Source organism: Lutjanus erythropterus, chromosome 9, assembly GCF_056507025.1.
Source record: "Lutjanus erythropterus isolate fLutEry1 chromosome 9, fLutEry1.hap2, whole genome shotgun sequence".
Classification (NCBI taxonomy): Eukaryota; Metazoa; Chordata; class Actinopteri; order Lutjaniformes; family Lutjanidae; genus Lutjanus; species Lutjanus erythropterus.
The window spans coordinates 42,553,758-42,670,274 of NC_139325.1; the positions used below are offsets into that span (position 1 = coordinate 42,553,758).

A 116,517-nucleotide genomic window follows, 5' to 3' on the forward strand; every position below is an offset into this window, starting at 1 on the left:
ATGATCAACAACTTAAATAATACCATAAACCAGTGTTTCCTGACCCTGGTCCTCAGAGGACACTGTCCTGCATGTTTCAGATGTTTCTGCTCCAACACACCTGAGTCACATGATCAGGTTGTTGTCAGGTTTCTGCAGAGGATTGATGACGAGCTGATCATGTGAAGGACAGTGTCTCTGAGGACCAGGGTCAGGAAACACTGCCATCATCACACACTTGAACTGATCTCAGATATCTCTGAATTAATTCATAGCTCCTATAACATGTAAGCTGCATAATGCAAGGTACACATCTCTCGAGCTGCAACAATTAATTGATTATTAAATAACTTACCAACTATTTTGATAATCAGCTAATTGGTTTGAATGATTTTTAAATAGGAAAAGCTTTCAGCTTCTTCATTAAGAGTGAATATCTTCTGGTTTCTTTACTCCTCTGTGACAGTAAAGTGAATATTTCTGGGCTGTGGACATCTTGGACTTTGGGGAACACTGATCAACATTTTTCACCAATTTCTGACATTTTAAGGTAAAGAAATATTAATCGATTAATACTGAAAATAATCATTAGTTGCAGCCCTACACATTTCTAGTAGCTGTACAGGTAATACTCAGACGGTTACACCATCACAGACTAATTTAATCTAATCTTTAAAACTAATTTTAGTTAAATAAATATTAACGTTCAATCAAAATGGAAAGGATTGTTTGAACAAATTAGACAAATAATTAAAAAATACATTTCTGTTGGAGTATTTATGAAACACGTTTGGCTGCTCTGTAAACATTATTTGTTAGCTAAACAGTTTAAAACAAACAAACAAACAAACAAAAAGCCGTTACATTTTTGCAAGCAAGCTAAAAGTTAACTGAGCATAATGTCAAAGAAGCACACGGTGAGTTAACACAGTTCATAACTGTTTTACACAAATAAAAACTACGTTTTCTGAAATAACACCGCAGAAAGTTTGTTAAAGTGTAGAATATAAGTGCTTGATGCATTTCTTTCATTGACTCCCTGATTTACAGACTTTTGAAGCACATTTAGTTCAAAATGATGACACCTGTCTACTCACCACGCAGCCTGGTACAGACACACTTCCGGGTCAAACACGAGGGGGCGTGGCTAACATCAGCCTCAGCCCAGTTTACAAAGCTGTGGTAGAGCCACGAAAATGCATTTTCACAAAGAAAATCTTTTAGCAGTTAAAAAAAAAAAGATTATTAAAAAAGAAACAAAATGGAAAATTTTACTTTTTTTTTTTTTAAACATCTGTATCATTTTCATGAACTGAAATTTAGAAGTTAGGGTTTTTCGACAGCCACCTCACAATTTAAAGTCCAATAAATTATTATTACTCTCATTGCTATTTTAAATATTATTTTGGATTTGTGGGACAGCAGTTTCCACTAATTTCCACATATCACAGTTTGTTTAATTATGTCATGTATTTATATTAAAATAAATGTATTGATAATACTATTAATACACATTTGTGTATATTTTTTCTTTTATTGAGCTTATCATATCATGTTTTCATTAAAATACATATATTAAAAATACACATTTATGTATATATTTTTTGTCTGGGCTAGTTATGTAACGTATTTTCATTAAAATAAATATATTAAAACTTTGTTATAGGAGTAGTTATGTCATGTATTGTTATTAAAACACGTATGTTAAAAATACACTCTTAGGTGTGTCTTTGTCCTTCTTCTCCCATCATTCAAGGGTTTGGACTCCAAAACTGTAACTGTTTTTTTTTTTTTTAATTTTTGAGAAGAAGGACATTTTGGATTAGAATATTTTTTAAAACATATAAAGACTGTGGGAGATCCATTTCTAAAATATCTGTTAGTGTGAGTTTACTTTAATGCTGAAAAGTAGCAGTTCTGTTATTTGGTCAATGACTTTATTTCTGCGACCTTGAATCAACCACCAGATGGCGACATGCATTTGTCCAAAAACTACACTGAAAAATCAAGAGGCACAAACATTTTACTTGAAGATAAGAATTATTTTGCTACCATCAAAGGAAAAAAATACTATACACTATCATTAACAGCAGCCAACACAGTATATCCTCCAGTAAAGGCCCACAGGACTAAGAATACTTCTATTTGTCAAAGGTTGCACTGCCATTAAATCCCTCATGGAGGTTAATGAGTCATCATGGTTAATACTGAGGGCCTGTGCAGTTTCAGATCTATATAAAGCTCCTGTTTCCTGCTGAGATTCATTACAGCATTTACAGCTGCAGATAAGGAGAAGGCCGGCGGAGGAACATCCTTTAATTGGCCCTGACTGCGTTGTTGTGTCCAGGAAATTTGATCCTGTTTGGAAATCAAATTGTGTGTCAGCCAGGCGCGACCTTGCTTTTTGTTACAGCAGGTAAAGAAGATGCTTAAAAAAACCCAAACAGTTAGAGTCAACAGCTGCAGACACACATACAGACTCACAGAGTGCAGAGCTGCAGTGTGTTTCTGGAGGTATATTTGGGTTTGTCCAGATGATAATCTGGTGTGTCAGGGCTTCAGCCGACTCCAGCTGCCGGCTGCTGCAGGGAAACGTGTGCAGCTGCGTTCATCTGCTCTGTCAGATTATCAACAGGTTCTTCTGCAGGGAACCAAGACGGAGAGGTGTTGCTTATCTTCCCTTCTCTCTCTTCTCACATCTTTCTTTCTCTTTCATACAGTGTAAAATGTCACATGATGATTTACTCTTCGATTTCAGAAAAGGTAAGTCCAACATGGTGTTGGCTGCTTCTGGCCTGATACTCAGGCTGATTCAGACATTCATGCTTTAGCCAATATTTTTCTTATTTTTTAAATTATATTATCATATTGGTCAATAACACACCTCATAATTTAATCTGATATTGTTGTCTGTAATACTTTTGTTCCAGTATCAGCCTGCTATGAAGTCACATTAGTGCACGTAGCACCAGATCCGTCATCCACGATCAGAGGCAGAGTGTCAGCAGTTCTTATTATTAGGAATGAACTTGTTTCCTGTGTGAACTGTCTGAATGTTTTCTAGGGCGGTACGTGATGTAAAAAGTTCACTGCTGTAGAAAATTAAGATTTTAAGATCATTGACACTTGATGTAAAAAACAAAATAAAAAATGCAGTCTAAAGATCTGTAATAATGGCGACAGAGTTGACTGAGTTTAAAGTTGAAAAATCTGTAACCAGTGAACAAACTATGTGATGACATCACTGCTTTGAAAACATCTCAAACATTTGGTTTGTCTATCTTACAGATTCTTGTTACTTATTAGGCAACATATATGCCAGTAATGATATATTGGTGATAAGCTATTATTGTCTGATAATATTGGCAAAACTGATTTATCATCCGAGATCTAATTGGTTATAAATCAAATATAAGTCACAACTGTTTGAACTACTTCATATATATATCACACTTAATAACATAACTACACGTTTTGCACTACTTATTATGTTTTTACACTGTTCTTGCACATTTGACATCCTTTAATTTCTTATTTAATTATTATTGCATACTGTCCAAAGCACCGTCTGCACTGTTTTACTCTCTATATAATTTAGTCCAGTTTTTCCCTGAGAACCCTTTTTTTTTTTTTTAAATGAAAAACCATCGCGACCCACCTGGGGGTCCTGAACCAGTCTTTAGTCTATACCTACTATGTTTCTTGATGGGCCTGTTCTCACACTACTTTTAGTACTAGTATTTCAATTATCTCTATTCTTTATTCTTCTTTATTGTACTGTACTTTCCTCTCATATCTCTGCTGCTGTGAGACTGAAATTTCCCCACAGGGATAAATAAAAACACCCACCTGTCTACACTGAACAGCACAAGAAGTAAAAGAAATGCTACAAACATAAAGTTTATTTTGATAAAGAGCCTTTTCGCCCAGACCTGACAGACATGATGTGGACCATGACATGCAGGGACTTCATCACAGAACACGGCTCTTTCTGCTCTTCTGTTTGTTCCTCTATAGGTCTCTATAGGTGTCTCTTATGTACAGTAAAGCTACAGTCTGTCTTATCACCGCCTGCTGGAAGGTTAGCCACCCAGAGCTGAAATCTCTTGACTTCTGACCCCAGACAGCGAGATCCCTGACCTGCCCACGACACATTAGTCACAGGGACAGAGTCAGGCACACGGCACTGCAGCATCCTGTGTGTTTGTGCTCAGGTTAGAGGAGGGAAGGACAGTGGAACAGATATTCTCAGACACAGCTGCACAGAGCAGAAATCAATGGGGTCAGATCACAGGTCGGCCCACCCTGCAGTTAGCTGTTTTCAGACAAGCGCTTCGATCACACTGCAGGCGATACACCGACTGAAGAACCTCCACACGAAACATGAACGTACATGAACTCACTGCAAAGTTCAGAGTGTAGAGAGGGAGCCCTGAGAGAAGACGCTTTATTTGTTTGCTCAATCAGAACATCATAGTAAAACATATGAAACAGATAACAGAGACATATAGAGAATAACATACAACCCCGTATGTTGTAACACATTCAGAGTCAGCTGATCGAAGGCCAAGTCTAGTTTCAATACATGTCAAAGCAAATCCATGTCAAATCACAAGTCTTCAGTGGTTTAATAAGTACTGAAAATCTCTACTCAAGTACAACTACTGTCATATTACCACAATATTACTCAATTACAAGTAAAGGCACTGCTGCTAGAAAAATACTTACAAATACAAATTACCAAAAGTACAATGTATTCTTCTAAAAAACTGCTGATGTTTAATACATTCTCAATAGCAGCATCTGTTTGTCCAAATCTTGTCTACATTTCATGCTCGCCTCTCCAAGGAAGCAGATTGTGTGCATTTTTGTCGACCAATGAAAAAGCTAATGATTCAAATTGTTCTCAGCACTCAGTTATGATTTTGAAAGTAACTAAGTACATTACATAGTGCATACTTAAGTACAAGTAAAAGTACAGTAGTTGAAGATCTGCTCATAAAAGTATACAAGTACCTAAAACAACTACTTAATTACAGTAACTTGAGTATTTGTAATTAGTTACTTCCAGCCCTGCAAGTCTTCATATAAATGCTACCAATCTGCTGCAAGTCTTTCAGGGTTCCTGAACACTGAGTACAGTAGCTGTTGCTACTAGCAACAAAATGTGAAACTGAACTGAAACCACCTGCAGTCAAGTCCAAGTCTCAAGTCGTGATGTTTGTGTCCTGAGTGTGACTGACTCATTTATTTATCATGACCATGGATGCTTACTTGCCAAATTCAGATGGACTGATGGAAACTTGTCTGACAAGAATAAGACATGATCACGCCCTGAACAGCTCCCTTAAAAAAGTAAAAATCTCAGCATGACCCACTTTGTTCAAATAAAGGACAAATTAAATTCAATGAAAGCTCGCTGTTTGATATAAGATTAAATTGTAGCAGGTGTCAACATAAACTAGTAAACATAAAAAATGCAAAAGAAATTCAGATTTATAGCTGCTGTTTAACGCAGTTCTCCAATCGATTTGAACCTTTTAGTACTGGATTTAAAACCAATAAAAACCACGATCTTTGTAACATCACTGCAGTCATTTGGTGCTTCATAGACATACATCAATGAGCTGTTCATCATTACACTCTGAAGCTCTCGAAAGACTCGATATTCAAGTCAAAACAAACTGATAAAACATTACAGCCATGCAACACTGTCGTTCAGGGAATACAGTGACGCAAATGAATCTTTCCACCACTAATAATGTGTCACTTTGTCACTTTAACAGTCCCATTGTTTCATCACTCTTCACAGTCAGACAGAGCTGCACAGAGGATGGAGGCTCTGCCGCCTGCAGATAGCGGCCTTTCGGGTCGGCTGATCAATAGATGACCCACACAGACAATCGGCTGCAGCTGAAAGCCTGAAGCCAGATGAAAGGTCTCATCTGATCTGACGGCTCCGGATGACAATTAGACGACAGCTGGAGTGTCAGTGAAAGAAACACTGACTGAAAGAAACACTGACTGAAAGAAACACTGAAGGCACAGTGGAGGTGTTCCACACATGTGAAGGTCACATGGTTCCAGACCTATCAGAGATGATGAATTTAGAAGGTCATCAGTTGCATTTTTCTGTTTAATAGTGTCAGTAGATCTAAGAATATTTCCTTTCTTGCACTGGTGGATTTGGGGGTGAGGGGTTGCCCCTGTGTTTGAAGAAACGCTGTAAAAGTGGCGTCCTGGATGTCCCTGGGAGATAAAACATGATAAAGTGCCCTTTAAGTTGCTCTTCCAGTGGAGAAAATGCAATGCAGCACCATGTACAGCAGGCTGCAATATAGCTGTACTAGTCTAAACCAGGTTTTAGACCCATTTCACCATCAATGCATCACAACTTTCCACACGCTGGTGCCTTTTTTTATTTTTTTTCACCCCTGTCCCTCAGACAGCGTGACTCCACCACTACTTCCTTGACTTTCATCTTATCACGTTTAACCACAGTTGTCTTTGTTTCATTTTCTCTGTTCTGACTGACACAGGCAGCTGGTGTGCAAATACTACTTCCTTTCTGGCATCAACAACGCAGCACGATGACATTTAACTTGATTATGTGATCTATTACTCTGTTTGTTTTTCCTTCGTTTTGTCTCCAGCTAACGCCGTGATGTAGGCCCATAAAGGGTCTGTAGGGTCAGGGACATCCCCCTGTTAAAAATGAACAAATCACCTACTGCCTGTAATGATTCTCACTGCTAATGAAAAGGCTTTCACAGGCTGCAGGTTTTTTCTGTCTCATGGTTTCAGTATGTGACTGTAACACTGCAGTGACATTTCTATCACATCCTTCAGAGGACGTGGGGGCTTCAGTTGTTTTCCACCAGGGGCATCCTCGTCATATATATTTTTTTCTTTTAAACATGGCCAATTATAGGCACGAGCCCAAGCACGTGCAGGGAGAGGATCGTCTTGCACAGTTGATTGCACCAACCATTTGGCGCATATGGAGCAACAGTCCAACCTACCAACACGCACTGAGTATGAGCGCGCAGAGAGCGCATTTCCACTTGGCTGTGCGCCTCCCATGTAAAGTGCGACTTTGTAACATTCAGATTCACCGATGGTTGAACCACTCAGAGTAAAATAAATCACCCTCACCGCGTCAAGCTTTCATGCAAACCAGCAAACCCCCCTCTTCTTCCTGAGAGAGATGGTGTCTGCTGGAAGAGGGATGGGAGAAGAGGAGGTGGAGGAGGGGGCGGTGTCTCCATCCAAGAGGGATGTTGTGTAGTAAGTGAAGGGGGCGGAGGAGAGGAGGGAGGAGGGTGCAGCTCTCTGCTACTACGTCAGCTCACATCACAGGGGCACACAGGACCTTATTGCTGCTTCAGGTACTCGGGGTGACTCCCTGCACAGAAAAAAGCGAGCACCGGTCACCCTAAAACGCGCCGACCTTCCCACCACAAAGGTAAGGAGGTGAATCTTTAAATGCGCAATTTTAATCCTAATCTTCCTTTTAATGCATTAATTGCCTAATTTCCTGAGCTGCTTATCTACTGTGCATCCAGCTGCACGATAACAGGAAGATTTACATGCATTTATGATACAAATCGATATTTATCTCTCATTAAAACGCGTTTATTGGCCTGTGCTGCGCCACGAAATGACCCCTAAACCCGAACCCGGGCGGAGGAGAATGTAAGTCGACCTATGGATGAGAAAATGGAGGTCATTCTTTGAAATGTTGCATTCAGACGTGATTTTGAAAATTTCTTATTGCGAATTTTGGCGAAAAGCGTCCGTGTTTCTTGTTCTTGAAGGGAGGTCTTGTGCGTTAAGAGCGATCATCTTCATCCCTCCAAGCGCAGAGGATTCTCTCAGAGGGGGAGGCGGGAGGAGAAGGGTAGGAGCTTACGAGTGTTTTAATGTCATTAAACATCACATATGATCGGCTTCCAGCTCATCGATTGGTCTAATTAGGAATGGTTTTGGCACCGATGCCCTCGCGCCTCTCTGTCGCCTGTTCCGCCTTTTCTCTTAAATGTGGCGTCCTTCCTTATCCACACTCCCCCCCACAGATTGTAAAATAAAAAGTTGTCATGAATATGTGCTGTTACATTTAATTTTCACAATCCGATGGGAAGCTCTGAGGTGTCAGTGTAACAGGGTGTCCTGTCCTGCGTCGTGCGCCAAATGACCTTGTAGAAACCCACCGGGGAGGATGTGATGATGGAGAAAGAGTGATGAGCAGTTTTTTTTCCTGCTTTCCTCTGTGGTGTTGCTTTGCGGTGGTTTATGTCAGGGGTGACCAGAGAGGATCATTGTTTGATATCGTGCGTGTCCTTTAACTCCTGTTTGAAAGAGGAACAATGAGGATGAGTGGGCTGCTGGAAAATGACAGATGGTTTATGGTCTATTCTGTGTTTGGAGGTGATGCGTTTTACAACTTGGCGTGTGTGATGTCTTGTCCCTGTGGCAGCCATGATTGCAGTTTCAGAGCTGTTAGTGGATCCAGCTCACATGAAGGGTGGCAGTGAGGAGAGCAGACTGTTGCTAACCTGCAGGACCACTGACGCTCCTTTTGATTATTTGCAGGATGATTTATGGTTTGTGATTCAACACCTGACACACTTTCAGCCTCTTAATTAGCCCGAGTCAGCCTGCAGCAAGAGCAATGCTGACATCTTTACCTTGGCACAGTATACAACAGCTCCTCTGGTTAACAGCTGTCAGACACTGACAGTTTTGTTTTTCTTTTTGCTCCTGGTTGTGAATAGACTTTTGATGCATTTGACACATGAAAACATCTATTCTCTGTTCTGTTTTTGTGTTGTGGTAATTCAGCGTTGCTTATATTTATGCAATCCATCCATCAATCCATTTTCTACACCTGAATAGTCTTCTGCTGGAGCCGTATGCACGTTTGGGTGTATCCTCTGAAACAGTGGCAGGAGAACACGCTCAGAGAGAAACAGCCAAGCCAGCTGCAGGATTCGAACCCCAGACTTTCTTAATGGTGAAAACCAAAATCTAGAAGTTTTTAATATGAATCCTTGTGGAGATGTCATTCATTCATACACAAAATGCTGTAATTAGTGATGAAGGAAGAGGTTAAATGTACTGCAGGCCTGTCTGGTGCTCTCAAGCGCAGGATAATCTTGTCACAGGAAAGACTTGGAAAACTGATACAAAAAATTATTGATGTTTGCTCCACTTTTGGAGTGGAGAGTGCAGAGATTTCTGCAAAGCCAAATCCATGCTTCAAGACAACCCTTTTAGAGACGCGAGATCAATCGAGTGACAGAAAATTAACCGGTAACTATTCTGATCATTTTTTATCATGTAAGTCATTTTCAAACTCAGGTGTGAAATATTTCCCTGTTCTGGAATTTGATGCTTTTCTTTCTCACATATGATACATGAGAGGAAGGATACGTCACTTTCCTGTTATCTGAATGACCACGCCTCCTTTTGGATGAAAACAATACAAGCTGCTGCATTGCATTTTACATGTCAAACGATTTTAAAAAAACAGTTTCCAATTTTCTTTACTTCCCCAAAGAATAAAAACAGACAGTAAAAACAAGAAATCTGTGGCTTCAGGTCATCTGCAGAGAAAAACTACGGCACCAGGCCAGTCAATAGATGTACGTCTGTGGCAAACACATCACAGGTTAGTTAATGATGTTTTCAAGTAAATGCCATGTGCCGACTGTGCCTGTAGATCGAAGCAAATCAGAAAAGACTCTCAGTGAAGGTGTAAATAAAGTTTTAACAGTAAACAAATATGTCCCCAGCTGCTTTTAGAATGGATTTGTCCACTCAAAAGACTGCTGGGGGTTTTTCAACATCAATAATTCACATGAATTGAGCTGATCCACCCTCTGATAATTAACTTTGTAAACAGCACAGAGTCACTTTTATACTTCTCTCTGCTCATAATGGCTTGTATCTCAAAACAGAGTCAGCAGTTACACTTTTCCACAGCGATGCATTTAATTTACAGTCAGAACAAATTACCAAAACAGCCAAACAGTGTCAGCAGAAGCATAACAGAAAAAAGTGTCTTAATGCCATAAAAAGCGATATAAGAAATACATACCTGGAGAGGATGTTAGGTTCGTCTGCTTTGATGGAGGCAGACTGAAAAGACACTCATCGACCTCTATTTCTTGATTTTTTTTCTACATAATGACGCCAATCATTGATCAGCAACAACAGAATAATAGAATAATTGTTTGCCTGACTGACTCTAGAGTTTGGGCTCCTAATAACTAAAAAGCAATACAGGAAATTGGCAGAAACCTTTGAATTTGCATTTACCGCCAGTCAAATTAGAGGGGCTTCTTTCACCCAAAAAGGGGCGGGACTTGTCGAGCTGGGCGCTGAACTTCAATACTTTGATGACCCAGATCAAATTGCTTCAATACTATTGGAAAAAATCCCCCCAAAAAATCAAAATCCAAAAAATCTCCATGTCATGCTGAAACAGTCAACTTCAATTTAACCACATTGTTGGAAATATGTTCATATTTTTATAGTATGAAGCTTTGAGTGTGTAGAAAGGAGCTGGAAAATAAAACTAAAACTTTGTACTGTAATATGCAATGTAATTTTAATTTTGTTAAAATTGATTTTATAAAAGTTGTATCATAAAAAAGTAGCCTTCAAGAACCGGTATCGTAGTCAAGGTACTGGTATCAGTATCAACATTTTCTGAACGATACCCAGCATGATGTAAGGGCTACGTACCAGGATCAGCTGCTCTCATCTATGGTAAACTGAATTCTTGGGTTTTGGACTGTTTGTTAATATAACATGTTATCTAAATACGTCATGTTGGGCTGTAGGGAATCATAAAAGCCATTTTGTCACTACTTTCTGACATTTTATAGACAAAATAGAGAAAATAATATAATAACATAATAAATAATAATCATTAGTAGCAGCGCTTATCCCTTTAAATGAGTGAGTTCACTGACCGTGGGGTCTTTCAGTTCTCTCAGCATCACTCAGCACAACAAAAGCAGAGTGACTTGACGTCTTGTGTTGCAGGTGAGGCTGAAATTCCCATTTAAAGCAGCACCGTTCACACAGCTTAACACACAGGGTCTCCACTTGAAACCAGGAGGAGCTAAGGGAGCTGCTCTGTTTGGTGTTCTCATTTTCTGCCCGCTACCCCTGCTGATTGGGCCGTGCTCCGGTCTGTCCGCAGAGATTAGCCCTGTCACAAGTTACAACTCGCCTCTCCCTGCAGCTGGGAGTAATGGTGCCGGATACATTAGCATAACATCTTGTAAAAAAGAAAAATGAAAAAAAAAAAAAAAAAAAGGTTTCGGTGCAGTAGAGCACAGCTATCCTCCTTTACTACCCGATCCGGATGTTGTCAAGATCAGCAATAAGCACAGCTGTTTCGTCACTGAGGTCTCAGCGCTGCAAGGAAACGCTGGTTCATTTGTGCTGCATCGTTTTTCTAGACAGATCTGTTTTTGGTTTGTGGTGCCGCTGCTGACACTTTCCTCTCTGCTCAAGATTTACTGTGGGACTGAGGGATAATCGATGGCCCTCTCCATCGTCTCCAGATGGGTGGGTCGAAGCAGCGATTAGTGTCAAGAACATAACTCTCCATTAACAACTGACAGTGCATTGGTTTCTTATATGCCAGAGGAGGTGTCTGACTACTGTCTTCTGCTTTTATAAACAAATGCATGTGATTAATTTTCACCGGCCCTCCCTTTTACATTCGTGATAGGCTGGGCGATATAGCTGAAGAATTTACGGTGATGAAGTGTTTCTTTCTGGGCGATATGAATAATTATTTTTATTACAATCAGGCTTGGAGAATGAAGAATTATCTTAGGGCATTTCATAATCTCCACAGTGTTTGCACCTACTGTCATTTCAGCAGTTATTCTTAGTTGATCACCTGCAGAACGCACACAAACCAAACGTGCAATGTACTAGACTGCACACGCAATTTAGCGCTCTCGAGATCTTAGTAAATCAGGCCATTAAAGTGATACTGATTCCAATAGAGTTCTTCATTGGAAAACGTGTTCTTCTAATGTGTGAGATGATTGGCTGCAAGCAAATCCATGTAAATAGTAATTTTTTCAAGATCTCTGTACCGACAGGATTGAATGCAGGTATCTTTGACTGGAGAAATGTCAGTACTACATAGCACCAGGTTATTTCAATCAATACCTTAAAGGTATTGAGTACCAATACCTGAGCATTGAGTACTGAGCTGGAGCCAGAAGGTAGTTAGCTTAGCATAGCAGAAAGTCTGGAAGCAGCATGTAACTCCCAGTAACTTTGTAACTGTTGTAAACTGTTACCTTATATTGTTGCCTCTGTTTTCCATGTAATTAGTAGGCTACCTAATTACAAAGTCAATTAAAGAAACCCTGGAGGAGATTATTAACAAACCGGGGGAACCTGTAAAATAAAGCACCTCCTCTTTTCCACTCCACTACTTTAAAGACTAGCGTGTTTGGTAGATTGATCCCGAACGCGGCAATGAGATGACACACGCGGCAGCTCCAGCAGAAACACAAATAGCTTTGATGCACAGAGAAGCACGAGCAAAGCTTGTAGTGACAATAGTTTAATTCACACAACCGTAAACACACATTACACCCATTGTTCAGTGAGAGAGAAGAGCAGCAGAGCATCTGCACAGCACGGTGGTACTGAGATCAGCGTGGAGAGTCTGGCCTACATATCCTTTGGTGTCTAGGAAGAATTGACTTTCTTCTTGGCAATAGTGGTGTTGCCTTCAAGTTACACATGTTAACCTGAATTCATCATCTCAAGGCCTTTTGCTTTTTTCCCCAAAATTGTACTATGACAGAGTCAGTAATTCCACCACTGTGGTCTAAAGTATCTCAACATCTACCGGATGGATTTATGTCCAATTCTGTTTGTTCGTGGTCTTCAGAAGTCGAAGCCAACAGACTTTGGTAATCACTAGAATTTTCATTTAGCACCAGCAGCAGGTCAGAGTTTTCACCGAATGTTTTCGATGGATTTAATTTGTGCAAATGTTTATGGTTCCCAGATGATTAATTCTAATGTCTGTGGTGATCCACTGACTTTTCCCAGCACCACAGTGAGGTGCACATTTGTGGTTTTGAATGAAATGTCTTGAGCACTATTGACTGTCATAGTTGAAGAACATACCATCATATGCAAAAAATCAGAGTTAAAGTGCCACAAATCTTTGCATGTATCATGATATCATGATAACAGGTTTATGAGAATTCACAAATCACAAAGCAGTATGTCATTATACTATAAATTTATTTAAAGTTTATTAAATACCTAGTCATCATCAGGTCAAAGTTTTAATTTGTGCTACAAACTGTTGAAAATATGGACATTTCACCCATCTTGCCAGGGCCTGACAAAGAGGTGGAGCTGAGGTGGGCCGAAGGAAGCGACTACCTACCTGTGAAGGCGCCCACCTGTCACTGAAAGCAGCCTCGCCCCTAATTATGCATAACTTTAAGCCATAATATAATTTAAACGAGTGAGTTTCTGCAGCGCATCCCAGAAGCGGCTCTCTGCTCTGTGCTGCTTCAAATGGGCACCAAGTGTATGTTGGATGGACGTCACGTCAAAATAAAATACCCTGTGCAGATTCGCCGTCATAAAAACAGAAAAAAAAACCTGATTTAACTACATAGCCTACTTATCCATGGCAGTAGTGTAACACACTAATGCAGCTGCATGACCCTTTGCAAAGGAGCCTGGGTCACACTGCAGACTGCAGCTGACTGTGTTATGAAAGGTCACCAGTTCAAATCTCCAATCTTCATATTTGATCCTTTGGATCTTACATGACATCCAGACATGTGGAGGATCAGAACCCTGCCACAGACACTACAGTCCCAGTGCCACAAAGCTGCTAGCAGGATGTAGTCTCTTAGTTTTGTTAATCTCAAAACAGATATATTTAGTCTGATTATTTTTCTTCTATAGTTGACTTCATTATCTGAGGTTATTGTGTTGGTAATTATTACGTTGTCACTTTTCATTATGAATTTAGTTTCATGTGTATTTTGTCGGTTCTCAGCAGGTCAGTCATTTTCTAACAAACACACCTCGAGTGCATGAAAGACATTTTGAGATGACTGCAGGTCACAACACTTTTAACTTGTAGAGACATTACAGGAGCAGTGAACATTAGAAAAAGGCACTAATGTGAGCTGCTGGTACGTGCTGTGAAAACTCATTATGTGCACACAGCTGCATTGTGCACAACAGTTTTTATCTGCCATGCTTCAGGTTTTGAGCTGCACCTCTCAGCTGCCCTCAGTCTGACTCCTCTTCAGTCCATTTTGCAGCGAGCGCAGCCAAAATGGATGCAGAGAGCTGACGTCACTGTGTTTGACACGGTGTTGCTAGCCGCCTTGGTGCCACCAGGGTGACGGTGCACACTAAGAGCCCAGGCAGGGGAACAATGACGTGACTCATGTTAGGCTGCAGATTCTCCCAAAGGGGACGTTGCAGCCAGGGAGGAGCTATGACCCAGTAAGCCTAACAACCAATCATCACACCCTCCTCTCAGGCTGCTGTTATGTTGTTAGCCTTGATTGGCCTGGAGCCATGCAGGAACATGGTGCAGCTGAATAAAACTGTCACTTCCTGCGTGACTCTGTGCAGATGTCACACTGTGGCCGGTGCAGATGAGCTGGAGCCGTACCGAGTCTTTTTCATCGCACCGATGCATCACTGCTGAGGGCCGAGTCGATTCTGGCACCTCTGTCCTTGTGGCCAGAAAACAAGACATGAATAATTGATACATCCCTCACACACACAGCCTCGGCAGGACTCCCCTTGAAGCTCAGACCAGAGTAGCTGATAGAAAAATGATGGATGAGGCTGGATGAAAAAATACTGGTGCAAGCTCTGACTAGGCCAGGATGATGAGTAAAAGCCAGTGTGTGTGTTCAAAAGGTTAAAAAGAATACAACATTTTCCACGTTGCCCTGTCTCGTTGTCACAGAGGACAGTTCAATGACTTTGCCAGCAAGTAGGTGCATTTCTAAACCAACGCACACAAACTATTTATATGATTTTGATTACTGTCAGAGGTTGATATTGATAAATATGAGCCAATACAAATTTAAAAAAATTGCAGGATTTAAATCTCTTCAAACACCTGCATCCTCCGAGATCTAAAGAGAAGATTTTGTTCATTAATATAATATATAGAGTTAAATATTTTGTTGTGCTGAGTCTTGTAGCCAAATTGAGCCCTGATCATGGATCAAAAAATCAATATTCTGATAAATGAATTTCACTTTTGATGCAGGAACAATACGTTCTCCTCGTGTCCTTCAGTTTTGTTGTTTCTCCAAGGAAACCCCTGTAATTTTCATGGCTGATTGTGAATAATCAGCATACACAGATCCACAGTACATACTGTACAATCTCAACCCTTAACTCACAACCAAATTCAAGCAGCATATGTGCCACTGTTGCCAAATGTACAGTAATTATCATATTTGTACCATAATTTTAATGATATATGATCAGTAATTCCAGTAAAGGCTGAATGTACAATAATTTTTCTATTTCAATAAAACCTACAATAAAGGCGATTATTTTAATAATCGATTCATAATATGGTGATGTTTAGCAGGAAAAATGTTCACCATCTTACTATATTTCAGTGTTAGCATGCTCATTTGACCTGATGATGGCGCTATATGGAAAGTCAGAGAAGCATCAAAGTTAATACAGTACATGCCGTTGGGGACATGAAATCATGTCATTCACCCAGTAAATGTTGAGATATTTCACACAAAACCTCATGGTGGATTTTGAGGGAAACCCTGGTATCATTGAGGTAATGAGGTTTCATTGCCCGGGGTCTGCTGACAACTGTACAAGTTTGGTGCCAATCCATCAAGAAGACATTGAGATATTTCACTGAATAAATTCAAACTTGTGAAAATGTTTCAGACAGAGACACTGACAGTCCCTAAAGTCATGCCGCTAGTATCGCTAAAATGTTACTAGACAATGTAAAAGTTTCCCTCAACTGCCTGTAAGTTGAATAACTATGGTTGAACTCCTCTGTCAGCAGTTTAACCAGCTTGTTTCCTGTTACTCAGCAGTCTCTACATCCTCCTCCTCCGGTTAATGTTATAGACAGCTGCCTCGTCTCGCTTTTCCACTTTGGCGAGCTGATTTGAAATGAACATACGGCTGACCGTAATCTCCTCCTGTGGTCTGAGCCCGTCACGGCAGCCGTCAGTGTGCTTTATTATGAGCGTAGGTGTTTGTTGACTGAGCCTTGTGGGGGAAATCTTCAAACAGAGCAAGTGCGTGGGCCGTGCTGACCTGACCCAGAATGCAACGCTCCTGATGCACTCATGAGAGCAGAAAAGACTCCCCCAACTGAGACGTCAGTGGACTGAGCGTGGATTTTATTGTTGTGTGCTTCAGGACTATTTTATGTGCATCTTAGTGGGCTGTGAGGAATAATGCTAATGATGATGATGAAATCAACATTATTTTCTCATGTTCTTCAGTGGGAAATGCATTTTATAAGAAAAAAACAATAACCCAAATAACCCGTAAAAACAAAAACAAGTACATGAAAGTGTACTAAAAGCCAGTTTGGAGACAGGACTGCTGTTAAGTGGTTATGACACATGAGTCACACTGATGGTGATGGTGTGTATTAACTGAAGTGCTGGAATCTTTTACTTTTATTGACTTCAAAGCCACTTCATGTCTCACCAGGATGACTGCAGCGCTTGGTGTTGCTAAGAAACTGTGTGAAGAGTTTTGTTCTAAAATGACATATCAACAATGATTCTGAAGAAAATCTCATCTCGAAAACATAGACTGAGAACATAATTTGTAATCTGAAGTCCAGCTTGTAGTTTGTAAAAAATACTGAATATTAAACTTAGTTGTTTTTTTTTTTGTTATCCCTGCCAGGCGTAAGATGGGAGGAGATCTGTGCGTGTGTGTGGATGCTTGAATATGTGTGTGCGTGTGTGATCACAGGAACTACATCTCATCCGCAGCTAATCTCCAGTGTTACTGTATCATTCAGGCTTTTGTGCAGAACCTCTGTGGTTCAGATTTAGTGAAAACCCCTTTATGCCTCCATGTTTTTGTGGCCACAGGCGTTATGTTTTCTGATTATTCCATTCTTGTGAACATGATATCTCAAGAACTTTAGACAAATGTTCACTTGGACTCAAAAATGAACTGATTTTGGTGAATTTTGTTGGTCAAAGGTCAAGGTCATGGTGACCTCGCTAACACATTTTTCATCTGGGTTTTCTGATGAGGTTTGAAATGATTATTATTCCATTTTATTGCAAATATTCTAAGAGTCCCTATATATTTTATGAAATCAACAGTTTGTTAGCAGTCGACCATTCACTAAGCCTCTCTTGCGAACAGCAACTGTCCAATCATAGCTTAGCAACAGTAACGAAGGCGCTGCAGGCCTGTCAAGCTTTGCATTTCCCTACATGTTGAAGTGGTGTGCAGGGGGAACTAAGAAGAGTGATACTCGGTGTCACATGAGTTTGAAGTCTTTCAAAAATGTAAAGCACAAGAGCACACATGTAGCTAACTAACACTAGCTTCTTAGCTGCAGTAACGTTAACCTCAGCCAAACGTAAGTTAGACAACACTGCATTTGCCAAACTAATGGCTGATGCATCTCCTTCTGTCACTCTGTCTAAGGTCTAAACTGGGTTAGCTTAGCTCTTATCCCTGCTCTCTCTTTGAGCTGATCATGGTCTGGCTGGTCTGGTTTGGTGACCATCTCAAGGTCCCCGGCACTAAATGAGTCCCTGCGTTTCCTTTTCCCACATTAATGTGTGTATTTCTGTCGTCTATCATACACATATACTGGCCTATTTCACCGTCCAACCAATGTTTGCTGGGATGTAAGCTAGCTTTAGCTTCAGTCTTTTAGCATTAATGTTAAATTATGTACAGCAGGCATCAAAAAACTAAACATGTTGAAGACACTTTCTGAGGGTTGTTGTTTTAAAATGTGTCAGATGTTAAATCTGCCACCATTGCAGAGAAAAGTCGCATCCAGGAGTCATTTCACCCAACAAGCATTTTACTTGATCAGGACTGGAAGAAAATCACAAAAATAAAACATTTTCAGACATCCAGCCTCATTAGTGTGTGCCACCGTTATCACCATAAACTGCATATGTGCAGCGTGAGGATGGAAAGCTTGACAGGTGTAGCAACAGTAACTAGGGAGGGCGGAGCTTAGCGAAGGGTCAACTGAAACATGGGCTGCAAATATATTGTTTAGTGTTTTGCAGGTGGTGGAGTATCACTGAGAAAACAGTTCATGGACTTTTGACAACAGTTTTGACCTGTGCATGTAAGCAATAAAAAAAAGCTGTTGTTATTTTAGTTAAAGTAGATATGTACTGTATTGTCTCAGGAATATACTCATCATATTCCTTTGGGCGTCCTTGCTTTCTCCATCAGCGCGTCGCCTTGATCAGGATCGTGCCGAGCCTCTGGGACAATCTATCAGAGGAGAAAAGTCACTGCGTGTGTCATGAGGAGAAATCAAAGATGTCAGGAGAAATTAATTCAGTGCTGCATGACATTATCAGCCATCTGCAGCTCTCAGGATTCACCACTGACCCAATCATTACCACCGATCACTCTCACACACGTGCATGCTGCATTAATCTCTCACTTTTGCACACGTGCATTTCTGTTTCACTCTCTGGCTCTCTGGTGCACACGCCTGTGTTCACACACGCACACACACATAAAACACTCACAGCTAGAGACCATCATCACTCATGCTCATTTCTGTCACACTTGCTAACTGCATCTGTGCTGTTAAATGAGCATCAAGATTTAATTCAGTGTTTAAATGTGTGAGTGAAAGTAGAGAAAAGACGGACAGTATCTGTGCTATAAGATGGTGTTGGAACTAAGAACTCATGTTTCTTGACTTTTTACTGTTTTGCAATTCTATGATTTTGTCGAAGCGTTGGGTGATTTGTTAAAATGTTCCAACTTGCCGCCATCAGCCCAACAGTGACTGGCAATATGTCAAAAAAGGAAATGTTCTTACACATATTTTCCTTATTAAATGAAAAAAAGTACAACTGTACAGCTTCAGAATTCAGGTTTTGCCTCTTTTACCAAACTGAGACAAGCTTAATTTGCATTTGCCTTGTTAACTCAGTGTAAAAGACATTTAATTCGACTGTCTTGGTCAGTCTTTCCACTGTTCCATCAATCACCAGCTCTGATTTAAATGTGGAAATGATCCAGCTCTGCAGGCTGTTTTCCTCCCACTCGTCCTTCTGCTCAGTGGGTGTGGGCTCTGCTGCTGAATGAAGGGTCTGTTCTTGAGCTCTGTAGAAGCAGACCGTTCATTTTGCACAACAAAATGACAAAAAACTGCCAGAAGGGATGGCCACCCCAAAAAAGCTAACTGCCAATGGATTTGGCCAATCATTAATTAATTCCAAACAAATTATAAGTGATTTATCTTTCATGTAATCTGTACAAGTTGATCCCATTTTATTATTTTGAACATCAATTTGATACACAGTGATTTTGCACATATTCACCATATCATGAATTAATGAAACTGGAGAAGCATTGGTATGAATTTTAACCCCACAGCCTTACTTCACTGTAAATGAATGTAACTTAGCTGGTGGTTAATTTCTTTATAATTTTTCTATTAGGGAAGCTCATAATAGATCACTATTGGCCAATATTCAGTAAAAAATATGTGATTGGAGATCAGCTTTAATGCTGTTGAGTTGCCAGTCACAAAAAACATTCAGTGATGCACATGAACTAAGCTAAGTTGGTGCCACTGTTGCATTCTAACCTAAAGGAGCACCTCACCACCAAAATGATTTCTATATAAATTATTAACCCTGTGATGACTTAAATTCTTCACATGAATGTAGCATGAATCCAAAACAGGCTTTCCAAACTTCTTCAGGTTGATGGCATTCCCATTTTCAAATAGCAAAACTGCTAATTAAGTCATTTCAGGCAAAAAAGCCTGAGGTTAAAAACTCTGGTGCATTCAGCTAAGAGCAACAACCGTATGCATGTGCACAGTGTAGTATTGTTGAGGTTACACCACCAGCTGATGGGGATACCAGGACACTACAACGCAGTCAAACAGTCAAACTGCACTGTTACACAGCTGCTATAAAAGAATAAAAAATGTCTGGTATGGGCTGATAATGTTCATAGAAGATCTGCTGCAAAAATCTGTGTTCAGGGAATCCGTATGTTCCTGTCTGATTAATGGCTTGAGTCATTTTTTACAGCAAAACAGCAAAACCTGAATTGGCTCCAATTCATTTGTGAAAATTTCCCGCTTTTCTTTTTCTTATTTGACAGTAAACTGAATATATTTGCTCTGACAAAACAAGATGTTTGAAGACACCACCTTGGACTTGAACAGCAATTTTTACTTTTATGTGACTTTTTATTAACTAAACAATTAAGCAAGAAAATAATGAGGAGATGAATTGAGAGCTGGAGTTACTGTTAGTTGCAGGCGTGATGGAGAGTGAGAGTTTGTGATAGTTGAAGTTGTGTGTATGTGTGAGGGTGTTATTCTGCGTGGTGATGAAAGCTGAGGTTATATATGGAGACAGGAATGACTCATCATGGCAGCAAACGAAGGGCTGTTAATTGGATGCAACTTTAAACAAACGCGAGAAATTCAGATGGAAAATAATCTACCTCGAGCACCGAGAGCTACAGAAACATTTCAGAGGCTGTTTCACCTGTCAGAGGCATGAAGAAGAAATCTAAGTGAATAAATGATTTACAGTGAGATCACTGTCGAGATGCAGGCTAACAGGCTCCTTCTAACTCTTCGTTGAAGCTATTTGATGTTTATACGGTATGAAATATTCAAATTCAAGATCTTTTCATGTGACATCAAGTGGAGAAATTGCAGATGTGTTTTGCATCATTTTACACACATTTGTGTTTCTGTGGAATTGCTGACACGTGGGTAGAATCTGAAATACATTTTTGTATTCTTGAACAATTTCTGGTCACACTTCCTGACACAGCGGATGTTAATTAATACCACATTGCTGGAGTTTGCTGCTGCTTGTCACAGTGTTTCTGCCTGGCGTCGCTCTGGGTGTGTTTGTTTTCGGAGTTGCTCTGCTGAAAAGGCTTCTCAGCGTCACTATCTGACTCGTTACAGTATGTTCCTGCTAAAATCTCTTAAGGCTCTCAGGTCTGTTTCCACAAGTAGAACAGCAGCCTTTAATTTTTGTCTCTGTAATATAAATACAAATATATTTCAGACTGTAAAATATAATCCAGTAATCTCTGTGTCGGATTTTATTTGTTTAAAGTTATTTCACTTTTTCTTCTTATGATGCTGTAAATCTGTATTAACTGATTTTTGCCTCTCTCTAACACACTGACATATAACCTTACAATAAGGAAATAGTGAGTGTTGCCTATTTACACATCTAACAGACAGGAAGTAACATGACTTTGACTTGTGTATCTGGCTATCCAAAGAATGCAAGTCTATATTCACTCTCTTTTTACCTCTGTTTTGGTCTCCACCAGCTCTTCAGCTGGTATATTCTCCACCATGTTCACCAGCTAGCTGCTAACTGTGTCAGTCTGCTGTTTGTTGCTGATTAGGTCGTTTTCTGTGGGTTTATCTAAGATTTTTTCTTCTCTAAAGTGAAGCTGAGATGAGCAGTGAGACTGATAAGTTGATAAAGTTGTGGGCCAGAAAACCAAAACAATGCAATATTATTTTTTGTGCAGTGCCATGTTTTAGATGTAAATGTGCAAGTTCCAGACCCACCATGTTTTTTTTTTTGTTTTTTTTTTGTAAAATTTATAAGCAAACATTTAAGCTTGTCTTGTCCCTTCTGTTGTTTGGATATGTGTGATGCTTTTAAAACGAAATGAACTGAAAGTCACTTAATTCCACTTATCACATAACAATGAGCCAAAGCTGATATTAGAGCAAGCTTTAGCTAACATGGCTAGCTACCTTAGCCATTAAAGCCAATCCAAAGCAGAAATTTGGAGACAATTTACCAGATTACATCATATAAATCTCCACATGCTATTGTCACTTTGATCATGAAGGTGACACGACTCTGTAGAGTATATAGGCTCCAATATAAGAGAATATAGAGAATATTTTAGATCCAAGAAGAAACTGACAGAAGGACAGGACTGAGAGAAAAAGGTGCGATTAAAGTGCTGTGTGTAACTTCAGCACCACAGACAGCATCATGACTTTATTAACACACAGCGAGGCTCAATGAAGATAAAGGATCAATAAGTCAGGTAGACTAGACTAACAGTCAAGTAAACACCCCCTCTTTCCCTGTACTCTCTCTGCTACTGGGGGATTTGCTAACTGGGGGGGTGACATGCCTCTCACCCCTCCTCAAATCTCCTGTGTGTGACATGTTAGTTATTATTCACCATAAATACTTTGAATGAGTAACTGGTCGCTAACATCGTGATGTAAGCATTTTTCTGCCAGCATAGATATGATCGGCATGGACGTCTTTATGTTTTCGTACGATTATCTATGTTCAGATAGTCTGAAATGATGATGTACGTATGTATTGATTACACCTGACATAGCTTTACTGCTGAGTCCAGGACTTCAGGGCGTCTCTGGCTCTGCAGAGCGATTTCTGAAACAATGAGTTGAAAAGATGCGAAAAGGTTCAGTAGAGCTGAGGGGAACTACAAAAGTGTGTGATTATATTCTCATTTTGGGTGATAATTTCTCATATTAGTCATTTGAATGATTATTAATGGAAAAATACTAATTAGTGCAGCTTTTTATGGAGATGCTGTCCACTAAATTTGTTAAACTGTGTGCAAAGGAGCAAAATAATTGTCCTTCTTCTGATCACACTCAATATTTTTAGTTTATTGTCCAGCTCAAATGAATTCATGTTTCTCGGGTCTTTTAGATGCTGAGGCATCACCTCTGGTAGAACACATATCATTTATATTATCAGTCAAAATGAGGTCAAACTCAAGTGTGCAGCAGGTGAACCAGATCAAAATGCTGCAGTGCCTTTTTTTAAATCATGTAGATATGAGTAATGTGATTACAATAATCTAAAAAAAAGATGAAGTGACAAAAAACTGTGGATATTTTCATCTGTTTATCTAAACATGGTGGTTAAATAACTGTCAAATTCAGAGAAGAAAAGCAGCCTGAGTCATGACTAATCTTGTGCCCTCTATAGGTTTTATGTAGGCATCAGGCAAGAGAGAAAGCTGAAGAAAAGATAGTAACTCGATATACCTCCTGCTGTCAAGAAAATAAATCAAGCTGTGAGTGTGATGGGTTTTCATCAAACGTAGTTTATTCATTCGGGGAACATTTTCTGTGAGTCCAGCGGTTTGAGGGCGACGGTATATGAACTGTTGGCTGGTTTCTGCCTCCTCATCCATCTTCTCTGAGCCCAGTAACTGCTTGTCTTTCTCCCTGCCAAAACTGTCTGCTGCTAAATGGGTCTTGTATTTCCTCTTAATAAAATGTCCTGCTCCTATCATCGAGTGCCAAGGCCTGATGTGAAAGAGGGCGAATCTATTTCGAGCAGCTCAGTTTAAAAGATGCTCTCAACGTTTACGTTTTTACCTCCGCGGTAGGAAGTAATTGTTAAATGCTCAAGGCCATCAGCGAGAGTTATGAATGGCGATTAAATGCACCGGTGTTGAAAGAGCTGCCCTGTCAGAGTCAGACTAATGTGGTTATAACTCCTTCAGTGGCAGCTGGGAATCTCTAGTGCTCCTCTGAAAGGTAAATAGTTGAGATGTGTGAAGACTTCGTACAAATGAAATATAATATTCCCAATACGCTTCTCTACTGTGCGACTGTGCTGTAGATCAGTAAAGCTTACAGCCTAAAACACATATAATGTTCTATTTCTGCATTAAATCTGAAAATGTGAGACATATGTTATATGTTTTGTTGAGTTATGTATCCCAAATGTTTCTAACAATGTTCAAACCCTGAGAAATCCACAGTTAAAGGTAACGTCTGTTTCCTGGAATACTGTTCGTAAGAAAGTGAGGAAGGAAGACGACAAACAACTAAATATTATATAAATAAAACTCCCCTCATCCATGAACAGGCTCATGTTAGATTGAGTTTCATCAGCTGTGGTGGTTGTTTAAAACTGCAGAAAACAACTCCCATGATCCCACACTACTTTTCGACATCATCAGGTTTTGTTTTTTGCTATTGTTTTAATATAAGAGAGACAGCAGTTGTCTCTTTACACATTCAGTGTAGTATTATTAATGTAGTGATCATAGTGTCTAATTTTCACTCACCATTTAGCTCATGTTTTGGTCTCCACCAACTCAGGAGGGAATTTTTCGCTCTTGAGCTGCTAAATGCGCCACTTTGTGCTGGTTTGGTTTATCGCGGCTTTCTCTGAAAACCGATCCCTCCTACGGCTGGAAACAACACTGATGAAAGTGAGAATGAACAGAAACAGTAAAGTTGAAGGTGAGGGCAGAGTTTGGTAATATTTCTGGGTCATAATTCTCTGTATTTGTCACTACAAGTGACCCCTTTCACATCCAGGCCTCCATATTTCAGTCACTCTCGCCCCCGGACAAACCAAACAAACCTCACTGTAACTGGTGCATCCACTCCAGGAAAAGGAAAAAGAGCCGGGCTAAAGTTAAACTAGCAGAGGCAGATTGTTTTTTTTTCAACGTTTTCATCCCCCGACTATCCATAAAGCTGTGATTACACGGTGCAGTGTGGACTAACATAGCTCTAAGACATGATTCATTTAGCGCCCATGTTTCTGCCTGCTATCTTTTGTTAGCATGCTTTTAGCCTGCCACATTGTATGTTGTACATGTTATATAGTGTGGTTGTGTGAGTGCATGATGCTGCACTTCCCATCCCTCTGGTGTCTTTCCTGCTCACTGGAAGAAAATGGGATTACATAATTAAGTCTTTCATCAGCAGCAAATGACAGCTAGGGTTTTTACCCCCCCCCCCCCCTCCACTGTTAATTTATTATCAATTTACACTTCATTAGAGAAGCCAGAACAGTTTGGAAAACTACTTTGTTTCACAATAACTATTTATCCTACGAGGTGATCTATTTTCTCTTTGTTCTGAAAAGTCATTTAGTCTTAGTTGAAGGCCACTTTCATACAAACAAAGCAGTCACAGCTGCACAGTAACCCTACATCTGCACACTACAGACAAGTATTTGTTATTCATAGGCAGAGAGTCAACCGACACCCACTCTCATTTCAGTATCTCCAGCTGGTGAAAGGCTAATCGGATGGTGATGGGCTGCCTCATTGCTTTCAGATGGGCCTCGAGAGTCTCCTGGCAAAAAAAAGGTTGTGACCATGGTGATGAAGGAGGATCGACCAATCGGCCGATTCCTTAGGGAGAAACAGAAAATTGATTGGGTCGCTGTGCAGGCATGGGCTTAGAAGATTCCAGCTGGACAATGTCTGAAGTTAAGGGACCAGAAATACAGATTTATTACGAGGCTCAGCACTGAACTGGTCGACCACATGAGACCGTAGATTGATGCAGGACAAAGGGATCCGTAACAAAAAGCCAGTGTGTAAACTACATAATGTTCTTCATAGTTCAGATGACCTTTGCAAACACTAATCCAATCAATAGGCTAGTTTCTACTCTCCCAATTTATGTAACCTTCATTAGACTGAGCGCTGACCTCTGATAAGACTAAAATGGACAAAATGAGCCCCTGTAGCGCCATCCACTGAGGAGACTGGTGTAAACTGTTTTTTAACAAAGTTGGAATAATTTCAGAGGGCTGTAATTTCCAAAAAATAACTAATTCTATTACATTTGATATCAATTATATGGAAAATAATAATACAATAGAAGCTCCCTCACACAAAAGTTAATATTTCTATTCATTTATAAGTATCAGTTTATAATTAGACAGTTGAGTATCTATGTATATTGAATGTATGTTCATTATGTTTGATTGTATACATAATCCTAACAGTGCATATGCATTTTTTCAGTTTGATCTGGACCAAAATCACAGGTTTAAAACCTCCTCCAGCCCAGCGTCTGGACCAAAAAGCCAGACTTTGGTCTGGGGAAAAGAGGTGGTTTCGGTCCGGATCAGAATGAACTGTGGTTCGGTTTGTTCCTAGTGTGGAAACTTGGTTTTTTGGACGACTCGCACTTTCAGAGCAATTACGGTTAATTAAGACAGGGTGTCATCAGAGCCGGAAGAAGGAAAAACGATGCACCAAAACAAAATGAGCCGCGGGAACACATGGGGACAGGAGGACACCAGATGTTTAACTGACATCTTGTCTGATGACTTTATAACAAGTCAACCGGGGAAAAATGCGGGCACTTCTTAGTTGTTGTTTCACTTTGGTGCTGCTGGTCCTCGTACGATAATATTTTGCTGACAACGATGTGAATCTGTTCTTTCATCTCTCCATAAATGGCCACTAAAGTCAGGCTACCTGCCAGACTGCAGACATGCTGATGTCACACAGCCCACATAGGTGATGACGACAGGACGTAAGTGTGGCATAAAGTGAAACCAAAACTAACCGCACCAACTGTCTCAAAAACTGAACTTTGGTTTGGACTTTTAGATGTGAAAGGATGCTTTCCCTGCACCTGTTCTTCATGTACAGTAGAACATACATTATTTACATGGCTGTGAAACCTTCCTCTGTGCCGTTAACATTACTTGTCTTGTATGGGAGCAGTGCAGGCTGGGTAAATGTCAGAACTGATGTAGATACAAACTGAACTGACTGTTTCCACTGGCTGCTGTCATACAAAATGAATGAATTCTCACACCGAGTAGTATTTTCAGTGTGCAGCCAACTTACTCCAGAGCATTTCAACACACACAACACACTCATGTCGGCTTCTCCATCCTTTTCAGTGTATCTATAAAAACTGCAAACAAGGTCATTCCCCTTTTTCCGACCACAGACAGACCTTATGTTTAATGCATCCTGCTTCTTCACTGTAGGTTTACTGAACCACAGTGTGTAGGCAGCACAACATCGACATAGTGTCTGCCAGTGATGTCACCCATAAACTTCTGAAGGGACGGTGGATCTGAAGCCTGGAGTTTATCACTTGCTGCTCTCTTGGCAGTTGTTTTTGAGCCATGAAATCTAATTTTCTGCAGCAGGGTGGAGCTGAGAGGAGAGAGCAAGAACTACCATCAAGGCCGATAGAGCCTTTAATATATTCTTAATGGAGCAATCTTTTTCTAAACAGCTTTCCAGACAGATTAAGAGAAGTGAAGGTAGGTGTTTAGGCTCTAATGGAGAAAAACCTATCTGCTGGGAGTTTGTTATTCACTTAGATTCAGTCTGTTTTTTTGTTTTTTGAGCCTGTAGTCATTCAGCTGTGGATTCATGGCAGGCTATTTATGGGACCTGTTTGGTGTTAAATCCTTGTAAACTGGATTATGATTAGTAATCAATGTCCTGGTAGTGTTTATCCCTTTTCCAGACCAGTTCAGATGAAGCCACGCCCACTTCCGTACTGCGTTCCCATGAAACCGCACTCACACGTGTCACTCCGTGAGCCGTTAACTGTTTAGAGGGTGTGTGTTATGTGTAGTTATAGTTGTGTTTTACTTGTGGTTGATTCATAAACCAAACTAAGTGTAACTGTATCACATGTATTCACTGCCCGAGTGTGTCGGGGGGCTCAGCAGAGTGGACATGCCGAGTGTCTGCAGGCTGCCACCGGGCTGCCCCTCACACGCTGAGCTTAGGAAAATGATAGACGCATCCAGGACTATTTGGTTTTAGCTGCAGAAGGATGAGGTTTGTTTTGAGAGTGGACCAGAGACTGAAGACACGGGGTCCGCTAAACACCCTGGCAGACCGGCCGGCGGCACCGGAGCCAGTCCAGGTGCAACTGAGACCAACCTGCACTACTTTATTTGTGTCTCTTTTTGCTTGTGTGAGCAAGCAGTTGTGTTTTTATCCATCTTGCATCTGAGGAGCAACATTAGTATTTATGTGGAGTCGTGCTTCATCTGATTAGTCCAATATTCAGCTCTGTATAGTGGAGAGGAACTGCAGTGATCAATGATATTTCTTTGTGTGTTAGTAACAACAAGTGTTAACTTTCCGTTACATGCAGTCATTTCTTTTAATGTTGATATAAAAATTTTGATGAGCGTAGCTTTAAAAGAGAATTATGGGCCTACCATCACAATAGTCTGGCAAATCCAACAGTAAAATCAATTTAGAGCTGCGATGATTAAAAATGTAAAAGTGAAAAAAAAAAAAATTGCTGGTTCTATTCTCTCAAATATAGGGATTTGGTGCTTTTCTTTTTCATGCATTTATATATTTATATATATGCAATTACATTTTAATTATTCTTTTTTTTATCTTACAGACAAAACAATTAATTGATTTTTTGAAACAGTCAGATTAATTAAGAATGAAATTAATCATCTGTCACATCCCTAAATTATTCCTTGAAAAGTGTAGGTAAAAATTGATTGCAAGGGTTTAAATCTGTGCAGCAGAGCTGCAATATGTCTGTTCTTTGGAGGGAGTGACTGACTGAAAACAACAGATCGACTCAACAGCAGCTGAACGTGTGAGTCAAAGCTGAGCAACTAATACAAAATAATATCTGTTATCCAACAGACGCCAGAAGTCTGTGTGTCCATCATTCAGACATCGAGGCTCATTTTTCCTGTGAATGGCACATGGTTGAGCCTCATGAACTGGTCATCCATGTTACCACAAACATGGAGGTGAAAATTAAAATGAGCAATTTGTAGGGTGAGATCCAGGCCGATGACAAAGCACCAAATGGCTTTCACAACATTTGCTGCTGATGATGTGATGCTGCCACAGAGTGAGAAAGTGATGAAACAGAAAAGAAGAAGCAGAGATGGAGAAATGGATTTACTTATTAAAAGGACTACTTATGTCAAAATAAACAAACGAGGTGCTACAGATCTTTACTCGCTGACACCCACATTTCTCTCCAAATCCATCCAAACCCTGTGGCCTGAGGGACGTTTGAGAGGCTGAAAATCCAAAGCAAAAACTGTTATTCAGCAACAAATATTTTTCGAAGCAATCGGTTTGAACAGAGCGGTTAAGTGAGAAATTGACCAACACCTGACCCAAAGGCGGTGCCACTGAGGGTCCCGTCGCTCGTGTACATGAGAAATCAATTTAGCCCTGGCTGCTTGCTCCTGCAGTTCAGTCTGAAGTGTTTGTGTTTTTGGTCAATGGTGCAGTTGAACAACCTGTAAAGCCTCCTGCAGGTCTGAAGAAGAAGATAAACACAAGAGACAAATGGCTGATTGTGGTGGTGATGTCTGCAGATCAGTTTATTTACAGACAGTGAAGAGTAGATTCCCAGATAGGAATACATTTAGTGCTCAATTTTAAAGTAGAGGAGTGTATGATAAAAAAAAGAAAAAGATCCCATTGTTTGTGTTTCTGTTTGTCTGAACTGAAATATCTCAACAACTATTTGCTGCATTGCCATGAAATTCTGTACAGATTCATGTTCCTGAGAGGATGAAAACCAGCTTCACATCTCTGAGTTCATTTTTGATTTTCAGGGGTACAAACTAAAATGTGTCTGGACATTTGTATAAACCTACATTCATGCACCCATTCAGAAGAATGAAATGTGTCTCTAGAGCTGTGATGGTATGGATTTTGTTCTTATTGTGGCGAAAAAGCAACACAGAGTTGCGGTTGATGGTAGTGTGTAATATGTGTGCAGCGTGAAAGTGAGCCAGCAGCAGGCTGAGAGTGACGGTGCTGCTAATGGAGCAGAAAAGGATAACATTAAGTCGTCAGTCTGACAGTAAACATACAGTTCAGGTTACAGTATGTAATGTCGCACCAGAATCAGTTTAAAAGTTTAATTTGTCCCATATTTTCGTTTAGAATACCTGCAGCATTAATGAATACCCATCATCCTCAACCATACTTTGTATTTAGCGCTAAGGTCAGCAAATGTTAGCATGCTAGTCTGAGATGCCTAACATGGCAAACATGATACCTGCTTAGTATCAGCATGTTACTATTGTGAGCATGTTAGCATGTAGCTCTGAGCACTGCTCTATCAAAGCTATGGACTCTTTCTCAGAATCTTGAGTTTTAATAAATCAGCAGAAAATAAAAGGGCCTTAAGAAATCTAATTAGTCTAATTTTAACATCATTATTATTTAAATCTGAGTATTCAATATATGATTTTTTTTTAAATAATATGAAATTTAATTAAATACTCATCTTGCTTTAAAAGCTTTCATTTTTTGACATCTGGTTGCATCATGCTGAAGCTGCAGCCGTTACACAGTTTCAACTGATCATAGAGATACTGAAGTAGATTTGTATTCCTCTCATCTCTGCATTTATTGTATTACTCTGCACAATTCCTGACAAGCAGGGTAAAAGCAGATCTAAGTAAACCACAGAGAAAACTGCCCCCCCCCCCGAAGACCGAGAAGATTTGGGTTTCGGATTCAGCCGGCTCTCAGTGAGCGTGTTCTTAGAAACCCAGCCGTCCCAGCAGACCTTTGGGTCGTGTGATGTTAGCTTGGCAGTAGTGTGTGTCTGTTCAACGCCCCTGAGGCTGCACAGGAAGCTTTCAAAGATTCCCTCCCTCCTGCCTCCCCACCCCCTGCTGCCCTCCCCCCTCCTCTCTGCTCACATCTGCGACTGTTTAAAACACTAATTGTGCACTTGTTACACAAACGTGGTCGTACAAATGGGCTCAAAAGATTTTAATGGACAGGAACAGGGATAATAAAAGTGTCACCAAGGTCAGTCTGCAGTTTATTGGCACTTATCCAGTGTTTTTTAACACTGCCCCTCCATCTGGCCTGATATTAATTACATGGCTCATTGATTTATTGATCATTACACTGTCAGTGCAATCTGATGACTTCCTAGACATCGAGACAACAATAAATACAGAGCACTGGGGGCATATAGATACCATGATGTTGTTTATAAATGCCAAGGTTTAATAAACATGAACAGTATGATAAAGAGGTCTTGTCTAAAGCATTATAATCATGCCTTTTATCCTCATAATATGACATAAATGTGAGGAGCCTATGAATGTCTTCTCTTATCCAAACTGCAATTATTAGCATGATTGCTACCAACTTATCAGGATGTTAGGATACCAGAATTTCAAACTTTGATACAACAGCAGTATAAACAATCTGTATCATCTCTCTTTTGATGCCTCAGCAAAAGAGAAAAAAATCCTAGCACTTTTTTTCTTTTTTTAAAATTATGAACCCTCACACAGTGCAGGTACAGAAAGACTCACTGAACCCAGGTTTTGCTTCAAGCCAAATTTCAGGCAGGATAATAAAGACTAAACTGATCTGAGGACTTGAATGAGCAGTGATCATTTTTAATAGCTACCTACATTATCATGTGGGATTATGGGTTACATTAGAACAATTAAAGTTAAGACAGGAAGTGTGTAATATTTCCCCACTGAGTGGAGTTTAGACTAAAGCTAGCAGCTCTGTTCTGCTCCTTATTCAGTTTGGGAAAGCTTAGACTCCAGTTAAACCTGTTAGAGATTCAAAATGCACATTATAGGGGAGACCAGGGGCAATTGCAACATTTTTTATATTTTCATTCATAACTCACACACTACTTAAAATACACTATTCATCTTTTGGTATGAGAAATATGTGTGCACTAATTAATAAATACAATTAATATATTTTCACTAATAAGGACAAGACTATAATCTAATGTCCATCCTGGTGGGTGCAGTTGTAACAGTGGTTAAAGGCAATTATAACACTGAGAGAACAGGTCATATGAACTCACTGTATCTCAAATAAAAGCACATCTCAGAATAATCACATTAATGCTGCTGCATGAAATTTTTTAGGACCCATATGGTTCAAATTCTTTTACTTGTCCAGCATCTTATGCTTCAAAAGCAAAAGCTTATTTCTGTTTTTGCAGAAGACTAGGCAGCTATTTTAGTGGTAACTAAGTTAACTGTTTGAATTTAGTTAAAAGTAATTCTACGTTTAAATTTTATGAAATATCTTTATTTCCTAATAGAAAAGTAAGTCAGCACAGACAAACACTGTGCGTACATTGGCCCCTGTAGCTTGGGGGCAGTTGTAACACCAGTCTTGCATCCATGATAAAATATTGTATGCTAGCAAACAACACCTAAATTAGCGTAGTTTGTTCATGTTAATTTTTAATCAATAACCATAATTGATGGACGTTTAAATCCACAGTCATCTAAACTTCAGGCAGCAAAGGGAGAAGTAGGTGAAAAGTAAGAATAGAGAGAAACCTACTGAGCATGTGCAGAGTAAGTGTCATCACTCTAGCTGGTTTCTGATTGAAGAAATTCAGTGTATTACTGTTCCCCTCGGTCTCCTCGGAGTGTGACAAGTGTTGCAGACAAGTATGTTTTTCTATAGTGGCATAGTAACACTACTGTTCTTTTATTTTTCACGTTTCATCCTGGTGAGCATGACCTCTAAGCGTTAGCATCAGTCTTTTAGCACAAAGGCACAGTAGCCGTCAAATGCATATTGAATGCCCTCTTAACATTTCTAAATTCAAATGTCTAAAAAATGTTAGACCTATGTTAAATATTTTGTTGAGTTGTGTTCTTACATCATAAATCTTTCCAAAACGTGGTTGAACCCAGAAAAATACAATATTTTTTCAAAGTAATGGTGCATTTCCCACTAGTCACTATTTACAGAAACGTCAGAGTAAAGAAGGGAGTCAGGGAATATGACTAAATGAAACGTGAATAAATCTTCATTACATTACTTCATCCATGAACGTGATTTCTCCCTGAACCACTTCAGACAGATTTTCATCAGCTATGGTGGCTGTTTAACAACGAAGATCACTCCCATGATCCCCTTTGTTATTGTTTTAATGTGAGCGAGAGCCCTGGTGACAAAATTTACATAATGTGCATTTAATTAGCCAACAGTAGCGAGCTACAGCTGATAAAATTGGCTGTTGACAGCCAATAAAAATTGCAGTTGCAGGGTGGAAATGAGAAGCCTGCTTTGGTAAATGTTAAATGTTAAATCTATCAACAATGTCAGTGCAAACTGCATGTATGCACATATGTGCAGTTATAAAATGGAAAGCTGTGTATGCAACAGTGAGCTCATGATCAGTTTGTTAAATCTTTGTAGCAGCCACCGTTCGTCACTTAAATATGGATGGTAAATATCCACATTTTAGTGTGTATAAATAGATATGAGTCATATTTACAGTAAAAGTAAGCTAGTGAATCTAATTCCCAGTGTTTCCAGCTGAAAAAAGGATGTATGTCTGCGTGATGAGAGAGTTTCAGAGGAAACATAGAGGATGACTCAGAAGAACTGGATGTTAGCCTGCACTGCTCCTGCAACACCTTTTCCACCCTTGTTATTGCTGCGGGCAGTGGACCGAGGAAGAGTAGGAATATTTTAAAGTCTGCATTGCTGCTAATTTTACTTTAAAATCCGTGAAATTAAAGGTTTTATGATGTCTTTCACCTACTGGTACCGTCTGCGGTTTGAGAATGTAGAGCTTATTGCACGAGGTTCGGTTTTCTTGGATAAAACTGTCAAACATCAACTCCCTGTTTACACAAAGGAAAAGTAATAGGGTGTTGCTGCAAAGATAAGACAGGTAATATTTCATTTTGTTGGTTCCCTGTAAACAGGTATGTGACATGACATGAAAAACAAAGAAACAGATGCAGCACTGTAGCAGACGGGGTTGGACTGTGCTGTTCCCTTTGACATGACACTATCCTGCAGTACATTGAGTCAGTGTTTGTAGCCGTGTTGTTGCGTGCTGCCAGCTCCCTCAGGCTGAACATTCTCTCTCCCCTCCATGCTGAGCTGCTGCTTTCTTTACAGAGACTGTGGGAAGCTACTAGAATGACTCCAGTGTCGGCTGCAGCTGCAGTCGATCCCCACAGACTTGCTGTCTGGGGACACGTCATCTCTGCTCGGTCTCATGAGCACATACATGCTGGAGATATGTAGAGAGGCAGTAAACAATCTGTCATCTTAGAGACACGTGATAATCAGAGGTTAGTCCAGGTAAACAGTTGGGTATTGAACCAAAATACAGTTATGAATGCACTGATCATTAGCCATGAGTGTTTTATGTTAATGTGCTGGTGTATAAACACCTTCTCACTAACATGGTTGCCACCCTCCCTTATTTTAACTCAGCCACGCTGCAGATATTGGTAATGCTTTGTAAAAGTATAGTAGTGTTTTGTGTTGGTTTGTATAGTTTATTTTATACAAAAAGGCAATTCAAAGTATTTTACATGAATTACAATGCATAAAAACATTGTGAGAAATATGCTTATTCACTTTCTTGCCAGATTAGATGAGAGGATGAAGAAGAATTTAACTAATTAAAAATATATTAACTAAGAGGACTGCACCATTAATTTAAATATTATGGAAACTGCAATATGGCCAAGTTTAGTTTCACCCCAACAAACGTCCCATCATCATGATGTTAATAGTTTTTGTTCAGTGAAAATGGAAATTTTCATGCAAAAATAATCATTCCCACTAATTGAATTACAGCTGCACAGTTGCTCTAAATTATGCTGAAATTGCAATATGGTTTTCTGCAATTTAAGGCAAAATGTGCGTCAAAAAACTTTTAAAATCATGAATGTCATGAGGCAGAGATGTCCTGTCCTACAATTTACAATCTACAGACTCCACAATTGCATTATCGGTCAAAACAATCACAAATAGATTTTCCTTTCAAAATCATTCAGCCCCGTCGTGACTCATAATCACAATATGTTTTCTCACGGTTTGGTTTGTTCTGCTTTGTTAGTAAAGGAATGGCAGTAACTGATCCCCATTTGACATTGTGTTGTTTGGTCACACCATTTGTCCAATAAGAACAGGCGGACAAGAGCAGCCGTTACGATCGAGAGCCTTAGAGCCTTAAAATTGTTTGTGCTTCATGAGTCATTGCTTCACAGAAATAATGTGCTGCTAGAGTTGTTTAAATACAACTTAAATTGAAAAAAAAGGCACAAGTTTTGTATCCTATTAATTAGTAATGATTAATCGATTATTGATTGTCACCTTGTTCAACTGTTGGTGAAGGAAAATGCACAAAATTTACAATCTTACAAAAGAAATAAGTCTCTGCACACTGGACTTTAGCTCCCTGCTCTCAGATCTGTGTGTTATCTAAGTCAAGAAATAGTGCAGCACATAACTTCTCGTCAAATCACAACTTGTTTGTGTTTTTAATTCGTGAGCTTTTGACAGAGCCAGGCGAACTGTTTCTGCCTGTTTCTTGTCTCTCTGCTAAGCTATGCTAACTATCTGCTGCCTGTAGATACGTCTTTACAATACAGATAAGAGATTAGTATCGATCTTCTCTAATCAGCGTATTTCCCAAAATGCCACAGTGTTTTGCCTACATTTCTTGCAAGTATTAATAAGCGGATAGTTGCTCATTTAAACTGATTTATTCATGTACAGATGCTGTGTCTGTATTAGAGCTACAATTTGGACAATTCATGGGATGTCAGCCGCTCACTGAAACACATATGCTAATGATGGCCTCCCTGCTGAGTTTGTTTTGCCCATTTGTAGGGCTCGCAGCCTTTTTCTTTGGCGCAGCGTGTCCTCGTCAGTGAGACAAACAAGGGCAGCGTCACAGTGACAGACGTGTCATGGAAAAGAGCAGGGTGGCCCGCTGATGGATTCACAATGGCCTGTTTTTTTTTCCCGTGTATTTCTCTTTTCTTCTTTTCTCTTCTCAACTAGATGAGGACCGCGTTAATGGAGACAGGAAATTAAAAGTAGTGATGGAAAGAGTGTGTGTGAGAGGTTGAGTAGAACAAATGACCTTCTATACCAGTGTTTCTCAAACTTTTTACACCGTGTACCACTTCAGAAAATAATGAGTTCTCCAAGTACCACCTTACTGTTTTACACTGGCACTATCCTTGGACACTTTACTGGTCTTATATCTTAAATAACCACCAGCATATGTGGCCAATTCACTTTTGACTGCTTTATTTTCAACACGGCTGCTCAAAATATTCTCCTCCTGGTCTGCATTTCTCTTTATAATTATTTATGTTTGTTTTTCTTTAAATATCGGCCCGATTGCTTGTGAGGAAAGACAGAGCTTATTTTAAAATAGGATGTCAGTGATCTCACGTTTTATGTATTTTCATTTGAAATGTTGTTGTAATTTGATAGAATATGTTTTAAAGTAACTAATTTAGTTTTTCCAAAACTATTTCTGACCATCCTCTGTGCAATAGGGAACCTCACGTACCACCAGTTTGAGAATCTGGGTTCTATACCATTAGTGCAGGGAACGTTTCTACTACATCTTAATATTTAATGAATGATAACAACCACTAAGTAACATTAATAGAGCTGCAGTCATTAATATATTTAATGGTTTTCAACTGACTATTAAATTAATCACCTACTACTTTGGTTATTGATTAGTTGTTGTGAGTCATTTTTTAATTAAAAAGAAGTCAAAGTGTCTGATTTCAGCTCCTCAAATGTGAAAGCTGTCTGTTTTTTACTCCTCTATGACAGTAAACTGAATATATCTGGCTTGTGGACAAAACAGGACATTTTAGGACATCGCCTTGAGCTTTGGGAAACAGCAATCAATATAATTGAGGAAACAGTCAACAGACTAATCAATAATTAAAATAATCATTAGTTGCAGTCCTAAACAACAATAATTGTCTGTTTTTAACACCAGTGGTTGTATCTTGTGTGAACATTGACCTACACTCAGTTCTGCTTGTTAATTGGACGTGTCTGTTATATGTCGGCTCTGTGGTGTGTCGCTGTACATAAATGCCACACTGTGATTTGTGCTGCGCTGAGCAGAGATCTACGAGATAACAGCTCTTCGGTCAATACAGGCCGCTGAGCTCAGAGACTCGGATGTCAGCACCTTAAAGCTGTCATGTCCTTTTTTTTTTTTTTTTTTTTACAGCCAGTTGTGCTGAGCCAGATGGTCTGCAAACGGCGATGTGGTGTGAATGCCACTGGTCCTTTGATTTTCAGTTTAAACTGTCTCTAATCTGGATTGTTCACAGTTTTTCCACGTTGTTTACGCACATTCTCTGAATCTTTTGGCTCATTTTGTCAAAACTCTAAACGCAAAACCACAAACACAAAATGCAAATCTCTACAAATCTCTAGCAAAATAAAACACTGCATTCAAAACTGTTTTAAAGCTGATCTCTTTTTTTTCTTTTTTGGCATCAAAATGATACACACACATACCATTATATGAGTAGATCTTTCTACTCTTTGTTGAATCATTCACTCTTTTGGCAAAACTCTAAACACATTTTTACACTCCAAGACATATTTTGGGAAGCGTGTGTAGTGTTTTACAAAAAGTGTGATTTAGATTTGAAAACTGAGTGTATAGCAGAAATTGTGCTTGTGTTTTTGCCTGGTTTAGAGATTTGGTACGTGAGTTTCAGGTTTCTGTGTTTTTTTGTTTTTTTTTGTAGATTTCTCCCTGAAGTTTCCTTAATTTTCTGGGAAGTTTTTCTCTACTCTGTAGAGGGTCTACAGGACAGGGGGTGTCACAGACTGTAAAGCCCCCTGAGGCAAAGTGTGATTTGTGATTCTAGGCTACATAAATAACATCTGATAAATACTTTGATTGCCAAAAAAAATCTGTGTATAACAGGCGAATCATGCTAAAACAAACCCTTGTCTTTGCTCTTCCTCAGGGTTTGGCGTCTGAGCGACGGCTGGCCTCAGTCCGACAGCAGCAGTGCAGTGGAGCAGGGAACTGTCCGCGGTGCTGAAGTCATCAGCTAACAGAAATCCCCCGTGCACACTCATGTGCTTGGGCCGCTCCTGATACCTCCCATTCCTAGCAGCGACTGACCACCACCTCCACATCCAAGATGGACGACGACGGGCGTTACAGAGATGGCCGCTCAGATTTCATTCGCGGCGCCAAGGACATTGCCAAAGTGGCCAAGAAACAGGTCGGCAAGAAGGTGGGGCGCGGCGTGGACAAAATGGCCGACGAGTACACCAAGCGCTCCTATAAACGCTTTGAGGAGGAAGACGACGATGACGACTACGCCGGCGTGCCAAGCAACGATGGCGGATATTACCGCAACGACAGCCGGGCCAATGACGACGAAGGTCACAGCGACTCCACTGAAGGACACGATGAGGATGATGAGATCTATGAGGGGGAGTACCAGGGCATCCCGAGGGCCGACTCGGGCAAGGCCGGCGGCATGGACGGCGTGACGGCCGCCCAGGCGCAGCAGTTCAGGGATCTGTCCGCTTACGAGGGCGAGAGGAGGAAAGACCAGGAGGAGCTGGCCCAGCAGTACGAGACCATCCTGCAGGAGTGCGGCCACGGGAAGTTCCAGTGGACGCTCTACTTTGTTCTGGGGCTGGCGTTGATGGCGGACGGCGTGGAGATCTTTGTGGTTGGCTTCGTGCTGCCCAGCGCAGAGAAGGACATGTGTCTATCTGAGCCCAACAAGGGCATGCTGGGTAAGATTTACAGATGTCAGTCTCTTTGTTCCAGGTGCACTCCAGGAATCTGAGAAAGGGCTGAGGTTCTACCCAGAACCATTTGCTTATGAAGAACCCTTTTTAGAAGAAAGGGTTTGTCTAGCGTTCTTTGGAGTAAGATCCCTTTTTATCCAAAGAACCCTTTTTGGAATCAACATTTCTGAAACAGTCAGAAACACATGTACTCTAAGAAATAAATGGCCTACTTAGAACCATAATGGGTTCTTTGGCACTTTTGATTCCTGGTTTAATCAAGGTTCCATTTGGAGCCCTTTCAGAGAGTTCTACCTAGAACCCAACATAAAGGATTATACCTAGAACCATCTATGAAAGATTTTGCCCAGAACCTACTATGAGAGGTTCTAGAGAGAACCTTCCAGGGTGTAATAGTTCCATCTAGGACTAAGGTTACCAACAAGACCCCATCCAGGGGGCTCTATCAGGGGCTTCTGAAATCCCTTTTATATTCTAACAGTTTCATTTAGAACCCCAGAAGGTTCTGTGGTAAACTCATTTATATTCCAAGGGTTTTATCTAGAATCCAGCTAGGGGGTTCTGCGGAAAACCTTTTTATATTCTAAGGGTTTCATGTAGAACCCACCCAGGGGTTCCACTGAGAACCCTTTTATGTTCCTAAGGTTTTATCTAGAAACTATCAAGAATGTTCTACTGACAGTCCTCTCAAATTCTGAGGGTTTTATCTTGAACCCACACAGAATCCTTGACAAAAGAGTTCTTTAAGGATTTCAGTAATCCTCCAAGAACTCTTTCTTCTGAAAAGGGTCCTTTTGAAGCAGATGGTTCTGGGTAGAACCACAGCTCTCGTGGGACCCTTGTTGCTAAGAGTGTGAAAACTCTTCAGCACCAACACAGTCTTGTGTTTCTGGGCACCGAGCAGCTGTTTCCTTTCAACTCGTCTGCTGTCTTCGATGCCCTTTCTCTGTTTATTCTCGTCTCAGTGCCTCCTCTGGGAGTTTATTGCCACCGCTTCACATTTTATCTCTGTCTTATCTTAGCAGTTACCTTTACAGCTGATCCCCCGTAATTGCTTTTCTACAGCCTTGTTGGCAGAGGAACTACAGCTATTTAAGATTCAACTGCCCGTGCAGCCTCTGAACAGCGGCAGAATTTTATATCGGACTCTCAGCCAATGCAAACACAAGGTTCTCTGCTTCACTTCAGCTGTTCTCTAGCTGGTCAGTGTGTGTGTGTGTGTGTGTGTGTGTGTGTGTGTGTGTGTGTGTGTGTGTGTGTGTGTGTGTGTGTGGTGGTGCTTGGGGGCACAGTGTTTTCAAAAAGCCCTTGTACTGTATCTGTCCTCCCCTTGTTTGCCTCCTCACAGTATACGCTGCATGTCTGTTGCTGAGTGTTTCTGTATGCTGTGAAGTGGGCAAAGACATCGTGATCATTTCCTGTCCTTAGGGCCGATGTCCAATCAGAGTCCAAACCTGCTTCACCATCTGTCATTGGCTGCCCAGCAAGGACGCCGTGAACGGGGCCCAAAAGGTCTCCTGAGGATAAAAAATTCAAACGTACCGTTTCATTTAATATAAAGAACCTGTATATACAGTATGTATTTCATCAAAGAAAAAAAACAACCAGAGATTTTGTTTGTTTTCCTCCAGTGGATGAAATATGGATAGTTTGACATCACACTGAGATGTTACTGTCTAGTTTCACTGCAGCTTGCTGGTGGAAAACAAATGTCAAGCATTGTTGACATTTTACAGCATGCAAAGTTCACACCCATTCTTCAATGGGTTGTTGAACAGCAAAATAATTTCAGAAAATGTAGTAAATATACTTCACGCAAGTAGACATTTACAGTCTGAAATGTCCTGAAATGTACAATATATTTAGAAAATGTTCACTGCTTTACCCTGCCATCAGACAGGAAACCATTGTTATACAAGACAAATATCGCTTTCTGTCACTCAACCAGACTCCATTGGCCAAATCATTATTATTATTTTTTTTTACCTCACAGAACACAGGAGTCGCTGGTCTACCGCTGCCCCAACTGGTTAGTTTGTTTGTGTTACTGTGTGAGTTCGGTGTTTTAAAATATTTGTTTAGATTCACTAAAATCACACAATGACACAAACAAGCTAACTGACCAAAACAGCGGTAGACCAGCAACTCCTGTGTTCTGTGAGGTAAAATTACTGATTTTGTCTGTGGAGTCTGGTTGAGTGAGAGAAAGGAATATCAGTTTGTTTGTTTTTCAGATGGGCCTTTTTTAAGTGGCTAAAATGTGTTTCCTGCTGACCCTGTCCACAGCAGTACATTGTTAAGCTTCTGTGCTGATATTTCTTTATGCCCCCAAACTGAAGGAGTGTCAGTATCAATCAGTAAGTACCTCATACAAATCCACTTTAAATAATCCAAACCATCCCTTTAATACAAACTCATCTCTAGCTATTATTTGATTCTGCTAAAACAGATTGATTCAGGTATTCATTCACTTTACTTGAACTAAAAAAATGCTGCTGAACAAAACTGAAAAACTGACTGAATTAAATAAAAACCACAACATTTAGATTAAAAATTCAGTTGAGCTGAATTAATCCAAATATTAGTGGCTGCACTTAACCATATCTCGACGTGAGACCAAATGTTCAGTTGCATTATTTAATTTCGATAAATTAGATGAGATCTAATTACATAATTTCCTGTGCACTCACAGGGTTTCGACTGCACTGCTGCCACGTCGATGAACACTGTCTCCCTGCAGATGGGGATGCCTGTGTGTGTATTGAATGCGTTTAAAAATGAGCATCATGGATTCAGCGCCTGTTCTGGCTGGAAGGACGTTTGTTGAATAACACAGTGGCCTTTATGCAACCTTAACTACTGTCATCCTCTGCCAAACTGATTTAGATTGATTCTTTTGGTAGATTTAGATATTGTTTTAAACTTTGATAAAGAAGGGTTTGCCCATCAGGTACATTATGTTCTTTTTCAGCTCTGCTGTTGGTCAGTGAGCTGCAGTACTGCATCAGTGGCGGGGGGTTAAGCGCCATGTTCTTGTGGACATTTTGTGTATTTTCAGATCCAGGTTTCCTGTTTCCCTTCAGGGTTGTTTGTAGGTGTTCCAGTTACAAACATCCCTTTTTGTGAACAGTTGGGCAGTGCTCCTATTATTGTGAATGTGAATGAATTATTGTAAAGTACATACACATCAATAAAGTCAGAGGAAAATATATAAACTACATGCACACACACACACACACACACAGCAGGCAGCTACAAGCAAGCATCCATGTCTTTAATTGGTTACTGGGTTGTGTGATTTTCCGAGTGGTCCATGCACAGGATAAGGTGTGGATTGCAGTGCCGACATGTACAGCGACCAGCCTGTGTGTGAGTGTGTCTGCTCATACATCCATAAGAATTTGTGTGTGTATGTGTGCAAGTGTATACTCGTAATGTGTGTGTGTCTGTTCCATTGCTCCATTACACTTTCATTTAAAGCAGCTTTAATCAATATTCTGATAACACTGGATCAAATGACTATACCACTCATAGTCCCACCCCTTTCTGCACTGTGCTCCAATGACCTTTGAGCAAGTCTGGAACCTTAGTCAACTTTCTCCTTCCCTGTTTCTTTACTTAGATATGCTATATGCTCGACTATGTTGAAAAGAAAACAAAATTTTGAAGATGGTTAGTTGTTGTTGCTGGGAGACCTGTAGTCACATCTCACAATAAGTTAACAAAACACTAACTAGGCAGCTAATCCACATCAGCTGTTAGCTAGCTAGTTAGCATTTTGCTAACGTTACCTAACATAAGATGTGACTATAATTTGTTTTTACGGGCACCACAGCTTTAAGTTTTGTTTTCTTTTCAACAGAGATGAGCATGTAGCATATCTAAGTACAGGAAACAGTAAAGCAGGTTGCACTGAGAACCAAGCTTTCTCAACAGCAGCACAGCATTGTACATTACACGCTTAACACCAAACAGCAGACAGACACACTTAACGACTAACTGGTGAACATTGTGGAGCATTTGGTCCAGATATCTACGTATATCAGCTTTATCGTTGTTGTGTTCAGAGCTTTTTTCTGCTGCCTAAGTGGCATCTTTTTGAAGAATATGGCAGAAATGGATTATAAGAAGTATGTTTTCATTAGTGTATAATCACCTGTTTTTTATCCACAGAGGGCATTGGTCCTCTTTCATGTCACCATGTTTCTATAATAGGCCAGAAAGCCTGAGTTTTGTATCATTGTTAGGATAAAAACATTGTACCTTTAATCAGATTCCATGAAGGAAATTCAGAAAAGAAAATCTTAAGGAAAGAGATTTGAACAGAAAGAAAAGGATAAAAATAGAGAGGAAGAGTTGAGAATGGAAGGAACAGGAGAGAAATAAGTAAAAAAGGACAAATATAAGAAAATAAGAGGAAAACTAGAAAAACGAGTAGAAATACATTGATTTTGTATTTTCCATCACTGCAGTGTAATATAAAGCACAGTACACAAAGTACAATACCTCAGATCTGTCCGTGCATTACTTTTGAGTAAATATACTCAGTTACTTCCACTTCTGGTACATTACATCTCTCCCTCCCCCCGTCCTCTCTTCCTCCTCTCTCTCTGTCATGCCAGCGTGGAGCCAGTAGGGAGACACGACCGGCCCCTATTCCCTCCCCTCTCGCTGTTACGCAACACGCCTGACTCATGCTAGAGAGCCTCCTTTGCTCATGCCTCTCTGCATCCCATGATTCCTAGTGTCCTCTCTCCCTCCCCCACCCTCACCCTCTTCTTCTCCTCATGGTCCAAATGGAGCTTCCTCTGCCGTCATAGTGCCAGCCACTTTTAACTTGCATTGTGTGTGTGTGTGTTTGTTCTGTTCGTGTGTGACAGTGAGCGTCTGCCCATGTGTGAGCGGTAATCACCTGCAGAATATTAAATCCCTCACAGCAGAGAGCATTCAGATGCACCCAGAGAGAGGAATTCAGTCGTAGAAACATCACATCACAGCTAGTTAGACCAAACTTCATCAACTCCATCCACAAAAACTCATTCTCTCTGCCACTTTAACTCTGTCATGCTCTCCAGTCATTTTGCCTTTGTTAAATGTGTTGGAAGTACATGTCACCAACTCCATATTCACTGCATGTTTCCACGGAAATTAAGGAAATTAAAAGCAGAAAATCCAGAGTGAGACTTTCAAACGGCGTCTGCGGTGCATCGTTCCTGCACGTTGAGCTGGAGGAGACACTTTCACAGGCAGCAGAGAAGCTCTGAGTGGTTGTCATTGATTTGTCCTTGTTGTGAGGCTGCAGAGGATGAATCTGCAGTGTAGTTGGTTTGCCATGATGGGAAGAGGAAGAAGAAGGAGAAGAAGAAGAAGAAACTGGGGTTTGTCATATGAAGCAGCTCTGCAACACAAAGGAGATTTCTAGAAAAGTGCTGGATAAGCATGAGTTCTTAATGTCAAGTGGATTTCACACCGATGAGCCTGCAGTGTTCTCTGCCTGCAGTGACAGTTTTGAGCATGAAGGGATCCAGTGAAATATTCATGGGGCAGCAAAAAGGTGGCAAAAATATATATATATATGCACATTTAATTGCAGACAGTCATATATCAATTGGAAAAGCCCCCAAATTAAGATATTCTAACCAAGAACATTATATTATGACGCATATTGCAGACATATAGAAATATATAGAGGTGACATTAGAAATAATTAATTTTATTTCCAAATCTTCAGACATCAAATACATGCCTTTTTTCACTGAACATGCACCCATCACTTGGTCAAAATGCACGGTTTGTAACACCTTATTTGTAAAAAAATAATCAAAATGTTACACTTAAATGTTACACAGCAGTATAGATAGATGATAGAGAGATTGATTGATTGATCATATATTTTGGAATTATATCATCCAAAACTGGAGTGCCAAAGCCTCTGTTTGGAGTGGCATCCGTCGCCCCACTGATTTTAAGGACAAAGTGAAAAATATTTGGTATACACGTGTAATTATTTTGATTTTTCCAGCCATATTTCTGTTACATATTCTTCAGGATATTGTATCCACAGTCTTTGCTCCGTGAATTGCAGCTGCATGTTCATGCCCATTTAGCTTTTGTGCAGTTTGTCCTGAGGCTAAAAGGAACCTTTGTGTATCATAATGTCTCGTCGACCTTTTAATGAACGTAGAATCAAGAACTGAGATCAAGGATGAAGGGAGGCAGAGGGGATGAAGAAGAGACGGGAGAGAAGAACTACCTGTGTCGGTTCTCCTGTGGGAAATGTGGGCAGAGGAAGCTGTTGGCAAACTAGATTGGATGCTGTAAGCTGCTAGTTTTAATTAGCTTCTTCGGTTATGAAACTTTGGTACACATTATTGTAGATGGAAATGAGTGTCAGAAAAGGAATTAGGGTTGGATATTAGTATTCAGCTCACATCTGAAAAGAAATACGCAAGTTATCAGGACACAGATGCTTCAAGTTTCTCATTTTCTTGGTGATAATGTTTTGATAGAAATGTTAAACAGAGAACCTTGACTTAAAAGGCCATGTTGAATATTATCGGCCTATTGGCAAAGAAGATGATAATCATACAACAACAGTAGCTACCACACCCAGCTGATGATTCAGAGAAGAAGTCAATGGTTGTCTCTGCAGATACAGCCACCACCAGACACTTCCAGCAGGTCATAAGCACACTGTGTACACTGTGCATGTTCTGCAGCCTTTGCCACCTTTGTCTGAAAAAGTTTACGAACCTGATACATCGGTATTTGATGTAACTACCTTTGTGATGTGTTTACGAAAAGCTCGGACAAATCTGACTGATTCTACTGTATCTTTAAACATCAGTATTGGCCCAGAATTTCATAATTGGTGCATCTATATGGTGATTAGTATTTGATCAAGGTTTCTAAAATGATACTGCCTTAATTCCTTAATTATTTGAGAAAAGGCCACAAAGAGTCAGACGGAAATTTTCCATTTTAATTTAATTTGTTTTTTACATTTTTGGCTGACGCTTATCCAGGGTTACCAACAACAGTAAAGCCTGTTAATAGAATATAAACCTAGCTCATCCACACTGCATGCCACAAATAAGCACCCCTCTTAATTCAATTTGATTTAAATTGCAGTATAACTTACTGCAATTTTCAAATTGCAAAACCCTCAGTATTGGATGTTCAAGGTAAAATGTGTGTCAAAATACCATTTTCAATTAAATATTGTTGCAGAGATGTCCTTGCCTCCACTTCATATTCTACAGATTTTAGATAACATGAACAGAATAGAATAATGATGTAAAAATTAATCAGTCCCTATGATATAGCAAATCATATTGTAATTTACAATATCAGTCAAAATAATCACTTTTCTTTTTTCTATTTTTTTGGCCTAACCCCTATAATAGATGCATGTAAATCCCACACAATGACGAAGCTTCCCTTCTTCAAAATGAAACAGTAAAGTGAGTGTTGCACCTCTGCTGAAGGTGAATTCAAGGTGCCAAATAATATGCAGGTAATATTTCAAGCAAGCAGCTTATTTTCATGAGTTATATTCACCGTTTGAAGGTGTGTTGATCACTCACTCTCTCTGCAGTGTTTGTTTTGCGTTCACGTCACAGCCCTCAGTGTGACAGGGTGAGGCCGCTGCTGTTCTGTCATGGGTTTTTTTTCGGTGGTTAGCAGTGAGGAGTGTGACGGCTGATGAGGGACTGCATTCTCCTGCGGTGCTGAAGAGCCTCAGCCCCCGGCTCCTTCAGAAAGCCCTGCGCGCTCTGGCAGAAAGGGAGAACCGGCTATTAATAGTCGCCCCCTGCCCTGCCCCCTCCCTCACACACATACACACACGCTTTTTCTTTCCATATTCAACCACACACACACACACACACACGCGCACTATCCCTGGAGCTCTGTCACAGCGCAGACAGGCCACCATCCTCCCCTCCTCTTTCTCTTTCCTTTCTTTTTTCACTTCCTCCACCCCTCCCCTCTACTTCCTCTCCAGAACGCTGAGGTGCTCAGCTGTCTGAAGTCTCCTGCTTCTCCTCTCTCCTCGTTTCACTCCTCATCCTGCTCACCTCTCTGTCTGAATACCTGCCACTTTTAGGGATAAATATCGGATTTGTTAAATTATCTGCCAGTTAAAGGAAATTTATAGAATTGTTTATTATTCCGACAATGAAATTTTAGCCAATAAACATGAGCTTTAATATCTGATTTGACAGATTATGTCAAAGCTTTTGATTTGAATTCTTAAGCAAAATGCTCTATAAAAATCTCTAGAAAAAAACAAACAAAAAACATAAGAAGTATTGTAATAATGATGTTATTGATGTTAGATTTGTCAGAGCTGGAATATTAAATCCTCCATATTTACTCACTCATCTTATCATTTCTTACCGTCAGCTGTGCATAAACTACAGGTTATATGAACTTCTTTATTGTTTTCTTATCTGTTTTGGCCATGAGAAGCATGTTATCATGATTATTGGCTGGAAAAAAATCTATATTGTGCATCACTAATAATTTTGTTTCAGCTTTATCTGACAAAAGATAGAATTTATAGTTGCATATCATATAAATAATTAAAGAATAGAAGCAGCAGTTGTTTGCTGTTAAATGCAACAATTCACTGGAAGTCCTAGTAAATAAGTATGAAACAAATAAATACTGAGGGATGATAAAAGTCCCAGGGGCTTAAAAAACACAGAATTTAAAATGTATAATAATGCATCATTTAATGTGTGAAACAGTCTGTGTGAAGTTGTCAAAATAAATATAACATGAATCAGTTGTTGGCAGCTCACCGCTGCTGCATAATTAAAGTGCAAAAGCTGATAAGCGCACAATCATTGTTGACAGAATATGTGTCACCCTCAAACCCACTTACCTCCTTTGAATTTCATTGTTTTGCTAAAAACAGATAAATGCTAATGCTACACACTCTGACAATAGAAGTACCAAAGGGTTGTAGCTTCAGTTTACAAGTGTGGCTAACATGTCTTGCAGGTGAATTTTGGTAGGTCTATAAAAATACAATTATGTATTGCCAGTAATTAAAAGGTACCTTAGATCGGAAGGCTTATAGTACTACATAATAAACTTGATGGCTTTTTTGGCATTTATGCCCCATTTTACCCCACAATTAACATGTACAGACACTGCTGCTGCATGTCTGAGGATTCAGGAGCTCCAATCAAGATGATGTGTGTAAGATTTAAACTCTACAGGGGCATAATGTGGCAGTAAAGTAATATAATATTTATATGTGTTTTCATTAGTGCATTATCGCCTGAAAATAAGAATTGTTTCATTTTCGTTAGAATGAGATGCTAATCTCTACAGAGAGCGCCAAACCTTTTCCATGGAGTCCACCATGTTGTGTCGGTGTGTTTCTGCAGTAGTGCAGCATTTTGGAAGCGGAGAGTGAGAGGTGAGGTATTTGCACTCAGCACACTCACTGCAAGATGCCACTAAATGCTGCACACCAGTCCCTTAAACCTGCAGTAACTGACTTTTTGACCACATAGGCGCCACAGAAACAAGATGTAAACATGGACACAATATCACCTTTTAAGTTGCAGTAGTTTTGTTCCTTGATATTTTGATCTTTAGCTCCTAAATGCTTCTTAATGTTCAGCAGCTAGTTGCTGAGAATGAACCAAAACAGTTGCAGGACGTAAAAAAGCAATAAGCTAAAGATGATATAAAGCTCTAGCAGATTTATCTTTGTAGAATCATCACCGTAAGTTACTTGGTTCACTTATAACGAGCCATAAAATATCCTTCGTAAAGCTACAATTGGTCATTTCTAGAAAAACCTGTCACCAGTGTTCAAGATGCTTTGTGGCAACTGGGGGGTTCTGCGTTCTTCCTACACTGGTGGGTGAGAGAGGAGCCTTCAAATCACCAGTGCATGTGCTAGTAGCTGCAGAGGCACCAGCATTAGCTCTCAGTGTCTTCGAAGTTTTCATTCTTGCTGTTCAGAGAGTCTGAAGTGACCCCTGTATGATGCTCCATGACTGTCGCCATATCCTGACAGCAGTACATAAGACAGATATTATGTGAAAAATTCGAGTTCCTTTGGCTTCTCCTCCTTGCTCCTCGCCAGTTTCCAACACCAGCTGTGGGTTGATTGTTGAGTCTCATTCCCAGGCAGTCAAATACCAACGGTTCTGATTGGTTGTTTTCATTGAGATGTGGTGGGTTCTTGTAAATGCCATTAGAAGCACCAGGAGGAGCCTGAGGAACCTGTCATTTTATCTTCTCTTTCATGTACTACTGTCAGGATATAGTGCAAGAATGAAAACACACAAAGACAGTACCACATGTACTGGTGCTTTTGACCCTTCTCTCCCATCCACAGGGGTAGGAAGGGAGCTCCTCGTGGCATTGGCATGAATCCACTGCATCTGAATGAAAACAACCAATAGGAGGAATTTTTTTACATATTGTCTCATTTACTTTTGCCAGACAGTTTCTGCAAAGTTATTTTATAGACATTGCGACCTATAGCTTCAATTTAAAAATGTAATATTAACCTTACCTTTAATTGAGGCTGAAATTTGTTTCTTAGATGAGAAACTACTTTTGTGCCTTTATGGTGGAACATTAGGTACAAATATGGTCTCAAGGGAGCCCATTATGTAACTGTTTAGGACATCTGTCCTAAAATATACTTTTCAGGACAAGTGTATTCTCCTTGTGCATTTTCTTTTGAGATTAGCTTTGCAATGTTCTGTCAAACTGCTGCAATTAAAAAAAAAGAACTCCCAGGCTTTCATTACTTAATCTTTCTATTTTCATCCTAATTGCTGTTATTTAGTGGCCAAAGTCTAAAATGCTTTGCCTTTATATAATGATGACAGCAAGATTTGGCTTCCAAACTTTGCACTTCAGTAAGACTCCTAATCAATTATTTCGCCTCCCAGATGAATGTGATAAATTGGGGTGTAATTTATCCTCAAGCTAAATGTAGCTGCTAATCCATTCTGTCCTCACAGAGAGACAAACCTGAGCCGGCCGAATTGTGACGACAGCGGGAGATAGAGAGGGAGAGATAATGATCTCAGTTACAGTGGGAGGTGAAAAGGGTGGCGGGTCAGACTGCAGCTTATATGGAGGCTTGAGAAGAGGCCCATCCTGGTCACTGTGGTCGTCTTTCTGTCTGTCCGTCCGCCTCGATGCTGCTGCATTGCGGCGACGGCTGTTGAGCCCAGTCATCATCACTGGCTCGTCGTTGCCGCTTTGAGCTGTATTGTCAGGAGAAGCGGCTCACAGCTGTCTCTCTGCCCTGCCAGGCTGGAACGCATGCAGATAAGCACACACACACACACACACACACACACACACACACACACACACACACACACACACACACACACACACACACACACACAAAGCAGGAATACACACTTACAGTATATGAGAAAATGGGAATACTGACACAAATGCAGGCAGATGGGGGGCTACACTCTCACTGTCTGTAACACGCACACACACACCTGGAAACAGGCCAGCACACACACACAAAGAATCCCCTGCAATCAATCAAACAACAGAGTGAAAGTCACCTTCTTCCCCAATTCAGCACTGCAGTGTTTACACAGAAATACACACACAGAGGAAATGAGTCACACACACACTTTTGTCAAGGCATTTGAAGGTCTTTTCATCTAAAAGAAAGGGACACCCCTCTTTCTTTCTGTGTAAAACTTTTTACTCCTCTCCGTGTTTCTACTAATTCTAGTGAATACTAACTGTGTGTCCACCTTCGTCATCTTAACAGTTAGCTTGTTAAGACAGTGATGGATTATTTTAGCTGGCCCAACAGATCAGTTTAAAGCCTAAGGAGGGAGGATAAATCAAGGAGGAGGGGTGACTGACCCCATGGTGTCTGGCTCATTTACACCTTTTAGTGAAATAAAGGCGGGGCTGATTTTGTGTCACTTGCAGCAAACGCCTTCAGCTGTTTTAATGCGATTCCCATTGCTGGGAGCCTCCCTGATTGCTTGTGCTTTGTGGTAAAGACAGCGTTCAGCAAGCTGGTCATTACAATGAGATGAGCCTCGACATGCAGACTGACGCATTTTGCAGTGCTGTTTCATTGAACATCAACAAAATCCACTGATTCTGGTTTGGTGAAGAGCAATTTCAGCTTGGAATATGGCCTCTTAAAGGGGTATTTCACAGCTGGAAACGAGGGTCTGAAGTTTCTGTGAGGCAGGAGTTGTTCTTCCAAAGAAAATAAAGGGAAGCTGTTGCTGCTGGTCATTGCACTACATCTCCATTGTCACAAACCAGAGAGAATCCGCACACAGAATCACAAGGCAGAGGCAGGAATAAGGCAAAAACTGAAATTTTACTGAGTCTTCCCAGTGGAACAGAGTACAGTCCATAGCAGGAGTCAAAACCAAAAATCAAAGTGATCAAGCAGAGCTACAGAGGTGACAGGCAAAAACACCAACCAGGTAAACAGGCACAGGTCATAAATCCATCAGGCAAAACAAGAAAGCAGGCGAGATACGAAGCAGGCATGAGCACAAACAACGATCTGGCAAACAACAGGGGGAAACTGACTGGTATAAATACTGAGGGGAGAACGAGCAGATAGGAAACAGGTGTGTAGTGGCTGAGCAGGCTGGTCACAGATTGGCTGACAGTCAATGCAGGTGAAGTGTAATGGGGTGTGGACAGAGTACTGGCGGGAAAAGCTGGCAGGGGGACTGAAGGATGAGCAGAGGGGTGTGAGCAGGAGGAGCAGCAGGAGGGTGGGGCTAAGAAGCTCCAGCAGAGTCCATGACATCCATTTATTATTTTCTTATTATACCTGCCCAGTTAGCTGAACCGAAGATGGCTGGTTAAACTGGTGGCAGTGGTGCTTCTTTACTGTAGGCTGCTAATAGTGTAATTCTTTTAATCCTGTTGTTGTTTTGAACTATTGTTTTCTTAGTTTAGCTTCCTCAATATAGCTAGCTGGCTAACTTTGTATAGCCTGCCAATGCAAGAAGTTGGCATAAGCAGGGAATAAGGGTGTAGAGTCATATTTTATGCAGGGGACTGGAATCCCCATCCCATCTAACACCCGTAAACATTTGCCTATTTTTTTAACTGCAGTTTTTTCCTAATGTTAGCTATACCGTAGTTTCCATGTGCACCTGGCTTCCTCCTTTGCTCTCATCATAGATATCACTTTAACAAAATCCTACATCATTTTGTGGCATTTAATAAAACAGCTGATGCTGTCTTGTTCAGTCTGTTGTAGAAAGTGAGAAAAATAGAGCATCAGACTTAAAGGTCCAGTGTGAGTTATTGCTTGTTATATTCTTTTATTAGTGTATAATCACCTGCAAATGAGAACCGTTATGTTTTCATTACCTTAGGAAGAGCTGTTTGTATCGACAGAAGGCGTGAGTCCGTGGAGGCCACCATGTTGCACTGCCATGTAGCCCAGAATGGACAAAAAAACCCACTGCCTCAAGGAGCTTTTACATTTTGCGGCCACAGTAGGGAAGGGAGTGAGGCGAGGTCTTGGCAATCTGCAAGCTCACCTCTAGATGCCACTAAATTCTACACACTGGTCCTTTAAAAAGAGTGACCAGGAGCCAGGGATCTGCAGAACTAACCTATTTATGTCTGGCAATAGGGTTGCATCAGTGAGTCTAATGGAACCGTGGCTGCTGAAACTCTAGACCTCGAAAACAGCATTTGAAATATGGTTGAAAGCTCCGGAACAAGTGGACCTTGAGTTGAGATTGTTTTGTCAATTGATCAGCCGTGTGTGTGTCTGCAGTAATGATGTAGTATTTTCTTATTGACACAAGATGATGTCACTTAAATTGATCTCAAATCAACAGAAACTATTGGACGTTTTGACTCTGATGCACTATGAATAACTGTGAAAAAGCACTGTGTGGATTGTCCAATCAGAATGCAGTATTTGACAAAGCTGCAGGGTTCATAGAGTTACATGTCTTCATGCTGGGCACACCGAGTTTAATTTGCCCTTTTAATAAAAAGAATGTAGCAAAGATGTAAGATGACTGGCTTTATACATACAGAAAACTGAGAATGACATTTAAATGCAGATGTCGAGGCCAAACTGCACAGCGTCCTTTTCCTCCTTAGTCATTCAGAGTGATCTCACCAATAACTCGTGTCACTGCAGGCTCAGGCAGCATGAAGACTGTTGACAGGATGTCAATAAGACAGCGATTGCAAACGAGCAACCGGTTTGTGTGTGGGAGAGTCCTCAGTGCTGCAGAGGGAGAGAGAAGCTAGACGGGGAGAGGCTGGCGGGGATAAGTGTGTGAGATGTGAGTCATGTTCGCACCTCCAATCACAAGACCGGGTTGACAACGGTGATGTTTGTCTCTGTTATCAACCTGTCTGCTTCCTGCTGCGGGAAGGAAGGCGCTGCGTTTTCCAATGATATCCACTCTATACCTGTGGGGTGGAAGTAACTAATTACAAATACTCAAGTTACTGTTGTTAAGTAGTTTTTTGGGTACTTGTAATTTCATGAGTAGATTTTCAAGTCTGTACTTTTACTTGTACTAAAGTATGCATTTCAAGATGTAATCTACTTAGTTACTTTTAAAATCATAGTTGAGTACTGAGCACAATTTGAATTAATATCCAAACCTTTCATCTGCATTTTTGTAGCCAATCAAGTGATCTGATCACAAACGGGCCAATGAAAACAAAAAAAACCCAGCAGCACAGGTTTGGAATGAGGATGTTAACGATTAATCATTAATTGATTAATTGCCATTAAGAAATTAACCAATTAGAAATGTATTCATGGATATTTAATCAGTCGTCATCTGAATCAACTGAATGAGGACAATTAAAATGACAAACAAACCCCAAGAAAAAGATTGAAAATGAGGAAAAACATGCTTTGCATCTAATAAATAATTAATCATTAATTGATTATTAGTGTTTTCACTTGTTGGTTCAGAAAAATGCACAAAATTTGCAACCCTAGTTTGGAGAGTGTGGCTGTGATGGCAACTGATAAAAGTACCTAATACTCTGAGTAGTTTGTGGTTTGAATACTTTGTACTTTGTAACTGAGTAATATTTTAGCAATGTAACAGTACTTGTGCTTGAGTACAGATTTTTTAGTACTCTTTCCATCACTGTCTGTGGTTCCCGAACTGGGGGGCGGGGCTTCCTGCGGGGGGAGTGTGGGTGACGAGGGGTGAATGAATAGAATTTGTGTAGGAGAATTAAACAAACAGTTTGCTGATGCTGCCTTTTTATTTCACTTAATCTTCAACCTAAATCCTGTTTTGTCAGTTGCTTCTCCAATTATTGATTATTGTTAACAGTTAGATTTTAATATTGCTACTTTTAAAGCACTCTTTGGCCCATAAATACCTTCACATGACCTAAGAACTTGCAACAAAATTACCAAAATTATCCATTTTGCAACCTCAGTTTTTAATAAGCATTTCCAGCAGGTGGTCTTTCTTTCTTGTGAATATATTTTTAATGAATTCTTTGCAGGTTGATTTTTTTTCTTTGTTCAGTCCAAATTGTTTCTGTCATTGTGTTATTTCTTCTCAAGTGAGTTGCTTTGTAAAATCACTTTACAAAAAATGTTTTTATTATTATAATCTTCACCCCACCAGCCCTCTGCTGTGGTAATGTTCGGTTCAGATGATTATACCGTACTCCTCTCTGTTTTGTTCTTTATGCAAAATATTCAAGTAGTCCAATAAGGCTGCCAAATGAGCTAATTTACTGGGCACTGGAAATCTAATGAGAGTGGAAGTGAGGGCTGGAAGTAATATCAATGAGTTTACTGATGAATAATACCTCATTATCATGTCCTCTGTCTCTGTTCCCTTCCTCATTATCTCTTCCAATCACATTCCCCTGCCGTTCCTCTCTCCTCTTCCTTAAACACCGACTCTTCCCTCTGTCTTCCATGGCTTTGTTTCGGTCCGTCTCCCTCAGGCCTGATCGTGTACCTGGGGATGATGGTCGGGGCCTTCGTGTGGGGCGGCCTGGCTGATCGGATTGGCCGACGGCAGACCCTCCTCATCTCCCTCTCCATCAACAGCGTGTTTGCCTTCTTCTCGTCCTTCGTCCAGGGCTACGTCTCCTTCCTCTTCTGTCGCCTGGCCTCTGGTGTGGGGTAAGCAGACAAATGAGTCACACACACCGCGGCCCGAGCTGGAAATGAGACAGTCACGACCGCAGTGGTACATCAGTTGACTTGACAGGCAGAGCAATGCCACATGTCAGAGCACAGATAAAAATACTGCGCTTATGTTAAAAGGGAAAACTCCTCCCTCAGATGCTTGGATGTCTGTGCTGTTAAATGTATTTCAGGAGTTATTTTGCAATGAAATGTTTGGATGTGCTTTTTGATGCTCGTGTTTCCTTCAAACAGGTTTATTTACCTGCACTGAAGGCAGTAATTTCATTCACTTCCACACAAAGAACTGACTGTTTTTGTTGGGTGTAAAAGGCTTATAAATGAAGCTACAGTTCCTTATTTGATATTAATAATTTGTGGCATTCCTGTCTGTCACGGCTGTTTCTGCCTGTGTTGTTGAATGCTGGTGGCTGTGGCAAAATGTCAGCAAAATGGCGGCCCTGCTCTGATTGTTAAGGTCTGACTTTAAAACATGACCTTCACCAGGTTTTTAGATGTTTTAGATACAGCAAGTAAATATTAGCACGACACAAGACACGCAAGAAATATTTTATGTTGTCAAGGTTTGAAATGAATGGAAAAAACACATCACCAAAAACAGAGAATACAGCTCTTATCTGATCTTCTCTTTAGTGTGTGGTGTGGCCCTTCGGTTCAGACTGAAATAAATATAATAAATCAATAAATATTGGAAGGATTACAATGACATTTAGTAGCGCTTCTACTGACTTTGGTGACTTCTCTTTCATCTCCACTGTGAAGTTTATAGTTTGGTTTTGGATTGGTGCAATGTCTGGTACACACATGCACATTTCCTACATGATGTATTTTAATGACTTTAGTGATGGTTGATAATTTTGGTTCAGAGTGAAATGGTGAACTGTAATAACTGAATTAGTTAACAATGTGTGACTGTATACCTACAAAACTAAAGCTGTTTGAAATCATAATGTACTGCCAACTACAGACTCAATCAGTGCTGCATACTGCCTACTAATGAACAATTACACTACCAGCAGACTGTTCACACAGTATTCTTCTCCAGCAATACATCTCCTATGCATTACATCACAGGTCCAGGCTAATGTTTATTAAACATTTTTTTCTCTAGTACATTTTCCGTCATCGCTGCGCCTTAATGTCCTGAGAAGCTCCTGTTTCATGTGCACCTCCCTTCATTCTTAATCAGTTTATCCCACATGCCTCCTACCAGCCACAGTACGATGCTGCAAGGCACCGACTTGTCTGTCTGAAGAGACACAGTGCACTTTGGGGCAGTTGAATATGCCCAGTAAGCTCACATACTCAGTAATTCTTGCTAATTCTGTATATATCTGGGCATTTTTTGTTTACACAAAATCCACATACTGTGTAGTTGGTCCTCATGTTGATGCTACCAATCAAAGACAGACATTTACAAATTCTTCAGGTAATGGCTTTATTACACAAAGTACAATGATGTTGACATGTAGCATTAAAAACCTAATGTTTTTGTTAGTTTAGATGCTGCGTGAAATTGACACTTCCTAAGTCCCGCCCCTTTCGGAGCCTCAGTCAACTTTCTTCTTTCCTGCTTCCTGTAGTCTACTCAGATATGCTAGAAAAACAAATTTTGAAGATGCTTAAAAGATGGTGTCAGGGGACCTGTAAAGTGGCATATAAAAAGTTACATCATAAGTTAGGTAATGTTAGCAAGATGCATGCTAACTAGCTAGCTAATTTATATCAATCACTATTTAGCTAGTTAGTACGGAGCCCCTCTGGTGACATTGGATGAAAAAAAAAATAATGCGTGGCCACGAGATAATAACGCGTGGTCATGAAATAGTTATTGTAGTCATCCCATGCAGACTGTCGGTTTTATCATGGACAAGTTTGATTTAATTTCATTTTATTTTAATATAGGAATGAATTACAATGACATACTTCAGTCACTTGTGGCAAGGCATGGAGTAATTCTTAGCAAGAGACTACAGAGCCCCTCTGGTGACACTGGATGAAAAAAAAAATGCGTGGCCACGCATTATTATTTTTTTCATCCAATGTCACCAGAGGGGCTCCGTAAGTTAGCAAGTGTTAAGCTGTAATTAATAATGTGCTTTTACAGATCCCACAGCAAAATCTTTTAACCATCTTTTAACACATCATAGTGTTTATAGTACAGGAAACAGGAGAGGAGGAATTTGATTAAGGTTCCTCTGGGTACCAAACTTGCTCAAATGTTATTGGAGCATAGAGCAAAAAGAGGCGGGACTTAGGAGTCATGGGTCAGTTGAGTAATTTTTTTAGAGCAAGGAATCCTTAATATTTTTCAGGCCGTAGATCCCTTAGGTGTCAGAGATATGTTTGGGTCTTCTCTCGTTCGTGGTTACCCATAGCTGCTGAGTCAGAAGCAGTTGTAGCATGGCTAATGCTAGGTGCGTTAGCCTAACCCTTTGCACTTTTGTCGGTGTTTTCTAAGCTGTGTCAGAGTCTCATGCTTATAAGAGTGTCTGTACACTCAGGATCATTGGCCAGTATGTCTAAATAATGCATAGCTAACTAGTTTGCCATTAGGGATAGATGCTGCAAAGTGATTAATGAATAATATGTTGATTTGTATTTTCAGACATAAAACACTCAAGCTGTTCCACTGTAGAAGACCCACGTGTTAGAGCTTCTCTTAATCAGCATCTCAGTCAAATAGTGTCAGATTTGAGTTCAGCAAGTAATGAGAAAGAAAAGGCTTTAACTGCTCTCTCAAGAATCTGCAGACTGTGAAACTGTTTCTGGTGAAATGTGCATAGTGGCCTATTCATTATGGATATTGCTGCCATTTGCAGTGTGGTGAACTTTAAACTTTTTCTTAAATGCGTGGTTGTTTTAACACTCTGCCCCTGTTTGACAGCACAGCTCTGAGTGTGAATGTGTTCCTGGCATCAGTGTAAATTGTTGTGATGTACTGTGGCCAAAAAGACAGAGATATCGATTGCAGACTCCTCGTCCATTAACGGTGGCTTTTAGGACTTAAATCCTCATTCTTAATCAAGTACAAGGCTGTTCAACTGTCTCACACACTTGGTTCTGCTGCTTTTTCTTCAAACCGTTTCTTTTAGTTCATTGTGTTTTGTCTTTCTGATTTGCTTCCCTCCCTTTGTTGTATTTTTTATGTCTGCTCTTTTCTTTCTTCACAACTTTATCTAATGCATTTTCTTTTTCTTTTGCCACCTTTCAAAATTACAATTGTCATCTTTCTTGCTTTTGTCTTACCTGTTCTTCCTCCTCTCTCTTATCTCACCCACCATTTGCTTCTCCTTCCTGTGGATCCTTTCTTTCTTTTAATTGTCGTTCCCTTTCCTCCCTTTCCTCCGCAGTATTGGCGGCTCAATCCCCATCGTGTTTTCCTATTACTCCGAGTTCCTGGCCCAGGAGAAACGAGGAGAGCATCTGAGCTGGCTCTGCATGTTCTGGATGATCGGTGGTATCTACGCCTCCGCCATGGCCTGGGCCATCATCCCACACTATGGTGAGAAAAACAAACAGATCACTCAGTCAGGAAATTATTATCATCAATATGTATGTATATAACATGCTAATGCATCGGCAAAAGTATTCCTATAGTAGTTATACACTCATGTACACAAGGGATAATGTACAGTGAACAGGTCGTAATAAACCATGACAGGGTGATTCCCTGAAAAACGTTTTACCTGGTGTATGAACAAAAAATGTAAAATCGATTATGCATAGCAATCATATTCAGTGATGTATGATTACACACAAGTGATGCAAATGTGTTATAAAGTATTTATTAACTGTTTATACATGTTTACAAATCATTCATGGTCAGGTTTAAAAAGTGTTCATTCTTGACCTCTGAAACAGTAGTTTAAATTGTTCAATCTCAAAAAAAGTCTTAAAGGTCCAGTGTGTTTAGGAGATTTAAGGGGATTTATTGGCAGAATGTGGCAGAAATGGACTACGGTCTTTTTTTAAGAATGTTTTAATTTATGTATAAAATAAGAATATTTGTGTTTTTGTTACCTTAGAATGAGCCATTTATATCTACAGAGGGCGTGAATCCTCTTTCACTGAGGTCAACATGTTGCACCGCCATGTTTCTACAGTAGCCTAGAATGGACAAACTCAACATTGGCTCTAGATGCAGCCTTCTAAGAGTCTCACCAAAGGTTCTCCTACATGGGAGGGAGAGAGGACGTGTTTGCAATCTGCGAGCTCACTGCTAGATGCAGCTAAATCCCACACACGGGTTGCTGAACAGCTTTCAGCCACATCTCATTTTCTTCAGCAGTGGCTGGAGTTGGATAAGCTGTCCTGAAAATGAAGTGGAAGTGTTTTTGAATCAATAAATGCTTAACAGTAAATAATCGGGTTGGGAGTTAAAAAAGCGCGTTACCATATAAAAACAGTCGATACAGTGTGTTTCCACAGTTTTAATGTTCTCTTTAGACAAATCCATTAGTGAGAACAAGTCTGAGCAGACAAGCTTGATGCTGGACACACCTAAGTGCAGTTTTCAGTATTACATGTCCTGACAAAGACTAAATTAGGCCTATACAGTGTGCATGTTATTTTCCTTTTCCTGTCAAACACCCATATTGTACAGTTATACTTGTCTTTACACACATGCTGAGTGCAAAAAAACCCCCCCAAAAAATAGGTAAGAACCCGCATATCAATGCTGAAAATGGTAAAGAACCCAAATATCAACACTAAAAAGGGATAAGAACCCACATAAAAGGACTAAAATGCTCAAGAACCCAGATATCGAAATTAAAAATGGTGAAGAATCCAAATATCAATGCTAGAAATGGTTAAGAACCTAGATAGTAAAATAGTGGAAGAAGGAGAGTAAATGGCAAACCAAAAAGTCACTGCAGTGCAGTTTTTAATCCATGCAGCCAGAGTCACAGTATCAATAGAGGAAGCTTCACACAAGCCCTGCAGCTGCCTCCTCTCAGCTCTCCCTTTCTCTGACCCCCCCCCCCCCCTCTCTCTCTCTCCTCATTCAGGCTGGAGTTTCCAGATGGGCTCGGCCTACCAGTTCCACAGCTGGCGTGTCTTTGTACTGGTGTGTGCCTTCCCCTCTGTGGCGGCCATCTCTGCCCTCACCACGATGCCTGAGAGCCCCCGCTTCTACCTGGAGGTCAGCCTGTCAGCTCTCAGCACATTATTTGAGTACACGTCGACTTCTTGAATGCATAAACAGCCTTGAAAGCAGAACGCATCCCTGCACTTGCAAAGTGGAAGGTGCTGTGCTGCACACTTTTCCAGAATATTTTGAATAGATAAATAAATATGTACATATAGAGATTCTGGAGCAGGCTAAACAGTAAGGTACTGTAAGATACACAAAGTACCGGTCAACTGTTTTATTCTTAAGAAAAGTTAAATAAAACAAGACTTTTTGGGATGTTTCATATTAAAAATGTTGTTCAAATGAGTGATATGATAAAGAAATCATTCACAGCCTGTATGCAGTCAGTGGATTTCAACATACTTGAAGAGTTTATTTGCAAAAACTGGAATCTCTGTTTTGATTTATTTCCCTAAATCATGTTTTTTTTATTTGCACACTTGAGGGAATATCAATCAAACCGCTGAGGGGTTGTAAAGTATCTCTGTCTTTTTTATTCTTCCTATTACTGTGTAGTCAAAGGAATATCAATCAAACTGGTGTTGGTTTATTCATTTTAAGAAAGGCTTTCATCTGTTTTTGCAAATTAACTCCTCAGTTACAATCCCATTATTATGGTAGCTTTGTTTATGTGCGACTAAGCAATTTTTTATCTGACACAACCACAGCAAATTATATTATATTTTTATTTATTGGCTGGTTTATACAAACAGAAACTCCTCAGTCGTAATTTACCCACTTATTCCTGCTTGGTTTTTCATTTGGTTTCACTTTGATGTCTCAAGACCCCCGTTGTCACACGTCCACCCACGCTTCCTTTGATACTCGCTGACATCAGAAGGCATCAGTGATTTTTTTTTTTAACTAAATGTAGTTGCAGCTGGTTGCAAAGACACTGCAAATAGACCAAATGTACAAACTGATATATATTGTGTTCATTTCAGAACACTTACTTATATAAATGCATTAGGCTATGTTTAATTTAGCCTTAATTAAATCTAGGTTTTGATTAAAAGATTATTTGTGTAATTTGGCAAATCTGTGCATAAGAACTGAATGAGGAACAGTAATCACTCCCTCACCCACTTTCTTGGTGCTTTGAACAAACAAAGTGCCATTTAGTCCCGTTTAATTGGAGACGTCTCTACGGCTGATATCTCCAAAACTCTGCAGCTCACAACAAAACAATCTACATAAATAAACAGCACTACAGGCCAGAGGAAACATATATGTATATATATGGCATGAACTACATCATTATATATACTTTAACCAAGTAAAAGCCTCACTGAGATTAAAAATCTCTTTTACCTTTTTTCATTAAGGTTTTTTCTAGCTGTATTGCAGCTCTGTTCATTGGACACACCTACACTACTTTTCGTTGCTGAACCTAATAGTGCAGCGCCCCTGCTAATTTCAGATGCACCCCAGTCATTTTGTTCTGCAACAGGGACCGAACCTGCGTCACTTTGCTAACAGCTGAGTGGGAGTTGCAACTCGAAAAACCCAGAGAAGAACTCAGATGGAGTTATCCTTTAATTGGCTGCTGTTGATTTGCTGTTGATTTGCAACAGATGCTACATTTGAGGAATTAATTTCTCCAAATGTGTGTCAAGGTTTTGAGGCGTTGTCACATCTGTTTGGCACCGACATTAAGGAGTCTTACACACTGACAAAGTCGCTGATTAATGTTTGAATCAAAACATCACTCGGCCCGACACTAAAACACTTAGCAGAGGTTTCACAAACTACAGAAAACTCAAAGTGCGACATCAGGCTCATGTTACCTGCAGGTAACCTTTCACCGTCCTGCTGAGGTTTGAATTTGCAGGAATTACAACACAAGTGCATGTAAAAGTGTTTTCTTTTTGTTTTTCTCCTCCAGAATGGAAAACACGACGAGGCGTGGATGATTCTGAAGCAGGTCCATGACACGAACATGAGGGCCAAGGGCTACCCAGAGAGGGTCTTCTCTGTAAGTCACGCAAGAACCTTCATTTCTCTGTTATCTGTGTGCAGGAAAAAAAGTCTTCACAAAGCGCCCGTGTGTCTATCTGCAGGCTAATACGGCGCAGCAGGTTTTGAGCTCTGTGCTGCATAAATCTGCATATCAATGAGTTAAAACAGATTTTCTTTACTACCGTAGTTCCTTAATGCTTCAAGCCACACAGTTCATTTGAAATTTTGTAACAGAAATACTTTATTTTTTATCATCTTACTTCATTAATAGGTAAAAATAATGATCATTACTGGCCATGTTCATATATCATAATGTTCATGGTGAGACATTATATCATTTTTATGGGGGATGGAGCCTTTTTATCATCGGGGGTTTTTATTTGCTCAATGCTCTCAATCAGTTGCACATATTTACTGAGATTTCTACATTCATTTGAATAACAGGGAGGAATAATAATAAGGAATTCCACCGAGCATCTGTAATATTTCAAAGCAAATGTTTACAAATGAGGCAGTGATGAATAGGGTGCAATGAATTATAAGTTTTAGGTTTTGGTGTCACAGACATATCAAAGCAAGTGTTATTCTCCCACACATACAGACGCCCTGCGCACACAACACGTCTGACATCAACAGACATTATGAAAAAAGTGCTTTGAGCAGTTAAATCTAAATATTGAATGATGTATGTGTTGCTGTTGTTTACAGGTGACCACCATCAAAACAGTGAAGCAGCTGGATGAACTGGTGAATCTGGGCGATGGCGCCGCCTGGCATGAGAAGTGGAGGATAAAACTCACTACACTCTTCCATCAGGTGATAAATGCTTCATTTATTTATTGGTTTTTTAAAATGTATTTATTGTTTCTTACATAGGAATATTAAAGCTGGGGTCGGTGGTTTATTTTTGGCGTCATTGGGCAAAATATCCAGAGAAAACTGGACTTCTGCTCTTCCTCTTCAGGCTTTAGAGAATCTAACCTGTGACTGGAGACTAAAGCCAATCACAGGTCAGAAATATAGCTTATTATTGAGTCTTATTCCCAAAACGTCACTTAGTCATGACCTGAGAATGAGACTTAATAATCAATCTTTGTTGAGAATTGCTACTGCGCTTATACTGAAACAAGGCTACTCACTGAGGACGCAGCAGGACCAATAATTTTTGTGTTTTAGCGAAGTAAAATTTCTCTAAAATGTTTTTAGTGTGCTGTTTAGCCGTAATACAAGACAGATTGTGACCTGATCGCAGCCAGAGCCTCTGGAAACTCTGATAAAACAAAAAAGTAGGTGATGTTGATCAAATGTGGATCAATGTTCTGTTTCTTTTTTGATTAAAATGTTTGCAGAAACATATTTAAGTGTACTTTTAGTGTTTATAAGGCCACCATTAGTTCCTGCTGAATGGACGAGCCAAAGCCAAGCATTGCCCAACATGCACTGATGCAACACATCAGCTGTGCGCTCTCGTGGGTAATGCACATGCTTTGATTGCAAACAACCAATATGGCAACCCCCGTAGTGCCACATATTTTGAGACTGCTTGAGATTGCTTGGGGAGTTTTGTCAATCATCTCATGTAACTCCTGAAATGTTGAGTTATTCCTTTGTGCACTGGGGGTGGAACCTGCCTGTCAATCCATCAAAGCATCACAAATGGATGTTACAGTCACTAGAATCCACATTTTATTTTAATTATTGTGAAATAAAAAGTCATTTGTGACCACATTCGACAAAGAGATGTATTTCTTTTTAAAGAAGAAACAAACTTCAGTCAGAATAGCGATGAAATTTGTCTCAGCTCAGGTTTTATTTGTCGCAGCTCTCTTTGTCTTTGTGGTCAGTGTGTGTTTAATGACAGGATGTGTTTGTCTCTCAGCTTGTGCTACTGAGGGTGACTCAGTTTGTTTACTCTCTGCCTGGAAAGGGATTCTGGGACATGGTGTTTATTTCTTGTAGCTGATGGAGAGAAACTTGTTTTCAGAGACGTCTGGTGTATGTTTACTTTTTATCTGACTCATATATTTATTATTTTCTTTCTGCGTCTCTGTGTCTGTTTCCATGCATGTGTTCCTTCAGGTGTGGAGTAATTTCCAGACTGTTTTCTCCCCTGAGTACCGCCGCACCACCTACATGATGATGGCCGTGTGGTTCTCTATGTCCTTCAGGTGAGATTGAGTTAAAGAACAGTGCTTTACTGCAGGTTTTTCTGGGTTTTATTGACAGGTAGCTCTGTGTGATGTGAATGTCTGACATTATCTCCTGGGCTAGTGACGAGGCTCAGGCTGCCCACGTCAGGTTCATTTTTCCAGATGAGTTATTACTCCAGACAGCTTTTATCAAATTTTTGTTCATTAAAAATAGAATAGCAACACAAAGAACTAAAAGTAATGAGGCCAGTGAAGGAATACTGCTGATACACAGCAGCATTTCTCTTTGTAGGTCACAATAATACACCGGTAAGTAAACAACAGAGAAGCAGAAGCACAAAAAATGAAAATAGAAGCTTTCAGATCCTTAAATAAAATAGGAATATCACAATGTAAAGTAAAAAATATATAAATATTCCATTACAAATGAAATCTCTTACTCATGAACATATATTACCAGTAGAAATACTTTTTAATCAGACAAGTGACCCCTGAAATATTGTATTATGAAACACATTGCTAGACTATTAATTTTATGCATTAATGTATAAGAAGTATTTTATTCATGTAGCTTGTAGAGAGTACTAGCTAATCAGAGTACAGTAGTATTTCCTAGTCACAGCACATTAGGGCTGGACTTTCTCGTGAAAGTTTCTAGACATGAGCAGTAGCCCAACTTCCTGCAGTCTCTGCTGGTTGCTTGGAAACCAGTCAGAGCTGAGAAATACCCAACGTAGAGTGGTTAATTGTTGTTTTTTTACTCTTCTGAACTACATTTTTAGACCAGATCATGTTGAGACTGACAGTAATAGAGATCAGGTAAAATATGTAGTAAATACAGTATATCTGTGTCTCTGGAATATTCACACACACAGAAACACAGCTCTTCAATAGAGGCATCATCTCTCCGTTGGAGGCCTCTTCCTGTATATTTATCTTTTCTTTGACAGCAGCACTCTCACTATCTTTCCTCCTCCTCCTCTTTGTCCAGCTACTACGGTCTGACAGTGTGGTTCCCCGACATGATCAAGTACCTGCAGAAGCAGGAGTACGCCTCGCGCACCAAGGTCTTCGTCAAGGAGAAAGTAGAACATGTCACCTTTAACTTCACCCTGGAAAACCAGGTCCACCGTCAGGGAGAGTACTTCAACGACAAGTGAGTCAGCTGCATCCCCCAGTTAGCCTGTTGAATGAATGCAAACTCACTTTGAATTGGTCAGGTACCTTTTATTCTGAGGATATTTGACAATTTTTATATTTTACATGTTCAAGTAGCTGCTTGGTGGATGAATTTATGTATGAATACTTTGTGGTGGATGACAACAAACCAGATGAAAATGTGATTGAGGCTTCGGTGAATATTTTATCCTGAGCATTGCTTTGATTGGATGAAAGCCCTGCAGACTTTTTCCTGTATAACAAGCTTCTCTTTGATGTTTCCTTTGACCTTGCCTTTTCAACCTGAACGCTGCAAGTGATTCAAGTTGTTAAAATTCAAACAGTAATGTGATAATTGAATATCTGACAGCGTTATTCTCTCTGTCTGTTTGCATCCTCTTTTTGTCTCCCTCTCTTCCTCCTCCTCCATGTTTCATCTGTTCATGGACTCTTTGCCTCCATCTCTGACTCCATCACTCCCGTCTGCAGGTTTATGAACCTGAAAATGAGGTCTATGGTGTTTGAGGACTCGCTGTTCGAGGAGTGTTACTTTGAAGACATCACCTCCAGCAACACCTTCTTCAAGAACTGCACCTTCATCGCTACCCTCTTCTACAACACAGGTAGGAGACACACACACACACACACACACACACACACACACACACACACACACGGCTGCCTTTCGTAGGGGAAACAGTGAAACCGGGAGTAAAACAGTTGATTATCTGTATAAATTAAAGGCATTTGGACTCGACAGTAATCCTTAAAACTTACCAAAGACACAGTGGTTTATGGAAACTGACATGTGGCTAAAAAAAAATCAGGTTTCCGTACATTTGTACCTGATTTTGACACTTGGGAAGTACATGAAACAAAGAAGGCAGACAAAAGTCTGGAAGCTTGGTCGTAACGTTACTTCAAGGCAAAATCTGTTGGCAAAATTAAAGTGACAAGGACACTTAAAGTACGATTTTACCCAAAAATTCAACAAAACTGACACAAAATGTCAACTGCAAATGCACGTTTCACTGCCAGGATTCCAGCTGTTTCTGTGAACTGCAGCGATCCATTTGCTTCTCTTTTCTTTAGCTTTTGGCAGTTTGTAAAAAGATCACTTTGATTTCTTGCACAGTCAATCACACAAACAGCTCTTTCCTATTTTAGACATTTTTATTGTGACTTCTTCGTACTGTGCTGTTACGTGCATATCCTCGATATCGCCTACGAAAGACAAGTTTTTATACATCTCGGCATCGGTTTGATTCTGATATCTTTGACTCTATAAATGTGATCTTGTCTTTCCCAATCCCTCTCTGCCCTGATTCTCTCTATGCTATTAATAGTTCTTTAGGAGAGCTCCTTATAAATAACTTTCTTTTAAGTGGAGATATTGGCACAGTTTCACTCTTTTGTGTTTGCTGGTTACAAATGCAGTCTTATTAAGGGATTGTGTAGTTCACGTTTCTCTTCTTGTATCATGATTTCAGTGTTCTATTAAAGAGGGCATTCTTTGCTTTTTGGGTTTTCCCTTTGTTTTAGTGCTTTCTATCTTTTCTATCTTTTTGTGCATATAACATTCTGAAAAGTCACAAAGACCAGAGTCCACGCCAAATGGAGCTACACTATATAACACATTTGCATTATGCACAGCTAGTTTAGAATTGAATTTTGAATGGGTTTGGCACCAACAACCAGACAAAACCATTTAAGAACGTTGCAAGGAAAAGTTACAGCGGTTTGAAAAGGTGCAGCTCGACTCGAGCCGGCTGATGACGTCACCTGTGACTCAGCTTGTCACCAAAGTCAAGTCAAGTCACCAAAGCTTCGCTATAAAATCAGGCACATCACCTGTTTTAGCCGCCAGGACAGAGAGGAACAGGTGCTGCGATTAGTCGCAGGGTTGTGCGGCGGTCTAGGGGGTGTTTTTTTGTGCTGAGAACATAACTGCTGTTAAACAATCAGAAAATAACATTTTATTTCTCAGATTCCCTGCCTTTTATCACTACCAGCACTCTACCACCTTATTTAGTCTCTACCTTGATTGTCCACCTTGATCTCACTCTGCTTGATCAGACTCCCTACGCACACAGATTGTGTTTTTGCTGTTTAATTAATTCAAGAAATGCAACTGTAGCAAGTAAGTCACTATCACTATGTCTATTTGTATTTTAAGATGCTGCAAATTATATCCGCCTACAAAAAAAGCCTGAACGGCCAGCAGTTAGAGCTGTAGTCCAGAGTTGTTGTGATGGAGATGATGCACTGTCTCATCCAGTCGCACTGGCATGAACTGGCAGGTTGCTGCAGACCGGGTAATTGTAAGTAGTTGCAAGTTTTAGCTTGTGTGAGTGTTTCAGATAGAGGTGCTGCAGCTACGGCCAGCGTGAGAAAAAGAATGTGATTTTTGGACATGAAAGCATGTAAACTAGAGTGACCAGATGAGAATGAGTCAAATTTGGTACAGCAGGGTTGGGGGTAAATGTGTCACATCAGAAGGATTAAAATATATAGAATAATTTAGAGTATCAGACTGCAACTCCGAGTAGTTGTTATTAATATTTTGGAGATCAGTTATAGATTCTGAGGACGATATGATGCTCAGTGGCAGCTGCACACTCTGAGTCGAATGACATTATCAATCCTATCAATTTGTGATGGCTTGATCGGTGCAATAGACAAGAGTGACAAAAACATAAATAATATACATTTTTCAAAAATGAACTGGACATTTTTGATAACTAAAAGCAGGAATTATATCCCACTTAAGTGATTTGGTGAATATTTTCATGTATTCAGAGCGTAAAAATACTATTGAGGGTTCTCTCATTTGACTTCAGTCTTTTTTTGTATATCTTATGTATATCTTCATTATGTTATGAATTATTCATGACAATTTTGCTCCAAAATACACAGTACGTTCAGTGTAGCATTTTCAGTGTTTCTGTGTCACCAAATCAGGTCTCCTCAGCATTTTTGCCTTGAAGTCTCAAGTCAAGACTCACAGTATACAGGCAGCTCTTTTTTTTTTTTTTTTTTTTAGCTTTTTTTCAGGACAAACAGGTCAAGATTCAGGATTTGGGACGACTGCTTGTAATTCAGAATTTTTCAGAATGTCTCATCACCTTAATGTAAACCTAAGTAGAAACCCAAAATAAGTATGAGCTTGAAAAAAAAAAAACAGTTTATTATCAACACAATAGCACTGGGCATCTTTTTCTATCTAATGACATCCAGTTTAAATGGACACAGTATTTTCTGTCTCTACTTTCCTTCTCCTGATGTACAAAAGAGCAGCAAAGTCAGCTCTGTTTGTGAAAATGGCTCAATTACTTTTTTTTTCGTCTCTCCGCTGACTGACTGGCACTACACCAAATGCAGCATGGCAGAAGAACTGCAATGTCTCCTAGCAACCCATGACTGAATCCTCCATTATTTCAGCTTTAAAATTGCAGAGCTGCCTCTCATGTCGAACTGCACGATCGATCCTTCTCCTCTGAAACGACACAAAAGATGTCACGTGCAGAAAGCAGAAGAGAACTGTGTCTCTGTACGGTTTAGTAAAGACACAGCGTCCACCGCAGATTCAGCAGCTGTGTCCACACGTACAAAAACACTTGCACACAATAGCTGCGTCAGCCAGGCCTTCCGCTCGCTTTGTTGGTTGTTTGCAGTCTTAACACACCTCAAGCAATCACTCACAGCCGCTATCAGTGGCAGCCAGGAGTTCCTCATTAGAACAGGATTATGAAACTTGTTTGCTTATTAATGCTTAATCTCTCTTTGGGCTCCCTGTTCAGAACTTAAGGCTGTCTGATAGTTGCCATAGTGTACCTTATTATTACAATGCGGCATGATGGGAACAAACCACATGATGAATGCGGCTGGGCTGCACAGTTGTTGTTGATATCATGTTGGTCGTATCTACTGAGCTTAAAGGGCTATTCTTCACAGTTTTTGAACTCACAGACTGTGTTGCACCAACCAGATTAAATCCTTGCTTAACTTTAAATAATGTTGCACCAAACTAATAAAATGAAGACAGATTACATTTAAACCACTCAGGTTAGTTTTTCTCCACCTAGATTAATTTTAATTCTGTTCAAATTTAAAATGTGATCCAGTGTTAACTTGACAGAATAATCAAGACGGACTCACAGACCCATGATGTGTCTCTTCTGTCTTTCACTAGTTCAGTGTTTCCCCTGTCCTGGTCCTCCAGGCCCGCCGCCCTGCATGTTTTAGATGTTTCTCTGCTCCAACACACCTGATTCAGATGATCAGCTCGTCATGAAGCCTCTGCCTGAAGCCTGAAGCCTGATAAAGAGCTAATCATTTGAACCGGGTGTGTTTGAGCAGTGAGCTCTGAGGACCAGGATAGGAGAAACACTGTAGTTGATCTGTTCAAACAGTCTGTCAGTCTTTTTTCTTTTTCTGTGCTCTATATCTTCTGTTATTCAGCCATATTGCTTCATTAATTCAGCTAACAAGGAGGAGAAATTACAGGTTCTCTGCTGAGCCATTGTGAGCAGGCTAGCTAACTTTTTAGCTACGAAAATGTTATGATACAATACATTATGACACGTTGTGACACAGAGCAACTGAAAGTTAACGTAAGTGATTGTTGGCAGATTATACAGAGCTTTGATTTTACACTGCAAAATATTTGCGTAGAATAAAATATATGTGGGGTGGGAGACATTACAGATGCATCCTGTCAGCCCAAATAATCTCTGAAAGTGACAATTTGTAACCTGTTAGCATCAAGTCAATCGAATCAAGTCGGTATGCGTACTATTAGTAGCACTAGTAGGACAGTATGTGGTGCATATATGTACTTACACTTTGTTACAAGTACTTGATAACCACATTTGAGGGATTATTGCAAAAAAAAAATGTGTGTTTATGTATATATTCTGTATATTATATGATATATATTTGTATTCCCTAATATTGTAATTGGCATTGGCCCCAAAAATCCTGTATTGGTTGGGTTCTAATCACTAGTAGATGTATAACAGATACTATAGATAGGCAGGTACAGATATCCAGCATATCATTATATTGATATAATATTGATATACTGCCCAGCCCTAGTGTGCTCACAAAAAGTTCACAAAGATTTCATGTTTTATTACCTTGGTGGGAATTATAGTCTGAGTGAATGAAGAAATGAAGCCTTTATTGCACCCAATGGCATCTGTTATGCACGAGCATGAAAAGACATCAACAACCACACAACAGCAGATAACACTGGAATAAGATAAAACATAAGCATCATAAGAAACATCATGAAAATTCATAAAGGATATCAAGTGCAGTTCAACAAAGTTCTAGGACAAGAACTAAGTTTATAAGAGATATGCATCTCCCTACTTGTTTCATTAATTCTGATCCACCCTACTTTGTTTCTTTCATTATGTTGGCTGTTGCTGTTAATAACCAAACTTTCCTGCAGGTGTTTCACATTTAAAGTCTCCGCTGGATTTATAGATTATAATTACAGTTGCAAAAATGCCTCATGCAACATTAATTGCAGATTAATCACCACTGTCTACATCTTTCCCCATCCTATCAATAAGCATACTGTACAAATTAACCCCTTCAACCCTGCTCCCTTTCTGTCTCCTCTCTCTTGCCTTCCTCTACAATCCCTCCTTCCCTTCCTCTCCTCCTCCCTCCTCATCCTTTCACCTCAGATCTCTTCAAATATCGGTTGGTCAACTGTAAGCTCATCAACAGCACCTTCCTGCACAACAAAGAGGGCTGCCTGCTCAGTGACGTCAGCGATGAGAACAACGCCTACATGGTCTATTTTGTCAGTTTCCTGGGCACCTTGGCTGTGTTGCCAGGCAACATCGTCTCCGCACTGCTCATGGACAAGATCGGACGGCTAAGGATGCTAGGTAACATGAGGGCAGGGCCACATCACTCAGCACCGTGGATTTTGAGGGGAAAGTAGTTGGGGTACATCAGTGAAAAACTGGATGTTTAAAGATAGTTAGAAACACTTTCATCTACCTTCAAAGCTGTTGGCTTTGTGTTCAAGGCGCTTTTATTACAGGTATAGATTGGTAGAACTTTGTACCATCCAAGTTTATGGAATTACATAAAAGTTGCTGAAGAAGAACAGGCAGGCAAAGTCACCGTTACCCTGATAAATTAAGTTTAAAAATAGTAGAAATAGTTCAATAGCTGCTTCACAGTTTAGGAGGGGTGTTGTGCATAACCAGCCCCAGAACTCCTGCTGAGGCTTTATGATTAATAAAATGGTAATCTACATAGAGGAACTTTATAAATAAACAAAAGTCTGTGATGCTCTCTTCTGACACGGAAACAAGTCGGCATGACTGTTGGTGGTGCTGCTGAAGTTAGCAGGATCTGAAAAATAGATTTCAGCATCTGAATCAGCCCTAATTTATCAGTGACATTTTGATATATACTGTAAAGGTTTGTCATTGATCCCGGTGCCTGATAAAATATTTAGTTTTGTCCATATGATGTTGTTTGGTCTGCACAGCAGCCAAAGGGTTTGGACAGAACACTGATGAGAGTATGCTTATTCCACTTTTCTAACCCAAAAGGACAGGCTAATGCTAATTTTCAGTTGATATATGCAGGATTTCCTTCCTTCACTCTTTTTCACCCTTCGTCTGTCTGCAGCGGGGTCCAGTGTGATCTCTTGCATCAGCTGTTTCTTCCTGTCCTTTGGCAACAGCGAGTCAGCCATGATTGCTCTGCTCTGCCTGTTCGGGGGAATCAGCATCGCTTCCTGGAACGCCCTGGATGTGCTGACCGTCGAGCTCTACCCCTCTGACAAGAGGTAGGCAATTTAGGCATGTCCTGAAATCTCCTTGACACTGTTAAGATGCAGTCAGTGGTGCTGAATGACGTGCTGGATGATGTCATAAGAATTGCCCTGCAATGATTGGTTGGCTTACAGCGATGGATGACATTGTAGGGTGAAATCACTGGTAGTGTGTGTGATATGAAGCATTTAACTGTCTTGTTGCCATCTAATGGCTTCAGGAGGACAAGCTCTTACATCCTACTTTGATTTATTTGTTGAAATGCAACCTGATGTAAAATAGAATATGGATATTTGGTACAAAATTCAAACATTTCTGTGTTGCCCTTCTGTATTCATTATGAGAACAGCTTGTGAGTTTTCATTTTGCAAGATGTAGCTCCACCTTGTGGTTATATGGAGTCCCTACAGCCTTTACAAGGATTAAAGGGATAGTTCAGATTATATGATGAACATGTATTACCTACAGTGGAACCAGCACGAGTCAGCCAAGTAATTAACTTCTGTGGACAGCCAGCAGCAAACCACATTTTAGCCACTTAAAAAAGGTCCACCTGAAAATAATCAATATCAGTTAAAGTGTATGCTATATTAAGAATATTTTCCCCACTATAAAACACTGGTTTACACTGAACTGAAACCCATGAAATCTGTGATGAAAGATTAATCTTCTCTTGTTGCTTTTCTTCTTCGGTTGACTGACTCTGTGCTCTTTATCTGTCCCCTCTCTTTTCTCAGAACCACGGCATTCGGCTTCCTCAACGCCCTCTGTAAATTAGCGGCCGTTTTAGGAATAAGCATCTTTACATCGTTCGTGGGTATCACCAAGGCCGTGCCCATCCTCTTTGCCTCGGGGGCGCTGGCGGCGGGCAGTTTTCTGGCCCTCAAACTTCCAGAGACGCGGGGTCAGGTGCTGCAATAGTGTGGCGCCAACAGCTTTCCCTGTGTGTGTGTGTTGGGGGGTGCGGGGGTGCGGGGGGGGGGGGCAGAAGAGTTTTTCACCACACTGTGAATGAACAGCTCAAGAGCCTCCTAAATCCTATCCTCTAACCCCTCCATCATAACGATAGGGTAAAGTCTGTGCACATACTGACAAGACAACACAGAAGAGTGGCACAAATTTGCTGTAAATATTTGGGATTGGTGATTATTTGCTAGAATAGTGAGGCTGTGACAAACCATTATGATAAATAAAAATGAAAAATTGTTGACGATTGCTCAGAATCGGTGCTGAAACATGAGGCAAAAGTAATAGTGACATGTTCATTCCCCTGGAATATTATAGAAAATGTATATTTGGTTCCCTCCGATATGAGCACATACACCCGGGGTTGGAGGTCAGGGGGCGGGGGCTCTTGATAACGAGACATGAAATAGACTCATAGAAATGACCACTAGCCATTGTTGCAGAGTTCTCTGTAGTCACCTTCATGCTTCTGAGCAAATTCAACCCACCCATCAAGTCTTGAGTACTTTGCCATTGTTGGACACACGATCAAAAATGCAACATTTTCTGCCTTGATCTGAAGCATTTTTGACTTTGCGGGGTAAAACCAAGACACAACTCTCTTGGCTTCCTCTTTAAACAAAGACCCGCCCTCATTCTTTATCTCCTGAGGTCTTGTGTTGGTGTACAGACTAACTGCCATTTTATAGATTATAGAACATTCCAGGTTTGCTTTCGTTGTTGTTAGAATGTGATAAGGAGATCAACCGAGCCCCTTCTCCCTTTAAAACGTCATTTCTGGTCGGTCATGAGATCATCCAAGTCAGTTAATGGATTCCCATGTTTCCATGTTTCCCATGCCAAGTAAACATTTTGTGCTGTCATGTTTGCCATTTCATCACAAAGATGAAGCTGTTTGTTTAAAAATGTACATTTGAAGCACAACCATTTGCCAGTGTGAATGTCCCTGACATTTTCTCGACCCTTTCTTGAAAATGTTCAGAATCTCACACTCAATCACCATTTTTCAATCATACTGTGTATCCCTCTGTAAAAAAAATGCCTTTTTAGTACCTCTCCTCGCAGACTTCCGGTATGTTTGTCTCTTATAGAATATGTTTTGGAGGGTGTTATGCATGTCACAAAGTATGTATGTAAATTTATGAAAACTGAGAGTACAACATGTGGACAGCATTCTGGACAAGTTGCGTTTGCTCATCGATTAGTTCGCAAAGTTACTGCAATATTTTGAGATTTCTTCCACCAAAAGGCCGCTCTTTTATTCTGCAGCGACGCCATGAAGGTTGATGAAACAAACCGCCCTTCTTAGAGCACACAGGATCCTTAATACTATGACATGTGGAAGAAGAACAGGTAATCAAATGGGTCAAAAAAAAAGCCTACACTTTTATTTCTAATGATTTCAATGCTGGCACAAATCGTGTTAAGTGTGTAAGAGATGACCGATAAACTATAATCTAATTATTTGTGTGAACTGAATGTTTATATTAATGTGAGTGTGCTTCTTAGTGCAATATTGAACCTCTGTGCAATATTGAGATGGAATTTTTTTAATGTCTTTTACCATTTCACATTTGTCAAACACTATTCTGATATGTGAAAGGCTGCGTGGTGGTTGTCTGATAGATTTTTGTGAGACAGCCTGAAAAAGTTTAGCATCAGAAGAGTAAACATAGAAAGTTTTGGAAACTACTGCACCCGAAGTCAAACTAGAGGAGTACAGAAAAATTGTTGTTGTTCTTTTTTAAAATTCCCTGATCTGCGATGTGTACGTCCACAGGGCACAAAACACGTTGCACAGTGATCAGTCCCCCCAGGAAGTTGCAGTGTTTTTTTCGATTGCAACAATTAAGGCAATTTTGTCCAATCACTGCAACTTTTTTTGCAAATTTAACCAATCATCGTTGCTTTTTACACAAACATCATACATGTGCATCTCAATGAATTGACTCAATGTTTTATTATTACCTATTTGTTTTTGTATTTTTATTTTTATTTTATTTTGCTACAGGTACTGAAATGAACACGAGGCTTGTCATCAGTGTTGCCAGATGTACGATAACTATAGTTTTTGTATCGAAACTTTTAACACCTGTATGATGTACGTTTGGTTCAAAAAAGGCCGTATGTGTGATAACATTTCCATTAACCTGCCGTGAAACCTTGTTTGAGAGCAACCAATCACTGATCAAGCAGCTGGTAGAGCCGTGACACAGACTGGGGCTTTTATTTTGATGGGTAAGAACAGAAGAAGTGATTGCGTGATGAGCTGCAGTTGATTCTGCATAAAGCGATAAACGATTGCGGTCTTGTTCAGATGACGGAGCATCTGTGTGATATGGTGAACACGGCACAGTTTTGCCGCTCTGTGTAGTTTCCTCGTCCCTTCCCAGGTTGTTTTTGTCAAAATAATCTAATTTTGAAGTCGGATTTTGCATCTGGCAACAGTTTGTCAGTGTTATTGACATTTACCATTGCTCTGTACACTTATATATTCTATAATTTTGTGCTTGCTGTTTTGACTGAGTTTGAGCTCCAAAAAGATTTTACTTCTTCTTTGTGAAACCCTCCAGCTGCACTTCTTCATTTACAATTAACGGATATTTTGTTTGGATTTTTGTAATCCTGAGGCTGTTTAGTAAAATACCACTTAGAACAGGGATGTTGTTTCAGTCTCCCTGGAACAACTTGCCTTTGATTTTTTAAATTTTATATATATGTATACTGCAATTTCCTCCTGCTCCCTTAATTTCATTGCACAACCTGCCTAAAAAACACTGCAACGTGCATCAATTTTTTCTTTTTTTAGCAAAGCTGTCATGAAATCAGGCTTTTTTTTGTAGCAACAATCTTCAAAAAAGCCCACAAAATCCTGGAGGGACTGATTAAGATAAGACAGAACTTTATTAATCCTGAAGGAAATTCTTGTGCCACATTGCTCCACAATTACAGCAACATTAGAATAACAATAAGAGCATCAAATATAAGTGAAATATGAAGTGTATAATTGCAGTCGAAGAGGATTATTCTGCTAATGAGCGCATGGATTTGGAGTGCACTGGGACCTTGTGTTTACTTGTGCTTTATTATAGAAATGTAGCTAGATATAACATGAGATTCACCGTAGAGAACTCACTGCCAAGGGCTGATTGTCATATTATCCCACACTGGTAACAGCACAGAGTGTTTGGCGAAAATGATTGCCACATTCCCCTGATCTAGAAAAGCAAGGGTGATATGTTCACAATTGCATGGAAAAGAAAAAAAAAACAATCATTAATACGTCAGATTAAGAAAAAAAAAGTTTTTGTCCAAACTGCCATTTTGTAGGATAGCAGCCATACGTAGACTCAAAGACAGTTGAATAAATAGACAACCCATTGCACTAAATGTACACTGTCGTACATGCACAATTGTGAATGCCTTGAGTTCTTCAAGACACATTTCTGATGCAGCCTTGCTAGAGATTCAACGAAGACCAAGGCGAGCGTTTAGCAAGAGCACAAAGACCAAAACCTACCAAATGAAGATTGTGAACACGAGTGCAGTTGTGAACATAGGTGCTTCGAGCTTTGATGACCTGCCCCCGAACATTTCACTCCCTCTGTCTCACACTCCAAATTTGACATCTGACCCATTATCTATGAGTGTGCCATCTCTCATTAATTATTGCCAAATATTTTGTATGGCCTGAGTTTACACATTACACCATCAATTCTCTGTTATAGATATGAATATATGTAAATAAAAGTACTTATAATGTATCTAATAAGATAGCTCATAAAACCTTTTGGCCCCCTTGGAAATTTGCTGTCAGCCTTTGTAGGTTTTCAACCATCGATCACATGAAATAAGAACAACTGGACTTATAATAATGATGAAGACTTTTCACAACTAATCTGAGAACATGTCTTTAAAAGGACAGTTCACTCCAAAATCAAAAATATGCATTTTTACGCTTGCTTGTAGTGCTATTTATCTATCCAGTTAGTTTTGGTGTGAGTTGCTGAGGTGCTTAGTAATGGAGCTAAATGGCACTCAGCCTGTGGTGCTAAAAGCAGCAAAAAAAACAAAAAAACAAAAAAAAAAACTGGGAGCAGTTTCATGTAGGAATTACTTTCTTGCTGCTAGAAAGAAAGTAATTCTTATATGAAACTGCTCACAACGAGATGTATAGATTATCTTGAGTAACTAGGTCGTGATTTCTGGAAAGTTGAGTTTTTAAAAATGCATTTTTGCTGCTTTGAGCACCCGAGTGCCACCTAGTCCCATTATATTCAAGAGAAAACAGACAACTCTACAGACCATATATCCAAAACCCTGCAACTCACACCAAAACTATCTAGATGGATAAATAGTGCTACAGGTAAGAGGAAAAATATGTATGTTTGGTTTGGGGGTGAACTGCCCCTTTAAGAGTCCAGGTGCTCTTGCTTTTAAAACTGCAAGAAATAACGGCTTCAGAAGCCAAAATGGCCAGCAAGTCAAGATCAGAATTCATCCAGATTCCCTCTTATAAAAGCACATTGATAGTATATAAATGCACATTAACTGTACAAATATAAAAGCTACGCGTCAGCAGTCCTATTCTTTGTATGTTGTCCTGTATCACCCATGGAATTAAGAGCAACGATGTCAAGATAACTGTTGTATTTGTTCAACATGGAATGCTGTTAAAGCGCTAACCTGTCTCAGTGACTCCGTTCAGGCTCCGTCCAAGTCAAAATTGTCTCTCGTAGATACATATCTTAGCTTACGTTACAGGGTTTTTTTGTATAATTAACTTGTTGCCTGAGCAACAGTCAATCGTGAGTGCAAAAAGTTAACAAAGCAATAAGTGTTTGGGTATTTGTCTCTTATTCTCTTCTTCGAAGCTATTGGGAATTGGAGCACATGACTATACTGTATGCTGGCCTTGTCCACTAAAAATGCTGAGTGTTGGCTTAATAATAATGACACAGGACTTAACAGCTAACATCGGTGTGTACTCTCTAAAACAACCCTAAGTCTTGAAGCTTTTGTCAATAAGATTGCATTGCCATTAATTAAATGTAACAAAGAATTTATCACCTTTGTCATTGTAATGTGCCGTAGAAACTGTAGTTGATTGTTTGTAAGTATAGAAACTGTTTGTGAAACCATGAATAGAAAAAAAAAGTTACAAAAAAAAAGACGTGTAAATGAACAATGATGTATGTTGTCTTTGATTTTGTGTATTTTGTAAATGAGAATGAAATATAAGTAAATACATCAATGTTAAATACCGGTTATGAATCATAGTTAGCCTAAATGTGACGACATCAGTTCTGTTTCAAGGTGTGTGAGATTTTTTCTTATATTTTCTCATTGTTGATTTTTGATCGGGTTTGCACGGCGCTGTGCAGCTGACCCTTTGGAATCACAATGGATAACAAAGAACCATGAAGAATAAACAAGTGGAAAAACTATCAGAAGTCCATTTTGTCATTTTCTTTTATGTTTCTAACCAATCTGCTACTTTATACTTCTACACACTCCACTTCATCTCAGAGGCAAATATTGTAGTTTTTAGTCTACTACATTTGTTTGATAACTTTAGTTACTTTATACTTTCCACATTGAGATTGATAATACAAAATACAATCAAAAAATAAATTATGATGTATTATTATGGATACAGGGATACTTTGAAATGTAGTCTGTTACTGAATACAAATTACATAGTAATTTTTCTACTGAGTGACTTAATCAACTGGGTAAAAAAAAAAAAGGGTAATATAATCTGAATATGTGTGGATTACTTCAAAATCAAACATTGAAAACATTACACCTTATACCAAAACAATGCTGCAGCCACAAAAAATCTAGTAGGTAAGTAAGTAAGTAAAAGTAGCCTATAGAAAGTAAAAAATAAACTGTAATATTAAAATTATGTAAGATACATATGAATGAATCAGTAATTATGATTCAATAATACAATGTAGATTATTCTGAAATGGACCAAACTGCATATTAATACCGAAACTTTCACATGTAACAGAGTGTTTTCCGCACTGCCACTTATAAGTAAAAGGTATGAATACTTCTTACCCCGCCGTTTATAATTACAGTATACTACAAAAGGTGGATAAAATTCTGTAACTGCCAGCGGTGGTACTACAGGACTACAAAACACAAAACAACTACACTACCCAACGTGCGCGCTAGCATTTCCGGTGAGTTTGCGTAACGGTAACAGGGACGTAACTGACTTCACTTGCAAGGTGAGTAGTTAGCAAAATTCACTTCACATGTCAGTTTTCACCACGTTTTAATTAACTATGTTATTAAATATAGACGGTTGTATTATCTTAGCTATTTGGTGTTTGGTCGTCTCAGTTTTCTTACGTATGTTTATGACTAAAGCTAACAGCTAATGCTAGCAAACAAGCAGAGAATTAGCCTTAGTTTAGCTTGAATGCGTAGCTACCTGTGCTAGTTGTCAGCAAAACTGGCACTGTAAAGGCATAAACATGACCGGAAGTATTGTCGCGAATGTACATGCAATTATTACAATGAATATGTTACGCGATTTTTGCAATTTTTCATTTGAGTGGGCAACAGAGGACATCAGTTAATCTAAAGCTAACGTTACGTTAACGTTTCACTGGAACTGCCCTAACCGGGGCTAATTTACGTTGTTTGCGCATGGCAGGTTAAATGTATGTGTTTGCACGGTCTCAGAGGCTTTGCAGTGGCATCAACACACTCGAGTAGAGACATCTGTCTCCATCATGGAGGTCCAGTTTTGAAATGCACTCAAGTGGCTGGAAAGTTAGTTAGTTACAATCAATAATAGAAAAACATTTCAGAAACGCAAACGCGAATACTTTTTATTGAAGCCATAGTTCACCCAAAAATGAAATATCACTCCATATGTACTCACCTGTGCTGATGTGAGGAAGTTCACAAAACACTCCCGGAGCTTCAGCGGAAAACGGCGCTGCAGCCAAATCCAGTTCACTTGAACTGAACGGTGACCAGTTTTAAAATGTGGAAAAAATAACACACAAAAAAAAGCCACAAAATGTCTCCATACTGCTCGCGTAGTGTAATCCAAGTGTCCGTAAGCTGCAACATTAAAATTTGACCCAAAAGACGCCATTTTTCACCATATTTTTTAGCCTAAATGTCAAGTGTAGCATCTCAGACCTGGATCTGCGTGCACACACCTGAAGCAGGTACACAAGCTCTCGCCCAAGTGGCACGGCACGAGATTACGAGATCTCGCGATACCTTTACAACTATGTTTACATGCTACCTGGAAGCGATTTGGGAATCAACAGAGAGCGATCTGCTTGGAAATAGTGACTTGTTATGCGAACAGTTGACTTCGCAAACTGAGTGAAATTAAATTTTTTGGTGAACTATCGCCTTAATTCTAAAAGTCGTGCATCCAAAATCTTACAGAAGAAAAAGTATGTAGCCTAAGTATTATCAGTAAAATTTACTTTAAGTATCAAAAGTAAAAGTAGAGCTGCAGCGGTTAATGGCTTAATTGATTACTAGTCTAATCACCAACTATTTTCATATTTGGTAAATTGACTTGAGTCATTAAACAAAAAGGGTTTCTTATATGTTAATAGTTTTTGGTGTCTTTACTCTTTGACAGTAAACTAAATATCTTTGAGTTGTGGACAAAACATTTGAGGCCGTCATCCTCAACTTTGGGAAACACTGATCAACATTTTCTGATATTTTATGGACCAAACAGCTAATTAGTGGGGAAAATGAGCGACTGACCGATAATGAAAATAATTGCTACGGGAAAGACTTGAAAAATAGGTTCAAACCCGTGAAGCACACACTTGTTTTAGACCTGTTTTTCAACTGACAAGATTCTGACAGGATTAATTAAGCGATTAATCAAGAAAATAATTGACAGAGATTGATAGACTTGTAACTAAAGCTGTCAGACAAATGTAGTGGAGTAAAAATACAATATTTACCTTTGGTATGTAGTGGAGTAAAAGTATAAAGTTGAATTGAAATACATGCTACCATTTTTTTACAATGCAATTAAATACAACAACTCTCTCTTTATAAATTTTGTGGTGACATTGTTTATTATATGTCATTTAGGTGTCCTCCAAACATACATGATGGTATCAGAACATTAGAAACTCCTCTCAATATAATGCAGACCAATACAACACCACCACTAACTTAAATGCAAGAACCAGAATGGAACATTACGTGCTTTGTTCCATAGATTTAACAGCTGGGCTGTTGTATTGGATTGTACAAGTGTACCTAATAAAGTGGGCACTGAGTGTACTGTACCGTATCTGAGAACATGCACCAAGAAAGAGTGACTGTTAGATTAGGTGACTAGGTCAGTTCAGTGGGGTTACAATTAAACTGACAGTGTGTTCTCAGATTTAAGCCACTTGGACACAGAACGTTTTGTTTTTAGCTTTAGTTACAGCACTCAGCAGCACTCAGATGAGGCTTAAAAATGCAAGAGATTAAGGCTGGATAGGGAGCTTTTTTTGAACACTGGCCAGCAGGCTTATGTAATAAAGCATCCCTGACTATTAAGGTAATTCTCTACTAAAGAGATTCCCTTTAGTGTTTGTATGTAATATAGGACAGTAGATGACTGATGACTTGGGGTGCGCTGATGAAGATTTTTCTCTCCTGAATTTAATTCTGATACCTCACAGCATCTGCCCATACCCTGTACCGTTCATTACCAGTGCTCCGATTTTCCCAAATATAAAATCTGTATACATCGCTGTGTATACCTTCTTAAGTAGTTGATCTATGTAAAGCGTGATGTTATTTACCCATCTGGCTTTCACAGGTGGTCTCCTGCCACAACCTCTGATGCTGCCCAGTGTCCTCCGCTGTGCTCGTCCCGTCTCCACCAGTCTTGCCTTAAGCCGGCCTCTGGCCCACTTCAGACCGCAGATGGACCCAGACCCGAGCCGGCCCGTTGAGCGGGCTATCAGAACCAAACTGACCGACACACTCAAGCCGGACCACTTAGAGGTCCACAACGAAAGCCACATGCACGCTGTGCCCCCCGGCTCTGAGTCCCATTTCCGTGTCCTGGTTGTCAGCTCCCAGTTTGAGGGTCTGCCGTTGATAAAGCGCCACCGTCTGGTTAATGAGGCTCTGAAGGAGGAGTTGAGTACCTGCGTTCATGCACTGGCTATCCAGGCAAAGACTCCTGAACAGTGGGGGAGCAACCCCAACCTGGCTAAGAGTCCGCCCTGCATGGGAGGCTCGAAGGGAGATCACACAATGGCAGAGAAACTGAAAGCCGGGCGAGAGTAAAGGGTCGGACTAAGAAGCACTTCTTGCTGTTGGGCTGAACTGTGAACAATACAGTTGAATGCTGCAGGAGAGATATGAAGATTAATCTTTCCTGTGTCATTTTATATAGCTGTGATTGATTTTTATTTATGCAGTCTTGGTTTCCTGGCAGTCAAGATTCAATTTAAGAATGGGTCTGTGTGGTTACTCTATCATAATAAAACATGCTTACAAACCTTAAATCATCAGCGTGCTTTAGAGGTACATTTACAAAGGTTATAATAACCCTTTTCATTACAGCTGGCTGCACGTGTTTTGCATGCGTGCCACACTGCTGTCCAGTAAACACAATAAAGAGGAAACACTGTAAATCCATCAGCTTCAGTAAGGACTTTCCATATCAATGCTCACAGCTCACAGTCTCAGTGATTTCAGATTTATGGAGTAAATAGTATCCTAATTTTATAGTCAGAATAGCTTCTCTTGCCTGAACAATAATTGGATCTACTAAAGAAGAGGTCAGGAGTGGATGGTCGTGGCTGTATTTCTGCAAGTGAATGAAAATAAATGGTGTTCTTCAAACATTATTAAAAAAAAAATCTGCAAGTTATGATTGAAATTTTAATAATTTTACTTAACCAGGCAGGAATAATATTAAAATGCCTAGATGGATGGATTGTGAACTGCCTTAAACTGAATTAATGTCATTATACGACAACTACAACACTCACCCTTATGTACATTGAAATAAGTTTTGATAGCTCATCAATGGACAGGATCATCATAGCAATCATAGCAGTGACCAGCAACTTATTATGTAGCCTGGGAACCAGATGAATCTGGTCTGGCATGTATGTCAGTAATTACTAATCACAACCACTACTACTTATGTCAAAATTCTTTTACCATATTCTATATATTTTCACCTCAAATGTTTCCAGTTTTATTTGTAAGCTTAGAGGGTTTGCAACCAGGCATCCATCCAGATCCATTCCAGATTAATTCACATTTGTGAATTAATCTGGAATTGCCAGGCTATTACATATTGGCACGTGAATATTTTTTAAGACTGACTGAAATAATGTGAACGTCCCTTTTATTTTAAACCCTTTTGTCAAGATTCAAAATAACAGGCATTGCTGTTGTAGTTGTTATGGTCAAAGCAAATGAATCACAAATAAAGTAAAGTCTTATTTTGTCCCTTCAAAGAATTTAACTGTTCACAAACCTAAATGAGATCAAGTCAGTCAGGTGGTATATTCTGTAAGCCTTCTACATGCCTGTCATCCCATTGGTTGACTGGCTTAAAAGTAATTTTAATAGACATCCTTTTTCAGGTCCAAATATTTATTCCACATCATTATAGTCATATAGTTACATTTATTTACATTAAAATCTGTTTTACTGGTGTTTGACAGTGAGGACATGAGATGCTTGCCTTTGGGAGGACACTGTCAGTACCATGGCTCAACACATGAGGGCAGTATGTGCATAAAGGATATGACAAACTGGGTATTGGGTGAGTGGACCGATGAATAGAAAATGTCTTCATTATTCCCCTTAAAGTCAAGTGAATTTCCCTGTCAGCTTTTATTTTATGCTTCTGATTGTACGTGCAGTCTTACTAAAAACACAACTCAGTGATAAAATAGCACATGGAGACTCAATTGTGAGAAACTGAACCACCTACATTTAATAAACGTAGAAATTTAAAGCCTATATCTGATGTTGTCATTTTTAAATGGGATGCAAAAATGTAAAAAAAACCAAAAAGGCAATAAAAGTCTTTGATTAAATTATCATATGATGCTGTAAATTATTGCGCAATAATATGTACCTTTTCAGTGACTGGCTGAACAAACCAGATGACAAAAGTACAAAATGTTCAGTAGTTTGTAGCTTGTTCTCAGAATGACACACTCTTCACTGTGTGTGTGTGTGTGTGTGTGTGTGTGTGTGTGTGTGTGTGTGTGTGTAGACGTGTGTGTGGGTGGGCGTGTGTCTATTTTTGTCTTGGGGTTGTATGTGTCACTGTGAAGGTCTTCTTGTCCCTACCCTCAACCCTGATGACGGCCAAAAATCACTCCTCAAGCCCGTGAGAGCGATAAGACACCATGTTAAAAATCGTCCGTGGGAGTCTTAACAAACAAGGATCTTTTACCCCAGTTATCATTCATCTGCGAGATTAATTTGCTTGATATGTTTTTTAAGAGATAAATCCAGGTTTGATGCAACACGCCACAGAGCTGAGGCAAACTTTTTAATGCTGTGCTGCAGAGCTGTTCAAAGTTATTGTTAGCTCATAAAGACAGGCCTTCAGTGGAATGTGGTGTCACCTCAAGGTAATGCGTGTCGTCTTCTACAATCATCCTCCGCCTGGAACTGACAGCCTGTCAGGCCTCACAAAAGGCCCCGGTGAGGAGGGTGAACAACTGGTGTCACTGGTTTGGAAAAAGGAAAACAGTAACACAACCACTTTATGACCCCTGCTCGCCCATTAGAGCCAGGGCCTAAGGGGGAGAGAAGCAAGGTCGGGGCTGTGGGAGAAAGCAATAAGCCGGGCTGCACTGCCCGGGGACCCGCAGACTGTCTCTGCTGATGAGATTTACGTGTCACAATTCCAGGTGCTGTTATGATGGAAGGGGGAAAAGACGTCAAGTCGTCAAGGGTGATGAGGTGGAGTGCAGAGACTTGTCTTGCACTTAAAAGGTTGGACTGTTTTACATGCGGGAGCTGTACATCACCTATTTAGTCTGTGGCAGTTATACAGCAAAATAACAGGGTCGGGCAGGTCACCTTAATAGATTGTGACTTGTTTTGGCCAGAGGTGGAATTGCAAGTGCTCTAATTGACTCGTTTTTTCTTGTTTCCACTTTACCCTAAGATCAGTAATTTTTCTTTCACTCAAATAGATGTTGACAAAGTAAGCTACTCAACTGTTTTTGGCAATAAAAGCAAGAATTTGAGAGTAGATAGCTGTGCAATTACAGCCTATAATCAGGAAGAGACTTAACTTGAGTTTGTTTGAACCTCTGAAAACCGTCTCCTTTTGAAATCACTCAGAGTAATGATGGGTAGGATCGGGGACGACATGCCTCTCTCCTGATTCAATATTATCATGTGAAAGTTGCAGATGTACATCCACTCAAAATAAAAACTCTTGAGTTGCAACATTTCAAAACTTTTTCAAACGCATAAGGTTTGAAAAAACTAAAAGTTTTTCCAACCTACAATTTTTGTTGAGACAATTTTCTTTTTTAGATAAACTTGAATCTTTAGGTTTTAGAAACAAAAAATATATCTAAAAAAATTGACAATTCAATGAGTTTACTCAGTAATTTTTAAAATATATATTTTTTTAAATAATTTTGATTCAAGTTGATCTAAAAAGAAAAGTAGTTTATCTCATAATACGCTGGGAGACCAGTGACAAATTTGACACTGAAAATATGTTGGAGAAACAAAAAGAGTGCTGCAGTTGTGAAGAAACACTAAAATAATGTTCGCATGCAGAGATAAGAAATGTTTTTCAGCCAAACAAAACATTATACAAGCCATTATTAAGCTTTCAAATAATGAGTTTCAACCTTTGAAAGTTAATTTTCTTTTACAAAATATGCTATAATATTTATCCCATAATCATGATACTTAGGTGCCGATTCAAGAAGTATTGCAAGTCTACAAGTACTGAAATTCATTATTATAATTCATCACAATTTTTGTTTGCTTTTTAAACATGAGATTATGAGAAGCTGAAGTTGTGTCCACCTTTACTTTCATTTAACCACCTTTATTTTAATCTGTCCACTGTATCAGCTACAGTAGATGTGTCCCCAGCCTCTTCTACCATGTCCAGACTCCAGTATGATGGATCTGTCTCCGGCCCCCAGGTCTGGCCCATATGGCCTGGAGGGTGCAGCAGGTCAGTGGGAACCCACCTTGGCAGCGCTGCTTCTGCGTCAGAGCCCTGGGACAGATGGTGCCAGGCTGGGCTGAGACCCCGGACGGGGCAGGGTTCCCGCGATGAACAGCCGCTGATTTACGCTGCGGCTCCGGACCCAGGGCTGGGGTGCGGGGGGCTCCTTCTGCGCAGCTGACCCCTGCTGGTTGCAGGGTCATCCATCGGGAGGCAGGAGGAGGAGGAGGAGGAGGAAGAGGTGGGGTGGGTACGACAAATGGGTGTCTGAGAAAGGGTGGTTTGGTCATCCCAGGGGACTGGCCTCGTCCTTGGGCCCCCTGGTCAGCTGCAGGATCTGTGCAGCATGTGTGCAGGGAGAGCAGCCTGTTAAACACATTTCATTTAAACCCCCACTAGAACAACAGTCATTACGTTTAGTGTCTTTAAAGGAACAGTTCAGCCCACAATCAGCAATACACGTTTTCCCTCTTACCTGTAGTGCTGTTCATCCATCTAGATGGTTTTGTTGTGAGTTCCAGAGTTTTGGAGTTCTTTGAGAAACAGAAATTCTTCTTAGGAAGTCTGGTTTGGTGAAGCTCTACTGTTGTCCAGGTGGAAACAGTAGACTTTTAGAGTTGATACACACTGGACAGACACAGGTTGTGTTACAAAAAGGAATGAAATTATGTGAAAATTTGTCAGAAATTGGGAGAAATACAGGAGAATTGTGATCCCAGGAGGAAATAGGGAGAGGGTGGTGAAAAACAAGAATCTTGTGGGGAAAACGGCAAGATCGGCAAGACATTAGAAGAAAATTAGGTGTAAATTTAAATATTTTGACACAGTCACTGACCACAATAAAATATAACATCTATACTGGAAGAATATAGTGTCATCACCATAGAAGGAGCAAACAACACAACAACAACAACACATGGAGGCACACATCTCTCACTCTGACTTTTGATCCACTTTGATACATATATATATATATATACATATATATATATATATATATATATATATATATATATATATATATATATATATATATATATATGTATATATATATATATATATATATATACATATATATATATGTATGTATATATATATATATATATATATATATATATATATATATATATATATGTATATGAATACTGTTACTATGTACAGTAAACCTGTGACACAAACATGTACACACAATTTAGACCAATCTAGCCAATCTTTAATTGTCAATCCTTCATAAACAGATGCAAAACATGTTTATCCTTGATGATTTGGTGATACTGTTCATTCATGCTAATAATTAGATTGAGTTGCAGTTGTTCTACTCTATTGCAGAAAGAAAGTAGTTCCTACATGAAACTGTTCATGATTTCTGGGTACTGCATGGTGTTGAATTGTTCACATATATTTTGTGGCGCTTTGAGCATCACAGGCTGAGTGCCATCTAGTTCCATTATATTCAAGAAAAGGTGGACAACTCCACAGCTGATATCTCCAAATCTCTGCAAGTCACACCAAAACAATCTAGATGGATAAACAGCACTGCAGATAAGAGGAAAATGTGTATTATTGTTTATGGGGTTATCAGTCCCTTTAATGCTAAACCTGATGGTGCTGGACACCAGAAATGGTTTGTCATTGAGGAAAAAGTAGCACAGGAATAAGTGCAGCAAAACCACTATAGAAGTCAGCTCAAAATCATCCGTCCTAATTACAGTTTATTAATCACAGAATGACTTTTAACTGCTCCCACGCTGCTCTGGTGATTAATCTTTAGCTGGTTTCATGTTGTAAAAAAACAGAGTTGAACTTAAGGTGATGGTAATAGGCTATTAAGGCCCTTTAATTGGAAAGCCCCCCCAACCCCCCCCCCCCCCCTTCACCGACTCTCTCTCACACCACACAGCCAACTAATGAAATGAGTGAATAGCCAGCTTGAAAGGGAAGGACAAAAGCAGAGATAGGGAGAAGACAATATCCTTGTGTGGGAGAATTAGTTACACTCAGTAGTCTAAGTATTCAAAGTGCACAGAAAAAAAAAGAGGGGGGTGACGGAGGGGGATTAAGAGAAAAGTCCACACAGGTGGGTTGCTGGGAGGGAGGAGGGGTCACATGACAGGACGTTACCTCGTTTGATAAACAACAGCCGGGGCCCACAGGAAGAAGGAAGGGAGTTATTTTATAGGCGGAATTAACTGCTGCAGCACATCAGGTATTCATTATGGTAAATCTCCCAGGTGTGCTGTACATGCAAGTCAAGTCAAACATCTTAGGAGGCTGGATTTGATGCAAAACTACTTGGACTGATTGATATTCGCAGTGAAGGCCTCACATACTGATTCCAAATCACAACTGAAGTGTTATTCTTACGTCTGATTTTAACTTTTTGTAGCAGAAAAACAGGCCGAACGTCTCATGATTTCTGTGAGAGTCACAGGTAGACCTCTGCACCTCGTTTCCTCAGATTCTTGAGGCATTGAAAGTGGCCTTTCCACAATAATCCAAGGACAAAATTATGTGTTAAGATGGGGTCCAATCTGTACTGTACAATATTTTCACTGCTTTATGTTTCCATCAGATAGCCTTTTATGACTGTAAACCACCACAATAAAGGCCAACTATTGCTCTATCCATAACCAACAGACTCCTTTGGCAAAATTACAGAACACAAGGGTTGCTGTGCTGCAACTGCTTCGATAGGTTCATTAGTTTTGTTATTGTGTGATTTCTGTGTCTTAAATTGTTATTTCTGATCCACTAAAGTCACACAGAAACTAACCAGGTGAGGTAGACAGCAAGTAAATAACTTGTGCTAAGTAAAATGACTGATATCACCTATAAAGTTTGGTGGCTTTGGAGAGAGCGATATTTGACTTATAAAATGATGTTTTCCTATTGCAAATAGCTGCCTGACGGCAAAATAAAGCTCTGAAAATATTCTGAATATAGTGTAGAACTTAACTAAAATAGATTTTTTTAGGTGTATCTTTTTTCAGGGGGCTAAACTATGTTTTGCTGCTGACTCTGTCCACAGCAGTACACTGCCGACAGCCACCTACTGTAGGTAATACACTTAAAAATAACTCATACAACCCCACAACAAACTGTCCAAACAATCCCTTTTATTTGACTCTGGAGAAATAAGTCTCTTATGAGAGCCGAAATAATGCACTTGCAATCCTGTGATGTATGATTTCTAACAATCTGAAAATTACTTTTGGGAGCTTCAACGCATCGGCGACGATGTAGCAGGTTGCATCTAATCTAAAGTTAAACTAGTGGTTAAATAATAAAGATATATAGCAAAATCAGTTAGTGGTTCACTCCTCCTGCAAGAATAAAAGTCGCTGATAGGTGATGTTTTATATGTTTGCTTTTAGATCAATAAAAAAGTTACTCTGGGACAGTGCAAGTACAAGTACTGTTACACTGCTGAAATATTACTCAACTACAAGTGAGAGTACTGGTGTTAAATATACCTGAGAAAAAGAACAAAATATTACTCTCAAAAACTACTCAGAGTATTAGTTACTTTTTAACCACTGATGTTTAAAGCATCATCAGTCAGTCTATTATTTCCAGCTCCTGTGCTCAGTCACGCTCTCCTCTTCAGATATGCCTGCTGCACTGTTTTTTTTACTTACATCTGTATGTCATGGTTTTTATTGGCTCGTTTGGCTCAGATGAAAGGTCATTCAAATTGTAAATTGTAAAAAAACAAAAAAAAACGCCCCTGGATACACATATGGTCATGAGACTGCCCCGTTCCAGATTGGGTGATCCTGCATCTTTCCAAAATGACCAAAAGGAAACAAGACACCACTGAGGAAGTTTGTGACTAAATCAGCTGGGATGAAAAAGTGAATTGTCAAAGAAAGTAACATCTGCATCTTAACTGATGTGTGACAGCCCTTTTTGTTAATGTGTTTTTTTTTTTTTGTTCTCCCTGCCGCAGCTCAGCCAATCACATGATCAGCAGCAGTAAGTCATGGGAGTTTTTCCTGGGGGTGTTAAAGCATGGGGCTGGTTAGGCTGGTTTTTGGGCCAGAGTGCACAGGCCAAGGCCTTAGCCCTAAGCCCTGCACACTCAGATACTGACACGCATGCAGCTCCCCTCCCCTCTCCTCCAGGGCACTAACCAGAGGAGTGTGCATGTCAAGACAGATGGGTCACAGATAAGGCTCTTTCATGGCTTTCTTTCTGGGCTCCCTCTATCCCCGCTCTCGACTCCCTCTCAACCTTTCTGCTCAACCCCTGTGATCTTCCCACTCCTGCTCGCTAGCTTTGAACCTGTGCCTCATTTCTGCTGCACCCCCTCCATCTTTGCTTGCTGTCAATCACATCATTTTCAGTGCGAGCTGTGACCCAGTTTGCACACTTTGGCTAGTTACCCTTTGCCTTAAGCCTCTTTCTCCTCATAAACTTCTTTTGACCTCTTATCAACTTTCATTCAGCGCTTTAAACAGCCTCTCTTATGTGCAGCTGAGCTGAACGTGCTCCGCGTTTCCTCTCTTGGTACACTCTGAGAAATAGTGGCTGCAAAGGGGTTCTTCCTGCAGGGCTGAGGTTCCACCCAGAACCATTTGCTTCACAAGAGCACTTTTTTTTAAGAAACAGTTTGTTAGGGGTTCTTTGTAAGACTAAGGGTTCTATTAAGAACCAAACAACCCTTTGGAAAAGAGTTCTTCAAGGATTGTTGAAATCCTAGAAGGGTTTATTGTACCATAATATGAAAAGGTTCTTCATAGAACCCCCTGGGTGGTTTCTAGATAAAAACCTTGGAATGTAAAGGGATTTTCAGTAGAACCCCCTGGGAGGATTCTAGATGAAATCCTTGGAATATAAAAGGGTTCTCAGTAGAACACCCTAGGTAGGTTCTCAACAAAACCCTTAAAATATAAAAAGATTCTCAGCAAAACCCCCTGGATGGGTTCTAGATAAAACCCTCAGAATATAAGAACATTTGCGATAGGTTTGGTAGATTCTTGTTAGCACCCTCAGAAAGGTTCTGGATAGAACCCCCAGAGAGGGTTCTGGGTAGAACCATTGCACCATTAAAAGGTTCTGCTTTAGAACCTCTCATAGGGGATTATGGGTCAACCCTTTCATACATGGTTCTAGGTAAAACCCTTTATGTTGCGTTCTAGGTAGAGCTGTCTGAAAGGGTCACACGTGGAACCTTTTCAAAAAGTTTTACCATGACCCAAAAAGGTTTTTCCTATGGGGACAAAGCGTGGAACCCTTTCTGGTTCTAGGTAGCACCTTTATTTCTCAGTGTATAATGATTCCCCCAAATCTTCCGCCAGTCTCTCCAGGGCTCCCAGTTTCTCATGGCTGAACCCTGACATATGACTTTCTCTGCCTCCCTGTTCTCTCCGTCTTTAGCTCTGTGTCTCAGCGAGGATTACGTTCACTTAACCCCCTGGAGAACCCAACAGCCCATATGATCATGTTTATATCTCATGCACAGCCTGAAGCTATTATCATATCACCACATTATGTTATTGCTTCTCCCCCTGGGTTTTACTCAGTGCTGATGTTTTTAGTCAAAAGGTTGTAAGTTATTCAAACACCCATCTTAAGAATATTTTGTGGGATTTGAGTGACAGGCAGTGTATAGGATCATGCAGCAGACACATGAAGCATATGATATTCACATAGCTGCTTTTATGGTCGCTGTGGAAAGACCGAGCCACGCTCATAAAGCTCCGCTCCGACATGTTTATCATCATAAAACCAAAGGGAGAGTTAACAGAGATTGAGCGCATTTATGGCTGAGCTTCAAATATCGTAAAAAAGAATTGATTGGCACCAGGTTTTCTCCTGCGTGCACTGGTGTCACTTTGCACCTGCTGTACCGAAGTTTTAGATGACATACATAAATGTTTGTGTTAGTTATCGTTTTTAGAAATGCCAGCAGCGTGTCAGGGTGGCGATGTCTGTCAATCCACCGCTTTGGCCCAAGCTCAAATATCTCCACAGCTATTAGATGGATTGCTATGAACTTTCGTACAGACGTTCATGATTCTCAGAGGATGAAGCCCTCTGACTTTCCTTCGAACACTACCATAAGGTTAATATTTTTAACATTCATGTTCCCCTCGGGATGAAATGTGGTATCTTCTATGATTCCCTAATGTTTCATCAACATCAGCAAGTTTTAATTGGTCCAGTACTTCTGTTTATGACCAAATGTCTGCAAAACCCATGACATTCCCATCAGCCTCAGCTGTACTTCATGTTTACTGCTAGTTAGAAAATCTTTACATGCTAGCACCAGAAAATAAAACAGTGAACATGCTGCTTAGCATAACAGTGTTAGCTGTGCTGCCCTCCTCTGGCATGTCTTCACCTGGCTGTGACAGCAGGTTTAAGTTTGTGTCCACAGAGTATAGAAATATATGCATTTAAGTATGAGTGCACGTTGTTTTATGCCAAGCATGTTAAATTAAATCGGTTGTTTGTTTAGTTAAAATTACTGCGATTGTGATGTTAATGGCTCTAAGCTTGTTAAAGGAATTTCCTATTATGTGTTAGCATCAAGCAAATGGACTAAGTGCTAATTATTTTCCATATGATTGTAGCAGTTATATTAACTATAGTGGTAGTTATGTTAGCCATATTGAGAGTTGTTTCAGCATTATTCCATACTGTACAGTTGATTGAGCATGTCTTGTGCCAAGCTCTGGGGATTCCCCTCCTCTTCCTAATCTCATTTCACCCTCCCTCACCTCTCTTCACCCTCAGAGGATGGAGCGTCGGCGGCACTCAGCAGCATCCAGAGCTGCTGTTTGTTCCCCCCGATGAGCACCACTTAAGGCCTCCTGTCTCACACTGCAGCCCCGCCAGTAGTTGGGAACCATTTTCTACTCAGATGAGCGTGAACAAAGACATGCATGTGCAGGAGCAAGGGAAGAGGGAGGCAGGAGGAGGAGGAGACCGTTGGTGTGTTTGGTAAACAGCGAGAAAGCCGCAGGGAGCGGCTACTCGGGAGGAGAGGAAGAGGGGAAGGGGAAGAGGAGAGGGAACGCGAGAAGGGGGACAGAAGGGGATCGTATGCTGAGGTATGACTGAGTCGGAAGCCGGTAAGGAGTTGAGTAAAGGAAATTGTAGGGGGCTTCCATGTCACAATCCGCAGATGGGCTGATCACAGAGGAAGGGGACAGCACACCTGGCACTGAACAAACACACATGTATACACACACACACAGCTGGAACTGTACACGGTGCTCCATGTGGCACACATGCATCCTCCTCCATATAAACCATCAGATAGTAGAAAGTGCAATCAGAACAACAACCAGAACTCCTTCTTTCACACACACTCAGCATTCAGAAAGACTCCTGCCACTACAAACACACTCCAGAGAAAGTGTGCACACCCCTTAACAACACTCTGAGAGCTCTTCAGTGTTACCCTGAGCCTCGCCTATTCTGACAATATGAGGATTGAACCCAAAGATGACAAAGTGTTCGTATCAAAGCCCACACACTCCCAGTTGACCCAGCTCTTCCCCCTGACCCTGTTGTTTTATTTGAGCCCTAATAACTCTCCTAATTAAAGCCCCTTCCTATTATTTTTCCCTCCACTCCCCTGTAAAAGGCCGAGGTTTCAAAGTGCTAATAAAATAAGCTGGAGGGGGCCCATTTCTTTATTTGTATGTGTGTGAAGAGTGTGTGGGAGAAGCAGGCAGGGAAAGGAGGGGGGAGCTGGAAGGACAGAGGTTTTAGGTTCAGAGGGGGGTAAAAGACACAGAGGTCAGTGGAAACAAAGAAGCGCGAGACCCCAGGGTCAAGCTGCCTGGTGTCCACAGTCACCGGGCCGGTGTTGTTGCAGGGCGAATAGCCCCGCTTGTATAATCGCCGGGGTATGTTTTGTCCGCGAGTGTAGGATAGAATATATCACCGCGCTGCTGACAGATGAACAATAGATCACGTTTTGTGGAAGTCCGAGTGGAGCCTTCGCAGCTCCTTTGACTTGGCTGGTACATCTGGAAGAGCCAAGATTAACCCAGCGTTTACTGGCCGCGCGTATGGCTGACCCTTCTGACCCGAACGGCAGTTTCAACAATATCGCTTATGGGTTAATATAGGACTCAAAGACGCCCTATAGAGGTGACACCAGTGAATCATCCTCTTAGAAGCAAAGGGGAAACAATCAATACAAAAGTGTTGCATGCTTTTGGGAGATTACCAACAACCGACTCTTTTCAGTTGGATAGAAAGTGAAACAAGTTCCAAAAAACCACACTACCATACTATTTATTATGCAAGAAAAAGATTTTATATGCAGTCCAATTCAGAGCATGTCAAATGCAGTATATCAGAAATACCAGGATGCATTACGTCGCATTTTGCATTTTGCAAGTCAGCATGCTTTTCTGGCTTTTCTGACTCACAATTCTCTACGCAGTGTCCCATCAACTGATCCCTGAAGAGAGCACAAACAGACAGCTCACTGATGCTGCATTCCAAATTGCGTTCTTTTTATTTTCATTTGAAATTTTGTGCTAAGAATGGCAATGGACGCATGAGCAAGAGGTCAAAGTTCAACGTGCAATGTTATGATGAACTAATATGTCTAAATTGTATACATACTGCATGCAATACTTTGTTGGTACAGCTATAATACGTACTAAAAGTAAAATCATGCTATTTGGAATGCAGCATGAGTCGACAGGATGCCAGCAGCTCTGTTGGCTTGGCACATGCCAATGCTGCATTCAGGTGGAACTTGTAATTATGACATGAAAGTCGTGTATGGAACGTCATGAACAGAGCAAACAGAAAACTTCTAGTTCACGAGGTTGTGACCACGACATGAGGGGGGCGTTCAAATGGGTAAATCCAGTAAACACAATCTGATTTGAATGTGCTTGCAATAGCAATGCTAACAAGGTAATATTTAGCAAACTTAAGGCAACTTAACAAATCTTACATTAATACAATGCAGCATTTAAAGTAAATATCGGCAGCGTGTTGTGGAGCTGAGTGGCACCTGATTAGTTGATCTAATTCAACTTTAAAACTTTTAAGGCTGAAGGCCTGAATATACTCTCCAGCTACATCTGGTAGCTCCTTTTCACAAAACACAAGCTAGCTAACAAATCTACATCAATCTTTAGGTAGTTAGTTAGCTCGTGTTTTGCTAACATTAGCTTAAGATGTGACTTTAAATATGTCACTTTTACAGGTTCCCCAGCAACATCTTTTAATAATTTTAACCATCAAGTGAAGGAAACAGGAAAGGTGAAAGTTGACCAAAGTTCTACCAAAGTTCTTCCAAGCTGGGTCAACCTTAAAGTGCAAAAGGAAGTGGAAAATAGGAAGGGTCAGCTGTTAAATATAAGACACATCTCTATGATTATGTCCTTTTTGTTGGAACAACATTTGTTTATGAAGGAAGTCATCTCAGTATAAGTTGTCGTAAACATCGTAGCCTTCCACATATAAAAACACGAGATATCCCAGGAGATTTTGGATTAAAAAACAAACTAAGGGATTGCTAGCTGGGGTAATGCATTTCCTTGAATTCTGTGACCGGTCAAAAACAATATTTGGCACAAAGGGATTAAACCTTTATCTCTAAACTTTTGCATCAGTCACAGTCAGAGGCCTGCAGAGGGAGAAACCAGCTGACAGATGTGTGAGACAGATGTGTGTATGTGTGTATGAGATAGAGAGGAGAGAGGCAGAGCGTGCTACTGGGTGAGATGTAGGTATTATAAGTGGCTTGCTCCAGGATGACCAAGTAGGTCAAGAGAATCAAGGCGGGAGTGAAGGGGCTCACAAAGCTGTGAGGGGAAGGTCAAGCGTGAAATCCCTCCCTCCTTGCCGCTGTGACCCCCCAGGGAGGAGCTGGACAAGCAGTGAGGCGTGTGTGTGGAGACGTAGCAGAGTTGGGTGAAGACATGGGTATATGTGGCCTCGGTGCCATCATGAAGCTACAGTATATTAACTCCATGATCAGTATCTTCAGTACCTATTTATTGGTAAAACCTGATACCTGTCAGCATGAGTGCCTAGTTATAGGTGAGAGGGGATCAAGATAAGTGCCAGGCAAGTTTGTGTACAGCAGATTTTTTTCTGTAGTGGTGACAAAATGTTTAACAATGTACATACTACCAGTCTGAATGAACTAAAACTCCCTCTGCTCTCTGGGGAAAACATTACACCAAACTCCTTTTAGGAAATATGACATATTAACAATTCTTTATGTGTCCACATAAAAACAAAACTCTAGAAACATGAGATAAAAGATGTCATATGATGACAGTCTTCTTGTCAGTTTGGTATCAGCATAACCCATGAATATAACCTGTACTTTTGTGCAAACTTAGCATTTTGGACTTCATCGCCTCAACTCGTTACCAGCCTCTGCTGGTTAGCTGCACTGTTTGAGTGGGAGAAGACAGTAGGAGTGAACGGTGAACTGCTCCAAAAGTTAAGATAACCCACTAAAATAGGTACTGATTGGTAGATCTTGTAGGAACTTTGTCCGTGGAAAATAGCATTTTTCTAAACATGCAAATGCCAGACTTGGTAAACAGCCTTACCTCAGTGACAAAATTGTCAAATGTAATTGAGAATGGTTCAGTGAACTTGCTGACTCCCTGAGGAAAGTTTCTGATGTCCATTTACGTGCTTGTAGGTAAAAATGCTCTCATCTTCAGCATAACATGTCAGAAAGTGGCTTCTAACTCAGCCGTCACATGTTTCTGAGGAGAAAAATGTCCACATGTCGAGAAAGAAATGCTGTTATGTGCAGCACGTCCATCTAATGGAGCACAGACGCTCCAGGTAGGCAGTGCTGGTAAGAGGCAGAAATCCATCTTCATGCAGGTGTGTGCATATATGTGTGTGTTTGACTGATTGGGCCTGTTTGTTGTGTTGTTTATCAGTAGTTTATGAATTTACATGTTTTGGTATTTCATGATGTATTTTTCCAACTCTGGGTTCCTGGGAGACACCAAATTTTTCTTTCAGGTCTCGAGCTAAAACAGTTTTGGGGGCCTCTAATCTACACCATCAGAAATCTCTGCACAAGTTTTCATGCAAGATGTGTGTGTGTTTTATCTTTCACCAATTTACATTATGTCATAATGTACACCTGCTTATCAATCGTTTGATAGTTTGGCACCACTTTGTAATAATCCATTCTTTATATACTGTGGCATTTATAAATGAAACCATTGGATTTTTTGATGTTAATTAAGCATTTATTAATAATTTAACAACAAGAGATAAAGCATTAAGCGCAACTTTTGGGTTGTAACACCCAGCATCCCTTGCTATGTTTATTTATCCAGCACATTAATACCTGCCATCCAAAACTCAGTTAGTTACAAATTAGTGCACCACTCTCTCCTTTATACAGACTTCATAAATATCTTTATTATTGTTTAGTAAATAATTTACTAATGCTTTATATATACATTATAAGCCATTAATAAGAGCATTTCTTGGGTTGCCAGGTTGTTAAAACTCCCCCTGAATGATTGGACTATGTGACCAACTTATTGAACATTTATTAACGAATTAACAACATTCATAATTACATTATTGCCAAATACAAATGAGCAACATGGTGGCTGATAACTGATCAAGTCAGGGTAAGCAAATCTGGAAAAAGACTGTTGGGTACTTTGGTTTGGGTTGATTGTTGACTCAGTCCAAACCCAACCCAAAGCGTCGGTGTTTGACAACCTGGGCATGAGACTCAATAGTCAACTATCTTTCTCTAGAATCGCTTACCACAACTTTAATAAAGACCTTTGGTTACAAGCTCTAAACCCTTTGTGAAGGGTGTCCTATGTGACACTGGTACCGACATTTGAACTTTTGGTCTGATTGGTATATGTGTGTGTGTGTGTGTGTGTGTGTGTGTCTTTGTGTGAGAAAGTGAAAGATTCCTACTTGTGCGCCCTGCAGTCTGATGGCTCATCCTGTCACACCCTGTCGCCTTCATGTCACTGCTGCACAGTGGCTGCTTTTCTCGCCCTCTCTCCACCTCAGCGCCCAGCAGCAGCGACACTCCCACCGCCACTCACTCTGCACTTCTCTCTCTTCAAACTTCTGTTCCTCCAAAGACTTCAAAGGCGCCGGGTTCATTTAAGCTATAGTGCCAATAATATACATTCCTGATGAACAGGTTTCTCGGTTGAAGAGATTTTTAATAGAAGGATTTGGGCTACAGACACGATACATTTCAGTGTATGCAAACACGTAGCTCAAAGCAAGTGTATCTCTGGGCCTTAGACAACCAAAAGCCTCAGCACTGAACTGGACCTTTGTTGTTTTGTGGCCTAGTTTTGCTCACACCGGAAATTAAAATTGCAAAAGTTCGCTGACAGATTTCGTTCTTTCTAATGGAATCACTCGTAGGGTCACAATATCACCTTGCAAATGCTTCACATCAAGTTAATCTTTTGTGAACTTACCTTTATTACTATTTGTCCATCCATAGTTTTGGTGTGAGCTGCAGAGTTTTGGAGATATCGGCTGTAGAGATGTCAACCTTCTCTCCAATATAATGGAACTAGATGACACTAAGCTTGAGGTTTCCAAAATCAATATGCGTGTGTTTCACCAACCAGTTTGCAACGTGTGTTAACATGTGCACCTGCTTCCTTCCACACCATGTCTGTAGGAATCCATAAAAGACACTTCTCTTTCCATAGACCTTGTTGTAAACAATTTCATTAGGGAATATTTTCTCACACCAAAGTCTGTGGATTAACTTGAGTAACCAGGTCGTGATTTCTGGAAAGTTTCATCACTGCTGAGTTTTTCAAATTTCTTTTTTTGGCTCTCTAAGGCTGATATCAGATTATCAGATATATGGGTCAGGAAAAATCCCCTTAACGTCCTCTGTTCCAGTATAAACTGCTCCTTAAAGGAGGCGTGTTCCGCTTACAGTTATGAGTCAATGTTACAAACACAACCCTTGAATAAACTATTCAAGGTTCAACTTATTGTTGAGCGCTAGCTGTTTGCAGCTGGCTAGCAAGTTTGCGGTTAGCTCATAAGTTACAATTGTTTATCAATAAGTTCACTACACCACCAAGCTTCAGGAATTACTTTGCAAATTTAGATATCTTTCATATCAGATCAGCCGTCTAAAATATTAACAGCATGCTAAATGTGATGTTTTGCAGTCAAGCAACAAGTAACAACATCTGCCTCACAATTTTGCAAAGAAATTCAAAATCCTGAAAGAAATGCACATCAGAGGAGGCAGAAAGACCTGTTACTTCACTGACAGACTGTAATGACTTAGGAAACTCTGGCTTATTTCTGTACAGTTTTCTCCTCTCTTCTTCCAAAATGTCTACTATGAGTCGACATACATTTGTGTAAAGAAGCAGCAGTATTTATCTTTTAGGACACGCTGCTCAGTGTGTACCACGTCACTTCCTGAGAATAAAAAAATAAAATTAACTAATTTGAAAATTACACCTTGCTTACATTGTCTTCAGTACTGCACTGAATTATGGGGTATTTATTTTTATGTATTATTTCCTTGGAAATACTATGCACCTCATGTGGTATTGGCGTATTACTATGGAATTTCAGATGCAGTGTATTTTTCTTTTCCTTTTACAAAGTTACAACCTCATTCAGGGGTTGTACTGCAGAATGCATCTATAATCCTCACATTTTGGTCAGTGAGCAAAGGTTTGTATGTTACTGTATCTATATTACCATCCGACAGCAGTTTTATTAACGGCAGCTGTTTCAGTATGTGTGGTTATTTGTTCAGTGCAAATTCACTTTGACATCTACAAGCGTTGCCTATTGTATTCAGAGCTTCCCGTGCTCTCAGAGTAGAGGCTCTGCGACACTCAACAAAGGAAATAATTACTCAGGATTAAAATGGGGACATGATTTAAAGTCATGGGACCGGGATGAATTAGGAAGTATACAGCAGGATGGGAAGTTTCCCGCTCACGGCTCCATCTAGAACACAACTGAATGAAAATAATCAACTTTCTTACTCTCGGTCATTAATCAGCTACAGAAAACACTCGTCGCTGGCTCAAGGTAATTTAGCTTTCAAAGGCTTAATTGCTAAACTAGCCGATACATGCTGAACTCTCCGACAGTGATGCATCATCATCACATAGACAGACGTTACATAAGAGCAGAGAGATTGATTTCCCCTGTGAGGGAAGGTGTTGCACTGCTTCAGGCTCAGATAATGAATGACCACTAACCTGGTTCAGCCTGTGAGTGACAACTTGTAAGTGATGACTGAGAGGTTTCCTTTAACATGCTGTCCAAGAAAATAACGCAGCTGTCATTGAGGAATGTCCGGCTGAATTTCACTGGTTTTCCTTGAATTTAAAATTCGCCCGGCTGTTAATTTGTTGAATATAAGTTTCATGACCTCATGAGTGTTTGCAAGGCACTGAATCATTTCCAAAACAGGTAAAAGAGAGGAGGCGGGTTTCATCTGTCAACAGCTGCATAAACTGTGTGTGAGGGGAGGTGAAATGAGATGAACAGGCTGTGTGTTCTGATGTGAATCTTTAGCAGAATGACCCCAACTGGTTCCTTCTTACAACTGTTATAATCTTAAGATATTAAAGCATCTGAAGGTTGGATGACAGGTCTCCCACTTAAATAACAAACTTCTTTTTAACTATTGATAGGTGACAAGATATTTTTATGATTTTAAGGATAATTTGGATTATCTGAAGAGAGGTTTTAGGAGGTATTTAATGTATTACCTGCAGTAGATTGACAGATCGACATGCCCCAAGTTTGGGAAAGCAGCAGGAGTCCTGGTGTGGGACACTAAGCAATGTAGTACCGTGGACAGGGTCAGTAGCAAAATGGATTTTAGCCACTTAAAAAGACTGACCTAAAAATATCAACATCAATTTAAGTGTATTCTATATTTAGGATATGCTTTGCCTTGCATAAGTTGCTGCTCACAGAAACTGTAGAAAAGAAAAGGTGCACATATGCATATCAATCCAAACAATGACTGAAATGTCCACAAGTGGATTGAGGCTCAGAAATAGAGTCCATGCTGTTAAGACGGAGTGAGGTCAAGGAAGGCCAGAAAAAAAAAGAAAACCTGGCAGATCAAAGCACAAAATAATGCATTACAATATAGCACAGGACAGTGAAAACCAGATTTATAAGGGAACTGTAAATGTGACATATAGCACATCTTAAGTTGGCTAATATTAACAAAACGTTACCTAACTAGCATTTTGCTAACATTACCATGAACATTACCACTGCATGACCATTAAGTTGTTCCTCACAACATAGGCGAGCACAAAGCAATACATTAAATAAAAAACAAGAAAGTTGAGGATCAATTAGTTGATTAGCTTGTGTGTGTTGTCTGACTTTGGTGTCTAAAAGGTTCCAGATTCGGCTTCAGATTCACCAAAGTCACACAATAACACCGGCAAGCTTACCAGTAGAGGCTGTCTGATGGTAAGATAAGGTGGTTAAAATAAGCATCGTCCACTTAACTAAAATTGATATTGATCTTTTCAGATGGACCTTTTTTTTTTCAAGCGCTACAGTACATTTTGTTGCTGACCCTGTCCTCAGCAGGACACTGATGGTGCTCTTCTCTACTTCTTCAAACTGCGGGTGTGTCACCCAGTTTGTACTACAGGCAGTACACTGACTGGCAGTACACTGACCATCGAGAAGAACCTCATACAACCCCACTTCAAATAATCTGGACTATCCCTTTAAATAACACTTAACCACTGTTAAGATAATACACGATTATGTATATCATAACTCTGGAGTCCCTTATTTTCTATATCAGGATACCTCACAGTACATAGTTATGTTCTATTTAAGAGATAAGTGACAATTTACTTAACTTCACTTGCATAACTTGTTGCCATGGTTACGTCACATCCTTTTATTAGAGGAGGGGCTGAACTGTTGACTGTGTTTGAGGAATCCTCCTAATGCGATTTTAACTGACACCTGCCAACCAAGTATTTGCTGTGGCCACAAATTGCTAATGAATCAAATTATCTTCTTTGTTAATATAAACAATATGAAGAAAGACCAGCAGATATCATGGAACAAAAAGTCACAGCCAGATTCAAACAAAGGGACGTGGCACTTTTAAAGCCAGGCGGTGCATGAAACAAACGACTCTGTGCAATGTGCACAAACATGTCTGAAAGTGCATGAAATCATTTCTGAAATATTTTAAAACAGGTAGAATGTCTCAGTTAGGAGGAAAACTATTGTTCATCACCACTTGGTTTTTATTTTTGTTGCGCGACTATCAGTTGTGTTGGTTAAGATAACACTGTACGCACCAAAACATTTTCAGAGCTCTCAGAACTTTACAAGTTCAGTCAGTTTAGTACTCAGGCATTGTACAGGTTGTGAATAAACCACCAGGTTCATTCATTCATTTTCTGTAACCGCTTGTTCCGTAAGGGTCGCGGGCTGCTGGAGTCTATCCCAGCTGACACTGGGCGAGAGGCGGGGTTCACCCTGGACAAGTCACCAGTTCATCACAGGACTGACACATAGACAGACAACCGCTCACACTCACATTCACACCTACGGGCAATTCAGAGTCACCAATTAACCTGCATGCATGTCTTTGGACTGTGGGAGGAAGCCGGAGAACCCGGAGAGAACCCACGCAGACACGGGGAGAACATGCAAACTCCACACAGAAAGGCCCTGATGAAGGCTGGGGATTGAACTCAGGACCTTCTTGCTGTGAGGCGGCAGCGCTGACCACTGCACCACCGTGCCGCCCAACCACCAGGTTACTAAAATTAATTTAAATCAAATTAATTTTATTATACACACCTGCCTGGCTTCCTTAAATTTGACCTACAGTGCTTGAAGTAATTGTTCACATCCAGCCTGTACAATGAGAAATTATTTGTAACATTACAGTTTTTCCTTTACCTCCAAATTCATTTGTAGCTAATCTAAACCATCTGATTGTCTGGCTGCTCCTGGTTCTCACCCTGCTGGACCTACATTTATCAACTTCACTGCATCTGTGAGTATAATGTTGTCAGAATGTGCTTCCTTTTAAAGGGCGAGTGTGTAGGATTGAGCGGCAACTAGCCATGCAGTTTTAGATTGCAACCACCTCACCACACCCTTCCCTTCCAAGTGTGTTGAAGAACCTACAGTAGAGTTTTATGGCCACAGAACAAAAAAAGTGTAAAAGATAAATCTGAGGGTAGTTTGATAATTAACAAGGTTGGAGAGGAAAAAATAACGACGTGTCAAAGTTGTCTAATCTTTGCTTTTGTAAAATATTGTATAATTTTACATGTTCGGACCTCAAGCAGTTAGCAAAATGAAACCATCTGAGCAGTCTGGAGGGGACAAACTGCTCAAACGTGAAATGTGACAAGGAGCTCAAACTGGACACTGCTTACAAGCCATAAAGGTCAGAAAACACTGATTTAACAATGCAGTGTATTTTATAATGTATGTCTTATGTAAAGTAATTAGTAGCTGTTCAGTAAATATTTACCCCTGAACTGAGAACATAAAATGGAAACACTCAAGCAGTACTTGAGTAAAAGTACTTAATTATTTTCCACCACTGCTCCCTGCATGCACACAGTCCATGTTTGAGAGTGAAAGTGTGTATATGTGTATTAGTGAGCGGGAGGCGGGCCTGTTGGCGGAGCAGGTCAGCGGGCAGAAAGGCGGTGGGCTGAGCCGGGAGCCGCAGCCCCTCCTGGGGGTCAGGCCAGAGAGGATGAAACCTGTCATTAGGGAGGTGAGGGGAAGAAAGCTCTCAGCGGGGGTGGGCATTGTCCAGGGGGCGGGCGGGTGGGATGGCTCTTTAGTGCCTCAAATAACATGGCCCCCGGCAGCCATTGTCACGGAGTGAAAGGGCCCAATGGGGGGGTCACAGGGGTGAGGGGGCAATCCTGAACAGTGGTCAGTGGGAGAAAGGAGTCCGTGGGTGAGGAGGGATGGTGAGTGGGGTTTTTTTTGGGGTGGGGGTCTGGGGGGGCTTTTATACAGTTGTTTCCCCCCTTCTTTGTTGACAGCTCATCCAGAACCAAGTTCCTGTGGTCAATGGATTCATCAAGTGTGAGCGGATGTAAGAACCAAACATCAGTTTACACATATCAGGTGTGTCTCTGTCTCTGCACAGATGTGTGTTCGCAGGTTTCTGTGAGCGTGTTTGTGTTTCCTCGTCCTGCAGTGGGAGGGTGGGGTGTGTGTGTGTGTGTGTGTGTGTGGGGGGGGGGGGGTTGGTGCAGGTTGAATAGCAAAGGTTGACATGTATGGCAGAGCTCAGTGCAGAGTCAGGACCTTTCACTCGTCCAAAGTGTTTTAAGGGGACGGGTCACACAGATAATGGGGAACCTGAGAGAAAAGACCAAAGACCGAAGCTTTCCTCTTTACTGGAGGTCGTGGACGGAGCCTTTGACGGCCCGTCACTCCTCCGAGCACCAGACAACAAATAGGACACAATATATCTAGATGACAGCTTAAGTTGGTGATTTCATTTGCAACCGATTCTCCTCCAGGTTTAGGAAAAGTGACCAGAAACAGTCAAAATTTGAAGGCAACTTACTGCAATAGATTTGTGAGTTTTGTGCTCTTAAGTTTTGAAACACACTAAAAATCAGTGAGATAATTTACTATGGCTGTGGAAACAGTTTTGACGTATAAAGTATATATCAAAGAGCTGGCCCCTTTGGTTCAAAACAGGATTAGCAGGAGTACATGTCGTTTGGAAAAAAGTGGAATATTTTCAGGTTTGTTTTCAGAAAGAAGGAGAAAATTCAGGATTGCAAAAAACAAATGATTAGTTTTCTTCTGCATTTAAAAATGTTGCATCTCAATTCATGCCTTTGAAGATCCAGGGACCAACAAAACCAGTCTGAAATCAACTATTTAGTTTCACAAAAAGAGACAAATTCAGAAGCACATTTTTCTCAACTCCACTTTTTATTTTAATTTACTATCACTATTTTTAATTTATTCACTGTAAAAATGAAAAAGTTGAGAAAACTCAAGGGAACAGCTGCAACAGTTGAACTCTAACATTCAAGTTTGTCTAAAGAAGAAAAGTAGATTATATCGGCAAAATATTGTTAGTTGGTAAGTTGATTTTTTAAATGTAAGAGTTTGAGTTGGGCTCAAAAATCAAAAATCTATCAACATTTTTGTTTTTACTTTGAATGAATTAATAAGTAAAATAGTAAATTTTAAAAAATCTTTAAATAGATGAGAAAAATGTGCTTATTTCTTATGATATCTCATGAATTTGTCTCTTTTTGTGAAATGAAATAATATCGTGGTTTTGTTTGTCTTGGATCTTTAAAGACTTAAATGTCAAAATTCTTAAATACAGAAAAAACAAGTCCAATTTTCTCCCTCTTTCTGAAAGCAAACCTGAAAACATTCCACTTATTTCTAAGCAACATGTCCTCCTGCTAATCCTGTTTTGAACCAAAGGGGCCAGCTCTTTGCTAATGATGTATACTTTACTTTATAAGTCAAAGCTGTTCCCACAGCCAGAGCACCTAATAAACTGATAAACTGGACCAATTACTGACTCCATTAGAGAGCTTTCATCCAATCCCAATGCACTGATGACTTTAGAGGGCCAATAAAACTGCTAGGTTGTGACCTTAACGTTAAGGGACCTTAACAGAACGAGAGGGGACAGACAGGGGTCAACAACATCTCACACTTGTCACACCCCGGTGTGAAAGTGTGTTTACATCTCATTTCTGGATCAACACTGCTCACACTGTTGAAGATGAGGCAAGTTGAATTGTTAGAGTCTTGAAAAGGGAAATGAAGTGTTGCAAAGTTAAGAAAAACCTGAAAGTTTGTCATTTTACTTGGTGTTTTTCCCCTCAGACGTAGATTCACTCCATTCTTGTAATTTTGAGGATTTTAAAGTTAAGAAACACTTAACTTTAAATATTTTGTCTCTGTTCTAGTGTGGCGTTCAGATGAAAAAAGAAAAAATACAGGTGAAACATTCACATCTTGTACAGTTTGTGTAAAAGGAGAAATTAAAAGAGAGATGTACGACTGATATCCACTCAGAGTTATATGGATGCTGCTGCAGGGCTCTGTGTAAAATTAAATACATTTAAGTAGCACCTTTGCCAGTATTTATGTTATTAAAGTTTGATGTTTTGAAGGAAAAAAGTCTTCTTGTCTTTTTCTTATTACTTAAAAGGCAGGGCCAACATGAGGGGAGTACCGGGTCACTTGTCCCAAGCCCTGGGTCAAAGGTGGGATCAAAAGGTCGTCTAACCTTAAAATAATCAGCTGGAATAATTCGTCAAAAATATATCTTTGTCAAAACATTTTTTAGCCTACGTCCGTATAACACAAAGGCCTTTGGAGATCATCTTGTCTCTGGCAGGACTAAGACGGACCTGGCTCAAGGTGTTTTATTCAGTGGTGGAATTAATTGTTGTGGATGATCAAATCTGCATCAGCATCTATTTATATATATAATTAACTGTTGTGATGCTTGTCCATTTACAAATAAATAAACAAATATTCTGGGAGTAAGTGAAACAATGTCATTTCATTTGAATTCTGTGACAAATTACAGAATTGATTTTCCAAATCAAGTAAAACTTTTCAAGAACAAATGCTGATGTAGTGTGAAGTCAGATCAAAACCCTGGATTTATCTGTATTAGAAGGATAGTTTGGATTACTTGAAGTGGGATTGTTGAGTTGTTTCACTACCTTTTTTTTTCTTTTACTGGGAAACCATCGCTCTCACAAAACCAACCAAACTGCATCAATAAAATCAGGAATTTTACCATGCAGAGGGGTGGAGTTGCTGGTCTACCGCTGCCTCTGTCTGTTAGTTTGTTTGTGTTATTGTGTGACTTTGGTGAATCAAAAATAGCCTTTTAAAACTCAGAAGCCACACAATCACACAAACAAACTAATAATAGAGACAGTGGAAGTCCAGCAACTCCCATGTTCTGTGAGGTAAAATGACTGATTTCATTCATGGAGTTTGGTTGGTTGAACTACCCCTTTAAACACTCTCAGTTTTACTCAGTGCATTTAGACTTTATATTTTGGATGTAACATGACAGAAAAAGGTCAAGAAAGGGAGGGGGAGTATTTTGTTAAATTGTGTTTTGCAGGTGTATTAGTTGTGTACTGAGGAAAAACAGTCTGTATCAGTGGTGCATTAGTGAGGTGAAGAAATCAGCAGCAGGCCTCATTTAGAGGTCCAAAACTGTTACACCCTGCATTAGAGGGAAAAATGGAGGGAAGGAGGAGGAGGAGGAGGAGGAGGAGGAGGAGCAGAGAGGCAGGCCTAATCACTTTCCCTGCTGACTTCACAGGAGGGAGGGAGGTAAAGATCACAGCTCCACCAGCACATTGCAGCCGTCCTCCTCTCCTCCCTCCTCTCCTTTCGGCCTTTTGAAGGAGGGCCCGGGGTGCCTGCTTCCCTCCCTCTGCCCACAGGGCTATTGAAGGAGTGATGGATGGCTTCATAAGGAGACAAGATCCATCTCTCATTCACAAAATCTCTCCCTCTTTAAATGACTCTATCATTTTCCGTCTGTCTCTCTGCGTCTCCTTTCAGTTTCGCTCTGATGTCGCTGATAACAGCCTGCACTTTTTCCTTTTTTCTTCTTCTTTTATTTCCCTTATGCTTTATGTTGGTCATCTTTTTTTTCTTTCTTTCTTTCTTTCTTACTTGTGGATGAGGGAATGTTTCTCCCTCCGTCTCGCTCTCTCCGTCTGTCCTTCTCCCCAAGGCTTTGGACAGATGTGGAGGCCTTCCTTTCCCAGCATTCCCTGGGGAGAGCAGGGACAGGTCTTAACACCCTTTTGGAGGAGGGAGGAGGGTGAGGGAGAAGAGGGGAGGGCAGTTTGTTGTCCAAAGGGTCACGTATTGGGAGTCAAGTGATGCATAAGTAATGCTTTGTTTGGACTGATCTGGGGGAAGGAATTTACTGGATTTGGCTGTAATTGGGTTATTTTCCTTTGAAACTGCTTATGAAACAAAGATTGGGGAGGTGAGAAAGGTCAGTGCATTATGGGAACCATTATAAAAGTCAGTGAAATGGTCCAGAACATCAGATTTCATAATGATGCCTGAATCAGAGCGATAGTATAAAATTATGCAAAACTTCTTTGGTGTGAAAAACCCTTTGATCCTTTTCATATCTCTATTCATCTGAACGCAAACCACACAAGTAAAAATGATGACGTAACCCCATCCTTATTTTGGATCTAGGGCTTATTTATAAGTTAAGTGTAGTAGTGACACAACATACTGCACTTTTGCAGTATTCTCTTTTTTTAGAGCATCTGGACTGAAAAAGCAGTATGGGTATGCATTTCACAAAAAGGGTGCAGGAGGAGAAACTAACTTATCTGGACTCATAGAGGCTATTAACCTCGGGTGTGTGTCCGTATAGAGTTTTTGCTCAAATGGTTTTGATAGGTGCAGGCGGTGCTAGTTCTTACAGTGGTGGAATTTTAATGGTAATACTTTGCTTATTTTAAAAAGTGACAAAATAGCTGAGCATTTTAGCGTGATATAAATGTTTGAATTTCCTCAAAAAAACCTTCCGTCTTCCCATCACAAAAGGCACTGAACAACATCAATACAACTTAGAACAAGAAAAGAGCTGTTAGATGAGCTGTGTATGAGGGTGCGGGTCTGCAGTAGCCTAGAACGGATTCATTTACCACTAGCTGTAGAGAGGGCCTTTTGTGGCGATCGGAGTTAATCCTACACTCTTGGAAGGGGAGGGTGACACGGGAGGGTGACACGGGTATTCAGCTGTTGGCAATCTGCAACCTCACAGCTAGATGCCACTAAATCCTGCACACTTGTTCTTTAATTTAACCAACTTTGTGTTCCTATAATCCAGTTAAGTTAATGTAATAATGGTCCAACAGAGCTGTAATTTATTGTCTTATGCTGGTTTGATGATGTTGGCTTAGTGACTCAAATGAACGGCATCAAACCATGAGACAAGACTTTAAATTAGTCAACTGGGTAGTGTTCCAATTCATTTTTCAGTCTGGAAATAAACAGAGCCACTGTTCTAGCTTGGCTAAAAAGCTTTCCCAGGATGCCCTTTGATTGTTTTTATGAAGACACACATAGTCCATGTGATGAAAAGAAATGAAAAAGACATGCACGTCCACAAACCTACTGGGATGAGCGCTGGATCATGACAAAAACTGAACAGAGAAGGAGAGATCCTCAGACCAAAAGGCTCCTGTTCAGAAGTATTTATTTGCGTGACATTTGAAGCTCCTCAGACCGCCTCAAGTATGTACAGAGACTCGCCATCTTAAATACTCATAATTCATCATACGTCCACCACATGATACGTATGGAGCAGGTATAACAAAGCTTACAAATTGCATTATACATGTCCACACCAATCAGAGAAATAGCAGCCTTTTCAAAGGAAAAATGGAAATCATTTCATAAAAATAATAGATCTATAATGAATACAATCCATTGCATTCTTGTTGCACATGTTCTAACCAAATATAGATCTATAATAAATACCTTTGAATGTATAAGACAAGTCACAGACTGATACCAATCTTTTCAAAAATTACAACATTCAAAAAATAATTTTCTCAAAATATACAGATCTATAATAAATATAATCTCAAACAGAAACATGGTCATACAATACAAACTACAACAGGTTACCAGATATATAAAAATACATACATATATAATGGATTAGTACTCCAAATAGGACTCAGGCAAGGTAGCTGTTAGTTTATTAAGTATTTGAGGTGCCTCTGTCTGTCTGTTATGTTCAATTATGAGGCTGTAACACCACATGTATGAGGCAGAACCTTCTATAAGGACCAAACGTTCCAAAAGACAATATTATACAAGAACACTATATGGGATAAAGAGGTACAATATGGGATGTGCATTCACAAAAATGGTGGACATCAAACGCTGTTTGGGTATATGTGGACAGAAATATCAAGTTGTAACCAGGATCTTAAAACACTTACCTTCCCACTGTTAAAGCGGCCTGCTGGTGATCTCCTCCTTCCTCCTCAGGCTGTTGGAGTGACAGCACGCTGTGGTCGCGCTGTGAGGGGCCATTCAGGCCTCACGGCCTCCACAGCACAGGCGTGAAAATTGGCTACATTTAATCAGCCATGGTGGAGGATTTAAAGAAGGGGATCAAGGGAGCTTTGTTTTAATGGATTGGCTACAGTTTAGGAGTCCAGCACACTGACTTATACCTAGTTAAAAGCACATCACTCGCTAACAATATGACTCAAACCACATGGCGCTTCCCTGAGACCCGCTCGCTCGGATCTTTCCTCCACATTTGGAAAGAGAAAATATGTTGGTGCTAATGTTTTTTTGAGAAATTGAGAGGCGCCTGAATTTATGTAGTTAGACCCAAGGATGATTTTTGATTGACTCTTCCGTCAATCATTTCATCCATGTTCAAAAAACAGAAAATTAAGGAATAAATCAGCTTTTGTTGCATTGGAAGTACATCAAATGACTCACACACACAGTGGGCCGATTCTTTCGGCCTGTCTGTACATTAAAATTTCAAGCTTACGGCCATGGCAATTTTTACCAATACAGTAAGGCCATACAAGACGGAGGCGACATTCAGAAAAGGGCCAGTGCAGTCAAACAAAGAAGTAAATCAAGTGGCTTGACACATGCTCACCAGACAGTTTGCCGTTTGTCACAGAGGCTGAATGGAACTAAAAGCAAAGTTGTGGACGCATCGGGGTGATCGGCATTGCTCAGATACTACACAAGAGGCCTTTTCAGACAGCTGCAACACTGATTACATTGTGTGAAGGCCAATCAAAGGGGAAAATGACGAGAGCAGTCATGCCGGACACACACAATGCACAAATGGCAGCGGTCAGATGGTGGAGGAGAGAGGTGTTTTTTTCCGGCGATTTTAAAGACGCATTTTGGGATAGAGGGCCAGACGTATGGGAAAGTCTCTGGCACCCAATATACTTTAGATCACGAAGAGGAGCGTAAACAACTCTTTAATATGTGAGTGAGTTTGATTCCAAAAGTGAGATAAAATATCACATCTACTTTTACGAAATGCCCACTGGTTTACAAACAGGGCTTATAATATACTTAGTAAAGTGGCCTAATTTCATATAAAATCTGTTGATTATGTTCATGGTATTATGTTAGATTTTAAGATGTTTTAGGCAACAATCTTAAGTCGAACATAAACAGACTAAACACTTTTAGATTGTTCTAAAATCAGAATAAAAGCAACATGAGAAATCTGTCAGGCCACCAAGGGCCCGAGATAAAATGTAATATAAGGCTCTAATCATGGCAGAATATTTAATGATGGAACAGTCAGAGGTGTTCTATATGAGGCACATAGTCTGAGCTAACCGCTGGCTAACACAGTAGGAGTTTGATGGTATGCAAAATGATACTGACTGTGTTTGTTACATTTACATTTTGAGTGCCATATTTCCAAGTGGTCGTGAGGCCTTGTGGGACACATGGAACCTTTAAGGGGGTCAGATTTGGACCCCAGGGCCATGTTTCGCCCCGGTTTGCTCTAGCAGTATCTAGCCATGCAGGCGGTTTTGGTTTTCTTTGTCCAGGTTTTGTGATAAAGGCAACGGTACACTAAAAAACTGAAGTCCTTGGCATGTCATCAAACTTTGGATAAAACCTGGTCTCCCAACAACTCTCTGATGTTACAAGTGGAGGCCTGTGGCAAATATTTTTTTGTAACTTTCAGGAACCGACAATCTAAGTTGTGTGCCCACTTCATGCAGTTATTAGCCAGATGTGTAGAACTTGGACTTCCTTGAGCTCTGACTTTTATTGTACATAAAGCTACTTGCTGTCGACAGAACACAACACTATGAATGTCTTCGAGTGAACAAACATATCTGCAAGTTTGTCCCTGTATCACTTATTTGTGCAGTTCATTGTGTGTTGAACCTCTTTATGATGACAGACTGCTCAGCCTGCCTTTGAGTGTAAAACACATATATGCACTTTTGCCTTCAGACTTGGAAGGACAACACTTTCTGTGAAGGAGTTTGTTTCAAACATGTCCTAGCCAACTTTAATAACAATCAGTATCAGTTTATGTTATATTTAGAATATCGTCACCCCTTTACTGTCTCTTGTGATTGTAAACAGCCTTATATCGCTCTCTTCAAACCAGACAGACTTAACTGGAAAACGTCAGTAGTTTTACCTTGCAGATCACAGGAGCTGCTACAAGGCTGCTGTTCTCCATCTGTTAGTTTGTTTGTGTCACTGAGTGACTTCGATGACCTTTTAAAATGCCAAAGTCACAAAACCTTTGTTTTGTCCACAACTCAAATAAATTCAGTTTACTGTCATAGAGGAGTAAAGAAACCAGACAATATTCAAATCTGAAACGCTGAAATCAGAGAATTTGGACATTTGGCTCAAAAAGATTAATTGATTATCAAAATAGTTGTCGATTCATTTAATAGTTGGCAGTAAATCAACCAATTGTTGCAGATCTACTCAGAATCAAGAAACAATCAAAACACCTCTAGATAAAGGTGAGAAACCCTGTCAGTCACCATTTTTTTCTAAAATCTGGAGGAAGTGATAAAATATGAAGCCCTGAGTCATAATGAAGTTACAGACCTGTGCGTGTGTGGTGCTCACACAGTCAGATCTACAGATTAAACAACCTTCATTGCCACCAACGAAGAAGTTACCCCAGTTCATCAGAATATATTTCCTTGTTGCTATTTGGGAGGGCAGTTTAGAGGAAGATTTTGAAACAGGTGAGACTCCAAACGCACAATGTTAAATGTTATTTACAGACACACAAAACACACAGTGACACCGCAGAGTCAGGGGGGCAAATGACACAAACACATGGCTGTGGGTGACAGTCTGCCTGTCTGACTCTGTCCTCAGTCTCTGCCACTGCGTTGATGAGGACAATGAAGACGATTGTGACGATGATGATGATGATGATGGATAATGATAACAAGCGCTGGCTGTTATGTTGTCCTCTCACAAAAACGCTCAAAGCTTTTTAACAGCTCTGCTGTGTATGTGATGAAGGGATTTTAAAAAGTCAAAGTGCTTCTCTCCGTCGCCGTCTCACACACACACACACACACACACACATATATATATATATATATCTGCTACCTTCAGATCAAGAATCATCTTGATCATGTGCCTCACGGGTACCGGAGAGAGTGTTTGGCCTCAAGACGTCCCAAATGGGAATTTGTGTGTGTGTGTGTGTGTGTCTGCCATGTTTGTGTGTGTGCGTGCCCGTTCATGTGTGGGAGGGCTGCGAGAACAGGGGATTTTTTGTGTTGGGGAAGAGAGAGGCTTGGGCACTTCATCTTCTCTTGTGTGCACTGCCAAAAAGGGCATAGGTCAAAAGTCAGGGCGATTGGAGAATTCCGCGCTGCATGCCGACAGATCGGGTTTCAAGGGTGGGGGAGGGTTGTAGATCGCCCTGGAGGGATAGGTGCCTGTGCGTGTGTGTGTGTGTGTGTGTGTGCATGAGTACATATATATCTCTATATGTGTATATATATTTACACATGTATGTGCGCGTGCTTGGCCTGCGTGTGCTCAGATACGTGTTTATGTGTGAGCTCGTTCGGGCTGCGCCTTTTTTTAAAACATCTTGTCGTGGCTTTAATGCTCAGAGCATTTGGAACTTTCTCTTGATGTTTACTGCTTTGTGGGAGTCGTTTGGAGGAGACTCACCCATCATAAGGCAACACCTTAACTCCCTGACCTCAATGTCACATCGTCCGCAGCTGAAAGACATCTATTCCAAAAATGCTTTAGATCCATTTTGGGTCGTTTGTCAGGCAGAAGCTCAGAAACCTGTCACCATCTTTAAAAAACAAAATCATTTTTCTTAACAAATAATAGCCTGAGTTTACTTTTATGCTGTCATTCATCTTCTTTGCAATGATCTTTTTAATAATGGATCATTCTTGTGAGGATGAAGCACCTTGGTTGCTCAGATAACACTGTATTCTGCTTTTTGTGGACAAAAAAAAAAAGACAACGTGAGTTTAAACAGAACAAAGGGATCAAAGCTTAAGCTTCCTTAACTGAGCAGAAGAGATGATAGACAGATCTTAGTCATGTGTGTTACTTTCCTTGAGTAGTTTTAGGACTAAAGGGACGGTGCTACACATCCATCTGAATTGTTTTGTTGTGAGTTGCAGAATTTTGGTAGATGGTGCCCAAAGCACCAAAATTATTATCTCGAATAGATTTATTAGGATCTCTAGCAAGAGACCTTGTTGCTGAATTATATAAAACGTATTCTGTTTATTTATTTTGGTGCTTTGAGCACAACAGGTTGAGTGCCACCTAATTCCATTATATTGGAGAGAAGACAGACATCTCTACAGCCAATATCTCCAAAACTCTGCAACGCACACCAGAACAGTCGAAATGGATGCACAGCATGACAGGTATTTTGGATTTTGGGGTCATCCGTTCCTTTAAAAGGATGATTCAGATTATCTGAAGTGGGCTTATATGAGGTACTTATCGACAGTCAGTACACCTACAGTAGTTGGTGGTCAGCACACCCACAGTTTTTGAGGGGGCACCAGCATGGAAGCTATATAATGTACTGCTGTAAACAGGGCCAGCAGCGTACACTGTATTTTGAATATTTTCACTGCTTTACTTTGCCATCAGATGGGAAACTGCAGTTAGATACGCCAAGCATCGCTCTCTCCAAACCAACCAAACTCCATAGGCAAAATCAGTAATTTTACCTGGCAGAACATGGGAGTTGTTGTTCTACTGCTGCCTTGGTCTGTTAGTTTGTTTGTGTTATTGTGTGACTTTGGTGAAGCCGTACCATACATTTAATACACAGCAGTCACACAATAACACAAACAAACTAACAGATCGAGGCAGCAAGAGACCAGCGACTTCCGTGTTCTGCAAGGTAAAATGACTGATTTCAGAGAGAGCGATATTTTCTGAAAATAACAGAATCAGAAAAGGCTGTCTGATGGCAAGATAACGCCGTGAAAAAGTAATAACACAGTAAATACAGTGTACACAAAAACAATATAGATTTTTTAAGTGGCTAAAATACATTTTGTTGCTGATCCCATCCACAGCAGTTTCTTAGCTTCTGTGTGGTGCCTCTCTCTTCTTCTCCAAACTGGGGTTACGCGGACCAACATCTACTGTAGGTAATTCATTGACAAATCAAATAACCCAAACTGTTCCCTTAAACATTGGTTAAAACCAGTTTTACATTAAAATCGATCCAAAGACTGCATTCTCTGCAGATAATAACAAAGAACTTAACAGACTCACAAAGTCTCAAGTCTCTTTATAACCAACAAATCCCTTTAACGCTTCACTCAGTAAGAGTTTAAACTGTCGACTCAACCGCAATCAATCCAGGCAGACACATCCTGGGTTTAAACATTTAGCAGAAGGTGCAGTCATTCAAATGGTTTGACATGCAAAGGCGTACAGACCTCAGCGACTCGCAGCTCCCATTGTGGCCTTTGTAACTGATCATTAACGAACATGTGCTCCGGGCCTCCGGTGGCTCCCGGGGAGCCCGGACTGATCACCACAGCTGTGTTTCTATTGTGCTTACCCGCGGTGCCGAAAAATAACACAACACTCCAGCTCTGGCTACGTGCTGGAATTTATTGTATTTACTTTCCAAAGCGTAAAGAAGCAAAGGTTGGGGAAAAAAAAGGCTGCAGTGGTCGAGCAAGTAGGAAACACTGAGGAAGATAACGAGAGCACTTTTATGAAACTGAAAAACAAGGATTGATTTATGTTGGTGTGATGTACAAGTTTCTTTAGGGACGTGAAAACTGAAGAGAGAAGGTGTGAAGGGGAGGACGTGTCAACTCTGCAGGGAATTACTTCATTAAATAACTTTTTCACTGCTGAGAAACTTAAAAGTAGGATTTGTCTATGCTGTTCATAAGAAGGACTGTTGAGTATCATTCTCAGGACTTGAAATATAGAGATATTTGGTCAGTAAAGTGGTCGAGTGAAGTAAAATAATGAGAAAATAAGAAAAAACAAGCAGAGAGCAGAGTCTGTGCAGACACAGACACCACCACACACTTCTAGTGGGTCAAAAGTGAAGCATGAGAGGGATCAGGTCATTCTTCAGAATTGACATAAAAAGATGTTTCAAGGAGGTTTTGATTTTTGCCCTTCAATTATGTTGTGAAAATATATTTCAAAAGATCAAACTCTTGGCTATTAAACCATGAAACAGGCCAACCTCCTAGTGTTTCTAGTGTTTCTCCTAGAATTGTTTATATACATTGTTTTTTAGGAAAATGGTTCATATTATGCCTTTAATTAATAAATGGCATTGTGCTGAGTTT

At 40.2% G+C, this 116,517-nt stretch overlaps 2 protein-coding genes and 2 long non-coding RNA genes across 4 annotated transcripts; 2 read left to right on the forward strand and 2 right to left on the reverse strand.

Annotated features, from left to right (window-relative positions):
• Positions 1 to 7,297: 7,297 nt before the first annotated feature.
• Positions 7,298 to 72,955, forward strand: sv2a (synaptic vesicle glycoprotein 2A). The gene is made up of 13 exons (XM_084727672.1): positions 7,298 to 7,444; positions 37,797 to 38,586; positions 54,568 to 54,748; positions 58,126 to 58,277; positions 59,785 to 59,918; positions 61,795 to 61,884; positions 62,577 to 62,684; positions 63,948 to 64,036; positions 65,010 to 65,174; positions 65,666 to 65,799; positions 70,876 to 71,082; positions 71,840 to 71,999; positions 72,723 to 72,955. The coding sequence occupies exons 2-13, from the start codon at positions 37,977 to 37,979 to the stop codon at positions 72,904 to 72,906; spliced, it is 2,214 nt and encodes a 737-aa protein (XP_084583798.1). The 5' UTR covers positions 7,298 to 7,444; positions 37,797 to 37,976; the 3' UTR covers positions 72,907 to 72,955.
• LOC146322245 (uncharacterized) lies at positions 54,602 to 59,560 on the reverse strand. Its single transcript, XR_014771433.1, has 3 exons — positions 58,937 to 59,560; positions 58,022 to 58,272; positions 54,602 to 54,738 (listed from the first exon to the last, which is right to left on the reverse strand). It is a non-coding gene; the product is annotated as an uncharacterized LOC146322245 (long non-coding RNA).
• On the reverse strand, positions 65,225 to 72,927 carry LOC146322246 (uncharacterized). The gene is made up of 2 exons (XR_014771434.1): positions 72,792 to 72,927; positions 65,225 to 65,788 (listed from the first exon to the last, which is right to left on the reverse strand). It is a non-coding gene; the product is annotated as an uncharacterized LOC146322246 (long non-coding RNA).
• Positions 72,956 to 79,098: 6,143 nt separating the features above from the next.
• Positions 79,099 to 82,605, forward strand: bola1 (bolA family member 1). Its single transcript, XM_084725801.1, has 2 exons — positions 79,099 to 79,193; positions 81,776 to 82,605. The coding sequence occupies exon 2, from the start codon at positions 81,799 to 81,801 to the stop codon at positions 82,249 to 82,251; it is 453 nt and encodes a 150-aa protein (XP_084581927.1). The 5' UTR covers positions 79,099 to 79,193; positions 81,776 to 81,798; the 3' UTR covers positions 82,252 to 82,605.
• Positions 82,606 to 116,517: the final 33,912 nt, after the last annotated feature.

Coding starts and splice junctions, on each gene's coding strand:
- sv2a (XM_084727672.1), top strand. CDS start 37,977: ATGGACGACGACGGGCGTTACAGAGATGGCCGCTCAGATTTCATTCGC. Junction 38,587..54,567: donor GCCCAACAAGGGCATGCTGG/GTAAGATTTACA, acceptor CGTCTCCCTCAG/GCCTGATCGTGTACCTGGGG. Junction 71,083..71,839: donor CGGACGGCTAAGGATGCTAG/GTAACATGAGGG, acceptor GTCTGTCTGCAG/CGGGGTCCAGTGTGATCTCT.
- bola1 (XM_084725801.1), top strand. CDS start 81,799: ATGCTGCCCAGTGTCCTCCGCTGTGCTCGTCCCGTCTCCACCAGTCTT.